Here is a 144,179-nt window from a genome sequence, read left to right on the forward strand (position 1 = left end):
AGGCAGCACAAAAACAACATATCACCTTGTCAGAAATGATTGTAGCTCTGATCCTCATCATTCTTGCCCAGACTTCCCCCATGGAGAGGTCCACTCAGCATGAAGACTAACACATGTTGGACAGGCCTTATTTGCTTGTGTGGACTCCTTCCAACGGCGAAGAGCCTGGGGCACTTCGAGTCTAATCTGTGGGCACTGGAATATCACCCAAATAACATATTACACAACGTAAAGAATGGCAGGGGAGCAAACTGCGAGCGGTCACATTACATGCAAACTGCAGGCAGGAAGTGTTTTGCAACAGTGGAAAATCTTCAGGACCACCAGACGGTCACACTTCATCTGTGGTGAGGAGATGGATACCTTCCCCACCATAAAGGTTGGATACGCTGTCATACATTTGTCCATTACTCCCCCTGTTTCTCTCCTCTTACATTTTTGTGGATTTTGCTTCCTTTTTTCTTCTCCGTCCGACAATCGCACCACTTTTACAACAGTCCCCTTTGCTCATGTCTTCCTCGATGCGCTTATTAGCTCCGTCAAGCACAATGATGAGATGTTTTAATATTTTTTTCTTGGATTGTTGTTGGTTTTTTTCTTTCCTTTTTTCTTTTTTCTTTATTCATTCCATAGATTCTACACGTTCACAAAGATAACCCACATATTCAAAAACAGAGCGCGTCTATATGCAACAATCACCTTACCATTCACACAAACATTTGTATTATCGTCGTCATCTTCATTATCATTCTAAACATAATCAACATCATACTGACCATACCAAAACCATGATGACAACAGAGGAAACAACAACCAACAAAAGAAAAATAAACACTGCAAAAAGAAGAAGAAAAGAAAACAACAAAAATAACATAAGGGCACACATTAAGCGGTAATCTTGAAAACCACCTTATATGTCCCAAATTATATCTCTATTTTGGTTAAGCAAATACTGCTCTTCCTGTTATATTCAGAGAATTTGTTTTTAAAATAACAACAACAAAAAACATAAATTTGATAATGCTTTAAAAATAAACATTTTACCCAACAATATAATGGTATTTAAAAAGGTGTACAGTTCTTTTCAAAAACTCCTAAAATAATATTTATACTGGTTTAAAAAAAAAAAAGAAGCTAAAATTGTCTTCAAACAAAGTTGAACTGTCCTCTAGAGCATGGCAACATATGGACAAAAATGAAACAAATGCAGCAGGTTGTCCTCTTCCTTCCCACAGAACCTGCAGTGGGGATCATTTTCTATTTGCCATTTCTACAAAAACTTTTTGTTACAGTTATTTTATAGAAAACTACTTTTCAGGGCAAATGTTGAACCGATTTAAACACAGGGTTACAAACTCCATAATTGTAATGAAAAACATAGCCAATTAAGAACAAACCCTTAAGATCGCGTGCTGATGTTAGCCATTTAAGTATATGGGCTTCTTACCATTCAATTATGGCTTTGCACTGGATTTTTAAGCGATAGCTAAAGCCAATTCTTTACCGTCACAAAAATCACTAGCCTTGCTTACATCCTTCCATGGAAGATAATGTTGGTACTCAGCCTATCCCGCAGACGGCAAGCGGCTGCAGCTGTTTAACTAACTAACTAACTAACTAACTAACTTGTGAATCGTATGTACGTACTTCCAATGCTGTTCTTGTCTGCTCACTTACACAAAACTGACTCTGGTGTCTTGTGCTGGAACTGTGTTCGGCGGAGGTCACCCGTTCTTCGTCTACAGGGTTGTTATAAAAATAAAAGCCGTCTCAAATAAGTTCAAATAGACGGATACACGGCGAGCTGGTTTGGCTAACATAGCTTCTTCAGGGATGAAATTTAATGCGTCTGTTAGGGCGGCAAAAAACACAGTGACCTACAGCATTTTTTTAAAATAATAAAATACTGTATTTTGTGGATGTAATTAGTTAAACTTCCCATGAGGCAGTGCAAATTACAGTTTTTTACCTCAAATGTTATTTATAGTGCCATACTGACTAAAAAGTGGTGTATTACTGCTGATTTTACAGTCCTGTTGAACAGTGCAAAGTGAAACTAAATGTCTTGTAAATTTGACAAACCAAAGCAGAGTGTTGAGAGCCTGGTAAGCTTTCTTGAACGAAACAAAATTCATCTGGTCACTCGGCCGTTGAAAGCGAACTCAGCCTGGCTCAAAATGAACCGTGCAATCAAATCTGTTTATTTGCTGTGACGTATTCTTCGGCGCCGAAAGTCTATCATCATATAAATCATCAAGATTTTTCGGCAACAGCCATATTGAATTTACACCGTATCTGCCCACTGCTGCTGTTTACTCACGGACTTTCATATGAATATTATATAGTTCATATGTACATCTATGTGTTTACTACTCTTCCACACATACCGACGTCCAGCTTTTATGACGTCACGTCTGACGCTGTTCTCTGATTGGATCTTTTCACTGTCTGTTCGGTAAGGTTTGCCCCGCCTCAGAAATGCACTTGATGCCGACAGTGACCAGACTCATCCGCTGGTAACAGCGATAAGTCTGATTTCCAGCTAGATTTCAGAACGAACTGCCGCTTTTAAGTGACAGAAAATATTTCTGAGCACTTTTGCAGTTGTCACTGTTCAGCCTGAAGAACATTAGATTTACCGTATTTTCACGACCATAAGGCACTGTATTATATATGTCACATTTACAGCTGCTATTTCTGTAAGGCACACCGCACTATTGGGCGCAGGCACGGTCAAACATGCGCAAGCTCAAAAAATATGGTAGCATGCTATTATGCTAAAACTTATGCTAGTGCTAGCGCAGTGGGAGGGAACCCTGGTCCTCGAGAGCCACTGTCCTGCCTGTTTGCCATGTCTCCCTCCATCAACACACCTGATTGATGAACAAGTTGGTTATCAGGCTTCTACGGAGCTTGCTGACTAGCTGATCAGTTGAGTCGGCTGTGTTGGAGGAGAGAGACATGGAAAACAGGCAGGACAGTGGCTCTGCGAACAAAACTGAGTTTGGTTGAAGTAACAATGTAAACAGTGAGTTCACAGAGGTAGAGGTGGGGCTGGAGAACTCGCCACCAAGTTGACTCTGCCGTGCTCTCATGTCTGTCCTTAGTCAGATCCGCCTTTCTTGTGTATAAGCAATGTGTCGCAGGAAGTCCTTCCACACAGTCAGTCAGACTTTGGACCTTGCTCCACACACAAGGCGCACCTCACTATTAGGCGCACCATCGATTTTTTAAAAACATTTAAGACTTTAAAGTGCTCCTTATAGTCATGAAAATATGGTAGGTTGAAGAAAAAACGTAATTCCCCCCCTGTAATTTATTTTTGGGACTGGTCTGCTCACAGCCAACCACGAGGCACTCTAAAGAGGCCAATGCACTATCCGAAGGGAAGATTTGTAGCCATAGCTAGCTTGGTAACTGAATGTCACTGTTAGAAAGGTTCCAAATATTAATGTTCATTATTATTATTATATTTGGCTGTTTCTATATTAAGAGTAGAGTGATGTCATCATATTTACCTCTCACGTGACACATTCTGTTGCACAGCAGTTTTGTGCAGTTGGACTAATACGGCGCCATGATACCACACACACACACACACTCACATTACTACTACCACAAATTGCCTGCTCACGCAATACTGCACAAGGCATGCTCACCAACACAGTCCAAACCTAGCCTCTCCAACAGTTGCAATTGCATTGGATAACCACTGATGTGAAAATGGCCTTATATTGTGGGGGAGGGGCGACTGATGTCGGTGTGCCGTGCGGCAAAATTTTAGCCACATCCGAAAGAATTTGTAAAATGAATTGTCACAAGTATCTCCAAATAGTGTATATACAATTTTGGGCAATTAATTCAAATGGAAGTCCGCCCCTTCCGCCACACCCTAAACCAAAAAAATGGTACAGCCCTATTATCATTCAAGTGTTGGTATATTATCACTCTTGGACATAGTCTACTATACAACTGGCTACTATTCGACGTCCCCTTCTTTCCTCCTATGGAACCCAACTTCATCATCTCTTTTTCTCCACTTCATATTCACTCCTACCTCTCTGTTTGTGGTCACTCGCACTTAATCGAGCTCCATCCATCTGTTTCTCTTCATTCGTTTAGCCAGGTCTGCTTTTGATTAAGATTACATCAGGCTTTGACCTATTAGTGTGTTGTGATCCTTTTGAAGTCATTCTGCGGTTGCAGGTCAAGCTCAAAGCCCACCACTCTTCCGACTTCATGCAAGGCATACTGTATTCAGAGGAGGGAAAATGAAATTGGTTCTTAAAATGCTCAATCCTAGAATGAAATGACTTTTTCCCCCTTGGGAACCCAAGAACATTAAATCATACGAGCGTTTCTGTCATGTGGAGTCTCACAATTAAGAGTGCCTGCCTGTGACCCATTTTGGGTCCCAACCCATAATCCAACCTAGCAATCTGTGAACTGGAATAGATTGTTCATTTAACCTCGTATCCTGAGGATTTTTATTATTTTTCTAAGGTAACTTTTCCGACCAAAGAATTTCTGTTCCTTATTAGGCTAACATTTCAAAGTCAAGCTCAGCTCTCCCTCACTAAACATCATGCAGATGTCACTTACAAAGTACCACTATTTTAGGACCCAAATGAGGAATGGATAGACCTTTATTTAATACCATTACCCTCATTAAAACACAAATATGGTTTAGTGCACACATCAAACAATGAGCTTCCATTTCCAGATGTTGATCACAATATAATTTCTAAATACAATTCAGTCCAGCTTCTATGCTGCATGAATGAATTGAATGCTAAACTGATGGCTTTTTGGGTTAATTATGGACTTATACAGGCCAATCATGACGCTAAGATGACATCTATTGGCCACGATGTGGTAAAGCTGGATGTTAAAGTCATTTCGACTCATCAGACTAAGTGGATACGGTTGACTGAAAGGTCTTTCCACCTCCTCACGTCTGGTTTGGGATAGATTACTCTGCTGACTTTTTTTTTTTTTTTTACCAGAAGATGAGAGGACTCATCAGACGCCTGCTCGGAGTGTTTATATTAAAGAAACAGTATGTACAAATATGACCTTCAGTTGAAAGAAATCATTTTGAAGAAGATCATGTTGTAGTTGCTCTAGCATTTGCAGTGCTTGCACAAAATTTGACGCACACTAAAATGAACAGCTCATGAATAGTGTACAGTATATTTATTTCATGTTTATCACTTGGATTTTAATATTTAAGAATTAACATGTATTAGTAGATCTTTTCAAATATTTATAGATGGTTAATTTTTTAAAAAGTGGAAGTCAAGACCCCACTATAGTCTAAACACGGCATTCTGATTAATATTGTGTTTGTGGAATATAAATTAAGCAGGAAGATCCACCTGCTTTTAGCCATCTCAGGGGGCGGCCATTTCGCCACTTGCTGTCGACTGAAGATGACAACACAGTTGCTGAGCCATGATTGGTCATTACCTGAGCAACCGTGATGTCATCATGAACCGGCAGCAAGTGGCAAAATGGCCGCCACTTCCTCCTATTGTTTGCAATTTTGCACAACCACTGTGTGAATTTCCTCAAAGGAGTCTTGGGAATTTAAAGTGAATTCTGCATGCAGAGCTAAGCTTTATTTCAATTTTATTGTGTAAAATATTAAATATTTCCCTCTGGAGCCGATTGGAAGAGGCGCAAAATAGAGTTTAATGTAGAGTGGGCTTTTGATTTGTGCCTATATCAGATGGCCAGAAACACCACTTCAGCTGGATGCTAATGTTCCTCTGTGGATGAGTTAAAGTGAATAAAAGCTGATAATATGTCAAAGTTAATAGCCTGCCGTGCAGCTCCAAGAAAATCAACCCATGCAGATTGAAAACGTTATCCCTCACTTACACTCAGGGCTCCTCAACAGTCAAGGGGGTGAAAAATGAAAAAAAAAAAATGCTTTGACGCATGACATTTGACAGCTCAGAAAGTTGGCTGTGTAATTCCAACAAAAATGCTACTTGGTACTTAACAATATAGAGTAACTCAGTCTTTATTGCTTAAAGATTGTTTTGAAAGAGTAAAAAAGTGTGGCAGGCAACAGTGTGCAGTCACAGAGAAGCCACCTTGTGACAGTTGTTCGGTAGACGGCATTCTTCCACAGGACAATTACCCCTTCAAGTCTTAAGAATATCATGTTTCACACTGCAAAAAGGACAGTAGAAAATTTAAGAAAAAATATAGTAAAATAAGAAAATTATTACTTCAAATAAGTAAAATTATCTACCAACAGAACAAGATATTTTTACTTAAATTTACCTGTAAGATTTTTAAAAATAAGAAAATAATACTAGGCCCATATCAACCACAGCAGTCTTAAAAATGTTATTTTTTAGACTAAAAACAAGGAAGTAAGAAGTAGTGACTTTTTTCAAGCTGTAATATATAGAATTATTTCCTTATAATACATGCATATTTATTTACAGTTGGTCAAGCAGCGAGATAATATGTCCCATTTTCTATTGTCTTGACATGACCCAGCAAAGGATTGGACCCACAACCTCCCAGTCTGAGTTCAGACACCCTACCACGAGACCACTGAGCAGGTAGTGCATTTACTGGCAAGAGAAAAAATGAGCTTAGTAAATATAACAAAACTGATTTTTACAAGAAAAAATGCTTCCAATAAAGAGCTACTTTGCTATATATATTTATCTTATTACTAGATTCTGCAAAATCTTAAAATAAGAAAATTAAACTTATGAAACCCCAGTTCAGGGCCTTTGATTTTGGTTAGTCATCTTAAAAAAAATTTAGGCCTCACAAGTACTTAAAACTGGCTGTTAACACTCAATGCCAAAACTGCTTGATCAAATAAGATAATTATGTAACAAGTATCTTAAAATCAGCAGGATGATTTTGCCTGACAATTTTATTTTAAGAAAAATTTACTTATCAAAGCAAAATAAGCAAATTATGGTTACATTTAAGAATATATATCTTACTTAAGATTTCAGGGTTTTTTTGCAGTGGCAAATGCAGTTTGTGGCATGGTTTAAAAAAAAAAGAAGAAGAAGAAGCACATCTGATTCAGGTCCTTTAGTTAGCATATAATCGAGAATCATAATACTAGTTCAAAAAGGAGTCAACTAATGTCTTGTTGCACTAACTTCAAGTTCACAGCAAGAGAAGTGGAAAAAAAGTAACAAATAAAAAGTCCAAAAGATTAAATATCGACGCCTTCTTAAAATAATCACCTTAGTCATTTTTTCCAATTTTTTCAGGAAACACAAAAAAATTTAACCATTTGCATCTTGAGGAGATGATATAGGCAAAATAATAAGAATTTTTGCAACACATTTTTTTTTAAGAGGGTGACGATATGAGATAGCAAAGTGTCTGAAACAAGCACGTCTTCATCTTTCTTTGACCCCTCCTCTTCTCCTTCCCTCCCCCTCCCTTCAATCATTCTACTCACAAGCAACTTTAACTCCCATCTTTGTTCAGTTTGAATAGAGCTGAATGAAGATACTGTACTTTAAGGGGAGAGGGATTTTCAGTATGAAAATACTGTAGCATGATGCAATTTATTTTATTGTTTTCTGCTGCTTCATCTTTTGATGTGTTTTCTTATTCGCCTGTGACATTACACAGTCCGCGGAAATGTTGGCAGGTGCATTACTTCTGGGCACAATCCTTACAACTTTACCAGGTAGGTGAAAATATGTGCAATATATCATATTTTAGAAACTAATTAGTAGTGAATCATCATGATTGCATTATTTTTCCATCATTTCAGGGGATATGAGGTGTGTTTTGATTGATTCTATGTTTGTGATTTTAAACCATTTGGCCATGGCCTTGTACTACACAGTTAATGATAAATATACCAATAATCTAAGTTTGACGTGTAGGTTTATTAAGGTCCTGCAGCCAGGTGCCCTTGCCTTTACACTCAGGTTATTTATAAGTATTGATTGCCTTTTTGTGCAAGCTAGTCACCCCTGCAGGCTGCGAGCAGGACAGAATGTCACTATGAATTTCAGTGCTTGTATTTGATTTGATGCTGTTTGACATGTTATTCTCCAAGGAAACATATTTTCACTTGTGTGTTTTGGAATGGAGTGATCTCCTTCGTCTAGGAGTATGTATTCCAAACCAGAAATCTCCCAAAGCCCGTTTCTAATGTGAAGAAAAAAAAGTGTCTAATGTTATATATTGTCATCCTTGAAGAAGACAATAACATGCAATGACAATAGTGGGTTATGTAAAGATCTCCTTCATCCCCTCTCTCCTCTCTTTCATCTTAATCTTTTAAAAAGACAATGATCTTTGTTCTTAATGCATTTTCATGAATTAATAGTCAACTTTATACATCCATCTATTTCTATAGCACGTGCCCTCATTCAGGTCACGCCAGTTTGAGCGTATCTCAGCTGGACCTGATGGATGGAAGGATATTGCATGAGTAACACAATAAATCTAGTGGTGGCTTTTAGCACAGTTCTGTCATTTATTGTAATCACGCATGCGGATGTTGACAAACTGTCTGATTGTGCAGCAGGCGGCCAAAGCAGGTGGAGCGTGTCCTTTTCCCGACGAGAGATCTGTGTGTGGGCAGGAACGACTGTAACACTGCCCTGTCGCTATGACCATCCATCCGGTATCTAACATTTGTTTTCATATTATGACCTTGGCTTGCTGGACTCAATTTGGATAAAATAGCTATACAGTGAATCTCCATTATATAGCGAATCATCATTCACATAAAAAAAAATTATAATAATTTAAAAAATCATGGTAGTTTTTACAGCATACCTACGCGTTCGCTGATTGGTTAGGTCTCCTGAGGTGGGATGGATTTTTTTTAACTCAAATTTGTGGTAATTATTTTACTAATGTGTTTCATGTTTTAAAATATGACAAAAAGTGTTGTTACAAACTCCCCCTTTTAGGTAGCAGATGTTTGTCAGAAGAAATTATATGGTTTGCTTGAACATTTTGGTTTTTAAATATACCGTGTTTAATTATCTTTTGTTTTTGTATCAGTTTTACAATAAACTTCATTTGGGATTGATTTAAAAAAAAAAAAAAAAAAGCCTAAAACAAGCACGCTTTTATTCTTTTTGGAAAAACTGACGTTGTACAACATCTCCGATTTCTTGACCGTGAGAGTGAGAACAGGTGATAAAGAAAACTTTAAAACGTTAATTGTTTTCACAAGTTTATGTGTTATGTTTAAATGTGTTTAAACCACATGGGAGGGGCAAAAAGGCAAAGAGGAAAAACCTTTTTATATGGTCTATATCTATATCGTGATAACTGTGGTTCAATGTACAGTATTGTTTTTATACACACTAATGAGCCACAATTAAACCATAAATAGATTAGGTAATATCAGTTCTAGTTGACACTGTCACAGAGACATTATTAGTAAATAACAAAATGCTCATTGGCTTGCTTATAGTGTGTAGTAGTGTAAAACTTAACTGCATTTTATTAAGAGCTGACACTGTCATGTAATTCAGGTAACCAAAAATTTGACATTTCTTGCACTGGGTATCATTTTGTTGTTCAAGTTCATGTTGAGGCAGATCAGGGAGGGCATAGTAAGGTCTTTATAATTTGTCTCCATTCTAATTTGTGCACCTTCTCCTGGAGCTCGAGATTACACTTTACTGTTTTGTTTTTTCTCATCATCTTCGCAGGCCACACAGTGAAGGAGGTGATGTGGTTTCGTGTATCAGCAGATGGTCGAAGGGAGTTCACCTATCACACAGACCCAAACCAAATCAGCCTGTCTTATCGCGGGCGCACACGGTAAGGGCATTTGAAAGCAAGTGCAATATATGAGCAAAAGACACACTTAACTAATGAAACAGCAAAGGGAGGGCCATACCATATACATACATATTCTTAAAACATGTCAAGACTCGACGTTTCGGATTGGATGTTTGTTTTTGTCAAACAGTTTGGGGAAGGTTTTGTTTGGGGTTTGGTGTGGAAGAACTTGATACTGAGCTCATCAAAAACCTTTGGAGCAACAAGATAAGATTATGAGCCACACCTATAGTGAGCTGTGATGTCACCAATGTTCTTCTGGATGGATGGACAAAAATTCCCACAAACACACTGCTTGTCTTGTTCAGGGTCACAAGTGAGATGGAGCCTAACCAAGCTGACTTTGGCCAAGAGGCAGGCTAAACAACCATTCACATTCATACCTACAGTATCTTACAAAATTGAGTACACCCCTCACATTTCTTTATATTTAATTTATAATACATTTATTTTTTTCATGGGACAACTCAGAAGAAATGGCACTTTGGCATAATGATAAGTAGCCAGTGTACGGCTTATATAACAGATTTATTGTTTCCTCAAAATAACTCAAAATACAGCCATGACTCTCTGACAACAAAAGTGATTACACCCCTCTGTGTAAATGTCTAAACTGAGCACAGTTAGTCCTTTTCCCTTCCCAGTTTCATGTGACTCAGTGTTACAAGGTTTCAGGTGTAAAGAGGGAGCAGGTGTATTAAATGTAGTATTACAACTCTCACAGTCTCTCATACCGGTCACTGAAAGTTCAAGATGTCACCTCATGGCAAAGAACTCTCTAAAGAGCCAGGTTGATCTCCATAAAGATGACCTAGGCTATAAGAAGACTGCCAGCACCGTGAAACTGAGCTGCAGCACAGTGACCGAGACCATCCAGACGTTTAACAGGAAAGGTTCCACTTCGAACAGAGCTTGCCAAATAAGTTGAGTGCACGTGCTCATGGTCACATCCAGGGGTTGTCTTTGGAATCTAGAAATTTGAGTGCTGCTAGGATTGCTTCAGAGGTTGAAGGGGTAGGTGTCAGTTCTTAGCCCACAGTCTGCATGGCTGTCATTCCAGAAGAAAGCGTCTTCTAAAGAAGATGCACAAGTAAACCCGCAAACAGTTTGCTGAAGACAAGAAGACTAAGGACGTGGATTACTGGAACCATGTTGTGTGGTCGGATAAGACCAAGACAAACTTCTTTGGTTCAGATGGTGTAAAGCGTGTGTGGCGGCAACCAGGTAAGGAGTACAAAGACAAGTGTGTCTTGCCTGCAGTCAAGCATGGTTGTGGGAGTGTCATGGTCTAGGGCTGCATGATTGCTGTCGACATTGGGGGAGCTGCAGTTCCTGACTGAACCATGAATGCCAATATGTACTGTGACAGACTGAAACAGAGCATGATCCCCTCCCTCCAGTATTCCAACATGGTAACGACCCCAAACACACCTCCAAAATGACCACTACCTTGCTAAAGAGCCTGAGACTAAAGGTGATGGACTGGCCAAGCACGTCTCCATACCTAAACACTACTGAACATATTTGGGGCGTTCTCATACGGAAGGTGGAGGAGCATCTGGTCTTGAATAACCGCCAGTTCTGTGATGTTATCATAGAGGAGTGGAAGAAAATTCCAGTGGCAACCTGTGAAGCTCTGGTGAACTCCATTCCCAAGAGAGCTGAAGCAGTGCTGGAAAATAATGTTGGCAAGACAAAATATTGACATGTTTCACGTATAGCAAATTTCCACTGGAGCCCAGCACTGCACTGCTCGGCTCGCTGGCGGGTCAGCTCAGCCCAACCCACGCACTCACTGTGTTTCCACCTCCAATGTGCATCTGGGACGCTGGGCAGAAGTAGCGCATAACCGGCTGTGACACAATAGTAGAGCGCGGGAAATAACACATAACCAAAAAAAGGAGGCCATGGAGGACAACGCTGCCTGGTATCGGTTTGCTTGTTCTGTTTTTGTGGTGCTTCTGATGTGGCGCTTCTTCAGAGCTCACAATACAAGGAGGATCGCCGCCGCGAAGAAAAGGACGATGTTTTATCGTCGGAAAGCCCTTGAGGCTATACAAGCTGATAGCAGTGGGAGCGAAGAAGAAGACGAACACCTGTCGAAAAGGACACAGCGGGTTGTTTTTTTTGCCTCGCCGATCTCCATTACTAATGGCATCACGCGACTGACTGCCCAATCAACTGCCGTGATGTTTTACCTCATGTCCTGGACTGGCTCTGGGCTCGCTCTGGCCCAACGTAGGCGTGAGGGCCGCGAACAGCTCCGTATGGTCCACTTCCGACATAGTCAGCTGTAATGGAATCGCTCGCCAACACCGTGCTGGCTTCGCACGGTGCGGTGCTGGGCTGCAGTGGAAATACGCTATTAGGTTGTACTCACTTTTGTTGCCGGGGGTTTCGTTATTAATGACTATATATTGAGTTATTTTGAGGGAACAATACATTTACACTGTTACATAAGGTGTACAGTAGCTACTTTTCAGAGTGTCACTTCTTCAGTTTTGTCACACGAAAATATATAATTAAATGGCTGCAGAAATGTAAAGGGTGTACTAACTTTTGTGAGATTCTGTATGGACAATTGAGAGACTTAAGATAACCTAGTGTGTTTTGAAATGTGAGAGGAAGATAGAGTATAAGGCAAAAACCCACACAAGCACAGGAGAACACACAAATTCTACACAGGAAGGCCCGCGTTGAGATTATCCTCGAGGGCCGGAGTCCTGCAGATTTTGGATGTGTCCCTGCTCCAACCCATCTGATTCCAATCAACGGGATCGTTATCAGGCTTATACAGAGCTTGCTGACGAGCTGATCATATATCAGCTGTGTTGGAGAAGAGAAACATTCAAAACGTGCAGGACTCCGGCCCTCGAGGACAGAGTTTGCCCACCCCTGCCATAGGCAATCAATCTACAATCAGTGGTGCAAAAAGTGGGTATGCAAACTATGCTGCACATAGGGCTGCTGTGTCAGAGGGAGCGCCAAAGCAATGGGTGAACAATTATTTGGAGCATGTGTGTAGTGATGGGAAAAGGAAGCTTTATGAAGCACTTATGTTTTTAATCCTCTAGATGGTGCTCTTGGGTTTGAAGCTCAAGGCTAGTGCAATGGACATCAATTACATTTTCACTGCATCTTTAAGCCAAGAGTGCCATCTAGAGGAGTAAAAAAAATATCACAAGTGCTTCATGAAGCTTAATTTGGCCATTTTACACATGTGTAATGGTCAAATGACAAAGGCGCGTATGAGGAACGATCATATGACCCAGTTAGCAGTGATCGCTAATGAAAACAGGCACTTTATGTATCACTTGGCTTTACCATATGTACAGACAGGAATACATCGATGCATCTTGGCTCTGCCCTTAATCTGCTCCCTCCCTCACGAACGCCCTCTACTGTCCGGAGGTTGCAGCATTCCACCAACCAATGATGTTAAGCAAATGCTGTACACATTTGCTGTTATCATTACATTGCCATTCTGAACCAATGGGGGAGTGCAAAGTAGGGTTAATAGTTTTTGAATTTTCATTATAGTTAGTTTTTATTTCATTTTGAGCTATTTTTTTATTATTTAATTAGTTTAATTGATTTTCAGGGCAGCTCTGTTAGTTTTTATGAGTTTTAGTTATTTCAAAAATGCTTGGTAAAATTAAAAAAGTAACGCACTTCTTACCTCCCATTGTGTTTCAGCTGAGTTAAATAAAAAAGCATGCAAAGCCAGCCATTGGTGCCAAAAGTCAAACACGCAAAATTGTCGCCTAGGAGCGACGTCATCTGAAGGTGCCTTGCTATTGGCTGCTGCTAGATGACGTCACTTCTGTGCGACACACTTTCAAACGTCCTTATTCCGGTTAATATAGAAACACATTTCAAATCAACTCAAAGGCTCATGTATTTAATTAATTATCAAAGATGAAAACGAAGGACATTTTCGCTATAATTACAGTTAGTTTTAGTTTTGTAAATGTAGTTTCAGTTAGTTTTAGATTTTAAAAAAGCATTTTCATTTTTATTTTATTTCATTAATTAAATGTTTTTTGAATTTTTGTTTTAGTGTTTGCTGAAGGAGACATGGAAAAAAGGCTGGAAAGGGGTCCCCAAGGACCATGGTTGCGAACCACTGAGTACAAACTGTTCTTCAAATCACATAATTTAATATTTCCACTACAGAGAATGTGTGTTGAGCACTGGGTACTGCTGCATGTTATTACTGTATACTGTACAGTATATATATTTTTCTTTTTTTATTAAAGAAACAGTGTGTAGAATTTAGTTTAATCTAGTGGTGAACTAATAGAATGCAACAACCTAAATTGGAAGGGTGTGCATTTGAGAAACACACACATTATGGTGCCTCAGAAAAACACACTTCTACTGACTACTTTTTTTTTTTTTTAGCCTTTCGAGTATCCGTAAGCAGAAAGTTTGCGCCTAAACATGTCAGCCTCCTATAAGGTTAAGCGCGACCTATGTAATATAATTAGAGATTACATGAAATTAAAATACTCGTTGATAGAACAATGAATGAACATTGGAAAATCGAAAAATACTACACAATTTCCCTTTAAGCTGATCACCTGCTGTAATATTACTGGCATCGGGACAAAACCTTAAGGTAAATGGTTGGTGAAATGTTGTTGTTTTTTGTGTGTGTGTGGGGGCGGGCTGTCATGTGTCTGAAACCCCCTCAGAAAGTAGATAGCTGCGCCCCTGTCTACAGTATGAATGTCTCATTTTTACTCTGCATTGCAGCTATATCGGTGGGAGCTACTCCAGCTGTTCGGTCCAAATTCGGGCTGTCAAGCTGAGTGATGCAGGCCAGTACCACTTCAGGTTTGAGACAGACCAACCACTGGGAAGATGGACCTCTCCAGACACCATCACTCTAGATGTAACAGGTTGGGGTTTTTTTGCCTAAAAGTGCTGAATCAGATGTGACAGATACTACAGATGAAATTCAACAAGTCTGTCCAAGCAGTACTTTTCTTGCCAGGCATTTGCACAAGACTTCACTTTGGTTTTGTGTGAATGTGTTCATGTGTCAGACCTCCAGGTCCAGCTGCATCCAACCAGGCCAGCCAACATGTTTGGCTTTGCAGAGACTGTGTTTGTAGGCTGCCAGGCCGCAGGATGTGCTGCCCCAGGAAGGAGCCTCGCATTGTACAGGTGATTGTATGCGAGAAATGTGTTTCTCAAAAGATTAAAAAAAAACATCATGAGATGCTTTTGGACACAGGAATGGTCTAAACCTGGGTTCCTACGATAAATGGATGATTATCAAACGCTTCGACCGAGTGCACATTGGAGCGTATGTCTGTCGACCAATCCCACCACAGAATGTGCAGTCCCCGCCCATGTCTCTGGCCCTTGGCCGTAAGTAATTGCAGGCAAAAAAATCACACACACTGCAACCGCTTTCTTTTTGTTTGCAGTATGATTTTTAGATATCATATCTATATTGAATGCAAACATCTTTGTTTTGACTTCGTAACCGGCTTTGCATGTATGTCTCACAGTTGTGAGATTCGGGATACGGTTCGAATTTCAGCTCAAGTCTTATGAGTTTGTATGTTCACTATGTGTTTGCAAAGGTTTTCATTGGATCCATTGGAATAGGCTCCAGCTCACCCACAACCCTAATGAGGACAACCGCTATAGAAAATTAGTAGTTAGATGATTAGATGAGACATTATTTATCGTCTAATCAAATTTTTTTTGTTTTTCCATCAGATGCTCCTCGTTCTACCTCCATCCAAGTTTCTCTTTTAGGGGAGGTGTCAGAGGGTGGTTCGGTCACTCTGTCATGCAGTAGTGAAGCGGCGCCACCAGCAGAGAGCTTTGCCTGGTTCAAAGGTATTACACAATTTAATGAGGCAGTGTAGAACTCTACTGCATCATAGAGACAGCTGTTCCTATAGCTTTTACAACTTCTAAAGTTTTTTTTGATACAGCAAATGATGTATGATGTGTCGAACATGTCTCCTCCACAGACATGGAGACTGGCAGCATCCCAGACAGTTTTGGGCCTCAACTCCACCTTTCTCACCTCAAGTACACGGACAGAGGAGAGTACTACTGTGTGGCGCGGAACTCCCTCGGAACTGAACGCTCCAAACCACTTCTTCTCAACGTAACATGTACATGCTCACTAAATCTTTGCTAGGAATTAGGAGCATAAAAGTAAATGTCTAAATAATGGTTAAACAACTGATAATTAGAAACTGTAACATACCAGGTCGGTCCAAAACCCTACAAAACCCAACGCCCTAACAGGCATAAAGGAGTTGGGTTACTAGTTCTACATAGATTGATTGTCATAGTTGGAGTCAGAAGTTTACATGCACTCATTATGAGAATGAATATCAAATTCATTTTGAAAATGTAATGATTTATTTGAGCAGTTCTTTTTCCAGGGAGAATGATGACGTAACATACATCTTTCAATCAGAGTTGTCAACAATTATACATAAGCGATCGCCATCTGCACATGAGTGCATTTACAGTTAAAGGAACTGCAAGATCTCCACTTGTGGATAGTGTACGGGTAGTCCTCAACATACGAAAACAATGGGTTCAGAGAGATTGTTTCAAAGTCAAATTTGTTTGTAATTACATTAAATTTTGTTTCAAAATTAAATTTTATGGAAAAAAAAGATAAATAAAACATTAAAACAAATTCAATTATTTACAGTATATACTTTCTATACAGTACATAAATTAAATACATTAGATTATCTATTCATCATCTAAACCACTTTTCCTCAAAGTAAATTAAATTACATTTTTACTCAGAACAATGCAATAAAAACAAAATAAACACGCTTAAGATGGTGGAGGAGTTATTGAGTTGAGTTCATTTGAGGTTTCTAAAGTGGAAGGCATTGTTGGGTGTAACGTTCTCAAGAAAGTATGTTTTTCGACTGTCCATGAAGTGCACATGAATGTGATTGGCGCATATAAAGAGTCAAAATGGCGATTCAAGTGAAAGCTAAAGAGATATTGTATGTTTTGCGGCTACGCCGATAAAGAAGACGACTGAGGGCTGCTTCTCATGAATATCCTCCAGTTAATATCGAGTGCATGAAGAGCGTGTGCGCCGTGACAGAGAGGTAGTTAAAATGCGCAAATGGCGCGTGCTGCTTGGCGGAGTTGTGGCAGAGAGGAGAACTACACAACAGTACTGAAACCATAATGTATGATGTGGCGCACACTTAAAAATATTAACTTGTGAGCGAAATACGGCATTTATGGACATCAGTCAGCCTTTGTTCGTATCTGCGAATGTTCATAAATCGGACGTTTGTAACTAGAGGACTACCTGTACTTGCAATTAGAGACCACAATGTGTGACAAAACTCAACACCACCATCCATAACTGTGCATAAAAGTGCTGCATGGACAGTTGGATGCTGTTAAAATATTTTTAAATTGATCAATAGAATGATAATTCGTTCAATGAATTGATTTCTGCAATGATTCCGTGGCATTGTCCCATGCAGATTTTTTATGAATAAAATGCGATGTCCTGCGCGCCTGTGGAGGTCACGATCTGTCTTCCTACACCAATATTGTGTTTGGGAGTTAGATGTTGTTTTACCGAGTCTAAAATGTAGTATTTTTTTCGCCAAATGCGCTAAATGTGCTATTGGATACAGCGGAACACATATCGAGGCATAGTGTGGTCCACCAAATTCACCAATCTTGATTTGCCCCGGCACGAAAATGAGGTTGTGCCCATTTTAACACCACGGGCGCCCGTGTGTTCGCTGTAATGGTTCAAATGCAGAGGTTAAATTTCATGGACATGAAAAAAAAATTATGATTTTATCTTTTCATCTTTTAGTATATTTAATACTTACAGGTGGTAGGGCGCTGGGTATCCTGTGTGCTGCTTATGAAATCATCCTTCACAAGATGTGCCCAAACACAGCACAATTTTGGATCCGAAATGCTTGGGAATTTCCCAAGAAAAATAAATTTAAGTAATTTACTCCTCCTCAACTCCTCAGAAGTTGCTGCAAAGTTTTGACACAGAGCCATTTTTGCTGAGTTGAGTGAGCATGTACCAACCATGAAATGGGCAAGCACTTGAAAAATTTGTAGTGTGTCTTCATCACGAAACATAAATCTGATCGGCTCCTTTTGCTTCCTTTTGCATTTCAAACTATTGCTATTTCACACAATCTACAGATCAAATAGAGGTCAAACTTAAACCCAGTCACAGACTCATTGGCAGCTGTTGTGCTTAAAACAGTAAGAGAAAAAAAAAGATTTTGATGGCAACTCTACTTTATTTATATAGCACTTTCTACACATAATATCCCATCTTGACAACAAGAAAACGTTTGTAGACATTTTGTAAAACCAACTAAATCGCATATACACATATAAGTATTCACAGCTTTTGCCAAAAAGGAGCATCCTGTTTCTATCATCCCAGAGATGTTTCTTCAGCTTAAATGTAGTACACACGTGGTTAATTTAGTTTATTGGACGTAATTTTGGAAGGAACACACCTGTCTGTATGTCAGCGCACAAAAGAAGAAGTCACAGGAACTGTCTGTAGAACTCAGAAACAGGATTGTCTCGAGGAACAGAACTGGGGAAGGGTACTGAAAAATGTCTGCTTCTTTTTGGAGGTTGCAATGAGCACAGTGGCCTCTGTTATCTGTTAATGGGAGAGGTTCAGGGACTCCTCCTTAGAGCTGTTTGTCTGTATAATTGTCAGGGGAGTGACCAAGACCAACAAACATCTCTGGAGCAATCCACCAATCAGACCTTATAGTAGACTCACCAGATGAAAGCCACTCCTCAGTAAAAGGCATTTGGCAGCATGCCTGGAGTTTGCCCAAAGTCACCTGAAGGACTGTCAGACCATGAGAGACAAAACTCTCTGGTCTGATGAAACAAAGATTGAACACTTTGGCTTGAATATCACACATCATGTTTGAAGCAAACCAGGCATCGCTCATCACCTGACCAATACCATCCCGACAGTGAAGCATGGCTATGGCAGAATCATGCTGAACAGTAGAAACAAAGAGATTAGTCAGGAATTGGAGAAAAAACAAATGCAAGAATGTAAAGGGACATATAAAAACTTGCGCGGTTCACTTTTCAGCAGGACAACGATTCTAAGCACACAACCAAGACATCAAAGGAGCGGCTCCACGACATGAATGTCCTTGAGCCAGAGACCAGACTTAGGCCCCGTCCACACGAAAGCCAGTTTCAATGTATCCTCACAAGTTTCTTACCGTTTAGGCCGTTCATCCAGACGATGGCGCGATTTCGGAGCTTGAAACCGATCACTTTTGAAACCGGGCACCAGAGTGGAAAGATTTCAAAACGCGCCGTGTACGCGTCCGTCGGTACACTATATGCAGGATACTCCTCCACTGATGACATAATGGTCGCAAGCTCGATGACGACGCATTGTAGCATATTGATGACGTATGCAGCAATTCTCGTGTGATTGAGCGCAAACCGTCAGTCTGTCAACAACAATGGCGGATAGCCGTGTCGTAGTCGTTTAGCGCAGCCTCCTTAGCTTACTTATGCTTTTGCAGCAAAATATTTTGCTTCTTTATTCCCAAGTTCAACAAGCGGTGTTGTACTTGAATCACCCGCCATTGTTGCTTCTCCTGTGTTTGTCTTTTTCATGTTGTTTTGATACATGAAAAGCCATGTTTGTTCTGTAGATTGCAATAAAGTTAGGAAAAAAAGTGTTCGTCTTCTTCGCTGATTCTTCTTTTACGCTTTCCGTTAACTCCCTGTGGCTGCTACAGCGCCACTCTAGACTTGATAGCTGTGAATAAATTAGTAAATGACTGTACACAGACACTCTTCATTAAACCTGATTGAGCTTGACAGGTGCGACAAAGAGGAATTTGCAAAATTGAGGTGTGTCAAGCTTATGGCATCCAATTTAAAAAAAATGTAAGCTGCCGAAGGTACATCAATAAAGTATTGAGCAATGAATGTGAATACAAACAGTAATGTAGGTCTTTTTATCTGTCTATCTAGCTAGTTAGTTAGCTTGCTGTCTCTGCTATCTTTCTGTCTCTGTCTATCAATAGAATGTCATGACGGTTTCAAAGTCCTTTTTTTCTTTGTCTCTTTTCAGTCCCACCAAAAAACACCCATGTGCTGATAACACCGCCTGGTGACATTCGAGAAGGCTCTTATGTGAACCTCAGCTGTGTTAGCCGTGCCCACCCACCTACCAGCAGGTGGTATTTCATTATCAATTATTTTTATGATTCTCCACAAAATGCACTTTGCATGACTGTTATCTGCTCTGTATTTTATGGCATCACTTCCTTATTAATGTTGTAATTGTCTAGTCTGTTTGTTTGTTTTTTGTCTTTCACTAGGACCGAGTAATATGAATTAATTTATATTGGGCATTTTTCAAATGTAAGCGGTTATACCATTGAGTTATTGCTCAGTCCTACAAATAATTTTTATCGTGATCATCCCCATCCTCCTTTAGGCATGCCTGGTATCGCATCCTAGGAGACCAGGTGTTAGCAAAAGGAAGCGTCCAGAACTTGACATTCCCATCAGTGCGTGCTCACCATGCTGGTCAGTACTACTGCACGGCATGGAACCGATTAGGACACCAAACCTCTCATACCACCGCTCTCACTGTGCTGTGTAAGTTGTGTTTGATTGGAACCATGCTTGTTAACTGAGGGAACATCAATCAGAGACAAGCCTGGGAATGATGTGTCACTTCTCATATTGTGTATATGCCTCCTCTCCTCAATCACTTTCTCGTCAAGCTTTGTGTCTCTCGCTCCCTATTTGTCTGTCCAGCAGCCTCTTCTCACAATCTGCTGGCATTGTTCAGTCCTGTTCAGATCTTACCATCAAAATCCACTTGATTTATTTGGGAAGATGTTAAAATACAATATATTTTTTGTTTTTGTCTGGAGTACAGGAAATGAAAATGGAACATCTACAGCTATCTGTGTTTGAGAATTTTGACCTATTTATCCAAAAGTTTTCTAAGGTTTCAAAACCTCTCCTGGCAGCGTGGTTGAGTTTGTGGAGTTTGCATGTTCTCCACGTTCTTGTGTTTTCTGTTGAACACTGGAAGCCATCCTCCCATGTTCCCAAAATATTTCTGTTAGTTTAAATTGAGACTCTATAGGCGTGAATGTGAATGATTGTTTGCTCTTTTTATGTGCTCTGCAATTGGCTTCCGACCAGTGTGTACTTCGCCTCTTGCCCAAAGCCAGCTGGGATAGGTCACAGCTAAAATAAAAATTAAAATAAAAATTGATTCAGGAAAAAATCTTCACAGTAAATGCATCCAAGCATTTCTTTCTAGACCTTTCTATAGAGTCATGCTGTGACACAACACAAATCTACTGCTCCCACAAAGTTGAAACTTGCATAGAACTGAATTAAATGTGTCGGTGAGATGAAGGATAAAGAAGGGAACTTTGGGGGCTAAGCCCAACCTCTGATTGATAAGAGTGCATTACCGTTTTCTCTTTATTGTAGTGCAGGGTTCTCAAACTGAACTTTTATAGTTTGTTAAAAGATGTGTTTTTTTTCTAGACCTGCTGAGGTAAAAAAACAACAACAAAAAACTAAAGCACACACAAGGCGCCTAAGCCAATGGCATGGCAAAAAAGGTGGGGGTCGCAATAACATTAAACTTTGATGTCAACTAGGGTACATAAACCTTTATATCTTTGATATCAGCCCAAAAAAAAATTATGAAAAAGCTTATATGTCTCATAAAAATTATCTCTGAATGTTACAAAACAAGACATCGGCTTGTCAGTTTGGGCTAGTCTTTCTTAAATTTTTATTCTTACATCCACTACAGTAGGTGGCAGTGGCACTCTCGTTGTTTGAGTGTGTGCAGGGAGTATTAGCTTGATTACCTTTTTGCAATAAACTGGCACACACAGCACAGAGCAGGAGATATGAAGTACAGTGAATCAACTCTTACTTAACCCTTAACTATTTAACAGAGATGAAAAGAAAGGCAGAAAGGGACTCATACACAATGTTAAAGTTTTGTTGTTGTAAGTTGAACTATATTTCTCTCTATTTTAGTTTTCTGTAATGTTAATGAGCATACAAAGTTATGCAGAGGCGTAGTTACAATAATTGTATTGTGTTTTATTGCTATAAAAACATGGTACCTACCAAAAGAAAGATTAGCCTCTTCTTTCATCAGAAAAAAGAAGTATATTTCTGTTTCTGTTATGCAGCAATTAGCATTAGAATATAGCTAAGTTTCATAATTATTCTCAAACCTGTTGAAAACATTGGGGGAAAGAGCTTGTTGCAACATAGCCCTGGGTGATCTCTTATACTCTGCTGCCACCCGCTGGCAGTTTTTTGTAAAAACTACCATTGCTTTAAGCGACCTCTTCAGGTCAGAGGCTACATCAAAGCCTTCTGTATGCTCTAGCATAATAAAAAAACAAAAACCCATAAAGAACGTATAAATACGTTTTTGGGGCCATGACAATATTGAAACTGGAATGTTTTTATAGGTTTTGGGAGCAAATTAGTTATGTCTTCTTTCATACAGACCCTCCCAAGAACACATCAGTTCTGGCTCGTCCTTCCAGTGTGGTGGATGTTGGTCGGCCTTTAACTCTGACCTGCAGCAGTCAGGCCAACCCAGCCGTGGACAACTTCACTTGGCATCGTTTAACCCACAACGGCGCAGCAGTTCAATGTTCGTGGCATGATAACAAAATGTTTTCACTCCAGTTAAACAAAAAATCAAGCCCAACGAACATATAAGTTGCTACTCATTTGTTCACATCCCACTCTGTCTGCCTCTCTGCATTCCCTGATGTAGCGTGGGGTAGCCGGACGGGTCCTGTGTTCACATTCTCAGAGGTCGGCCCCGGAGAAAGTGGTCAGTACTACTGTGAGGCTAGAAACCGCATCGGAGTCCACAGCTCTCCTGTCCTTACAGTACGAGTCAGAGGTATTTGGGTTGGACACATGCCATGGCGCTGTCAGATGGCTTTCTTTTCCTTTCTTTAAGATAAGCATTTCAAATACAATACAAACTACAATAGGCCATTATTAGTCCTGCAGTGGTGAAATTAGACCTCTACAGCTCCAAAGTGGACCGACAATACATAATATGTATCAAAGAATACAAAAGCAGGCGCAACAAATAGATGATGATTACAGGAATAGTTTATTTGCTGTTTTTTTATAAATAATATATTAAACATGACATATATTCAGGTCTGCATATTCCTGTTGAAGCAACACATTACAGCAGAAATATTTATAAAGAGGTTATAGTGGGTATAAAGACATATTTTTGACAGCAGCATCGAAAGTAAGGAAGCTCCATGCTGTGAGACACAAATTGTTGCAGCTGAATTTAGTGAAAGTGTGAGTCACATTCACTTCCAGTCTGGAAGCTATTGTACTTCATCTCTGCGTTGTGGCTAATTCCACTGACACTTTTAGATGGAAAGCAAAATAACAAAGTGTCACCAAAAAGAGAAAAAGCTTTCTGCTCTTTCCTATAAGTATAGAACTGAAATGAAAATATATCATGATGAATTTCATTGCGTTTGAGAGGATGAGTGCAAGGAAAACTTCCAATTCCTCTCTGGACTCTGTTGCATCTGTTTCTGTGAGTCATGGTGAGTCATGTAAAGCTGTCGTACTTATGAGGGAGGAGGAAGAGGAGATGAGGTGTTGTGGAAAATGACTATTTGAGGCTAGACAGCTGAAGAAGGGGAGCTCGCTTTGGAAATCACAACTGGAAACACGAGACTCCAGTCTAGACGGTGGCAAAATGGTGCACACCTCTTTTTCCATATCTCTTAACGCTCACTTTCTATTTTTACGTCTGCTGAACTATTTCTATCACAGTTATTTTGTGCCTATTCTCTCCATTTCCATCACCAGGACGACTAAAGGTTATTGCTTTGGCATCAGCAGTGGGCGTGTCTGCTGGCCTCATCACTCTGACACTGGCCATTATGATTAGGTGACATAGTAACCTTCATTGAAACATTTTATTTGTATTCAAAGAGCGTTGACTATACTTTAAATTACTATTGTTTAATGATGGGTGAATGTGAGCCTTTATAAAGTGTAAACACAATGTTAAAAAAAAAGAAGATGTACATAAAGAGGCGTAGCGTAGTCAATTGCAGTTCAGATGCAGGAAAGCTGAGCCAACGCTGGCCAGCTCTTAACAAGATGAGATATGAAATGTGATTTTCTTCTTCTTAGTATTTTTAAATCAATGAAAGACTATTCTTACCTGTTTTCTGAGTTTGGTCATGTAACATAAGCAAGCTGAGCCACGATTGGTCGTTACCTGAGCCCTGAGCAATTGTGATGTAATTTTTGGGCAAAATGGCTGAGATGGATAAAAACAGGTGGATTTTGCTGCTTCCTTCATATTCCACAAATGCAAAAATTAATCAGAATGTCGTGTTTAGACTGCATAGAACATATTATTGTAAAAAATATATAATTTGGGGGGGAGTTGACTTCCCCTTTAAGTATCGCGAGTGAGTAGGTTTGCCGTCTTTTGTTAAAAGTAGTCCTGTCAAAGTTAAAGCATTAATCCAATTAATTAATCACACAAAAATTATCGCATTAATCATGTATAAACGCTGATTATTCACACTATTAATTTTTACTGCAGATGATTCTTTAGCTGACAGCGAATGGTTACGTTTAAGGTAGCACAGGTTGTGTTTCAGCAGTAAACATAAGTACATGCATTAAAGTAAAGCATTTAATAAATGTTGTAATAAGTTCATGTCAAACTATTGGGGTCATTTTTTTCCCATTTTAAATTATGCAAGTAATTACCTGATTAGAAAAAGAGGAAGATCAGAATGTGCAGTTGATCAAAAAAGATTGACAACGTCCTCATAAGATTAAATGTGGAAAGAATTAACACATAACAAGTGCTCTCCAAATTTGGCGGGAACATTTTTTGATGTTAGAGAGTAATCGTGATTAATCAAAATTCTAAAATGTGATTAATCTGATTTTAAAAATGTAATCGTTTTGACAGCTATAGTTAAGAAACAATTCAGTGTTTGCAATTAACAACATTGTTTAATTTTGTATTAAATTTAGCAAATTATAAGAAACTATTCAAGCCTTCATTTGTAACTTACTGCTGGCACTGGAATGACACTTTGCTATTATTTTTTATAGAATTGTTTAAAACTGCACTTTGAAAGAGGTTGATCTTCAATCTATTTTATCCACTCAAATTGAATATTGGCATCACAGGTACTGGTATATTCATGGCGGTGGTAACTTAGTAATCTTTTGTCTATTGTCCACAGTAAGAACATGCACACAGTTGACATGGAATCAGTTGCTGGAGCAACCAAGGTACAGTCTTTTGAATACACTGTGTGATACATGTATCTTTTCACAATATTATGATTTTACTTTACTTTTTAATAGAATGCCATGTCATTCAGGATCGTCTTTATACTAGTTTTTGTGTGTTTTAGCGGCCCTCAGTTACGGTTGACACCATGTTTTATGAGACGACCCAACCGATGGTGCCAGTGAGAGAGACCTTAATGTCTGACATACCAGTAGGCAGAACTAAACAAATTGGAATTTTGCATCATAGAAAAGGCATGAAGACATACTGTACACTCTTGTGCAGGAGGAATCTGAAGACTTGAGTGACAGCTCCCATCCCGCAATTGTTCCTCTTAAGGATGCTCCTCCAAACACAGGAGCGGAAACATGCAGCCCCGCCTCCAAATACATTACAGTTCATTACTCCAGGCTGTCAAGGTATTAGCTCAAGTACCTTTATCTAAAATGTTCCTCACATCTTTTCTATTTGTTATTTTTTGCTCTCTTTCCTACGCATTCATTTGTCATCTGAAGCACATGACTCCCACCTAAAGTGTTGACAGCAGAACTCGAGAGTCGAGACACGCTATTATTACAACGACATCATCTCATTGTTCTATGCTTTCTTTATTCTTCTGTTGTTGAAAGGCAAAAGTGCAGTATGTGGTAATGATGATGATGCGATTCAGATGTGGTCATATGGTCGCCCTTTGCTGTTGATCCAGGGGAGAGCAGGTACAGGTCCAAAACCTACCACTTGGGGGCGATAGAAAACCAAAGGAGCCCACGAAAGTTGTTTACAGTCTGCTGCCTCACCATTTGCACCATTGACCTGAGAAGGCAGTTCAGGTCGAACCTACATTTTGGAGTAAATGTAAGTGCATGGATTTGAATGCAAGTTTGATGATACTCACAGCCACAACTGTGGCTTCAACTACACATTTATGCAAATCCTTAAACCTGTTCATCTTATTTGGAAGTCACCAACTACTGCAATTTCTATGCACAAACTAGTGATCAAACAAAACCAGTTAATACTGATTGATTTTATGAGCAGACATTTTTTTCTTCATTCGTTCTACATTGCTTGTGTGCTCGCTGATGTTGTGCAATTTTCCCAACAGTGTTTCCTGTGTGGATCAACCACTTGTCATTCACACCAAGTGCGAGTTCTGAACGTGATCACACATGTTGATTCATCATTGTTAATTGTTGCATTAAACCAAACACCATATTGTGGTTCTGCTGCTGACAAACTGAGTCCATGTTCTTTTCAACATATCATAAAACAAGCAATCTGAAATTATCTATGGTCAAAAATAATAATAATAACTTTCCTTACACTATGCACATTTAGCCTGCTGCTGCATTTTAGACTGGAAGACTAGAAAATAAAATGAAATACTGTATATGGCACATAATGACTGGCTGCTTTATTATAAATGACGCTGCTTTTACTTGACAGTAAACTTAAATCAAGAAATTACATTTGTCTTTTCTGTTGCTACTACAGTACAGGCTTACAGGCAGTTGGTGATACATTCCTTGAGATGATTAATGTTTTCTATTTTTTCATGGTCTTCAAAAGCCCCTATAGATAAAAGTCAAGTGAGGTGACATCTGGGGAACTGGTATGCCACAACAAAAGACCAGGCTGGCCAATCTGGAAAACTGCTGATCAACTATTGACGCACATCAACACCACAATGAGATGGACCTCCATCTTGCTGAAACCACATATAACCTTCATTACACCGATAACCTCTCATTTGGTGGCGAACCATATTTAAACGTGTATTCAAAAAAAAAAAATTGTTCCTGTAGTATGTATGTATGGAAACTTAGAGGGCACCCTGTTACTAAATTAATAAGCACAAACCTGTGCAAACACAACACTTAAATGGAGATTTTTTTGTTCCTGTTAAATTAAATTAGAAAACACAGTCAGGTCAGTGTGGCCTGTGTCAGGTTGTCATACACCAACACTAGTGTAAGTTCACTTTAAAAGCATAATTTACCTCAATTCATGTACGGTAGCTTAAAATACAACAGTTGCTGCCACAATTAACACATACAACAAAATGTTAAATTTAAGCAACATGATTAGTATTTCAAAGACATTTTCATGTATCCAGTTACACAACTTCAATCTCCTTTTAATTAAGGCATTTATTTGTATGATATTAAAATAAACAATTTTCATACAGTGCAGATACACGGCCAGTAACAATAATCGTGGTTTTATGTAGCAAATATTTGATTTTTATACATAATTTTTCTTTCAAAAAGGAAATATAACTCATAGTAGAAATGCTATTTTCTACCCCAAATTTCTTATCTGTTTAGCACCTCTTTTATAATACTATACTTGAGTAGTGATTGTACAGTACATACTATTATGTAAAACTAAACATTACACTGTGGGCATAAAGAGCCACGGGTGATTGGGAAATCCATAAAACAATGGCCAAAAAAAAGATAGAGATGCTACATACACAAGGCAGCAAGTATTATTTACATAACCACAAAATATTGGTTTCAATATGACCAATTTATCCTCAGTCTTCAGGAAGCAGCTAAGAACATAATTGCCATTCCACATGTAGCAAGTCATTAAAATGTATGGGGTACTGATCCTTAAAAAGATGACAGTTCTATTATACAGCACAAATGAAGTGGATTTCATGGAGTTCTTTAGAACTCTAACCCAAGGAGCATTTGGTTCTCATTTGGTGCTATTTACTATACAGAACCATTGAATAATGGTTGGTTCTTTATAGAACCAATAAGAATGAGTGCTCGATAGTGTTCAAAAGTGCTTCCCTTTTGCATACATGTCAAAACAACACATTTGGATACTTTGTGGAGCCTTCATTTTTCAGAGTGAATGTGAGCATTTGTGCCTCACAAAAGTCGTAATTTTTCCTCTTTTCAATATTATATCAAGCTACTGCAGTGTTTATTATGTCTGAGGAAAAGACATAAAAAAAATCATCCCACAGTGTACTCCACAAAACATGAGACAAATTGACGAGTGACAACCTCTGCAGCCGGATCTCCAACATGCAGTTAAATCACAACCACCAGCCCTTTTTATCACTAAAAGATCAAATTTGACACACACCTTTCAGTCAAAGTTAAAATTGTGATCAACATAATGATTAAGGTGCACGTGGACAATGGCAGAAGAGGATACCACTCTCTCATGTTGCCTTTTGGCTGCAGCACGTAACAAATTCAGGATACAGTAAAAAGGAACACAAGTGGATACAAAGAAGGGAAAAAACAGGAACTCAAATTAAGATGAAAACTTCAAACACATTCATATTCATTCTTTTGTGAGAGAAGCAGGCATAGAAACACGGTTGCACAAGTCATGTCCGTGCCATTTTGTGAACCCCTGGTGAGTTGTTATATTTCTGCAGGGCCATACAAAGCAAAAAACGAGAATGAACATCAGGTGGACAAGCGTTATTAATAAATGAGTAACGTAAAAGGTAGCAAACCTCTTACCCTCATGGCAGTAGATAACCAGGGCAGAAATCGGGACACCCTGGTGTAAACGCCTGGCTTCTTGGCTTCGGCACATCCTATTCCCCAGCTCACCACCCCCAGCAAACGGTTTCGGCTGGTTTTGGACAAGCGGTCCTCTGCCATAAATGGGCCGCCACTATCTCCCTGACACCACCAAATATTACATAGACAAGAATTGAGAGGATTATATATAAAGGGCCTTTTTTCTCTCTCTCTGTTGGACTGTTTTTTGTTTTGTTTTTTGCTTTAGTAAAGGGTTTTAATAAATATGACAACATGTTTATGAGTGCGAGTTGTCGTGGTCTAATTTAGAGATTTTCTGATATAAGTGAGAGTTTTTTTTTAAGGGGGGAGTGTGAGAATTTGTCATGTGTGAGAGTTTTTTTCCTGTGTCAGCTGTGAGAGATTTATTATTATGAATGAGATGTTTTGGGTTGGTGAAGAAAGTTTTGGGTTGGTGAAGAAAGTTTTGTGATGTGTGTGACAGTTTTAAATGTGAGAGCTTTGTTGTGTGAGTTTCTTTTTGTGAGTCCTGCGAGAGAGAGTGTAGGTGTGAATGTTTTTGAGTGCATGTGAGAGTTTTTCAGTGAGTGCCTTTTTGTCATATGGGAGTTTTGGTTGAATGTGAGATATTTGTTAGTGTGTGTGGTAGAATTTTTTTTACAGTGTGACTTTTTGGGAGTGTGTGAGGCTTTTTTTTAATGACAGGGAAGCTGAAGTTTGGACAAGAAACAGGATTGAGAGAGAGAAGGACCTGCAGGAAAGAGACCCTCGCTCCGGGAACCGAGCCAGGGTCACCTGTGTTGTGGACGCTCTACCACTGAGCTAAACACTGCCAAAGTTTGAGACTTTTGGGCCTGAGAGGTTTCTTGTTGTGTGTGAGATGCTTTTCGGTGAAAGTGAGAGTTTTTTCGGTTAGCACGAGTTTATTGTGGTGTGAGAGTTTTTTTGGTGAGCTTGATAGTTTTATTGTATTGATATGTCGGAGATGTTTCTCGGTGAGGTGAGAGATTTTTATGTGTGAGAGGTTCTTTTTTAAATAGTGTTAGAGAGGTTTTGTATGTGGGAGATTTTTGAGTTTATGGATTTTTGAGTGGGTTATTATATCTGAGAGACTTTTATTGGTGTGTAAGATGTTTTCAATAAATGTGAGAGTATTTTAGTATGAGAGGTTTGTTAGTGGGCGGGAGAGTTTTTGTGGGAGAGAGGTTTATTTGGTATGTATGTCGGAGATGTTTCTCAGTGAGGTGAGAGATTTTATTGTTGAATGTGAGGTTTTTTTCATGTGTGTTAGAAGGTTTAAGGTTTTGTATGTGGGAGATTTTTGGGTTTATATTAAAGGTTTATATGAGTTTTGTTTATATAGGAGAGTTTTATTGGTGTGTGAGATGTTTTCAATAAATGTGAGAGTTTTTTGATGTGTGACCTTTTTTCAAGTGCATTTATTGGTGTGTGTGTGTGGGAGAGGGGTTTCATTGTGTGTGTGTGTATGTGGGGGGGGTGCGTGTGCGTGTGTGTGGGGGGGGGGGGTGCGCGTGGGGGTGGGTGTGTGTGTGTGCGGGGGGTGCGTGCGTGTGTGTGCGTGGGTGGGTGTGTGTGTGTGTGTGCGTGCGTGCGTGCGTGCGTACGTGCGTGCGTGCGTGCGTGTGGGGGGGGGTGCGTGCGTGTGTGTGTGTGTGTGTGTGTGTAAGATGTAAGCAATTTTTGGCCTATATGGTACCTGGACAATATTAAGATACACATTAGTGGACAGACACTGACCTGGCAGGAATCTGCACCTCCCTTCTCAAGGCCAGCACAGAACATACTAGCGGTGATCTGGTTGTCGTAGTAATCAGGCCCATTGCATATGGCGTCACTGATGACGGGGACGTTCACCTCATGCAGAACGTCTGTTTGATAAACTTGACGTAAGCATAGAGTCTTATTATAAGTGACACAATGATAACGTACTTTTTCCACGTTATATTTATACTGTGACAAAAATTCACCAGAGAATCCTAAGCTCCCCCAGCCTATTACTGCGCCCATCTGTCCATCTCTCAGTCTTTGGCCGTACGCTGGCAGGCAAATGGGTTGGATGTATTCTACAAACAACAGAAAAAAAACACATGTATAGCGTTTGTTATCATGAGACCACAAAATGTAAATATGTAACAAAGCAGATGCAGTTTGTTAAAGCCACAGCCACTTGTCTGTGTTACCTTACCCTACATTTTGTCTCTCATACCAAAATGCAGTTATAAAGCCAAACACTAGATGGCAGACATGATCAAGCTCACATGCTGTTTTGAGAGCTCAAACGCTTCAAACCAACACGTCTTGGCTAAGACTTCAAATGAGTGCTGGTCAAATCTGTGTTAGTAAGAGAGTAGGACAACTCTATCAACTAAATGCTTAAACTGCAGCTAAATTATTCTAGTGCAACGTGATTAATGGCAATTTCATCTATATAGGCCAACATATATTGCAAGACTCTATATTGTCCATAGATGTGGTTATTATTATTATTATTATTATTATTATTATTATTATTATTATTATTATTATTATTATTATTGTTGTTATCATTATTATTATTATTATTATTATTATTATTATTATTTAAACTGTTTGTCTAGTATAGTGTATATTTTGCCCTGTGATTGGCTGGCCCGATGACAGCTGGGATTGGCTCCAGCACACCTGCAAACCTATACAGCCTAATTCTCACTTTGGTCTCCTTCTTTCACTCTTGTCATATATAGCAGACATGTCTATGAGGAAGAAGGTCCTTGGCTTGCATGGTTCCTCTCTTCCTCACAATGACCTACCATTGAAAGTGATGGGCTTAGCGAGGGCCACTACAGCAATGTCCCTGCTGTGGTCATCAATGTAATCGACCACAAATGGCAGGAAGCTGCTGTGGTAAACGATAGTTTTCACTTCCGCCACGTTGGTATTGGTTGGTTTCTTGTAGATGGAGCCCATCAACACACGCCAATGACTAATAGAGTCATTACGCCTAGTAAAAAAAGAAGTAAAAAAAATAAAATAAAATAAAAGGCATTGTACATTATTATTATGTAATAAATAAAACATATATTGTATTTTAAAGTACACCAAAACAATCTTAACAAATAGTTGTTGGAGAATTCTGCCTCCTGATCTTTTATTGACACTGCCAGGTACTTTTTTTTTTTATATTGTAAACATTTTATTATTGTCTACAGTTATTTTTATTTATTTTTCTTTCAAGTTAGCAGCCATTCAGAATTTCCATTTTTTTCTTTTTTCTCTTTTGGCTCCGCTGTATTTATCTCCTTCACATTATCTCTGTTCGTTCATCGCACTGGTTGCACTCTAGGCTGTCATGTAAAATACGGCATTTGTGCAGACAATGGGTGAATTAAAGGTCATTAAGTAGCATTACAGCAAAAGTATTTATCGGAACAAGTTGTAGTTTTTCAGTTGTCATCATTAGTTAAGATAACATTAGGAAAGCTGGGGAAATGTGTTGTTTTTATAGTATTAGTGCCAACGCTGTCTAGCTTCTTACTCCTTAGTATGAGCACTATGAAAGTAATTTTTTTTTAAAAAGGAAAATGTTTGTGTGGTGAGATTTTTGTGGGGGGGTTGGTGCCAAGTTATCAAAATGTCAAAAATCCATCGTTACATCGGCCCATCATTGACGGATGCCCACCTTTTGGAGAGTGCTTACGCATTTTTGGTGAGTGCATTATGATGCGAAACCTCATATAAATACACGGACTGAGAAGGACCGTCTGTGCTGATCCAGATCGTCTGTGTATTTTCTTGAGGCTTCGCATCATAAAGCACTCGCCGAAAGGTGAGCATCTGTCAATGACGGGCCGAGGTAACAACAGTTTTGCTCAGCTCTGCAAAATAGCTAATGTACACAATTCACCGTAAACATTTATTTTTACGTTTTGCTTTTGTACTTAAATATGAATGAAAAATGTTTCTGTTCATTGGCAAATTAAAAATTCAACACGGTAAAAAACTAAAACTAAAAAACAAACAAACAAAAAACAAATTCCATACATAAATATACAACCGAAAGGGTGTAGGTACATTTTTGTACTTAAGTACATTTTAGAGTCTTTACTTTTTTACTTTTACTTATGTAAGGCTGTTTTGTTGTTTTATTTTAATTTTATTTTTTTAATGTTTGTTAATTTGTTTGTAATGTCTGTTTTGTGTTGTGATAAATTGTATTTCTCTTGTCTAGATAGTCTTTGTTTATCAGATTCTCTGTCTTTTTGTTGTTGTTGTTGTTGTTTTCGTTGTTGTTTTTGTTGTTGTTTTTGTTGTTTTTTATGGAAAAAAATAAGTATTTGATAGGAGATGGCTTTGGAAAATTAAGTTTATATTTTTGTTCAGTAATCTGTATTTTCTTTTCTTCATTTGTCCTTTTTTAAGGGCAAAATAAAAACTATATATATATAAATAAACTTATGTAAGGCTGTTGTTATTACTTCTACTTTAGCCAGAGTTTTTATTATTATATGTAGGCTACTTCCAAAGTACAGAATGTGAGCACCATGCCAACAATGCTAAAAAGCAATGATCTTAATTTCATGTAGTGTTGTTCCGATACCGGTATCGGAAGAGGCCCCCGATACTGCCTTAAAACAGTGGTATCAGCATCGGCAAGTACTAACAAATAACATGCCGATGCCATTATTTCCGATGCTAATATAGCATCTTGTGTCTTGCACTGATGTGTGACGTGTTCACTACATGCCGAAAACCGGTACGGGCCGATACTGTAAAACTGGGTAGCGGAATCGTTATAGGGAGCCAAAAAATGGTATCATAACAAGACTAATTTCATGCATAAAATCAAGCGCTGCCTCTTACTTGGGGAAGCAGTGAGCTGCAGAGACCACCCAGCGGTCTGAGATAATAGAACCTCCACACTGATGAACTCCATTGTACTGCAAGCTAACCTGCCACGGCCACATGCCCTGCCTCGCTTCCACGCCACCGACTATGCGGTCTGCTGCAAAACTATTCCTGCCACAGTCTGGTGAGGGAGAAGGAATTGATTTGTGGTTGAAATGTGAGTGGAACCGTTCGGAAGGAAAATGAAGAGGTTAATATCTTACCTTGACACAACAATGTGATGACCTCTTTTCTGTCACAGTCACTGGAACAAAAGTGATGCTTATTAAGAGAAGAATTAATCCTACCTAATCAGAATTTTAACTACAATGGAATCTAAGTCAAGAGAAATACAGTATGCTTCAAATTGACAACCAGCATGTATACAAAATGAATCGATGAGTGAAAGAATGAGGTGAGAGTTTTTACACATCTTACTAGATCAAATTTAAATGTCAGTGTAGTTACCATGGGAACAAAGAGTCTTTGATTTTCTTGCCATAGCTCAGCTCTTCAGTTCTGACACAAAAGAATTCTCCACCATCACCGCCGACTTCTTGCACAGACGCGATTGAGTAATTCACCACACTGAAAGTAACACGCATTCATTTTGCATTGGTCCTACTTTGGAACTTTTAATATTGTCTCACCTGACAAAGCCCACTTCTTCACAGATGACACTAGCCAGAAGCTCATTGGCTGAGGAGGAACACACCCGACGCCACCTCTTCTGAGTTGAATCGAAGACTCTGAGATGTTGGTCAGCAGAATTTACTTGGACTGTTTGTGATGAAATCAACATCTTAGCAAGATTTGACAGTGATACACAAACTGATTATTCTCCAATGCAATTAATTTATTCTGAAGCATTTTTTGTGTGTAATAAACAACACATGCAACTAGCCACATGCACAATATAATGCCCTCCAATACAAAAGCTGTATCAAATATTCTGCCTTCCCAATGGTAAAAATTCAGACATAATTATTGTACATTACTGGATGTTTATTTCTATAAAAGCCGATGAGCCCCACAATGAAGCTATGGGAAAGAGTAGTTGAAGCTAGACTGAGGTCAGAGGTTAACATTTGTGAGCAGCAGTATGGTTTCATGCCCAAAAAAAAAGAGTACCGCAGATGCAGTATTTGCTTTGAGGATGTTGATAGAGAAGTACAGAGAAGGTCAGAAGGAGCTGCATTCTGTCTTTGTAGATCTGGAGAAAGCTTATGACAGGGTGCCCAGAGAGGAACTGTGATTTTGTATGAGGAAGTCTGGAGTGGCAGAGAAGTATGTTCAAGTGGTGCAGGACATGTATGAGGACTGTAAGACAGTGGTGAGGTGTGCTGTAGGTGTGACGGAGGAGTTCAAAATGGAGGTGGGACTACATCAGGGATCAGCTCTGAGCCCCTTCTTGTTCGTTATGGTAATGGAGGGGTGACAGATGAGGTTAGACAGGAATCTCTATGGACTATGATGTTTGCAGATGACATTGTGATCTGTAGTGAGAGCAGGGAACAGGTGGAGGAGAAGCTAGAGGCGTGGAGGTTTGCCCTGGAAAGGAGGGGAATGAAGGTTAGCCGTAACAAGACGGGGTATCTGTGTGTGAATGGGAGGGACCCAAGTGGAAGAGTGAGGTTACAGGGAGAAGAGACCAAGAAGGTAGAGGAGTTTAAGTATTTAGAGTCAACAGTCCAGAGCAATGGAGAGTGTGGAAAAGAAGGGAAGAAGCGTGTGCAGGCAGACTGGAACGGGTGGAGAAAAGTGTCAGGTGTGATTTGTGATAGAAGAGTTTCAGCTCAAATGAAAGGAAAGGTTTATAAAACATTGGTGAGACCAGCGATGTTGTTTGGTCGGGAGACAGTGCCACTGAGGAAATGACAGGAGGCAGAGCTGGAGGTGGCAGAGATGAAGATGCTGAGGTTCTCTTTAGGAGTGACCAGAATGGATAGAATCAGGAATGAGTACATCGGAGGGACAGCACATGTTCGAGGCTTTGGAGATAAAGTCAGAGAGGCCAGACTGAGATGGTTTGGACATGTCCAGAGGAGAGAGAGTGAGTATATTGGCAGAAGGATGCTGAGTTTCCAAATGCCAGGCAGAAGGTCTAGAGGAAGACCAAAGCGGAGGTTTATGGATGTCGTTAAAGAGGACATGAAGGTAGTTGGTGTGAGAGCAGAGGATGCAGAGGACAGGGTTAGATGGAGGCAACTGATTCACTGAAGGGAAAAGCTGAAAGGAAAAGAAGAAGACTGGATGTTTATTACTGATGATGCCTGAAGTGGTGTAGAACTGTATTGCATAAATCTTACAACAATAAAATTGTAACATTGTTAAAGGGGAAGTCAACCCAAAAACAATCCTTACAAATATGTTCCATGCAGCCCCACTAGCCTAAACACAGTATTCTCATTAATAATATGAATGTGGAACATTAAGTAGCAAAATCCACCTGTTTTTAGCCATCTTAGGAGGCGGACATTTTGACACTCTCTGGTGACTAAAAATGACATCAGTAGCTCAGGGCTCAGGTAACAACCAATCATGGCTCATCTATTTTCTGAGGCTGAGTCGTGATTGGTCGTTCCTGAGCCCCGAGCAACTATGGTGTAAAGTCCTAGATGCACAAATCCGGAGTCGGACAGCGTTGGGCCGACGGCATGCGCCGTCTGATCAGTGTATAAATTACTGTCGTAAAGTCGGATCGAGTTGGAATACGTCGGGAGAAAGTGGGGAAGGGGGGGAGCGAATGTCGTTTCCAGCAAATTCGACATGTTGAATCGGCGTCGGGCATCAGGGCATTTGATCACTGTGATTGACTGTTAGCTAGCGAATCAGCGTACAAAGCAAGAGGAGGAAGTGACAAATGTGGATAAACAGTACTGATGGAAAGCCTGGACCATTTTTTTCCTCGTTCATTTTGCACATCGTCACCCGGCTGTACCCTCCGCATTTGAACGTACAATGTCTGTCTGGGCAGAAGATCGGGAAGATGACTTTGTCTCTTTGGTTCAAGAGAGACCGGCATTGTATGGTATTGTAACGAACTAAGTGTGTTGTGTATTCCGGTGTAGCCATTTCTGTTTAGCAGTCTTATGTCCGACTGTTAGTAAACGCAACACTGGACTCGCGGGAGAGGAGGGGCGTTACGTGCGGGTTTGATTAGGGTTTGGCTTTTCTGCTAGGCCTCTCGTGAGTTGTATTCTATTTTACGGCGTCGGCTACGGCCAACAGTAGCATTTGTTAAGGTAAATAAAAGGGTGACATCCCAACCAATGTTTGCTGGTGGCGTTCTTGCAAGATGTTACAATATTATCGTTAAAGGGTATGCCGACAAAGGTATGAAAGCCAAATTATGGCATGACATGGGGACGCGACTGGATATAGCAGGTAGGATTTACATTTATACTTGAGAAGTATAAATTAGATTAGTAAAAGTAACCGGTATGCATTGTTTACATTTTTATATCCCGCCCCCGTAAAGAGGTTTCCGGTTGCTTTTAGGAATAATGACTACCGCCACCAATGGTATGGTGGGGAATTACTTCTCGTGCATGCGCTGAATGTACGTAATAGTCGGGTCGGTGCGATGTGTATTTATGTATTTTTTCTACGCAACGTGCCGACATCTGGGCCGACGCCACAGGGGGTAGGCGTTGGTCACATTTGGCCGATGTCGGATTGGTGTATCTAGGCCTAAAATTTCAGTTGCCAGAAAGTGGCAAAATGGTCGCCCCCTGAGGTGGATAAAACGCCTGGATTTTAACAACATACTGTAAAATTTGGGGGTTGACTTCCCCTTTAAATGAACGCCCCCTCTGCCAATCAAAACTGAGCTCTTGTACAAGATATCCTGTATTGTGCAAGTGGTCATGTTGCGGGTGGTCACAATATGCAAGTTAGTATCTTTTGAAAAAATTACCATCGTAGTATCCCATCTCTTCCTGCACAGTGCAATATGTAACTACATAGGAGACAAGAAAAACATACATTAATTGAGGCAGTGTGCATTTTTGAAAGAATGTGTTTAATATGTATGTATTCTCTACTGTGTGTGTTTGTATACATATCTGACCGATGACCCAGATTGCTGCTCCAATGGCTCCCAAGGTCATTAGTATCACACACACACCCATCAGGCGGCAAGGGGTTAACACACATGTGAGAGAGATCCCACTGCTCCCTGCACACACACATGAATGGGTGTACATCTGACCAGCACAGATGCAAACTACACTAGCAACAACAATTGCTATTAATGTAGTAAATGTAGATAACAATGCATACGTTTTAATGGAAGTAGAAATCAATGCAAAGGACAGACTGTTTTTGCACATGGTGAGAATAAATGACCAATGATCAATAAGTCTAAGCATGGGTCAATAACCTTAAACACCCAGAGCCACTTGGACCGTCTCCCACAGAAAAAATAAATAAATACTTCAATAGAGAAGACAACATTTCATTCCTGCATGTGACAGAAAAAGATATGAACTCTGAAAAAAGATACTTGATTTTCAAGTGAAGTAGTCAATTTGTATACAAGTCCTCCTTTATGGAATTAATGCCAAATTAAGGTAACCACCATCTGCAAACCAAAAATGCCATCTGTTCTGTGCTCCATCATCATTGTTATCGCATGTGGGGCGTGCAGCTGTCAAATTGAATTAAAAAGGTCTATTTAACTTAACAATGTAAATACATCGTTGAAAAATTGCACTCAAATAATATATGTAGTTTACCTTGGGTGATGTAATTTTTGCTCCTGAACCTCAGCACAGCACATCGGCACATTAGGGCTGTTAGACTTAACTTTCATCTCTACACACGATTGTATGAGGTACGTAATGTAGCTAATGAAGCACATGGCATTAAATGTTACGTTTCCTTCAGAAATTTTATTTTCTCAGATTTATCAATGGTTTAACTACCGAGGGTAAAATAACTCAATAGATTTTGGCATTAGGTGTCCCACATTGGCCGTTGTGATGCAGATTTTGTGCGACAAACAAATAAATAATAATTAAATAATTCCTGTAATGTTACAAAATCAAATTCATCATAAGCATCCACTTTATAGTTACATTTGAAAATAAATGAAGTAAAAATGAAAACAAAGTGAAATAAAATGGGCTACAGCGGAAGGATGAAAGGGCCAAATGCGGCTCTGGAACCGCAGGTTGCCTACCAGTGGGCTAAAGTCTAATGTCCATACAAGATGAAGCTTGAGGATATAAGGCCATAATACATAACTGCTCTCCGTTTCTACTCACACCTGCAAGCTGCTTTGAGGCCAGGAGACATGGATTCTTTTTTTTTCTTTTTTTTACTGAAGATGTGCAAACTTTGCTGAACCTTTTTGCTAGCTGATAAAATGTTTTGCCAATTCATTACCCCAGCATCTTCCCTCTATTCATTTCATTTAATCTCACATCATCTTTACAAAATGTTTTATCAACTGTTGAGCAACAGTAATATTGATAATGACCCTGGCTATATCTCAACACTTCAGTGCTAAATTGTTCTTAGTCTATGCACATGTTTTCAGCACTTTTCTCCAAACATTCTAAATGCATTTAGAAATAAATCACTGAAATTGCTTTACAGGTTTATTAACAAAAAATACATTATGGGCTTTGTGGAAAGGTCACAGGCAAGGGCATAGGTGGAAGTGACCAGATAAATATTCAAATCCAGCATTTGTTTGTCAAGAGTCTGTCTTGTCAAGAGTCTAAGTTTGGCAGAGCCCCCCCAGGAACCAGGAATTAGTGTCATTTTGAGCCGGGCCACTGCTTAAATTTCATATTGAAAATACTTTTTCAAGGGCCCTGTCAGTCACTCATGGGCCCCGAGAATAATTTTCACTATTCTGCCCATCACTGCTTTGGCGATGTCCAAAAGAGACAAAACCTACCGTGATGCTAAACATTCTTTTCCCCTTTCCTTCCCTCGGGGCATCTCATGAAGCTATCACAGCCTAAGCAAGAACAAGAGCTCCATTGTCAACTTCTACCTGAGACCACTACTGTGTCTTGGCTATGAGTTCCTGGGTTATTTTCTGCTTTATTGGAGCTTCCTTACTAGATACATTTATTCTGATTATTTTTGTTTATGTTTATGATTCCAGTCGTACATGTGGTGAACGATAGGTGTGTCTCCTCCATAATTAAGAATGTGATATCCACAAGTCACAGAAATGCAACGGCAAAGGAAAATCATTTCAATAATCACTGATGAATGATTAGGACAGTTTCATTCTTGACCATGAACATGTGCCATTGACTTTATGCTAGCCTGATGTTTATTCAGTCTCATGAGAAACATTACAGCAGTGAATATCCTTTTGACCTGTAACTGACATTTGGACTTTGGGAAACAGATTCTAAAACAAACTCGAAACCCAGGATGATCCCTTTACAAAAAAGGTCTGACTTTTTTTCAAAGACAATGCTTAGCTAAATTCAACATAACTTCACTCCAATTTAAATAGGAAATGAGGCATTCATGTGTCCGCACCATGGACAGCTCGCTTCCTGACAGCAAAGATTGTGGTTTCAAAAATAATAATCAGCAGCAGACCTCAGTCGATGCCAGGGTTCACATTGCATAGAGGCACAGTGCCATACAATACAGCAATGGTGTGAATATTCTTTCTATGTTCACAGCCAACAAACTCTCACACACGGCAAGGCACAGCTTGTGCACCACTTCTCATCTAGATAAGGAACTGCCCAAAGCTTCAACTACAAATACTGTACAAGCAACTCATACATGGCACTCACTTCGAGGATCTCCTCAGTATGGCAAGGAGGACCACAAAGGCTTATTTCCTGCCATTCTTTGATGATTGACAAAACAGATGGGAATAGATCAATTATCTTGTCTGGGATGTCGAATTGACAAATAGAGCAAAGATATGCAGTCAGCTTGGAACAAATCTGTTAATAGTTAACAATAGTCAAATTGACTGATGTCTGCTCACTGTCCAAATGCAGACAACATGCAGCATGGCCAGCACAACATTTCATTATGAGCATGCGTGTGTGCGTTGCATTTACATTTACCCATCTTCCCCTCCTTAACAATTTTTTCAGCATACATCTGTGTAGAATAGGAGGGAAAACACAATTGCAGAAGTTGTCCTCTTCCCGTATTCCTTCTTCACTCCGTTGATTTCTTGGGGCACCAACTCCACTAAAAAGATAGATAGATACACCTGATATTAAAACCGGCAAAGAACCTCCAAGTTTTAACCTAACCATACAAACCAAACAATTGTTTTTACCTTAACAGATTATTATTATCATTATTATTATTATTATTATTATTATTGTAATTTAGGTACATATTGAGATAGTATAGGAATATGTCTGCATGTGTTTTCTCAATTTCATTATGGACTGTAGGACAATATTTTACTGACAACATTAACATACATTTGGAGAAACTTAAATGGCTAAGCCTTCATCAAACATTAGCGTTTGGTAACTTTCTCTGCAGACAGCACAGCTTTCCAAATTCAAATCCATATTTTAAGTAGGCTCACCTTGTCTCCTCTGAAAGCAGGTGGAGTGTACCAGTAGTTTCCTACAGAACTAACCAGGAATTTGCCTTAGTCCACCGGTGACAAGAAATGACAAATATATATATATATATTTGAGCGCTGTCAGCACGATAAATCCCAGTATGCAAAGTTTTTCGTCACTGCCTTTGGGTTAGGTTACTGACCCCAGCGAAGCGCTGGAGGGGAAAAAAGGATTTGCACTTCGGGTTTATGCTGTTGTTGTTTTTCTTTTACACTGTCTATCAACCGAAACCACCCGCGTCAGCTAGCGATATAAAGTGCAACACCATTTGAAAGACTATAGCGGAGGAGAAATTTACGCGATGTTTTGTCGTTCTAAGTGGACGTTCTGTGAGGAGGAAAGGAGGAGGGACACGCGTGATGTAATAACTGGACTTGTGTCCACTCACAGCACGGACTTAAGGACCAAAACTGTTTAAATAAAACAAACAAATAAATAAATAAATAAATAAATAAATACGAATATAAACGCGATTATCCAAAATCTTAATTTAAAAAAAAATTATAAATGGAAATAATAATAAGAAAATATTACACATAAAAACAAATACAAGTAAAAAAAAAAATATGTCAAAAATAGCAAGATTAATAAATTAAAAATAAATACAAAAATACATGTGGAAATAAATACAAAAATAAATGAATAAATAGAATTATAATTATAATTATTATAAATATCAAACGCTTGGCTCTTGTATTTTGTTATTTAACGCTGCAGACAATGTTAGCATGAAATGCAGGAGGAAATATTATTCAAATGAGGGTGCGGACCTGAGGAATGCCGATGGAATCAAGGAACGCCCACTCGCGGACTCGCCCGGGGAAGCGTCCTGCGTCTACAAAATTTACAAACACGCTAGTATAGATTTGATCTTGCACAAAAATTAAAATGTGCCAATCTTTAGGCCGGGTGCAGTGTACTGTACTTTCATTTACCAAAGTGTCAGTTGCGTTGGGCGTGCGGCAAGAAGCTGTGTCCGCTGGAACGCCCAGAAAGGCCCAAACGTGCGATTATATGAAAATATAGTCCCCAATGTCAATACCAGAACTACTTTCACTGTGCAAATAGAACTGGTCAAAGACTTGAGAGGATGATGATTAATCTTTCTGGACATGTCTACCAAATGTAGGACAGTCCAGCTATGAAATCCTCTCTTACAAATGTAAGAACGGTTGTGTTTTGCTGTGTAAGTGCAAACAAATTACAATTACAATTCACAGCCCTCTGTTTCTGTGAAAGTGAGTGTGTATAGTCTTCCCTGTTATATAGACCTTTCGTCTGGCCTTAATGAGTCTAATGGGATGGAAATAATCTTCTTAGAAATTCTGAAGCTCCTAATTCAAATTCTGCATCAAGAAAATTGCATACTTTGACACAGAGATCATATCTAACCAGTCTGAAAAATCTGCCTGCCTATCTATCTATCTATCTATCTATCTATCTATCTATCTATCTATCTATCTATCTATCTATCTATCTATCTATCTATCTATCTATCTATCTATCTATCTATCTCTCTCTCTCTCTCTCTATATATATATATATATATATATGTATATATATATATATATATATATATATATATATATATATATATATATATATATATATATATATATATATATATATATATATATATATATATATATATATGTCTTTCTGTATGTCTGTCTATTAACTAATCTAAATGCAGCACAAGTGGTTAGCAACTTGTCATGCATCTAACTTTAAAAGTACATTATGCACGGCACATTCCAAGTCTGTAGACTCTTATACAGCACCCATATTTGATTTATGGAAGTAACAATATTTTTCTTGAATTCTTACTACACATTACTTTGTGTTTTTGTTTTGTTTTACTATTTTTCATCACAGGTTTGGCACATTTCTTGAAACTGAGATGACATTTTAAAAACTGCAAGCTCATTTGGCCAAACAGTTCATTAGCAAAAGCACATATATATCCCAAAACTGGTCACACATGCTTCACTCCAAGTTCCTTTCCCAAACAAAGAGTCGGTGCTGTCACAACTGCAAAGATCCTTCTCAATTGCTATGGCTCATCTGCATTCACTTTTTGCCAAAATTAACTTGGATGATTTTGCACAACACCATGGACCTTCGGCAAAAGCTCTTATCTCTCCAAAAACAGTTTACCTATGTGTAAAAATAAAATTTATTTGTCACACAAGTAGTCAGTGCACCCACAATGTATCGTCCCTTTGTCATTCTGTGAGCACTGCAAGTCAAAATCTTTACATGTTTTGTCACAACAGCAGAGGTGCTGCTAACAAAATACAATTATATATAAAACAGAAAGGAACAAATATATTTTACAAGAGCAGTTTTCAAACCTTGCAGTTTGACATACTCCACAGTCCACACAGTTCACAGGAAATTGCAACACTTTTAGTCACACAGTTACTTACACATTAGAGTGCAACAAAGGAAAGTGTAAGCCGAATTCTGTATATTTATGAAAAACGAAAAACTAATAACTAAAATTATATCTAGTGCAGAGCGTAAATGAAGAACCAACTACTGTAACACTTTCACTACACAGCAAATTATGTCGAGTAAATTTGACTCTATTTAGCGGAGGACCAAATATACTCAGTTTTACAGTAATATTTAAACTTGGAAGAGTGTAAAATACAGACGGGAAAAATAAATAAATAAAAGTCACTTAAGGGTTGAGGAACGAACTCACGACCTTCAGCTTGGGAGACAGCCAATTGACGCCCTGAGCAACAGAGCTCCTGCTGTGTGTTACTGTAGCATATCGCTCGTGTCAGCTGAAATCTTCATAACCACGCGACCAAAAACATCTTGGAGCTGAGCAAACCGAAGTGGCGTAGCTCAGGTGGTACTGTGGCCGTCTCACAACCGGAAGGTTCCTCGAACTTTGAGCGACTCTTTTTTTTACTCTCTTCCAGGTGTAAATATTACTCTAAAACTGAGTCCATTTGGTCCCACTCTAAATAGAGTCAAATTTACTCTACAGAATTTACTGTGCAGTCACTACCGTCACCTTCCCCCTCTTGGCGCTGCCCTCTGTTTGGCCAAAGGTTTTCATCCACGTCGCAGCCAATATTTTCCCTTGTAATGCAGTGAGGGGAAAAAACGGCGTGAATATCTCAGCCGTCCTCTACACTGATCCCCTGTGATATGCTTGACTAATTTTGACAATTAATCAGATGATTTTGCATATTATGACTTACGCACTGAAATCTTGCTGACATGTTTTGGAGAGGACAGCCATTAGACTGAAAAACAACTAATCCAGTTCGATCAGCAAGATCTATTCATTTGGTAAATGTGCTAAATGTGGACACATTGTGCTAACTGTAGAATAAATGTACACAACCATTTGCACAGATCCACTGAGGCAATTGAGACATGGGCAATTAGATGAAAGCAATGAGAAATGCCATTCAGTTGGCACCAATTGTAAGGTGGTTTTGGGATTTGTACATGATATTTTGAAAATGTCATCTCAATTTCCAGAAATGTGCCAAACCTATGGAGAAAAACTGTAATAAAGAAATAATATGGTAAAATATGTGTGCCCTGAGATTGGTTGGCAACCAGTACAGGGTGTGCCCCGCCTACTCCCCAAAAACAACTAATTAATTTTGACAAGGCGTGGCAGGTTTAGGACTCAGGCGCAGAGATAGGAGTTTGCTGCCAAGGCAGATATTTACTAAACATAAAACTCCTCGTTTAGAGGGAAAAACAAAGGCTATAAAATGTTAAACTAAAGGCGCTCCAAAAGGGAGGATGTCTAAACTACAAACAAAACAAAATCACTCCTAAACTAAAACTATACTGTGGCTATACAAAGTTACAAACAAAAGTTCACACAGAAGACAGGACAACAAGGCTGAGGACTACGACTGTGACTGGCTAGAGTGACTCTGACAAAAACACTTTGGCACAAGACAGGGGAGACGCAGACCATTTAACACATGAGGGTAATGGGAAACAGGTGGACACATTCAGGATTCAGGTTGACACTGACACCACATGAGAAAAGGCAAGTGACCTGAAACGAAAGGAGTTAGAATGTTCAAAATAAAACAGGAAATGACAAGACAGTAAAAGCCCAGACAAGACAACCTCACCGCGGTGTGACAAATTTACAATTGAATGCTCTTAAAAGAGCACGATCATTTTCAGTGTATTTGGACAAGTATGTGAACATAAAATGGGCCAAAAAAAGGACAAAAAGAAACCAATAAGCAAATTTACATTAAGTGGGATACAGCATTTTACACTTCACAAGACACACTTATCAAATGTAGTTAAACCAGCAAAATTAAAGCATAACTCAACACTTAATCAACTTTTTTTTGCTGATAAACTGTAGAAACTGGTGTCTACAAATGCTGTCTACATGTCATGGTCATTATTTTTACATTTTAGTACATGTTTGTTTAAAGCTTGATTTGGGGGCAAAAACTGTGTAATTGGTGCCATCTTAATGTTAAACACTGAGATAAACACAATTTGGCTGTGTGTTCTCTCATTACACGAGACAATACATAATACGTCACTTGTTTCGCATGACGGAGTACCGTGTACGAGAATGAGCCACCCACTGGCTCATATTCGTACACGCGGCTTCTTAGCGAGTTGCTGCTGTCAATCACAGCCAGACCACACCCAACCCTCTTCCCATTCGCAAACCAACGGTCCTCCAGGGAACAGCCCCTTTGAGTGCCGATTTAAAATCTTAGTGAGGAGTGGAGCAAGAGTCTGACTTCCTGTTGAGTCTCCTTTAAGGCAGCTAACACTGTACATCCTGTTAGTACTTTTATTTTGAAACGTGTTCTCACCACTTTTGGTGAACTACTGAGCTGGTTGACGCTAACTTGAAGACAGCAATGGTAATCGCAGGCGGCTTTCCCATCATGCTTTGTTGCTGTTACTAGTAACATTTGTTATTGTTTTGCCTCTTTTATGTACACCGGCGTATCAGGGCCTCGTATAAGCATTTTTTTTTGGAAAATTTGCCACTTTATAAACTCGCAAATTTATGAGTTTTTCTCGCAAATTTGCCACTTATATGCCACTTTATAAAGTGTCAAATTTGCTACTTAATAAAGTGGTAGATTTGCAAGAAAAAAACGTAAAAACGTACGAGTAATACACGTAGCGTACTACTCGACTGTTTGTGCCAATACTTTTTGTCGGGTTTGAAAATAAGGAGATAGTAATTGTTTTAGCATAGATTAACCATAACATGTTAAGCATTCGCTCTTTGAACCGTTGTGTACGGCCACTGGCCAGCGACAAAGACGCCTCGCTTTGCGAAGGTCCACACCCGGACGATCAAGCATTTAAGTTAATTTGTTAAAATGTATATTTACTTGTACATTTATGTTTCCAGAATTATTATTTAAACATTCATACATTTTGGTATTTTTTTAATTTTTGTCATTCACTTGCATTTACCTATGGTATGCTAGCATCTGATTGGATAGTGTTAGTCAGCTGATAGGGGATCAGGAAGTGTTGTCGCTCTAGCTGCAGTAAATGACGAGTAAAGTTAAAATTTAAGAATGAATCCGTCTCCATCCTGCTTTTTTATTTTATAAACAGTGTCCCATTAACCACCAACAAATCCTCACATGATTAGACTATAGCTAAGCTACGTGGAGTTCTCGTAAGTTTTTTCTCTCGCAAATCTGGCACTTTATAAAGTCGTCAATTTGCGAGTTTATAAAGTGGCAAATTTGCGAGTTTATAAAGTGGCAAATTTGCAAATTTTCTCCTCGGAATATTGCCCTCGCCATCAAAAAAATATATGTATTTATACGTGGCCCTAATACGCCGTCGTATTTATGTGTTATTTTTGTACAGACAAAGTTAACTTAAAATGTTGCTACTTTTGGTATTAAATGATTGTAACACAAGTAACAAAGGTACAAGGTAACAAAGGTGTCATGTTTTGGGTTTAGGGTTGTTTTTTGGTATGGGTTTTTTGTGTTCTTGTTTGCTTTTGGTTCCATTGTGGTTAGTTTTGTTGCGTCTTTCCTTGTCTCCCTTTTTCGTTAAGTGTGATCTTGCCCACCTGTCCTTGTCTACTCTCCCTCTTGTGTCAGCCAATCAGTGTCCCCAGCCATGTGTGTCTTGCCCAGATGTCCCTTGTTGTGTAATTAGTTATTGTGTGTATTTAGGCCCCGTCCAGACGGAAGCAAAGCCGGCTTCGTTCCTCAAACAAATCTCGTACACACAGAAGCATTTCAAGACTTGCCCAAAAGAAGACACTTAAAATGTTTAACGGCTGTAATGTATATGCCAAGTCTGAAGTGGCGCTGTAGTGCGCAGCCACAGGGAGTTAACGGAAAGCGTAGAAGAAGATGAACCCTTTTTTTTTCTAACTTTTTTGCAATCCACAGAACAAACATGGCTTTGCCAAAACAACATGAAAAAGACAAACACAGGAGAAGTGACAATGGCGGGTGATTTAAGTACAACACCGCTTGTTGAACTTGGGAATAAAGAAGCAAAATATTTTGCTGTAAAAGCATAAGCAAGCTAAGGAGGCAGCACAAAAGACTACGCCATTGTTGTTGACAGAATTACGGTTCGCACGCAGTCACGCGAGAATTGCAGCATACGTCATCAAACTGCGACAATGTGTCGTCATCGAGCTGCGACCATTACATCATCACTGGAGGAGTATCCTGCATATGGTGTTCAGACGGACGCGTACGGGACGCGTTTTGAAATCTTTCCACTCTGGAGCCCGGTTTCAAAAGTGATCGGTTTCAAGCTCCGAAACTGCGCCATCGTGTGGATGAACGGCCTAAACGGTAGGAAACTAGTGAAGATACATTGAAACTGGCTTTCGTGTGGACGGGGCCTTAGTCCCCTGTTTTTGGTTCAGTTCTTGTTGGTCCATTGTTCGTTTGTTTGTTAGTTACTGTTTCTCCCGGTCATGCCTACTGATCCTCCACGTTTTGCTATGCCTGTTGTTTTTTTGTAGTTTTTTTTTTTTTTACTTTGTTGCTTTTGTTTCTTTGTACTTTACCTTGTTTTGCCTCCTTGTTTTTGTTTAATTAACCCATTAAGGCCTAAAGCTGCTGGCAAAACATGCTTCGAAAACCTATGGGTGACTTTTGTGTCACCCCCGAAAACCTGAAGTTTTCCTGGAGATTCAACAATATTAAAAATAATTGATATCTCAGCTCTTGAAGCAGATAGAAACATAATTGCAAAAACATTTCAGAGCTTACACCTGCGGCGTTCACACAGACCTTTATTATATATTTATAGTTTATTATTATAAACCTTCAATATATATTTCTTAAAATCAACAAACAAATGTCGCATCTGCGGGTATATAACTCCAAATAATTTTACCTTCAACACTGGAGCGCAGTTGTAATAACCTCGGGGAATCAAGTGGTAATTATTAGTTGTCCATTCCATTACAAAGCCGTCAAAATTTTCAACATCCTCATTGTCTACAAACCTATTTCTTAACAATATGTCACTGTCGACTCGTTACACTGAATCAAATTCCTCCCGCGCCGTCGTCAATCGCGTCACTTTTTTTTTATAACTCCCGCAAATCTGCATCAACCATAAACGCTCAAATAAAATTCCAGGACATGCTGCGAGGTCCACGTCACCCTAATGGTCCACGTCATCTTAAGTTGACTGTCTCATTGTCAATCAACTGTAATTCTAATGCACTTTACATAGGCCATTATATTATACTGTATATAGCACTGACTGCCTGTCTTTTGTCAGGTTCTGTCCGGAATGTGGTGGTTAAGGACCCAAATACAGGGAAGCAGAGGCGAGAAGTCAGAGATGGAGTCTAAAAAGGGTTTCTTCTAACCCATTAAGTCCGGGAGCGCGTGACCGCGCTTCTCCCTTTAAACCCGGGAGACCGGATATATCATTTTGTTTGGTTTTGACCAATTCTTGGTCTCTTAGCCGATTAAATGAATCAGAATATACACGAGAGGTGGATATTCTATATTTACGGGTTGATTCAAAACTAATGTGTGGGGTTTTGAAACACGTGTGGACTGCTGCCTGCCAATTTGCGGCCCGAAATATAGGGCGGCCCACTGGGAATCCCCCCCACCCCACCCCACCCCCCCCCCTAAATGGCCCAGGCCGGGCCTGTGTGCAGCACAATCAGGAATAACCCTGACATTACTGGAACAATGCTCAAAGTGACTGGACAAGTTTTTCATATTGATTTGCTTTGTTTCATTGTCATCTAGTTGTCTCAGATAGAGTCGTCATTTGAAGACCATAAATGATATGTTTACTTTTTTCTTTTCTTTTTAATCATACATAGTATTATGCATTGATGTCACAGTCAAGGCATTTTGTCCGGAAAGAGCCAATTAAACAAGCAGTGAGAGAAACAAGGTCTTGTTGATGTAAATTTGTGTAAAGTTTTGATAAGGCCCCACCAACAGATAGTGAGCAGAGCACAAGAGTGAGGATGAAAACCAGAAGGACAGTGACTCCGAACAACTCTTGTTTACAAAATGTTTTTGGACATCAAGATGTTATTCTCAACATTCAGCATTCCTTTGTACCTCCTAAATGACAACTGCTGCAGCATTGTGAACAGCTAAGGTGTTAATCGCGTAATTAGAAGATGTTTCAATCAAAAGTGGTCAAATAAAAAGGATATTGTAAAGATTTTGTTGCAAATTGTTGCAAAAAAGCAGCTTTAAGAAAAAAAAATGTTTAAAGGGATACTTGACTCATTGAGCAATTTTCAGCAGTAAAAAGTTAATATTTTGTCCAGGATTAATTTGATAACTTCAGCAATTTTCATGTACAATTAATACCTTTAAAATCAACTTTTCTACTTGCGGTCCACTGAAAATGACTTCACCCGTGATGAGGGACAAAATATTAACTTTTTACTGCTGAAAATGGCTCAATGAGTCAAGTACCTCTTTAAATTCATTGCAATAACTATAAGAAATGGTGTCCAACTTCAAAAACAGAAACAATGTAAAGAAATAGGATTGACACGGTTCAATTATAATAATGAGTCGTCATGATGTTAAAGGCACCACCTGTCCGTTTACATTCTCTTTCTCGATTGTTATTGCCTGTCTGTGCAGTTTTTTTCGAAATCACTGCCAATAAGCAGCCACTTTAAGCCAGCTCAACCTGTTTGCTTTGTTTCTCTTCTCTGTAACAATCTTTCATTTGAGTCAGAGCTTTTGCTTTCTCAGTCATCATTTGCCCTTTACCTGAAAGAAGAAAGAAGATGATGAATTTGTTTGATATACAGTAATTTTTATTATTATTTCTACCTACTCATTGGACTTCTGGCATAAGAAAGACTTTTGGATTAATTTCTAAAGCAGCGTAATTATCATCAGTTTTTATTTATATTAAGGTGAGTTATGTTGTTGTTGTTGTTGTTTTTAATTATTCCTGTTCCTCCTAATCTTGACCAGGTTTGCATGAAATTAGACTGGAAAGTTCTTATTTGGAAATCACAAATTCAAAGGAACTCACTTCAAGTGGAAATACTGTATATATTTTTTTATGTGTTAAGTTCATCTAGAAGACCACAAAAAATGTCAATAAATGGGCAAATGCATAAATGAGACCAGTTCCATAAGCAGCGGGTAAAAATGGTCAACAATCCGTTGACAGGGTTCTACAAGCCATAACATTCACACACTATTGTTACATATCTGTACCCTTTGTTTTACTCTTGTGTCTGCTGCAAGGTTGACAATGCAAATTAGAACTTGGTTAAATACATAAATAAATAAAAAGATAAATAAATAGTCCACCTTTCGTCTGAAGTCAGCTGGGATAAACTCCTGCACCCTGTGACCCTGAACAGAATAAGCAATATTGAAAATGGATGATAGCATGGATGGACAGTACAGGGTAAAAAAAAAAATCATTCTGGTCTTCACGTTTGCGTTATTTCATGATTATTTCAGACTATTTCACTCAATCATTATTGCATGACAGGACTATACCCATTATTGTTTGTAGTTACCAATGTCATATGCAGTTACCATGTCCACATTTTAACAGACTGAAAGGAAACACAAAGGATGAAGAAGAACATTAACTTGTTGCTGCTGACCTGGATACACATCTTCACACCCTCATCAGGTATGCATTTTGTACAGTGTTGTGAAAAAGTGTTTACCCCTTACTAAGTTCTTATTGATTGTCACTCTTAAATATTTCCCATCATTAAACACATTTAAATATCAATCAAAGACAACACAACTAAACACAAAATGCAGTTTTTAATGAAGGTTTTTCTTATTGCGGGAGAAAAAAATTGCATGAAAAATCTACTCACTGGTTGGGTCACGCACGCTCAGCACCAACAAACCGAAATCAAATGTTTTCTATAACTAGCAATGCATCTTTTACATATCTCTGGAGATATGTTGGCTCAATCTTCCTTGCAGAATTGCTTTCATTCAGCAACACGGAAGGGTTTTCGAGCATGAACGGCTTTTTAAAGTTTATGCCACAGTATTTCATTCAGATTCAAGTCTGGACTTCGACTAGCCCACTCCATAGTATTCATTTTGTTTGTTAAAGCCTTGGGAATCATTCAGATTCTGCAAAAGTAAGACTACACTCTAAAAATGGATTGGCTGAAAAAAATATTTTTAAAAATCTAGTAGGTTAAGCTCATATTGGCTTGATTAACCAATAAGTTGGTCAGACATTGACCATTCCGGGTGGTTACGGGCATACCAATTTTATTAGTTAGCCAAACAACCAATGAAATTGGTTACAATAGAAAGTAAGTCTCGATAGACCACTTGGAAATATATTTATTGTATCAATATATTGTATTCTAAATGTATTTATTAATTATTAAAAGTGATTACAATATATAATATAGTGTTTAAAAAAGGAAATGTGTGTCTAGATAGATCACTAGGCATGAGCAGCTCAGTGTAGTAGAGTGTCTGCCCTGAGACTGGGATGTTTTGGGTTCAATCTCTGGCCGGATCACACCAAAGACTTTAAAAATGGGACCCATTTGCCTCCCTGCTTGACACTCAGCATTATGGTTTGGAATTGGTGTGTTAGATCACCAAATGATCCGCACCCTCAGGGGATGGGTCAAATGCGGAGAGCAAATTTCTCCCTACTTAGATGGGTCTGACAATCAGTGTTACTTGTCAGCCTCCATCACAGATTAACCAATATCTTGGTCAGAATGGCCACTTTGTATCGGTTGGCCCAATCACCAATATATATTGGTTGAAAAGACCTACCATTCTAAAATGGTTATTTTAACCAAAGGATCTGTCGGACACATAACTACCAGCTAGACTGGTCAAATTTAACCTTTTTTTGTGTAAATTTGACTAATCTATTTTTAGGTTGTAGTCTTCTTTTGTTAGCATTGGAACTCTGCCATGGATAAATAAAAAAATTGCCCAGTCTCTTCCTCATTGTTGAGTCATGAAAACTGACTTCAACTGAGGCGAAGGAGGCCTACAGTTTTTTTCTTTTTGACGTCCTGGCTGAGTTGTAGCTGCACTCTTGGGTTATTTTTTGTAGACTGACTCCTGGAAAGGTTCATTATTCTTCCATACTTTCTCAATTTGTGGATATTGGCTCTCACCGAGGGAAAAACAACAACAACAACAACAAAGACTGCTTTCACCGTGATTCGCTGGAGTCCTAAAGCTTTAGGAATTACTTTGTAGCCCTTTCCAGAATGATAGACGTCAATTACTTTATTTCTCCTCTGTTCTTGAAAACCTTTGGATCGAGGCATTTTGTTGCAGGTTTTTTAAATAATTTGGGCTGCCTTCATTTTGTGAGGTTCTATTTAGATTATTTCTTGATAGAACAGGTCTGGAGGTAATCAGGCTTGGGTGTGGTGAGTAAAAATTAACAGGAAAATGTGTTTATTTTTGAAGGGGGCAAATACTTCTTCATGGCACTGTGTACATATTTTTCTGTCACTATGTAGTGTTATTTCATGACAAAGCACTGCTTTTATTTTTATTTTTATTTATTTTTTGAGAACACTGCTTTTAAACCTTTACTTTAATTACATGTATTGCTCCCACATCTTACAGCACAAAATACAGCCACGATATTTCCAAACACAGCAGAAGAGCTCTTGACACGACCAGTGAATGTCTCTGTGTTTTTGGGGGACCCCGCCGAGTTTACCTGTGCTGCACCTGAAGCAGCTCCTGTTGTCACCTTCAACTTGTTTGGGGGTCACGGCAATTACAGCCTCACTTGCCCTGGTGGACATGTGGAAGATATCCCCCAGGTCAGATCGAAAGAAGATTTTGGCCCTCATTAGTTACACAAAAACTAAAGGATGTAATTTTGTCTACGTGTGTTATTAAATAAATTGAAAACTTTTAGAATATGAATTTCTATGGGATATTTTTTAACTGTATGCTCTCATTTATGTCCTTAGGCTATATATGGAAGTTGTCATATAAAAGAAGGACAATCACTGGCTGTGTGGACCTTCAAAGGAACGTCTTATTCCGACAATAACACGATAGTTGTTTGCCAGTTGCCAAATGGTTTTGTCTCTTCCACTGCCACCCTCCGTATTTATGGTAAGGATCCATTTTACCTACCGCTTGAGTCATGGGTGAACTGGAAGCAATCCCAACTGGCTTTGGGTGAGAGGTGGAGTAGACCCTGAACTCGTAGCCAGACAATCATAGAGCACATATAGAAAAACAACCATTCACTCTCACATTCGCACCATTAGGCAAATTATAGTCTTCAGTTAATCTAAAAAGCATGTTTTTGGAGTGTGGGAAAAAGCCAGGAAGGCAAACACCCAACCTCAGGACTGTACACGCTAAAAACATTTGGGTCATAAGTTACCCATTTATGGATCAAAAAAGGACTGATCCATTTTTTGGGTCAATTTGACCCAAGTTTCTGGGTTGTTTTATACAAAATGACCCAATTTTTTAACCCAAGTAAAACATCAGACCAATACTTCTGAGTTGTTTTACACACAAAAAAAAACTATTTTCTTGACTCACAGTTGGGTCAAATGACCCAAGTAGAGGATTCGTCCATTTTTTGACCATAGTTGGGTTATTTTTGACCGAACTGTTTTTAGAGTGTAAAGCAGATATCTGAACCACTTACGGTGGCATGCCGCAAAACTCCATCATATCACATGTTAACAACACTGGTAATACTTTACAAGCATTATTTTCCATCTACTCCCCCCAAAGCCAACCCATTTTTTCCCCATTACTGTAATGTCTTATGTGTTCATTTTTAGATAATGGCAGAAACATGGCGATCCTCATTGGCTGTGCTATTGGGGGCTTCTTTGGTGCCATCCTCGTATTTGCTTTGTCTTATATAGCTCTGCAGAGATCCAAGGCCTTCCAGAAATGTTTCCGTAAGTAGAGGCTCAAATCCAAATATTCTCTGACATGTTTACTTTATCGGGAACTATTCTGACCCGTTATTTTTAGACTCCCTGATCATTAAAAGTTGTGATGTTTTTGTTTTCCTTGCAGGGGGCAAAGTAGAAGATGATGATACATTCTCAATTATATCTAAAGAATGTGAAAAACAGAAGAAATAATAATATAACTTAACTCGTTCGGACCCAGAGATGATTACAGTGGACATGACATATTTGCGTGTCTAAACCAATAAAAACGCATAATTTGGATGATGTCAACACTTCTGGTTCATGATTGGATCCTAGCTAACCAATCACAAACACAAGTTGATTTGCGTGATGTTCATGTTAAAAATGTTACATAAAAGCTTGGTAAGTTTACAACACGTTACAGCCATACTAGCCTGGCGTCCACTATATAACAAATAAAAACATGAGATAAGCCCCAGGTGATTTTGCCTCCCCCCCTTTTTTCCCCCCAATAAATTGTGTTATGGGTTTGGCAAATTTGGGCGAATAAAAGCAGTATGAGATACATACATGGGCTTAAGTATGCTAATTACTTTTGTGTCAGTACGTAGTGTCACGTGTGGGTTGTGTTTGTTGGACCCCAAAAGAAAAGGGCAGGCCCAGTGAAGGGAAAAAAAAAACATGATTTGATATGTCCTCATGTAACCTCTTATATAAGGATATGTTGTTGTCCTGAACTGTTGTACGAATCCAGGTGCCCAACAATTTGTAAATAAAGGGCGGGATCAGCCTGGGAACCCTTCCTTGTTTTTACTACAGTTTCCCCTGCTTTGCAAAACATGTTTTCGTGAGTGTCTGGCAGAGGGCTTGGACAGCCCGGTTTCTCACGCTCACAACTTTTTGTTAACGAATAAAAGACGGAGCGGCAATGCGGTCCGGACAGAGTCAGCTGCGGAACACGTACGATTGCCCAGCCGTTTTGCAGCTCGTTCTACCCGGACCGTAGGCTCTCCGGTCTAGTGTCAAGGTAAGCGCTGATGATGATCATATTATGCTGCTTAACGTTGTAGTGTATTGATTGCTGTTTGCGGGGGATAAAAGGTACAATAATTCTAGCAAAGCAAGTTGTGATTATTGCTGTTTGCGGGGAATAAAAGGTACAATAATTCTAGCAAATCGGGTTGTGATTGTTGCTGTTTGCGGGGAATGAAAGGTATAATCATTCTAGCACAGTGCAGGTGTTGATTACTGTTTGCGGGGAATAAAAGGTACAATAATTCTAGCAAAGCAAGTTGTGATTGTTGCTGTTTGCGGGGAATGAAAGGTATAATCATTCTAGCACAGCGCAGGTGTTGATTACTGTTTGCGGGGGATAAAACGTACGATTATCCTAGCACACAAAAATGACTAAAGAAAAACTCTACTAGTCTAACTATTAGTGGTGTCCACAACACCAAGAAAGACTGCTGCTAAGAAGGTAGCAGTATCAAAAACGTTAGGTACAACAAGTAGCGTAGCGGAGCAATAATCCGACACTCCTTTCTGTTGCTTTCTTTTTTTAATGCTTTATTTAACAAATTGAAATCACAAGCCAAACATGGCAAACATTAAGCAAACAAACATCATCACAGTACACCTCCTTTCTGTTGCTGCCAGGCTTTTATTTCAGCCTGATGACATAATGGGCAGCAGGTGTGTCGACAGGATCCGCCCTCCAGCCGTTTCCCCAGCAACTGCAAGTTAGAAAGCGTCGCAATTAAGTAGTTTTATGTTTGATGTATAATGCCTGTGCAGTAATTACTGTAATTAACAAGTAGTCAGAAAGCTGTTTATACAACTCGGAGGTAAAGAGGTCAATGTAAATGTGATAGTTTGAGCATTGTGTTTGCTTAGTGTTCCCCCTAGTGGACATCAAGTTTTACTTCTTCACGCTTTTTTTATTTACTTATTTATTTTTAATCCATTTCAATCAATCAAAATACATGTTCCGGGACTTTTCCAAACACACAAAAATTACCAGTATTTCACAATAATTAACTGTATTATTTTACAGTAATTTGTTGTAAATTCCCCTGTAATATCCAAATAAATATACCTGTTTAAACTACATCTTCTTTGGATTTTACATTTAAAATTTTGCAGTAAAATCCTGCACTCACAAAACCCCGTTATATCACAAAGCCTGGAAATATCACAGCAACACAGTTTGGAAAAAAATCCAAGGATTTCACAATAGACAATTGCACAGCATTATTACAGTGTAATATTTTTTATTCAAATATTCCCTTGACGTACCCTGATAAGAATGACTTTATGCCCTTGTAAATATTACCTTGGTTTCATAATTATATTTATGAGAGAGAGAGAGAGAGAGAGAGAGAGAGAGAGAGAGAGAGAGAGAGAGAGAGAGAGAGAGAGAGAGAGAGAGAGAGATTTCTATAATTTGACATGTTTAAATGCTTAACGTACATTATAATGCATGTTGTACACTAATTACACTATGTATGTACACTAACGGAATATATTAGTGTTCTTTTAATTAATTTAATTATTATTGAATTACTTTTCATCCAGGAAATATACAACTTTGAGTTGTGTGTGTTATTCAGTTCCCAACTTATATAGTGTATTGCTTAACACTTAACATTTAACTCATATAATTTTTCATTTCAATTTGTTTTCAACAAAGACTGAAGCTTGGAGTTGTAATTTTTTTCTGCAATTTGGATAATTTATTATAACTGAATCCTAAATTTGGGGTTAGTTGTTTGTATTTTATTTTGTAATTGGAATCTCTTTTGCAGAGCGACTGTTTTGCTTTTTTTCTTCTTCAGAACTAATCAAAATGGCTTTCTTTAACATTATCTGTCATTGGTTTATTAGAGGCAAGGTGGCTGAAAAACATGCTTCTTCTTCTTCTTCTTTTCCTTTTGGCATTTTCCCTTCAGGGGTCGCCACAGAGAATCAGTTGCCTCCATCTAACCCTGTCTTCTTCATCCTCTGCTCTCACACCAACTACCTTCATGTCCTCTTTAACTACATCCATAAACCTCCTCTTTGGTCTTCTGCCCAGATTTAGTCATAACTGTTTTAATTTCCTCATTTCCTCAGTAGAGCTTTGTTCTGCGGATATATCCTTGTGAGTGTTATCGCAATTTCTGCCAGGTGTAGTCATGACTGAATAACTTCCTCTATTCCTCAAATGGGCTTTGTTCTGTGTTTTAATGGTGTCCTTGAGTATTATCTCATGTCCGGTCAACTCTGTTGAACTGTTTACTGGAAACTGTGTGGTACCGCCCTTCAAGATAGTATAAAAATATTGTAAGTCCTCTGTAATCTTCACACTTATGAGAAGCTACAGCCATTGCCTGTAACTCACTTATGCCCGGAATATTCTGTAGAAATAAAAGCTTTGAAGGAACTGTTCATCAATCTCCAGTCTGTATTCAAATAACCAACATTCTCACTACCCGAAAGATAACGAACACGCGGAAGAAAAAGTTATCTTCCAACAATTGGTGACCCCCGACGTGATTTCGGGCTGAGGTGTTGGTCAACAGACAGAACATCTGGCGCCAAAGTAATTAAAGGTAAGAGGACATTTATCCTCCTAGTTGATTTTCTGTCTGTTGACTACTCCGAGACCTGTTTTCATGTCGTTTAATTTGTGACTAAATTGTATATGAGATCTAAGTGAACAGATATTAGTAAATCTAAAACACAAGGTTGTTTCGTTCCATTACGGAATCCTAGAAACAAGAAATCCTTGTTTTTGGATTTTACTAAGACATTAAATATACGAGGTTGTTTCGTTCTATTTTAGAATCTTAGAAACTGAAGTCCTTGTTTATGGGGTAACGTTACGAAGAAATAAGAGAACAAGAAGTTCGAGTGGTTTTGATAAATTAGGGTTTGAGTACTTTTGTTTGGTCCTAGTCAAGTACTTTTGAATTAAGAGGAATAGTTCGACCACTTCTGAGAAATTAAGGCTTGGACACTTTTGTTTGGGAATAAGCAAGTGTCTTTGAATAAGGAAAAAGAGAAGGCCTATGTGAAAATGTAGTACCACAAAAGACGTTAATGAAGTAACTAAAATAAAAATAATAAATAATAATAATAAATAAATAAGGAAGTAAGTAAATAAATAAAAACAAAATGAAGGGAGAGTTTAATAGGGAAAGTGAATGGTTCAATTTGCAGCAAACCATTCTGAATAAGTGTGCTGGGTGAGTAAATCAGGAATGCATGTGACGGTAGGGAGTGAGAGAGAGAACGGGGGGGTGGGGGTGAGAGAGAGAACGGGGGGGAGTGAGAGAGAGAAAGGGGGGGTGAGAGAGAGAACGGGGGGGGGGGAGTGAAAGAGAACAGTTTAAAAAAAAAGGGAGTGGATGAGAACTGTTACGAGAATGGATGGTTTCCTTCTTCAACTGCGTGTTTGGTCTCCAAAAGGGGGAGTGAGAGTGATAAGAAAGTTGTGGAAATGAAAGCGAGAGCAAGAATGACGGCGCTGCGGAACACGCAGCTACAGGCCCTTCGAATGAGGAAGTGAAAAACAGGTTGTACATTGCTCAGTTACAGAATCAAGTAGCAGAATTAAAGTGTCATGTCCAGAATCTTTCAGGTGCCCACCCTGACTCCGTTCTGGACCGAACGAGAGGTCCTAAAAGATCCCGAAAAATCTTCCAAAGGTCCAGCTTTTCCTCCTCATCGGCCTGTGACTCGTTCCCAAATCTTGCAGGCACCCATGTTAGCTAAAGTTGACCTGTCCACTGGTAACTCTGCTATGTTTTACAAACCTTTTTCTCCCACTGGTTTGAGTGTTTTGATGCAGAAACTTCCGCCTATGCAATTTGGTGGTGCCAATTGGCTTCAAGCAGTGCAGAGCGCGGTTACGGGACAAATGTTAATAGCAGGTGATATGTATATTATGTCCGCTTTTATAGTTGAATATTTTAATGTAAAATTGAGTTGTTTTTTTTTTGTTCTCTCTCTGTAATTAGGCTCTTACGCGAGAAAATTACTTAACCTTATCGTCTTAGACCTTTGTTTCTCCTCCCTGAGTGTGTCATTTCAGATCTGGTGTTCGCTCCCAAAGCAGATGAGGAGGCCGCGGCCTTTGTTGATCGGGCCCTTACTGATAACACTCTGAAAACAGGACACGCCCCTACGGCCCCCACCTTGCATTCGCAAGTGTTCCGAGCAGCCATTTTGAAGGGCGTTCCCAAGTCTGTGGCACAGGCCATGGAGGCCAATCCGGATCTTCCTGGTGCTGAGGTTGGACCGGTGGTTGTCACATCTTAAACATCATTTGAAGAGACATGCTAAAGAAAAAGAGTACACAAAAGTACAGAAACACAACATGCTATATTGCAGTTGCAAAATCTGAAAAAGCAGGAAGAAACCACTCTTGCTGTGATCTCATCTCGCTCTGTCGATTCCGAGTGCATGATGTATCAAGCAGGTTCATTCATGGGTCAAGGTGTGCCCCCTGGTAGCCGTAACATATGCTTCAATTGTGGACGGCCTGGTCATTGGGCCCGCGATTGCAGACAGCGACCTCAAGCGTCTGGGTGGAGAGGCAGAGGCCAACAAACGTGGCTACAATCGAGGAGAGAGAGCAACCGCAGCAGCTCCGGTGCCAAACCAACAGTATCTGCCTTCCTCTGATGGACAGTTTCCACAATGATGGTGCCCTGAATCCACATGCTCAAAGACTGTGCAATGTTTTTTCACAGACTCTTTTGCATTATTTTGTGTTTGCACCTAACTGTCCAGTCAATCTTTTGGGCAGAGATCTCCTCATCGCCACATGCCCTCTCATCAAATGCAGCCCTGATGGACTTATCCTGGAATTTCTGGATGATAACACCTACTGCTGCTCTGCCTCCTCTGCCTCCAGTGCCACCTCCCAGTTCCCGCTTGTTGAACAACGCCCTGTGGCATGCGCCACTGCCAATATCTACTGGGCAAGAGTGGATATTGACTCCAGTGGTTGGCTCGAAGCTGAGCTCTCTGGTCACCTTGGGTTCGTAACCTCAGATCTTATGATATGGTAACTGATTGTATGCATTGCACTCTGTACTATGTCAGATCAGGGGATGAGATCTATAGCGAGGCATTTCAGGAAATTGAAAACAACATATGGGAATTTAATATGGGTGATTTGTTTGCAGGCAAACCAGGTGTCGCCTTTTCGGTGTCCCTGACTCCTGAGCAACTCCCACATGTCTCCTTCATGGTCTCGCCTCAACACACAGCGAAGGATCTCGGTCCGTTTGTCCTGGCATGCACACAGGCCACTGATTGACAACATTTATTTCACTCTCAATTGCTCTATTCCCCCGTCACTTGATGCTTATTGGATTTAGTCTAACACATTTTTACCCACTTCCGTTTTGGAGCACCAGCTTCTGGATAGGCACCATGGGCGTGAAACAACCTACAGCGATTTTGCTGGTTACCTTCTTGATTTCTTTCCCACATCGCTGTGGTCCATGGATCCCACTGATGTTGGTCTCTGTAACGTCTCACCTGTTGTGTTTCGGATGAAACCAGGACAAATATATGTTCCCCAATACTCTGTAAAAGAGGCTGGGATGATTGGCATTTCTTAAACAATTGACGGTTTGCTCAAAGCAGGAATGTTGTGTGAAATTCCCGGCTCTGATTAAAACACGCCTATTTTACCCGTTGAGAAGAAAGATACTGGAAAGTTTCGCATGTTCCGTGACCTGCGAGCGATTAATGCGGCCGTCTTAACTCCTACTTTGTCTGTCCCGAACCCTCACTCGGCATTGTTCCAAATTACATCAACCCACACTCATTTCACTTAAATTTACCTGGCTAATGCTTTCTTTTGAATTCCACTCCTTCCTTCAATGAAGCAATTTTCTGCTTTCACTTGGAATGGTGTTTGCTACTCCTACAATCGCCTGCCTCAAGGCTTTGTCCTTTCACCTGGACTCTTCAACGACTGTCTTTGCCGGTTACTGTCTCCACTTGAACTGCCCCCTGGTGTTCTCCTGGTGCAGTATGTGGATGACCTCTTGCTGGCAGCTCCATCTGAAACTTCTTGACTTGAAGCCACCAGGTCTTTGCTCTTCATCTCCTTGAAACAGCATCTTTCCACTGCTGCAGCTCTTGCGATTCCTGATTACAGTCGCATGTTCTATTTTGACGTGTCTGAAAAGGTCAGCAGTGTTTCTGCTGCCCTTTATCAGAAGGGGGAAGGAGGAAGTCGACAAGTTTGTCTGTATGCATCAACTCAATTGGAAAAAATACGAGCAAAGACACCCAATTTGCGACACCTATTGACAACCCGGACTTGATCCTTTTCACAGATGGATGTTGCTTCAAAGGCAACGATGGCCTACAATCTGGATTTGCAGTAACCCAACCCACAGAAACAGGGTTTGAAGAAGTTCAAGCAGAAAGAATTTCAGGCTCTCAGTCAGCACAAAGAGCTGAAATTTTGGCATTGACAGCAGCTCTCAGATTGGCAGAAAACTAGTCAGTAAATATTAACAAAGATTCGGCGTATGCACACGACAGTTCATGTTGCATTAAAAGAATGGTAGCGAAGCGATTTCCAAACTGTAACCGGTACACCCATTAAACATCAGGATGATATTTTTAAATTGCGAGATGCTTTAATGCTTCCCAACAGCGGTGGCAGTAATAAAATGTAAAGGTTACTCTCGAACTAAGGATTTTGTATCAGCAGGAAACGAATCAGCAGATCGAGCAGCAAAAAAGGTTGCGGGGTACCGACCTACACTCCAACTAACTGTAAGTGAGTCTGAATGTGACAATGCTCAGGAGGCAATAGTAGAAACAGTTCAGTTGTGGCAGGAAAAAGCAAGTCCAGAAGAAAAGAGTGTGTGGATGTCCAAAGGGGAACAAAAAGATGAAGCAGGTATATGGCGAAAAGAAGGTAAATGTATTCCATCTCAGAAAAAAATCTAATTTCTGACGCCCATGGAACATGCCATGTAGGTGTGGAAGAAACACTGAGACGACTCCACTCCTGGTGGCATCCTTTCATGAGACAAATTGTTAAAAGTGAACTGCAGGACTGCAGTGTTTGCAGCAGGTATAACAGTATGCCTACATCTAAACCTCCCCAGGGCACTCATGATCCGGACGTGACTGCTCCTGGTCAGGTGGTTCGATGGATTTCACTGACATGATAAAACCAGTGTCAGGATACAGATATTTGCTGGTAATAGTGGATTCCTTTCAGGATGGCCAGAGGCATATCCCTGTAAAACAGAAACAGCAAATATCGTGGTAAAACATTTGATTAATCATTACATACCATCACATGGGTTCCCTAGAAAAATTAGATCAGACAATGGAACCTATTTCAAAAACAAACATCTACAAGCAGAAGAAAAGGCATTGGGGCTAAAACACACATTTGGTTCAGTGTATCATCCCCAATCCCAAGGACAGGTTGAGCGAATGAATAGAAACATTAAAGAAAAATTGGTTAAAGCACTGGCCTCATCAAATTTGAATTGGCTACAAGCTCTTCCTGTTGCGTTAATGAATGTGCGAATGTCACTAAACTCCGCCAAAGGCTTGACACCAACAGACGAAAGATAACGAACACGCGGAAGAAAAAGCTATCTTCCAACAACTTCCTGCCTGGCATGTGGAAACTCAGCATCCTTCTGCCAATATACTCACTTTCTCTCCTCTGGACATGTCCAAACCATCTCAGTCTGGCCTCTCCAAAGCGTCTAACATGTGCTGTCCCTCTGATGTACTCATTCCTTATTCTATCCATCCTGGTCACTCCCAAAGAGAACCTCAGCATCTTCATCTCATCCCTCAGTGGCACTGTCTCCAGACCAAACAACATCTCTGGTCTCACCAATGTTTTATAAACCTTTCCTTCCATTTTAGCTGAAACTCTTCTATCACACATCACACCTGACACTTTTCTCCACCCGCTCCAGCCTGCCTGCACACACTTCTTCACTTCTTTTCCACACTCTCCATTGCTCTGGACTGTTGACCCTAAATACTTCAACTCCTCCACCTTCTTGGTCTACTCTCCCTGTAACCTCACTCTTCCACTTGGGTCCCTCCCATTCACACACAGATACCCCGTCTTGTTACGGCTAACCTTCATTCCCCTCCTTTCCAGAGCAAACCTCCACGCCTCTAGCTTCTCCTCCACCTGTTCCCTGCTCTCACTACAGATCACAATGTCATCTGCACACCTCATATTCCATGGATATTCCTGTCTAACCCCATCTGTCATCCTGGCCATTACCATAGCGAACAAGAAGGAGTTCAGAGCTGATCCCTGATGTAGTCCCACCTCCACTTTGAACTCCTCCGTCACACCTACAGCACACCTCACCACTGTCTTACAGTCCTCATACATGTCCTGCACCACTTGAACATACTTCTCTGCCACTCCAGACTTCCTTAGACCAAACCACAGTTCCTCCTTCCTTTGGGCACCCTGTCATAAGCTTTACCCAGATCTACAAAGACAGAATGCAGCTCCTTCTGACCTTCTCTGTACTTCTCTGTCAACATCCTCAAAGCAAATACTGCATCTGTGGTACTCTTTTTGGGCGTGAAACCATACTGCTGCTCACAAATGTTCACCTCTGCCCTCAGTCTAGCTTCACCTGCTATTTCCCACAGCTTCATTGTGTGGCTCATTAGCTTTATAACTCTGCAGTCTCCCTTGTTCTTAAAAATGGGCACCAGCACACTTGTCCTCCATTCCTCAGGCATCTTCTCACTATCTAAGATCCTGTTTAACAACCCAGTCAGAAATTCTACTGCTACCTCTCCTGGACACTTCCATACCTCCACATGTATATCATGAGGACCAAGTGCCTTTTCACTCTTCATCCTCTTCAATGCCATTCTCGCTTCATCCTTACGAATCTTTGCTACTTCCTGGTCCACAACAGTCACCTCTTCTATTTTTTGTTCTCTCTCTTTTTCCTCATTCATCAACCCTACAAAGTACTCTTTCCATCTTCCTGTCACACTACTGGCATCTCTCAACACACTTCCATCCCTATCCTTTATTACCCTAACCTGATGCACATCCTTCCCATCTCTGTCTCTTTGCCTTGCCAACCTGTATAGATCAGTCTCCCCCTCCTTACTATCCAACCTAGCATACAAGTCATCGTAAGCCCCTTGTTAGACCTTTGCCACTTCTACTTTCACCTTACGCTGCATTTCCCTGTACTCCTGTCTACTTTCTTCAGTCCTCTCAGTGTCCCACTTCTTCTTCTGGATCCACTTCTGCACCTCCTTATTCCACCACCAAGTCTCCTTATCTCCTTTCCTTCCAGATGACACACCAAGGACTGTGTCTAACTCATCACATTTGCTGTAGTTGTCCAGTCATCTGGAAGCACTTCCTGACCATAAATGCTGAAAAACATGCAGTGACTAAATTGTCCCTAGGTGTGATTGTGTGTATGGTTGTTCGTATTTATTTCAACAAATTTAGTCCAAGTACTAAGATGCATTGGGTTAAGAGTTTAGTATAATTACGTAAAGTCAACCAGAAAAAGTTAATACAAGTACTTATTTGTTTTATATTGGTAATCATTTCCTGTTTCTAAGATTTACTAAATAAGCAATGGCTATGACCTAATTACAATAACTGAACATTACTACATTACAGTAAGAAACTTTATAATTATGTTTAGTAAGAATTACTTAATATTTTCCTACATGTAATCAATCTTCAGTTGTATGTAAATGTGAGTGTGATATACTTGATATTGAGCAGTAGAATTTAATTAATTGGAGTGAGTGCAAATACTTGCGAGAATTTTTTAAGTAAATCTTACAAGTTGTTTTTTTTTCAGTGTAACTGAACTCGGCACTGAACCTCCATTTCCCTTTTAAAATACAATAAACAATAAAGGAGCATCCTCCGAAAGTGTCAACACGATAATATTTGGAAGTTTCTTGCTATCAGAGAGAGAATTCATGAAAATTGTGCACTTTGTGACAAGTTTTTATAATTTGTTATGGTGTGTGATCTGGGCACCAGGTTTTCAAAAACCACTGCATACCAGATACGGCTCTGTTGCATACAAGTTGGGGTTGCCTCCTAGTGCACAGATTTAAAAATGGCCGCCAATGAAGATTAGAATGTAATTCAGCACATGTTGTCAGTAGTTGGATAAGTGAGTACTTCATCCACCACTGCATCCACCATTGCTGCTGTCGCGGCCCGCGTCGCTAGTGGAAAGTCAATCGTAGTTTGTGTCTCCTTTTTGCTTCGGGTTGTTTTCCCGAGGCTGTTTCGACATCGGAGTCCTCCCAGTCAAGCAAAACGTCACTGCATTTGGTAATGTATAGAATGTTTCAGGATTGTGAGGAGAGTGAAAACCCACACGTCCACCTAGCACATGCTGCTATACCGGAAGTCCTTACAAATATATATATGTTGTGTTGTTTAAATAAATGTATAATAACTGCTCAGAGTGCCAGAATTCTTCTTCAGCTGTGCATTAAAACATACTTAAATGTTGCCACTGAGAACTACTAGTGTGCTAACATATTATGTCATTTGCAAGAGATTGATTGAAAGTTGCCACCAGAAAATACTGGTCCAAGTCCAAACATATGTCAATGTCCTAAAAAGATGATAAATCATTCACTATTTTTTTTATTATTTTTTTAATTATTTTTTTTATTTTATTTTTTTTCTCTCCTTAAGAGCTCAGTATTGTTCATTCGGAAATGTCATCATCATTGCTCTTTTTTATTTTTTTATTTTTTTTAATTATTATTTTATTTTATTTTTTGTGTGTGTGTGTGGGTGGGTGAGTATGTGTATGTGCGTGCGTGCATGCGTGCGTGCGTGTATTTGTTAGCTCACCAGAAAACCTATTAGAAAAAATCTCATACCGTTCACCTAAACCGAACACCAGGAGACCCGAGGGGACCAAAGAAAACCAAGGAAGGTGAAATCCAGCACCGACCAGACACCCCCCACCAGAACTCCTCCCCAGCCCCAGCCCAAGAAACATCCAGACCCCAACAAATCCAAAAAACATAAAATCAGGGAGGCCTCAAGAGACCAAAGGAGAGACCGAGAAAAGGAAGGAAGGACAGACGAAGCCGCGTGAGATCCGCAGACACCAGCCTCCACCGATTCAATGACCTGAGGAGGAAACAGATTGTGTCTGAGTTTCGGTAGATGCTGGTGTGGTGGATCTGGCATGCATGAAAATCTCCACCAAAGAGGGGAGCCGTCGACCCCCGCCGGAACAGAGCAAGCGCAACACCTCAGGGCCCCCCAGGCCGCGGCAGCGCCAAAGGACGACCCCCGGGCCCCGCCAGGGCCACCGGCCGGAGAGCAAACCCAGGAGCAGGAGCGCCCCCCGCCCCAACACGGCCCGCGCCCCCGACCCAACGCAGCAGGACGGGGCACTGCAGGCCCGCCAGGCACCCCACCGGCCCCCAACCCCCACACCCCCCACGACCCGAATAGATAGGGCGGGGGGGAGGGTTGGGGCGGGGACACGGACAGGGGACCGCAGCACTGCTTTATACTGCCGCCCCCAACCGATGGCACCCCCACAAGCCCCCCCCCCACAAGTTGTGTGGTGTATTAAAATTGGAGGGGAGTTGTAGGGTGAAGACGGTGTTTCCACCCTACCCCACCCCCCAAAGTGTGTTATGTGCCCTATATGTCTATAAAAGTGTATTGTGCAAACCTAGTGTAGTGAGTTAAGAGGAGCGACCAGCGGGGCCCCCCCCAACCGGGCGGGGGCAGGAGGCGCACCGGCCCACCAAGCCCCCACCCACCCCACCGGGACCCCGGCGGGCATATGGGACCCGTCCGGCGGGGCGATAGGGCTCGCCCCCCGGATACTGGGTCCCGCCCGAGGTGCCAGGACGCCCACTGGAGCGGGGCGGGCACGACATCAAACCCCAGCCACCCCCGCCGGCCCCCGTAGCACCGAGACCCGGGCCATGGATGGAGCCCCCGGCCCAGGGGAGGGGAAGGAAGGCGTACTGGGGAGGGGGAAGGGAGGGGGGAAGGAGACGACAAGAAGGGCAGGGGGCAGCGGCAGGGCCGCAGAGAGAGGGGGAGAGGAGGAGGAAGGGTGACGAGGAAGAAGGGACAGGGAGGCGGAGGACGGGCGGGGAGAGGCGAGGAGGGAGAGGCAGCAAGGGGGAGGAAGGGGGAGGGGAGAGGGACCCACCGGGCACCCCGGCGGCCCACAGGCCCCGAACCGCGTCGCCGGGCCCAGAGCGACGGACCGCGCCGGAACGGCGCCGCCCCCGACACCAGGGAAAGCCCCGCAACGCAGCACCCCCCAAGAGACCCAGGGAACGGCCAAGACGCAGCCGCCACCCAGCAGCCAATAGAGGGGCAGACCCGCCCACGCCCAGCCAGGGGGGACAGCACCCACAGAATTAACCCACTGGCATGCCGTGAATCCGAATATCAACCCCTGGTGCCCATCGGAGGTGAATCCGCTCGATCCCGCTGGCAGCAGCCGGGTTCCTGACTATAGAAACACAACCATTAGTTACAAATTGCCTAATACAGAAACATCAATGCAAGTTATAACGCTGCTGTGGCTCTCGCTAACAGGCAGAATTAAGATCCAAGTTTAGGTTAAAAAATTCTATATACGTAGACTATGTTTCTTTAAATTTTGACATTTGGTTTTTATTTGAGGCAGATATTTTTTTCCATTAAAATATGATTTATGAGGAGGTTAGACCATTGGTCGATATTCAAAGTTTGTTTATTTTTCCAGTTAACAAGAATTGTTTTTTTTGCGATAGTAAGGGCTACAAGTATAGATTGAAATTGTTTATGTGGTAAGTCAATTGTTGTTAAGTCACCTAGCAAACACAAGTTTGGAGAGAACGGTATCCTACAGTCCAAGACAGCGGAAAGTTTTTCTAAGACTTTAGTCCAGAAACACATAACCGGAGTACATAACCATAAAGCATGAAAATAAGTGTCTGTAGTGTTTTGTAAACACTGGAGACAAATGTCGGAGTCTGAGAGTCCCATTTTCTTCATCATATATTGAGTAATGTATGTTCTGTGAATAATTTTATATTGGATAAGTTGTAAATTTGTGTGTTTTGTCATTTTAAAAACGTTTTCACAAACTTGAATCCAAAAGACAGATTCCGGAGCTATAGACAAGTCTGTTTCCCATTTTGAGATGGGTAAAGACGTTTTATCAGTATATGAAAGTAACTTATATATTTTTGAGAGTTTTTTTGTTGTTGTCGGAGAAAGCTTGGTAATATCTTTAGCTAAAACAGGCGGTTGGAGCGTACCCTGGAGTGTTAGAATTTGTTTCTTTATCATACTTTTAACTTGCAAATAATGTAAAAAGTTTCCGTTTTTTATTTTGTATTTTTGGAGCAAGGATGTATATGATATAAACATATTATCTGAGAAGAGATGGTGGAGATGTGTAATTCCTTTCTGCTCCCACACATTCAAATAAAACGATTGGTTGTTAATTTGAAAGTCGGGGTTATGCCATAGGGGAGAAAGCCCGCTGGGCTCCACTTGGGCTTTTGTCATTTCTAGTGCCTTCCACCAGGCAGTCAGGGTGGCGGAAATCATTGGATTTTTAAAGCAGTTATGTCGCTTAATCGATGTTGTAATAAAGAGTAAATCTAGGAGTCTGAGGTTATTACAATCCTTCTGTTCTAGTTCCAGCCAACAGTTAGTATCTCTATTGGGTTGTGCCCATAAAATAATATATTGTAGCTGGTTGGCTATATAATAGTGCATAAAATTTGGTGCCTCTAGACCTCCTTTGGATTTATTTTTCTGAAGAGTAGATAGACTAATCTTTGCTTCTTTTTTTTTCCAGTAAAATTTTGTAACGGCTGAGTCCAACAACTGGAACCAGTTAGCCGTAGGTTTAAATGGAATCATTGAGAAAAAATAGTTTATTTTGGGTAAAACTTTCATTTTAATAGTGGCTATTCGTCCTATTAGAGAAATAGGAAGATTATTCCAGCGCTCCAAGTCACTATAAATGCTATCCAGAAGTGGAGTGAAATTTAAATTAACTAAATCAGTTAATTTAGGTGAGATTTTTATGCCTAAGTATTTTAAATTACCTATAGGAAATGAGTAGTATGGGTCCTGGCTTGCAGGGTTCCATGAATTTTCTGTAATAGGTAGAAGTGTTGATTTTGTCCAGTTAATAGAATAGTCTGATAACTGTGAGAATTTAGTTATTAAGTTAAATACTTCCCCTAACGAAATAGCAGGCTTTTCTAAATAAAGTAAAATATCATCGGCATATAGATTAATTTTATGTTCTGTTACCCCAGAGTGAATCCCTTGAATCATTCTTTCCTGGCGTATGGCTAATGCAAGCGGTTCAATAAATATTGCAAATAATAAAGGCGACAGTGGGCATCCCTGTCTTGTGCCTCTCTGTAGAGTAAAACTCTTAGATATAATCCCATTAGTAAATCATTCACTTAACACAGATACACTGCTCGCCCAAGCTAAAATAAAAAATGAAAAAAAGATGCAATACAGGACTGCCCCCTGGATGTCAAATTTGGAACTAAAACTTGATTTAGATTAAGACCACTCTGAAAGACATGCCTTTTTTGTTATCATTTCTGCTCTGAACACAAAAATGTTGATGTATTTTTAGAACTGGCCCGCAGACTACTCATGTAGTCCTGGGGTCTTCAGTTAACCTACCATGCATGGCTTTGAAACATGGAAGGATACCGGTGTAGCCTGAGAAAACCCAAGCAAGCACAGGTAGAACATTCAAATTCCATACAAGAAGGCTTGAACCCTGATAGGAACCCACGACCTCTGAATTGTGAGGTGATAATGTTAACCAGTCAGCCACCATGCTGTTGTGACACCTGTGTCAGACATACACATGCATGTCAGCGGGAGAGAATTCTCTCTCGTCTATTAGTTTATACAGCAGAGGTAGTGTGCAGCAATGTGTTGCTTCAGCTGCTTCCTTAAAATGTGTTTCTGTTTCTTGCATCTACAAGAGTTGAGTCTTTATATTACTTACTGCACTGTTGATTGACTGGATTTCACACATTGTCATTTAACCTGTTCCAAGTCACTGTTTAGAGATAAACACACGAAATACCACCACCATAACCCCACAACAGTGTGTGTGTGTGTGTGTGTGTGTGTGTGTGTGTGTGTGTGTGTGTGTGTGTGTGTGTGTGTGTGTGTGTGTGTGTGTGTGTGTGTGTGTGTGTGTGTGTGTGCGTGTGTGTGTGTGTGTGTGTGTGTGTGTGTGTGTGTGTGTGTGTGTGTGTGTGTGCGTGTGGGTGGGTGTATGGGGGGGGTGCGCGCGTGCGTGCGCGTATGTGTGTAGTGTTGGGAAAGTTATTTTTCTACGCCAATTATAGTTCAAAATGTTAAAATTAATTAGTTCAGTTCATAGCTCAGAATTGAAAATGTTCAAATTATATATATATATATATATATATATATATATATATATATATATATATATATATATATATATATATATATATATATATATACCATATATATATATATATATATATATATATATATATATATATATATATACCATATATATATATATATATATATATATATATATATATATATATATATATATACCATATATATATATATATATACCATATATATATATATATACCATATATATATATATATATATATATATATATATATATATATATATATATATATATATATATATACACACATATACACATATACACACACACACACACACGCATACACTTATGTACACTAACAGGGAGAGAGAATTTTTGCAGCTGAAAAATACTTTATTGGTTTTAAGGACTCTACAGGCCAGAAACGGAGCCTGCTAAAGGTGTTTTTTCTGACCTTCGCGGATAGAAGTGTTGTAGAGACACTGGACCTAATTCATTTGATTCGGTGTCCTTCAAATAACAAGAAAATGTCTTGCACACAATAATTGCACTCAATGTTTGAATTTGTTTAGAACAGAACAGGCATATGCCTTAAGTAACCATGTTACAAGAGGTTAGCCACGCACTGCCAATGACACAGAATTGAGCTGCAGTGTGAATGCAGCCTTAGTCTCAATTCCGATTTTTTCCACATGTATCTGATTTTTTTCATGCAGTGCGAACGGTACAATTCCGATTTTTTTCACACCAGACCTGGGCCTCTTTCGTATGTGGATATAAATCGGATATGTATGAGACGGGTCTGCACTGTGAACGTTCATCCGCATGCGCTCTGAGCGGGCAGGAGAGAGTGCTTGGAAGAGAGACTACTGACACATCTGTGAATATATACAAAGCTGATAATAGCTATACAAACAAAATTTTCATTTGTCTTTAATTTAATCACACTTGAAACATGAAGCATAAAATTTACATGTGTGGTGATAGTAGAAATTCAGCCCTGCAGACGGTTCATCACGAACGGCGCAACGTCATCTTCGGTAGACTTCTCAATGAAATGAGGAGGTCGAGGAGTGTCCCCTCATGTGTCCCCAAATATTTATATTACCTCTTTTAACCTCGCTACTCTGGCGACATGAGATGAAACAATAAGTCAGACGGATTTCTGATGCTGTTTGTAAACAGTACGTTCAAAACTGTGGCACGAGGAAGCCGAGGACAGCAGCCAAACAGGAGCGAGCGTGAAAAATGTCCACCAACCAGGAGCGCGGGCGTTCGCGCAGCTGAATTTGCATAATGTATGCAGACAAGACACATGAATCGAACTCCTAACACGTCCGCGAAACGAGTCCACCAGTCCACCAGTCTGTAGCGTGCGTTGGCACAGCTAAATTTACATATGACACTGTTAAAAGTCACTTGCCTTAGTGGCTTGAGTGGCGGTGAAACTTTGCGAATCGGGACAATATTTACTTCCGTGAACACTGCAACGTGACATTGTTTTAGGTGTACGCCACTCGACTTGTGCTCTTTGCGCATGCAAGTCGCATCACGGGTGCGTTGCGTTCACATTAGATGTCGCATTTGTTTTTGTAATGTAAACGGTACATAAAAAGATCGGATTTAACAAGAAATCAGAATTGGGCATCACGCCCTGCAGTGTGAACGTAGCCTTAGTCATATCTCTCAATTCACTTTACAGACTTCCTCTTCACAGTTCCACTTCCAGGATGCACCCGGCTCCACATTGACAACATTCCCCACGTCACAGCTCTTCCAGTCATTATAGACAGTCCAACAGTGTTGGCATTTTCCGTTGGACAAAAGTGAGGATGTTGCAAACATTCTGTTAGTTTCTATATCAAGTTTAAGATTATGGTCACATGGACATAATTGTTGGTTGACACCAACAATTGTTATTGCAAGATTAATAAGAAGAAGAAAAAGAAAAATAAGATTTTGATTTTGATTTTGAAAAATGACATTTATTTGCCGCACTTATTTACATTATTTTCATAACACACAGCTCGGCAAGCGCAATTAAATAAATAGATAAAAAAATAAAAATAAAATGCTTTTACATCAGAACATCACTAAAACATAGCGCCTCCTCATTCACGTAGCAAGAAGAAGAAGAAGAAGAAGAATGGATGAGAACCTGCCCCAAGTGGAGGAGTTCAAGTATCTTGGGGTTTTGTTCGCGAGTGAGGGCAGGATGGACAGGAGATCGACAGGCGGTATCAGTGCAGCATCTGCTGTGATGCGGACTTTGTATCAGTCCGTTGTGGTGAAGAAGTAGCTGAGCCAAAAGAAAAAGCTCTCGATTTGCCAATCAATCTACGTTCCTACCCTCACCTATGGTCACGAGCTGTGGGTCGCGACCAAAAGAACAAGATCCCGGATACAATTGGCAGCCAATGAGTTTCCTCTGCAGGCTATCCAGGCTCTCCCTTAGCGATAGGGTGAGAAGCACGGTTATCCGGGAGGGACTCTGAATCGAGCCACTGCTGCTCCGCATTTAGAGAAGCCAGTTGAGGTGGCTCGGGCATCTGGTTCGGATGCCTCCTGGACGCCTCCATGGAGAAGTGTTCCAGGCATGTCCCACCAGCATGAGGCCCCTGGGGAAGACCCAGGACATGCTGGAGTGAGTCTGTCTTTTGGTTGACCTGGGAACACCTGGATCCCCACCGGTGGAGCGAGATGAAGTGGCTGGGGAGAGGAAAGTCTTGGCTTCCCTGTTAAAGCTGCTGCCCCCACGATCCGATTTTTTTCTTTACAGCACAAAGGCATATGCCATTTGTAGGCTAAGGCTAGTCTAGACTGCGATCATTGGTTTTGTTCATTGTACAATAAATCTTATTTCAAAAGATGGGCTACATATAAGTGATGCAATTTCCATTATTCTTGTTTAATGTATGATAATTGACATTAGGCACTTATGGTCAAATTCAAAGGATGTATTTACAATATAAAGGTAACAGTCTTGTTCTTTCTTTTTTTCCCCCTTTTTCTGGAGTCTTGTTCTTAGTGAAGTGGAAAACAAAAACAAAGAAGTCACATAGGGTGCCTGCCATCTAGTGACTGTTTTTGGTTACAGCAGTGTACTGTGCACTACTCTTAAAATAACAATGTGCAACAAAACAAAAATAAGTACAATTGTATCCAAAGTCATGGAACAAATACAGCCTGAACAAACTATATCCTAACAGTTAAACAATTAAGAAACAAAACAAACAAATAAGTAGTTTGGACTTTTTATCCCCTGAGAATTACAACTGCCATTTTTACTTTCTTCTTTTAAGTTTTTCTATAGTTAAGATATGTTATGTGCAGTTTGAGACATCTTTACATTCAGTAGAATGCACGACTCAAAAATAACAATGCAACAAAACAAAACAAAAATAAATAAATATAACAGTCATGTCCAAAGTCATAGAACAATTGGAGCCTATATCCTAACAGTTGAGCATAAAAAATTAGGTAGCTTAGACTTTTTGTCCCCTGAGAATGACGTCATTTTTACAATCTTCTTTTTTTTTTTTTTTTTTTTTCTCTTTTTTTAAGAGCTCAGTATTGTTCATTCGGAAATGTCATCATCATTGCTCTTTTTTTTTTTTTTTTTTTCTTTTTTTTTTTAATATATATATATATATATATATATACACATATATACATACATATATACATATATACATACACACATACATACATTTTTTTTTTTTGTGTGTGTGTGGGTGAGTATGTGTGTGTGCGTGCGTGCGTGCGTGTGTTTGTTAGCTCACCAGAAAACCTATTAGAAAAAAAAAAAAATATCTCATACCGTTCACCTAAATCGAACACCAGGAGACCCGAGGGGACCGAAGAAAACCAAGGAAGGTGAAATCCAGCACCGACCAGACACCCCCCACCAGAACTCCTCTCCAGCCCAAGAAACATCCAGACCCCAACAAATCCAAAAAACATAAAATCAGGGAGGCCTCAAGAGACCAACGGAGAGACCGAGAAAAGGAAGGAAGGACAGACGAAGCCGCGTGAGATCCGAGACACCAGCCTCCACCGATTCAATAACCTGAGGAGGAAACAGATTGTGTCTGAGTTTCGGTAGATGCTGGTGTGGTGGATCTGGCATGCATGAAAATCTCCACCAAAGAGGGGAGCCGTCGACCCCCGCCGGAACAGAGCAAGCGCAACACCTCAGGGCCCCCCAGGCCGCGGCAGCGCCAAAGGACGACCCCCGGGCCCCACCAGGGCCACCGGCCGGAGAGCAAACCCAGGAGCAGGAGCGCCCCCCGCCCCAACACGGCCCGCGCCCCCGGCCCAACGCAGCAGGACGGGGCACTGCAGGCCCACCAGGCACCCCACCGGCCCCCAACCAATTTTTACAATCTTCTTTAACTGTTGGGTGCAGTTTCGTGCGAGCTGAGGTGTGTGGAAGTTTCATTGTAAATGAGGATGGAATAGTTGACTGGACTGTTTTTCCCCACTACTAGTTGAACTTGACGAATCTAAATCTTTGTGATGCCGGCGTATGTGTCCTGCCATGTTTGTATCATATCATTAGTATCGTATCACATCTTGCACACTGTGGTCTTTTTCGCGGTGTCGATATAACTCACCGGCAACGCTAAATGTTTCCAAACTAGTGACTTGAGAGAAGCAGGAGCAGCTTGAAACTCCGTTGCCGTGTCTCCTTTATCCGCGCTTGCCAGCCATGACTGCAGGTCAGCTAACAAGTGCAGTTAGCTAGTAGCTAAATGCGCTGTGTGTCATTTGCGTTCCCTCGTGAGGGGGTGGCGGGGCAATCGTCTATCCTCTCTTTTATTTTGATGCTCGAAATCGTGACGTACTTTTGATCGATGAAGATAAAAAAGCCGAAATCGTGAGGCGGATTTAAGAAATTTGGGGCCCCAGACAAAGGTAGGCATGGGGCCCTTTCGAATGAGAAGACAGATACATATATTTTAAATAGGGATGTTCAATACCGCTTTTTTTTAGACCGATACCGATACTCAACTGTTGAGTAGTCACAAATACTGATACCAGATACCGATACCACTAGTACATAAAAATTCCCTCCAAAAAAAAGACAGATCATTTTAAAGGCAGACCTATACATCCCAATATAGTACTTTTCCTTAAAATTGCATAACATAATTTTGTAACTCTCACAGCACATCCATGTCTCATTGTGAAACAAACACGCACAACACAGTATAAAGCTTCTTATTCAGTAGTATTGTCAAGTGCTAATGTAGAAATTTGAGGATTTTGTCTGCGCTGCTGTATCTGTGAGGCAAATACTGCACTCTCTACTCCACTATTGTACAGTGCTCAGCATAAGTGAGTACACTCCCTTTGAAAAATAACACTTTGAACAATATGTCTATGAACACAAAAACAATTTCCAAAATGATGACAAGACTAAATTTATATAACAACTGTTTGACTTATAACATAAAAATAAGGTTAATAATATGAATTAGAGAACAACATTTTCAGTTTTATTCAAATAAGGGTGTTGCAATAATGAGTACACCCAACAGAACGTTCCTGGAGCAGAGCTCAAAAAGCCCAAATTTTAGACTACAAGCGTCTACAGGTGAGTCTCATTATTCATTACACAGGTATCAAGCTGACAGTTTATTATAAATGGGTGTTACTTAAAGAAAACACTTTCCCGTTTGTTTTTGTATTCATTAAGATATTGTTTAATATGTTACTTTCCAAAGGGGGTGTACTCTTTTTACTCTTTTGCGCTGAGCACTGTACATTATGTTGCCGATTACATATTTCAAACCCTTCCTACTAAGTGAAAACCCCCAAAATTATTATTTAATGCTTAAGGTGAAAGAATATTCCTTTTCGGGGTGACTTATTAAGACAAAACTTAAAAAAATAATAATAATAATGAAATCACTCTGGGCCAATTTGGAAAATGCATCATGACAAGCCTAAAAACAGGCTGGCTGCAACTCACAGGAGAAACAAGTGATGCTACAAATATATGAACATTGCTTAAACTGTCCAACAGCACATTAATTCATTTAAAATGAGCTTTAAAATGGCACGTAGCCAGGGAAGTGATGCATGAAAAATAGCATCATGCGGCTGGTAAGATGCAACGATAACGGGCCCTCCCAAGTTCAATGAGATGAAGAAATACTTATCAATACAAGGGAAATGTCACCAGCTAAACAGCTACTCACTACTTTTGTGTCCCAAACAGGCGTCGATATTGTTGCTGCTGCAGGCTGTAAGTCGCCGTAGATGCAGTGAGAATATTTGTCATTTTTGATAACTTTGCAATAAACGTTTTGCTTTCCTCCTTATTCTTTTCGGCCCCACTGGGATAATCTTGTTTCATTTTTTACGTTCTCCTTTCTTCTCAGTCTCGCTCGACGCTCACTGCCGTCACTTTGCGTCCTTCCGCTCTGTTTTTGCACATGCGCAGTAAGATGGACTGATCCATTCGTGGAAACTGAGGGGGGGGGGGGGGGCAATAGACATACGATACAAGAAGCCTTCTGCTGACATTTTAGCGAAATGATTTGGATCAAAAACATAATTAATGTGCGGAAATAAGTAAAAACTATATTGGCCATTAGTGTATGAGGAATTTTATAGGGCCCTTTAGTAACGTGAGCAACTGCCTCGGTTTGCCTAATGGTAAGTCCGCCTTTGCCCCTAGATGGCACTATTTACAGTCAGTCTTGGTTCCTATCCCCTTGACAATACAGAATGCAATATGAAGACACTCTGCTGTATAACAAATAGTGAAGGCCTCAACATATTAGGGCAACTTTTGGGGTGCGTTCAGATATGAGTGTTTAACATGGCATACTTTCAACAGCTATTAAACAATGTGCCACACTAATGTTTATGGGAAAACACTACCAATGGCCTCCAGGGTCTGTAAAACGAGTCACACACACGCTGACACCCACACACCCACACACACACACACATGCACAGATACAGTATACATGCACAACAGTTTATACTCTAAACAAAGAGGAGGAGCAGGCACAACATAATCAGGTAAAACCAAAAATACAGCCTTGTATCTCGTTCAACATTCACACACTCACGACTCAGTACTCACCTGTTCAGGTAAGTCAAGGTATATTGTGACCTCATTATGGGGCTCAGGGTCAAGCTTTGTTTTTATGGGATGAAAATCCTGATTATAGAGTTTTGTTGGAAGGTTTGGTGCTCGTCCAGTGTTTAGGCAGAAAAAATGTAGATGATAATGAACCTTTAAATTATTAAATATTAACAAAAACAAATGTTTTAAATTAAGAGCAAGTGTTGATATTGATTACTTTTTCAATCTTCATGGGGCATACATGAGACTTGAAAGTCAAAATTCTGTGTGGCCTTCACCAATGTCATGCTAGCTGACGGTCACTGTGACCTCTGGACTGAAGGTGACAAACAAAAGATGCAAAACAAGAATTATTTCGACTATATTTTCATTCTATGACCATTCCTAAGGCCAGACTAACTGAAAGAGGTACAGGTTGCGGAAAAAGGTTTTGGCTCACTTCATGATTCAACCCACTTGCTTCTTTGTTTGTTTTTAGTTTGCCTTGCTTACACTTCATTAACAGAATGTACTTAAAAAACCTGTAAGTACTTTGCAAGGTCAATTGGAGGTGAGTTTCAAAATAGAACATTTCTCTCACACTTTGTTAAGTTCCAAATGCTTGGAAAAATATATTTTGACAGTAAAATATTGTTACATTTTGCACACAAAAAAAGTATGCATCTGAGTTCATTATTTAAAAGTAGTACAGCAAGAATGGCCAAATTACATGCATAGAATTTCGATAAACTGTGTTTTTGGTTCATTTCCAAACGCAACTGTTTAACAGAAATGGAAAACCAAAACTACATGTATTTGGGCTTTTTTTCTATGTTATTCATTTATTTATTCATTTATTTATTCATTTATTTATTCATTTATTTATTCATGTATTTATTTTGTAAAGGTAAGGTAAGATGATGTTAGGCTTTTTTTTCCGATATGGAATGAAAGCTGGCTGGAAAACTTTGCTGTTTATTCTCCAAACATGCGAAATGCATCCCTGCTGACGGGATTCTGACCTCTCACACCACAAGGACATGCCTCCTGAGGGGAGGGAGAAGGGTGTGTGTGTGTGTGTGTGTGTGCGTGTGTGTGGGGGGGGGTGCGTGGGTGTGTGCGTGTGTGTGTACGTACGTGTGCGTGCGAGTGTGTTCATGTTCGTGTACGGGCATGTATAAAACAAGGGCAAAGTCATGAGAACCAAATCGTGTCCTATTCAATTTCACAGTCATGTTTTCTCTTTTATGTCTTAACAGTGTTGAAGATGGCAAATCCCACACTTGTGGCTGTGATAGCAGGTATAGTGCAAATTACACCTTGAACCATTTATAATATTCCATTTTATTTAATTTTCCCTCACAGGATTATTAACGCACAGCATATATGTCTATCTATTACAATAAACATTTTGAATACTAATAATCAAAAAAGCTGCAGATGCCTCATCAGGTGCAGGCTAAACAAGAAATTCCACACTTAACATATTCTTTGTTTTCTCTTCTAGTGCTCTTCACTCTCTTCACTGAAACTGAAGCAAGTAAGGCAAAAACTTAGTCTGTCTGCCTTGATTTGTGTCTGAGGCTGGTTCTGTGGACAAACTGGTTTGTGGAGAAACTAAACATACATTGGGTCACAATAAGCCATTACCATGTTTGCAACGAGTCCAAAAGACAACTGGAAGGTTAAAAGCCAACATTGTGTGTCAGTGACAATGCGATATGAAAACTGAATGATTTGTATTTTCTATTTTTTGCTAGCCCTGCATATAAAGAGCCTTCATTTTGTTAGTGACTGTTTTCTGTCTCTTCTGTTCTCTTCTCTGTAGGTGCATTTGTTTATAGTAAGTACACATCCTCAATGTCATCTATTGAAAGAGCTCACAGTGTATATGGAATTATTTTTTATAATTGTCACGTTTGTTCTGAATTTATTTTAATATTTGTTGTACATAACATAATTAAAAGTAAATATATTTACAGAAAGGGATGGGTGAGTCCCGATACTAGGTATCGGACCAATACTTCAAAGGATCTGTACTCACGATGGCGACCGATACCAGAATTGGCTCCCCTCTTGTTGCTGTTTTGCGATCAGGAACTAGAAATTATAACGGAGAAGAATAGAAAATGGTCATTAATTAAATCCAACTTTAAGAGAAATGCTACAGTGGTCACTCACTACTTTGTGGTTCACTTATTGCAAATTCACTCTATTATGTTTTTTTTATTTTTATCTGGGTCCATAATTTATACATTGCAGGGTTGAAGTCTAGTTGTACGTCGATATTTCATGGGTTTTTCAGAGATTATTCACCTATCGTGGGGAGGCGTGGAACGTATCACCCGCAAAAAGTGAGAGAACACTTATGTCTTCTTATGTGTTCTTTAAAATTACCTGTAATTGGTTTTGGGGGGAAATTTTATGTATCAAAAGGACTAGTAGTATCAGTAATTGGTATCGGTGACTACTCAAGAGTTGAGAGCATAAACTGGTATCGGTCTGAAAAAGTCATATCAAACATCCCTAATATTTATGTTGATGAATTAGATGTAATTGCGTAAACAACATATGTTTGTTTAGTAAAAAAAAAAAAAGAAAGAAAGAAAATAAATAATATGTCAATATATAACTGAAATTGATCCCTTAAACTTGTGGCATTCCTTCTTCTTTTTTTTTTGACAGACTATGAAAGGCTTCGAATTGCAGGACTGATCTGTTCAGGCTTTTTATTCTTCGCAGGAGTTGGTATTTTACTGTGTAAGTGCCACACAGTCAAACTATAATTTCAACATTGTAATAAAGTATGTTGAAACAATTAAATACTCTTAAGCACTCTTAACATGAATGACGAATTACTATGGAGTAACAAAAGTTGCATTATTGACACATTGTTGCCTTTTAATATTGCCTCACTTTTTAGGAAAAGTTTAATATTCTAGGATGACAAGAAGTAAAATGCATCCATCTGGTGCAAACTGTCTTTTATTTATTTATTTATTCATTATTTTTGAGATATGTTATGAGCTTTTAGAAATATAATAGCATTTAGGCAAAAGTCACAGTATTCACACAATAATCTGTGACCTCCTCTGACCACATTATCCTGGCTTTCCTTCACAGACAACAAGTGCTCCTCCAGGCGCTCCAAGTAAGATGTCTCATCCTTTTCTTCTTTTTCCCCCTTTTTTTATCCACCCCTCCCCCTTCCCCCCACCCCCCATATAGTGAATGTGCCAATGGCCTCCCCCAACACAATTCGTTTGTGCTCTTCCTAAACCACAATGCTAACTACTGCCCCACCTCCTCTCTGATCTCTCATTGCAGGAAAGTGGAAGATGACAGCAGTGAAATCTGATATAAATCCTGACTAACCGGTTTCCTTGTGAGAGAGGAGCAGACAGAAGAGGGGTGGAGATAAAGAGTGGGTGGATATTTGGAGGAAAAACGCCATCTTAGGTCGATCTGCACATTTAAGAGGAAACACATTTGGTAAAGAAATAAAAGCTTGCATAGCTTGTCTAACGTGCTTTCATAAGATCTGAGTCATGATTGGACCTTGTTGTAAGTGTACAAACTTGCAAAGACAAAATGCAAAAGACTGTACGTTTAAGAGCTTGTTCCCTGTGTTCAAACATTACAATAAGAGAGAGCATGTGCTGTAAAAATTAAATAAAAGTTGCTTTTAAAAGTTGGAATGTTATTTTTATTTATTATTTGTTCACACCCCAGTGTTAGATACGTGCTGAACAGTGTAACTAAGGTTGCCCATACTGGAGTGAATCGACCAAGGGAGCGCTTTTACATGTTCGCTCTCGTTCAGCAAACATTATAGAAGCGACACTCCCCCTCGGGACTCGTAGAACTGACCCAGGATCAGCCTCCACGCCCTGGCTCGCCAATGCATTTACGACCTAGAAACCGACCTGGGATCGGGGCTCGAGTCCATCGTTTGAAGCTCATGAACTTCCCCTTCCTAAACTGCTGCCAACCTGTGGAGCGTTTCAGAAGAGAAGGGTGTTTGCCCACCGAGCGGACAACAATTACGGGAGCTTGAGTCGCATGATTTTCCATCGTCTTCGTAACCCAAACGTCTACGTTTTTTTGTTTTTTGGAATCCATCGTGCCAAGGGTAAGTTAAACAGACACGGGAGTTTGTGTTTTAAGTGAGCTTATCTTCTCCTTGACTGCACATCAGGAAATGAGCTGACGAATCTCCATCTTGGGGAGCATCTTTAAACGCAGCGGGCATACTTACGCATAATCTATTGTAAATGCACTTTAGCTGTATCATTATGACACGCTCAATAAACTGGTTAAGAAAATGAAATGTGACATTTTAAAATCACCACATTCGTAATAAACGGTCTCACATATTGCTAAATAACTTAAGAGAAAAAAATGTAGCTGATTTAATGTAACATGTCATCAATTGATTTAGCATCGAATCAATAAGCAGTGAGTGACTTTGACCGAGCCACTATTAGCATCTCAATGTAGGTTATTCTTTTTTTTTGTGACACGACAAACTTAATGTTATTGTGTACATTAGTCATCACATTTAACAGACATAAATGCTGTTCTGCAATCGTGTGTGTGTGCACGCGCGCCTGTGCGTGTGTGAAAAGGCCAGCTGATATAAGCAGTGCTGATAACATGTTGCTACTACAGTATGTGACATAAGGACTTCAATACATGTAAATATGTACCCTTCAAATGAATATGTATTCTTGAGAAGGCATATCATTCTAATAACAGTCATATAATACAATGGATATATGAATTGCTCATGTATCCACATTTCTTCTGTATACTCAACGGAAAGAATTGTATTGAGAAAGATTTAGGACCTAGTATGTGTTTTATGTGCCAACCCCAAGTTATGAATTCAACAGTTAATTTTGTATTGATCGACATTATCTTGATTAATGCTGTACATTATCAACTGGGAGCGTTCTAAATTTAATTTCCTCAACATCATGACAGTGTTTTCATGAATGATTTGAGACACTCATTTTTGTTGAACACTTCAGACACTGTAGATGGATTTTAAAAAACGCAGAAAACAGGACAACTCACACCTTATATATTAGTTTTGTCACACACAACTAAATTGATTAAATACCACAGTGGATCCCAACCTTTTTTTTGCTTGTGTACCAACTGACCTAGGGATGGGCGAGTACTGATACCAAGTATCGATATCGGGCTAATACTTGACCTTATTTCAAGGTATTATATTAAACGGCGGCCGATACCAGTATCTGCTGCCCTTTTGTGGCCGTTTTCCAATCAGGAACTACAAATTAAAAATGATACGAAAAACAAATCTAGACAGTTGAGCATAAGCTTTGATAGTTCTGGTGTCAGTGTGGAAACAAAATGTCTTCTCAGAATATTGCCGTTTTTAGCGACCGGTCAGACGATAAATCCATCAGATGCTCCTGCAGCCTTGCAGGAAGGTTTTTCAGGTTCTCGCTCACAGTAAATTGGTTCCTCACACAATCGAGTTTGAACAAATGTTTGGTAAACACATCAGTGAGATATGTCAGGTGCACCACCCAGAGCACTGATTGGTTATTTACTGTATGGTAGTATGGAACATGTAGTTAGCAGGTCTCAGTGGAGTTTGTATTTTGTACTCTTCCATGCTTGTCTTTTCTCCTAGTACTCCGTCTTCCAAAAACAAGCATGTTAGATTCATAAAACTTTGCCATTTGAATATGTAGCTAGTGATTGACCTGCGGTCAGTTCATGTGCACCCCTGCCTCTTGATCAAAGTCAGCTAGAATAAGCTATAAGAGTATAATAATTATAGACAATAGAAAATGCATGGACTGGTAGATGAATGCATACTAGTAGCTGTCATTGATTGACACAGTAAAAAATTGTTTATTCACACCATGTTTTGTCCCAGCAGAACAGATCATGTGGTTTTCTTTTTACTTGTCACTAACAAACAAATTCCCAACAAACATCGGAATCTCACACGTCCAAGAGTGAAAAATCTGCTGTGAGTTGTTTTGAATGCACCGCATCTCTTTCCAAGTGACCTCAGAAGAGGGCAGTTGAGAAAGAGGAGAGGAGGAGTGATAGACAGACAGCTTTATCTTTCCTTTCCCAGACCAGACAGACTCTCCCTTCTTCTGTCCTTGCATGACTGCAGACAGAAAGAAAAGAAGTGGCTCGAAGTGGAAAGTGTAGTCAAGAGAGAACATCCTCATGGGGAGGTGCACTTCTAACAACATCAACATCCCCCATTTTAGAAATGTTACGGACCAGAATACCTTGATTCCTTTCGAGGGATGCACCCATGGCCTTGTGTAAGCATAAACAAATATAGCGTAATGCATTAAAATGAAGACATGGCAAGCTAGCGTGTAAAACTTTTGCAAACAATAAAATTCACTCACATCACCATAATGGTGTGGTTGTGTAAATGTTTGCCTACGTGTCAGATAAAGAACTAGGCTGAAATGTCCTCTTTCATTTGCTTTATTCGATCATCAACCAAACATGTGTTAACTGTTACTTAAAGGGATACTTGACTATTGAGTCATTTTCAACAGTAAGAAGATACTATTTTGGCTATAATTAATGTGATAACTTCATTATTTTTCATGAACAATAAATAAGCTACCTTTAAAAACTAATTTTGCCACTCACTGTCGACTGAAGATGACATCACCTGTGCTGAGGTAATGGGTAATGGCCAATCATGGCTTAGTTTGGTGACCATACACAGAAAACAGGTGAGCCGTGATTGGTTGGTATCTATTTCCTCAGCACAAGTGATGTCATCTTCAGTTGACAGCAAGTGGAAGAATGTGTTTTTAATTAAAGGTATTAAATATTACATGAAATTTAAAGAAGTTATCAAATTTATTATGGACAAAAGTTTTTTACACCCCATAATGACAATGTGGGGGGGGGGGGAGTGTTTCTAAAATGTTTGCAAATTTATTAAAACTAAATAAAAACTAAGAAATCAAACATACATACTGTATGTATTCACAACACCCTTTGCCAAAAGCTCACAATGGACTATATGCCACGGAGGAGGCGGGACTTCCGACTTCCGGGTTTTCACCCATCAACTTTGTTTCAGTTTCCGGTTTGTGACGTGTGGGCCGCGTCCCAGTACTTGCGCTTCCGCCTTTTTGCCCCTCGGTTGCGCGTTCCCGTCGACGGGTGCGAGGCTGCGAGTGTGTAGTGTCTGTCTCAGTGTCCGAAGCATTTCAGTTAGCCGAGACGGCCTTCCGCCGATGAGCGGGAGCACGCGGTTGGGGGGAGCAGGGGTGGCCAGCAGGGGCCGGAAACGGCGCTGATGTGTAAAACCCAGAAGTCGGAAGTCCGTGGCATCTACCCCATTGAGCTCAGGTGCATCATGTTCTCACTGAGGGTGCCCACAGCTTAATTAGAGTCCACCTGTGGTAAATTCATTTGATTGGACATGATTTGAAAAGGCACACAGTTATCTATAGTCAGGTTTCTATCCAATTGTTTAGATTTCTTTAAGCGAATTTACTGAAAATGCGCATAACGGACATACGACTTATGCCCGCTTTTGCGAATATTGAGAGGAGACTCCGCCGCTGTAGGTAACGGTTTACACCATAAAGATGTGATCCACCAGTAATTTAAAAGAGGAAGAAGACCAGGAAGCGACTGCGCCGTACGACGTACTGACATCGTATGAGTTGTCTTTTGTAATTCTTGATAAACCGTAACGTTTCTTTGCTATTTTCCATCTAAAATAGCATTAATATTCGTTTCTGTAATTAATTCCAAAAATATTTCTGTTTCGTACCCCCCTCAAACATACCTTACTTTATCGTCCGACATTGCTTTGGGACTACAAACGTACGTGTGACATAATATCTGGTCAAAACATTTCCATAGCCAAAATTTGCATTTTCCTTTTTTCGATACGCTTCAAAATCCACCCCTTCTAAGCGTAAAAACTTTTTATTTTCAAATTTTGGGCCCTTTTGCAAATTTCTAGCATTTCCATTCAGTTTTATTTTTTGCATTTCTTGAAAATTCGAATCAAAATGGGTGGATGGAAACCCAACTTATGTAAGGTCTGACAGGTGACAGTGCATGACAGAGCACAACCCAAGCATGAAGTCAATTGATTGTAGACTTCCCAGACAAGAATGTCTTTAGGCGCAAATTTGGCAAAGGATACAGAACAATTTCTGCTGCTTTGAAGGTGGAAGGTGTTCTGAACCATCAAGACTCTTCTTAGAGCCCGTCTTAACTGAAAAATTAGGGGCAGAGGGCCTTAGTCAGGGAGGTGACCAACAACACGATGGTCTAGCGGTCCTCTGTGGAGAGAAGAACAAGCAACTTTGCAGCACTACCGTCACTTGTCTACGATGCAGGATGGCGTGGGTTCGCTTCCCCGCCTGAGAGACCATGTTTGTATGTGTGTGTGTGTGTTTGTGTGAGTGAGTGCTAAAAAAAATACAAAATATTTGCAGCACTCCCTCAATCTGGCCTGTATGGTAGAGCGGCCAGACGGAAGCCACTCCTTAATAAACGGCACATGGCAGCCCACCTGGCATTTCCCAAAAGCCACCTAAAGAACTCTGACCATGAGAAAGAATTTTGAGACAAAGATTGAACTCTTTTGACTTGAATGCCAGGCATAATTTTGGGAGGAACTCAATACCACTCATACAGTGAGGAATGGTGGTGGCAGCATTGAGACGTGGGGATGATGTAGGAAGTGAGAAAGTGGGGGAAGGATGAATGTAGCAATGCACAGACACATCCTGGATGATAATCTGCTTCAGACTGCTCAAAGCCAGAAACTGGAACAAAGGTTTACTTTCCAACAGTGAGGCTGTAACATAAAATGTGGAAAAAGTGAAACTCTGAACACTTTCCGGATGTACTGTAATTCAATTGACTTTATTGTTGGTATCTAGATGACATTTCTAGTGCCATTCCCCTGTCCATTTTCCTTAGCACTTCTGAGTGTGACTCACTGCCTCAGAATGCCCCACTCCCTTTTTCCTTCTTTCCTATGACACTGTCCTTCTTTCCTTTCACAACCTCTCCCTCCCTTTTTCTCCCTGCCTCACTCAATAATTCCCTCAGGACTGCACTTTTTGCTTCATTATTTGATTGCCCTTTGCTATGTCGCTATATATGTAATCGAGTGTAAATTCAGGCTTGTGTCAAAAACTGGAGTCCAGTGCTGCTAATTTCGGAATAAAACATGCCTCAGAACAACAGCTGTCTTTGTAGTGCACTACATGAACACACACACACACACACACACACACACACACACACACACACACACACACACACACACACACACACACACTCACATACCGGTCCAGTATTCAAGTGGGTGGGTGTAATGATGGAAAAATAGAAGCAACAATGTGACTCGGACACTGTGCACAACACATTCCATAAATCACTACATCCTGCCCACACAAGGCAGAGGAATAGTAAACATTTATTACAAGTATGTGTCAGCAATCTGATATTTATTTCTAATCGTCAAAAAGCACTTATTGTGTGCTAATGTGTGGGATAACTTGGTCGGGTGGGAGTCAATACTTAACTTGTCCAATATTAAACTGAAGGCCTTTTCTCTGGACTTATGGACACTAATTGGCGTAACCCAAACTTTAAAAACTTTTTTGTACACCTAACATGCTGTGCAATATAAAGTAAATTAAAAAAAATAGCGCCATTTAGGTTGTTTTATCCCCCAATAACAATATATACCTCAAAATAGTATGTTTTTTGAAAATTAGATGATATTTATGGAACTTTTGTGTCATCTTTGTTAATTTTTGTATGAAACATTTTATATCAAAAACATGAGAAACTTAAAAAGTAAATAGAAATTAGAGGTGAAACGATTAATCAATTAATCAACAACTAATCAATTATCAGATTAATTGATCATTATTATTCACAATCGATGAATCGTTTTGATATCTTTTGATAATTTTTTCCCCAAAAGCTCAGAATTTCGGTTTCTCAAAAGTAAATATCTGTCCCCCATGAAAGTGCACCGTGGACGCACAATGAAATAAATATAAATAATTAAATACAAATCTGCATTCGCCCCTCCATTTTTCCTATTTTCATAACATAATCATGGTAATAGAATAATAATTTATGTTTGTGCACCATCAATTCAAATATAAAAAAAAAATCTGATTAATCAATTAATCAACAAAATATTTCACAGATTAATCAATCAATTATTAAATAATCGTTAATTGAAGCCCTAATAGAAACACAATAAAACACATATCAAGTGGAAAATACCATTCAAAAAATCTGGTAGTGGACCTGCAAGTCCCATTTTCCACTTCCATGCATACAACTGATCATCAATAAGTACCAATAAGTCTACAAGAGGTGTCTGATACTGCAAGGTGGCACAGTTGCTAAGGCGCATTGTCCAGTAACCAGGAGGTCGCAGGTGCGTATCCCACCTCCGAATGTGCATTGCAAAGATATCCATGGCCATTATCTTAAATGATATACATGTATACCAACTGACTATCATACCAGGAAATAGATTATAATTTCACTGAAATGATTAAATGCATGTTAGCTTTCAGGATCAGATGACACTTTTCAAAATAAATACGCCATTAGCCATGATGTCGAACAAGTCAAGTTAGCTCAGCAGTGAAATCACGGAGAACCTGGGTTCAAACTTCAAACACGCTTGGACCACATTTTAGTACATTCGATGGTTCAATACCAACGGATTATCATATCAGGAAACGGATTATAATTTCACTGAAATTATTTAAGCACATGCATTCAGCTAATAGCATTCAGCTTTTTTGCATTCCCACGCAATTTCTGCAGAAATGGCACTTTGTCTAGTTAAGTACTATTATACTGTAAAGAGTTGAAAGAATGCCAAAACAACAAAGAAAAGACTGAAAACGGAAAAAGAATAAAATGGTGCTATTCAAGCGAGACAGAGAAGCATGGGAGAGCTTGAACAGAAAAGTCTTTATCAAGCAGGAGAAGTGAGTGTCTCCACCGGGTGCAACATTGTAACCTCATTTTGTTTTCTTTTTTAAAACATTTTTTTCAAGACTGCAGACCTTTTTTTTCTTTCTTAACTCTTTGACTGCCAAGCATTTTCAGAAAAGAGGATATGTGGGTGCCAGCTGATTTAAGCATTTTGACTGATCTTTCAAGGTCCACAGAAAATGTTGTGTTTGGACTATGGAAACACAAATACTACCAAATGAAAGATTGAACTCTCATCTTTTATCAGAAAAAAACGTTTGTTTCTACCTTATTCCGTTCTTCAGTAATCAACAATAGAAAATAGGTTAGTTTCACCCAAATGCTCTGTTTTGGACCAAAATACGGAGACATTTTTGTGAAACGATATTATTTCATGCACTCTACTGAATTTTACACCTTTTTTTTTTCCATGAATGATGCCACAAACATCTAAACAGTGCTTTACTTCTGTAAAACACTACCACCATCAATGAAAAGGTGTTTTTTGATAGCAAAATACGTTTATTTACTATTTACAAATGTGTGCAACTGTGGTACTATTTACAATTGTGTGGATGTTTCAACTACACAGTTTTTCTTTTTGTGAGGTATATTGTGTAAAACTCCCCTGCATGCAAGGGGACGCATCAGGATTTGCCCCACAGGTTAGTTTCACTGCGATTGCCCCTTCGCGTGCACTTTCTTGCCGGCCTTTTTTTCCGGGGAGTAGCAGGTATATACTGCAGTGTGTGTTTGGCCATGTTGTCATCAAGTCTACTCTCAGGATCATGATACGGTGACCTGGTGTTACGTCTGGCTTCCTCATGTCCTTCAGTTCCTATACAGGGTGGTAAGAGATGTTCTGATCCATCTTATCCACTCCATTCATGGTGGCATCATAGTCCAGAACCAGTGTCTTCTCCGTGATCAGACTGTACCCACTCCTCCGATGAATATGCATTGGACTCGGGGTACTCTTCATCGTCCGATTGAACGTCCGCCTGTGCAGAAGTGCTTGTTTTCCGCCGTTAGCATCGCTAGCCGGTGAGGCTTTACGACGCGATCGAAGCCGCCGCGTCAACGCTTCCAACTTCGGCGTCAACCTCGGAGTCACCATCATCATCCTCAATGTGCTCTTTAGCATTGGTCGATGCTTTTCGTCTGTGAAAAAAATGCTCAAGCGTGAGCTGCTTGCAACCAGTCGCCATTTTCGCTTCCTCAGCCATTCTCCCCTCAACACTCTAGCTCCGCCTCACGTCTTCTACTGACGCCTACCCGATCTTGTCCAAAGAGAGTCATCGCTGCCATCTAGTGCCCAAAAATAGTCATTATACTAAATCGACCTGCTTGATACTTTCAGCACAGCTTGCCAAGGCTTTCCTCCACCCGTTTAAAAACAAAAAAACATAGTGAACGTCTTTTAACGTCTTTGGCGGCACTCATTTGGATTTTACTAAACGTTATTAAACGTGTTTGGCGGTCAAAGAGTTAAGAAAGGTTTAAGATATTCCCACACGTTTCTAGACTTGTTGGTCAAGTATACACACACCTAATAATAAGAGAGGGACTGCTACATTTTGATTGAATGGTCCTAGGGTCCTACAGTTCATAATAACATCGTCGTCATTTAGGTTTAAACTGACTTCTTCTTTTTTTTATTACTGTTGGTAACTTGTGTTTACATTTGTGGGACAGATTTGTTCTTTATAATTTCTGTTTTTTTGTGACAGTTTGATCCTGGTGCATTTATTTAATCTAAATTGAAAATACATTTTCAAATCAGAACAAATCTAATGTTGACCAGTGTCCTGGAATCGGCCGTGTGTTAAGGTTCAACTGTCTTCAAATATACATCATGAGCTCCACCTTGAACTGACATTCATTTGATGATCTTCAGACAAGAGTAACAAGGCGCCGTCTCTTCTGCCCCGCCCACCTTATGCACTTTCTTTGTTCTTGTACCTCGTATCACGCACGCACTCACCCTACAGTTTGCCCCCTGAGCCTTCTCTTCTCTCCCTGCCCTTTTCTCACTCCGTCTCTTCATCGTGAGCTCTCGCTCTCTCTCTCTCTCTCTCTCTCTCTCTCTCTCTCGCTCTCTCTCTCCTGAGGTCAACCGCTCTCTTGTGGTTGTTGGCTTGTTTCCCGTGCCGCACATTCCCGTTGCCTCCTCGTGGGTTGCTGTGGAGAGGCACCAAGAGAAAAGCACTTTGCCCTGCTCTTCTCTCCCTCTTTCCTGACAGCCTTTAAATACCAGCAACAAAGCCTTTTTTCCCCACCATCTTTATGTACTTTAACATATTCTGTCATCATAAACATAACTTTTTCACGAGAGTGACCGACAGGATAAATTCACATATGTTCCTGTAGGCTTTTCGTGAATAGAAAGATAGGCAGAACTAAAAGCGAGAGCGTGTTTACAAATGTTATCTTAGAAGTTGAAGTATGTAAGCGCTGCAAGTAAACAGTCACAGGTGTGTTTGCCCTTTTAGTAAAGAGAGCTCTCAGCGAAAGAGAGCAGTCGTGGAAAATCACCGCAGTGATGCCGAAGATGTTTGTGTTACTTTCTGCTGTGTTGTCATCGTTACATAGACACGGAGCAACTCACAAATGCTGTGGGATCTAATTACAGCGGTCATAAAACAACTTCCATACATACATTCATTGTGAAGACATGAGAAAATGAGATCAAATACAGACAAAAACCTTTGAAGTGCAGTTTGATATTGTTGTCATGGATTTTTCTGTCAGCCCGGAAAGCTTATTTGTAAAAAGATATATTTGGATGGCAGCCGCACATCACGACATCTCTGTGGGGACATGTATTATTAATATTTAATGTAATACACCTTAAGTTAAATAAATAAATAGAAGGCTTTTACACGGCTGTGATGTAATGCATTACTCTGAGGTTTACTTTCTTCCATCAACAACAGATCAAATTTCTACATTTGTCATTTGGAAGTTTGTTTGCTATTTAAGAGATTATATTAGAGACTTTCAATCTAATTAGCTTCCTTGCGTGGCACTAATATTGCAAAACTTTTTTACCATTGCTACTGGAGATAATATCTTCCACAGAAAAACACAACTGGGCACTTGTTATTTTGACCAGCAAAAGTGCAGCACAATGTTTTCATTGTCATAATCATGTGAATGCAGTTGGTGGCACCAAACAGTTGAAGGGTAATTTAATATTTTCACATGCGACCAAGGATTTAGGCAGACGTTATCAGAATCGGCAGCATCAACAAACATTGTAATCTTAAACAAAGCGATGAGACCAGTGGCGGAGAACGCAACAGCAGACTGAGAACTGATTGGTGAATGGCACTTGAGAGAAACAAATAAATGTAAACCCATGAAAAGAAATAAACAGACATAAAAATACAAACAAAGCATCTAAAATACAGTAAACAGCAATCCACATAGAAGGGAAGGCATTTGTTCTTTATGCATGTATTAATCACATTGTCACAGTCAGTTGTCCCTGTATCATTGATTGTTACTAAAATTGTGTTTGATATCGAAATCTGTATTTGTCTTGCAGGAAATACATTAACAAGCGTGAAGATGTCAAAGATCTGTTTTTTGGTGTTAATGACAAGTGAGTCACATTAATTACACTTTATGTAATCCAAGATAATCCAGAAAATAATGAGTCTGAATAATTATTAAGATTGAATATGAAATAACCAAAGGTGGGTGCACCTCTTTTGAGCATCCGTCATTCGGAATCCCTTCTGTCATTGTCAGTCCGTCAATATTATTTAAACCACGCTTCCGTCATGCACTATTTTCCGCTTGACATTAGTTGATCAGTTACGATTCATTTCCTCACTAATGTGGCCACATGTAGTATGTGCACACGGTCCTAACTGCCGCGAATACTCACGGACTTATATATGACTGGACTGTCAATAAGATCCTTGTGGCTGAAGCCAGAGGGCAGCCATCTTACATTGCCATGTTTACTGACACATTTTGTTATTTTTGTTGTTTGCATCGACCATTCTGAGTCTTTTATCTCTTTTATCTCAATATCATGAATTCAATTTTTTTTTCTGATGGGTTTCACTTTCACTTTAGTGTTGATGGCTCTGGCAACATGATGCCAATGAATTTTTGAGCAGCACCGGGAGATGTACATTATGAAAAATTAAGTATTTTTCATACCAATGAAAATGTACATGTAGCATGTGGCATTTTTGCTGCAGAGATATCAATGTATTTAAGTTAGGTGGGCTTTGTGAGTAGCAAGTTAAGATGGCCGCCAGTGACTTCTCTTCTCCCAATGTCAAGTAAGCGGCATTGACAGTCCATTCATATGTCAGTGTGAATTCTAACATGGCTAACAAACTCAATACATCCCATTTTTAGGACCCCTTAACTGTTCAATAACCTGCTTGATATAAAATGGTGCACCGAAAGACCCCTTAGCTGTCTAATAATCTGATATAAAATAAACAGAGCCCTAAACTTGTGCTTGCAACATTATCATCACGTTCTGTGGTCACCCGAGCTCTACAACACATCCAGTTATCAGTACTGGGAGAGAGCCAGAAGAGAGGAAGTTAGCATGCCAGGTGAGTGTATACTGCAGGAGAAGAGTGGCTCGGCTACAGTGTCAGGAAAGATGTGGAAGTACTCTGCGGTGCGTCAGCAAAGTGGCCGTTGAAACGGGCGTTGACGTACTGAGAAGGTCCGTTTGGACTGACCTGGGTTTTGATGATTACATTGACGGACAAAATCCCACTACCAGCAATGCTTCATCATCATCATCAAATCATCAAAGTTTCCCGTCATTCGTTAATCGTCAACAAAATGGCCGTCCATCATTGACGGAATGCCCCCCTTTGGAAATAACATGCTCATGGGAAAAGCAATGCATTATTCTCAGCGAAACAGCAGTTTTATGTGTGTTGTACAGGGAGTCCTCAAGTTACGACCTACGACGTTTTGTCTTTACGACACCCGTGCCTCGTCCGAAGCACCTTCTTTTTCATCAATTTCCCACAGCCATTTTAAAGTTATTTAAAGTTGTGTTGTTGTTACCTCCAGCAACGGACGTCCATCAAGCAGGTCGACTCACCATCAGGCGCGTCACATTTCCGTGTTTACGTTTCCATTAGCTCCACTTTGCCATCCGTCAACAATGAATGTCCATGCGGAATCCCGAAATATTGGTTCTGGCATCTTCCGGGTAGCGCAAATATATGTAAAAGTAAGGTGTAAATATTACGGGTGTGCCGCAAAATTGATTCAGATAAGAATTAGTACAATTCAGAACTTATTTTAAATGTCCCCAAATCGATTTTATGAATTTTTTTATACTGTTTTGCCCTTGTTTGTGTGCGCCTTTATTGGGAGCGCTGTTCATATTGTACCCGATTTGGCCAGTTAGGGGCAGTGTGGTTCCGCGCGTTCTGATACACTCTTAAGTTGTAGCCACATTAGAGAGTAGAAGGAAAAAGTTCACGATCAAGTTATGCCAATAAAAGGTTGTTGTTTTTTTGCAGACTAGTAAGAGCATATGCCGATGAGTAATGTTATGATGCTTCTCTATATACATTCCTGAAGCGCTTTGTATGAATAGCCGTTCTTTTGAGTGAGAAAAAGTGCAGTGATTAGCGCGCGCTAATTAGCATTAGCGAGTCAGACTGGAGCAGATCATGACAATTCTTTGCACGTCTATAAATTGAAGCAGAAATCATTGTCAATCAAATCAGTCTGAATAGAAAAATCGACTCGGAATCAAAAATCGATCCTGAATCGAATCGAGGCCCAAAAATCGGAATCGAATCGTGATATTTACTAAATATCGACATAAACAGTAAAATCCAACTTGCGTCAAAATTCGGGTTACATCGCCAGCGTGGGAACGAAACTTGTTCGTAATTTGAGGACTCCCTGTATTATGTAAATGATGCTTAAAAGCTGTTTCAGGTCTAGCTGGAGAGTTGAATACTTGTGTTTGCTTTTTTTGAGGGAGATTTTCCACACTTCACATTTTACAAATGGTGATATTTTACTGACTCCTCCAGTTTTTTCTGAAAACACTCCTCTTATTTAAAAAACAACTTCAGGATGTCTCTCATAATGTGCTTCTCCCATCTTTTGCAGCCTTCTCCCTGGTGTTTGCTGAAGAACAGAAGTGTAAGGACACCTGACTCCTCCTATATTTTTGCCCCAAAAAAGTTACTATATTTGACAGTATAATTCAAATGTTCTCTATATTACGATTTAAGTATGCATACAATGCACATTGCAGTGTATTGACAGTGGTGGTCAATCATTAGTGAGAGCATCAAAATAGGCCATAGTGTGTATTCTCGTTGCATTGTTGACTCTCATGTTCCTGTTTGAACGGTTAGAGGTGTGTCAGAAAAGTTCCAGAACTGTTGTCACAAAAGATACATTTTAAATCCAATCTGCAAACTACAAGTTTTCCCCCTGAAAGTAATCCCCTAAAGTCTTAACACTCTTTCCCAGCCTTTTCTGCCACACCTTTGTGCAGTCCTGGGCGGAGACCCCGGATCCTCCCTGCTCTTTCATTGCCGCTCTGTATTGATGCCATCCACGTGTTTGATGACTCCTTGAGCTTGAGAAAGAGTAAACAAAATAATAATAATAATAATAAATGAATCACATGGAGCCAGGTCAGGTGAGTAGGCAAGTTGCTCCAGCAAGGCAAGACAGCAAGTGTTCTGGGACAAGAACTCTCAGTAATCTCAAGTTCTTGTTCACTAAATGAACCAAAAGCCAAATGATCTTTTTGTAGACGTGCTGGTTGGTCCTCTGGCTATCAATGAAGGGGAAAACTTATTGTGGTTTTGGCTTGAAATATATCTCTTGTGCCACCATTCATAGAAAACTTCTGACACACCTTATACGTATAATGTATATTGTCAAATGTATTTTTTTTTTTTGTACCTGATGCTCATATCAACTTTGTTTCTGTCTCTACAGCTGAAGATGACCCATTTACCTTTGGTAAATCTTCTTGTTCTAACTACTTCACCAAATTCAATCTAAATCAATACTTATAATAACTTAATTGTGTGGATTGTGGTAGAGATGTATGCAAAACGATTAGCTTCATCAGTAGTTGACAGTTTCTCTGTGAACCATGAAGATGGATTTGACAGACTTTCAGCTTTATATTGCATTTGGCAGCTTTTCACTGGAACACTCGAGAAGTGACCATAAAAGGGGTTGACGCAGGTTACAGAGGTCATGAAAAAATATAATCACACTCGATGTCCTGTTTTATACAAAACAGGACTTCGTTGATGAGTTAAATACCCAAAAGCTTGACATACCAATGACAACTTGACTTTTTAGAATAATTCCTGTAGAGTAAAATTGTCAAATTTTAAAACTAATAAATACCTTCTTTAAAGTAAGTTCAGAGTTTTCCTCAAGTCATAAACAACTAGATCATGGGTGGGCAATTTCAATGCTGGAGGGGGCCATAATTTTTCATTGGTGCTACTCGGGGGCCACATGGGACTATGCAATGCAGGATAAAATAAATATAAAAAATAAAAGATCCACTATCCTAACCTAACACCAAATAATTTGAAAGCAAACAACAAAATAGCCACATACTGTGATTTTTTTTTCAGTGAAAAGGGCTCTCTTGCATAAAAATTATCATTCAAGGACGGCTCAAAACTGCTAAACAGCAAACTAACATTAAGTGCAAGAATTCATGTTGTGCATTTTTAATATTATTGAGGTACTTTGTTTGTCCAGCATGTCATTCCAAATCTACAAAAAAAAATGGACCTACTTATGTTTTAGTACAGGGTAGTATAAGACCAAAGACAATCAATCAATCAATCAATCTTCATTTGTATAGCACTTCTCATACAAAAAAAAATTATTCAAAGTTTTAGATAGTTTAAAAACAAATCCCCAGCCCACCGCCCCCCACAATACTGACCCACAAAAAAAGTGCATAAACTTAAAAAAAATAAAATCAATCAACTACTACTAAGCAACTGCCACTATGTGTGCCATCTAGTGGTGAGTGGTGATATTACAACTTAAAACTACAGTCAATGCTTTTTTTTATTTTTTTTATTTTTTTAATATATATATATTTATTTTTATTTATTTATTTTATAATTGGGGTATTTTTCTTATTTCCTGGGCTTTTTCAAAACACATTTAAAGGTATAGTCCGACGTTTTTCCGTTGCTGTTTGTAAACGCAACATTCAAAACTGACGCTGGAGGAACCTGAGGACAGCAGCCAATCAGGAATGAGCATGAAACCGCCGAATTTGCATATGCAGACAAGACACAGGACTCAAACTTGTAACACGTCTGCGGAAACAGTCCACCAATGAGGAGCGGGCGTTCACACAGTGATATTTGCATATGCCACTGTTAGTAGCTTGCCTGCACAGCTTAGCTGGATGGAAAACGTTGAGTCTCCAGCCAGAAACGTTCCGGACAGGCCAAAACAATGGTACCATTTTGTTTACTGTTATTAAGTGTTACTACATTTAGTCACTATGGCGTGGTGTTATACGCCTGGTTTCAGTACAGGCAGTTTAGTTTCTAGGGCATGACTGCGAGTGTGAATGGTTGTCAGTTTTGATATGTGTCCTGCAGCTGACTGGGGACCAGTTTGGGTGTAGTCTGCCTTTACTTCAATTAGATTTTTGAGTGCATGCTTTTGGAAATTCTGATCTGCACAGACTACCACAGGCTGCGTGTTGGTGGTCTGATTCTTGCAGCTGTCCTTTGCCTCATTGGCATTACCATCCTGTTCAGTAAGATGCAAAACACACGCACATATATATGCCCATACACTTCCATGTGTACATTTGTGTAGATAAGAACAGTCATTTTAAAAAAAACTTTAAAAAAGAAAACTCTCAGACTTATCATATAAAGCCAACACTTTTCTCTTGGCACAGGTGGCCACTGCAGGTGCAAGTTCAAGCAAGACAAAAGGTGATACTTTCACTTAAATATGCTTGTACAATTACAGTTGAAAATGTTGAAAGTTCTTGCCTCAGTTATCCCGCTTTTCCATTAGCCCGAGACCGCCTTCCTTGGTCTCGGATGTTCGCCTTTCCATTAGACTTTTTGGGAGCCAAACGGTTACAATGGCACCGCTTTTCAGAACTATCTCCAAGCCGTCTTGGGGCTGAGCGAGGATGTCTCATCTCTGTCATCTGATTGGCCGTGATGCAGCAAGCAATTCCGCTGCACACGCCCATTTCCTAGTTGTACGCCAACGAGGCCCGCCAAAGTCATAAAAATCCAACAAAATTGTGTTTTACAACAACGCTGAACAATATTTACAATTTACTATGAAGTGGTGGATGAATGTTGAATGATTATGGTAAAAAAAAAAAAAAAAATGGGAGCACACTGCTCGCGGGGTCATGTGTTCCCATTCAGTTACTGAATGATAGCTCCGGAGGCTCGTCGCTCCCCTGGCCCACTGTCATGGCGCTGAAGGGCTTCAGATGCCGGAACGTGAGGATGACGAGCCGTTGACTTGGTGAGACTGCCAACTGAATGACACTGAGCTCTCCATTCAGAATCGAGGGGTCTGGGCTTTTCCACGTTTCCCACAAGCAGCTATTGTAATAGGCTGCGTTCACGCGTTGACCATTCATTCAGTAATAATGGCAACTTTGTGTGCCATTGTCAAATGCTTCAATCGGCATTGAAGAGACAAAAAGCGTTTTTTGCTTATTCCAAAGGTTATTTGTGGACAGGGGGAAGTAGCTAAACAAAGTGAACGACATAGATGAGCATGGATTGCTGCAATCAACAGATCTGATATGACATATGAACAACGTTTGTTCGGACCATTTGATTTCAGGCAAGCTTTTACTGTAAAAAAGGTTTTTGATATAGGCACAAAACTGATCATAACTAATAACTAAGGATGTCCCGATTACACTTTTTTGAACCCAAGTCCAACTCACCTCATTCGGCCAATTCCAAGTCCCGATCCGATACCTTGGCATTTTATTGAGGGGGATTTTTTTTAAAAATTATTATTATTATTATTTTTAAACTACCCCAACAACTTTCATATGGTAAGTGGACAGTGGTTAAATGTTGGCACATCTATGAGTTACTCAAAGGGCTTTTATTAACCAGTATATTATTTTTCAGAAGAGCTTTATGTTTGTGAACCGACTGTAGCCGTTTTAAAGCATGCTACTTAACACAAATTGATGGGCTAACCAAATGTTGTTTTACTATAGGAAGAAAAAAATACTGTATATATGTGCATCATGAAACAAGCCAACTTCACAACAAACAAAAGGCTGCATTTGAAGAGCAAGCAAGCAAAATGCATTTAATGTTACCACAGTAAGACTTTGGGTCTGGACTCGCACCAGACTGCCGGCCCGGGCGGGATTTGGCGACCCGCTAAGGATGTCAGACAATCCGGATTCGCGTTAGGCTAGGCGAGACGATGCGCCAGGCTCCCTTCAAAGGGAAATGGCAAGCGCTATAGTGAACATAGGATTCTTGGTAAATGCAGCCTCTCAAAATGGACGACCGCGTAGGATTGTGGGATATGATACTATTTTTTTTAAAGGACAAACTTCTCCATGAATGAGCGCTGGCGGCGAGCTTCGCATGCCAGTCGCAAAATCATAATCATAATATTTCATCCATGGTACATGGTAGATTGTATATATGGTTCAATGTTGATGTAAAACATAAAATGTACTGCATAAATTTATTTTTGTCTTAACGCTGGCTGGCCTGTGGGCGCTTGTGTCTCTCTGGTTTAAATCCGGAAATTAATTTTTCATCTCAATGTGAAAGCGTCTGTGCATGTGATGGGCTGTACTTTGCGACATCACCACATCATGCAATGGCAATTTATATTTTGAATCCCTGCAAAAATAGTGGCTAAGACTCGCCACTTGTGAAATGTTATCGTGTCATGTGTTGCCTTGCCCTTTGGGGCTAATGGAAAAGTGGCATTACTGTGTTCTTCTCTTTGCAGGAGGAGGGCAGGAAGCAACACTCAGGCAATGCTCGCTGACCAAGGTAACGTATATTCACCTACAGAGATGGCAAATGCTGCCACCGAGAATTCCATATGACTATGCCTAATATCATACTTGTATATCTATACGTAGTGGTGGACTGAGCATTTGGTACATGTGCCCTCATTGGGGACTGACTTAATCCACCTGTTAATGCCACCACTGTCACATCACAATCAATACTGAACAAAAACACAACTGTGTGATGTCATCATCTGGCGCACTTTAAAATCAATATGTATCTCGTGCTAATGTAGTTTAAGTTAAATTGGCCAGCACTGATGATTCTGCAGGCCCTGCGCACGTTTAGATTGACACAGTAGCACATAAAGGCATCCACATACACTACTGGAAGCAGTGCTGTCAATAGAAATGCTACGAAATGAAAATAATGGACTATTGGGAATACACATTTACAATTACATTCCAAAAATGTTTTTGGGGGGGATGTAAAAATGTCGGCCAGTGCTTCTAGTAGTGTTTAAGCTAGCAGAGAAGGACTAGCTGACCCCAACAGCTCACCACTTATGTGTAGTAGCATAGACATCTCCATTCCTCTTGAAATATTGACAATTTTATCAGCCATTTGCCATCCTGCCAAAGTCTAAAGTTGTATTTACTCTGTCCATCTGCGAGTGGACTCATGTCACACAAGCTGATACAATGTTGAGAGTAGCTTAATGTTGGCCAGCAATGACTTGGTCAACACTGTTCAGCAGGTGAGGCAACCAGATATGTATGTATAAGTTGAAAGGTCAAAGTAGAGCCTACTTTTCAAAAGTTAAGGCAGATATGGTATTGGCAGGAAGGGAAACTTGAGGATTTTTTTTTTGCCACCCCTTTGTTGCTGTAACACTCAGCCAATTATCGTACTATTTGTCTGCAGGTCGTGCCTGTGATTGCTAAAAGTTGACGGCAGAGCAATGACATCCCGAAGTGGGATACTGCGGAAGCAGCAGCATTTGAGGCCCAAGGAGAGGGGACTTGCATTGTTAAGGAAACCAACAGGAAGTTGTAAGATGTGGGCTTGTTGTGATTTATTTGTGACTGACAACTGCTCTTCCAGGCACTCACAAACACACACTTGCATTTGACAAACATTTGTATACACACATTTGTTGTGGCTGGCATGTCAATTATTCAATTCATTTTTTTTGTACTTTGTCATTATTCATCAGTTTGGGTTAAAACCTTGAATTCATTAAAGTCAAAGGGACCTGTTACACAAACTAATTACCAAAATAGTTTCTTAAATAAGTTGTGTCAATGTATCTCACATCTCTGTATTGTGTGTTTGAGAAAATGTAGAGCTAGACATTAGCTAATTACTGTAAGCAACCTAATGCACGTTTCATGTATCCATGTCAAATACAGTCATAAAATGCACATAGTAATAATTACCCATCAGCTATAGTATGTTAAGAGTTGTGTTAATAATTGATGATAATCTTTCAATTTTCCTATGTACTTTCTTTGAGCAATGCTGCAGATGTCACCGTTCAGAAACACAATTTCAATTAAAGAATTGTTGAAATAACTACGAGAACCAGTTTCATTTGTGAATTTAAAGAGTTCGATTGAGTCAGAGCAGCAGCAGTGCCGGTATATGTTTACATATTGCTGGTTGGTTGTGAAAATGATGGACTTTTATATGGAGGTAAATTTGGTGGAAAAGTAACTGTGCTTGTAGGCTACAATAAATACTTGTGCAAGTAAAATGTGATCATTTGTATTTGTAGAAAAATAATGTGTAGAAAATAATTTTGTACTTATGGCAAAAAATGAAAACCTTGTTCCTAAAAAAAAAAAAATTTGAAGCTGTAGAATTGTTAACTTGTATACCTGTGAAAATGATGTTATAGTTGTGGAAAATAATTTTGTCTGAATCAAAATCAAACTTGTACTTGTAGGGAAATCGTAATTTTTAACGTCTGACAATTTGTAGTCAAAGAAGTCACCACTAGGTGTCACAAGTGGCTTTTGCACCAACTATCTCACTAACAAATGTGTACTTTTAGAGAAAGCTGATTTGGACTTTGAGGCAAGGCAAGTTTATTTCTATAGCACATTTAATGCATAAGGCTAATGTGCTTTACACAAGCAAAGACACGACACTTACAAGTATCAACAAACACAACAGTTAGCAACATTCAGAAGCAAAGCAAAGAAAACAAACGTAGCTTACCAAAAATTACTAAAAGAACATGTATTGACAATGTTAAAACACATTAACAGCAAACTTTAAAAACATTTAGAGTGATGTAAAGAAATGCAGCAGGGGCCATTTAAACCAATCAAGTGATAGGGCTGAACCTGGTGTTAAAGCAATTATAATCTCGTTATTTGAAAACCTGACTGAAAAGTATAATTTAACAAGTTCTTCCACCCTTAGACATTTTGCACACTTGGAAGTTGGTAAATGTATTTCTCGAGTTTTTTTCTGCAAGTTTAATTCTCGTAAATTGGTGAGTTTTTTTCTCACTAATTTGCCACTTTATGTCACAAATCAGCATTTTTTTGTTGTTGCAAATATTCACGTTTTTTTCTCGTAAATTTGTGTCACTTGCCTGTATTGTAACTATTGAATCTTGTACAGCGTAAAGTCCTTTATCTAATCGATTAGCTTATAAAATGGTCATATCTTGCTGTGCGTTCGGTTGTACACAGACAAAGGAGTAAACCAAATGTTGCTTTTTATCACATACCTACTAATGAAGATGAATGACGTCGATGGATAGCAGCAATCAACAGAAAGGACTGGCAGCCCACAAAGTAGTGTTAACTCTGTTAACATTTTTACTGTTTTACTTTATATTTTAACCATTTTGTATTTAGTTATAGCTGTGTAGATGTAGGTATAATTATGTTAACTCAGTATGGCTCAATGAATAGAATGGCATTCTTATCTGTCTTAGATTTATGAGAGGAGAAGGGCAACGGGGTCCTTCCATCCGCTATTTGGAAGGTAGTATATGTTGTCTGGTACCTGTCTCTGTCGAAAGAGACAGGCTGATGTATGATTGTTTTTCTCTAATCTGATTTATACCTATGGGAACTCGGAGAGGGAGTAGAGAGGGATTTTTCTGGTATTTACTGAGTTGTAAACAAATGTACTGTGGGCTGACTTTTCTATGAACCCTCTTTTCAATAAATAATGATGTGGGCTGGAGAAAGGACACACATTTGAACAGAACACTGCTTGGGTGACTTCAATTGTGTGATCAGAAGCTTCTGCTATAACTATACCTTTGCAAAGGGACTTCTTCACCAGGATCTCACCATTCAGTTAATTGAACACGCAAAGAGTACAATACTTAATATTGTCTACTCTAACAGTAGTCACGGATTTGCAGCGATCATATTTTGCAAGGTTAGTAGATAAATGTTGTAATTAGTAGATACATGTTCATACATTTTACTAGTAAACGTACACTCGAACAAAGATTGTAACTGAGGTGTCGAATTGCGTGTTTGAAATCACATTAACGAGCCAGATAGTTAGATTCTACTCCAACTGCACAAACAAACGGCTTAGTTTTAAAATGCACCTTCTTCAAAACTATTAAGTGCATTTGACTGTTTAATAATGGGGGATTTCGTTTTTGTGCTTGGAATTTTTCACTCTGGAGCCGGAGTCATATTCATGAAATTACTGCATTGCTCTCCACTACGATAGTCATTTGTTCCATGCTAGTAAACATAATAACATAACATCATCACAGCGTTTCAATATAGAACGGACTATGTCATAAATCAGTTAGCATGATAAACAAGTTTTACCTTTGCATCACAAGGTATATTGTCCCCCGGTGCATCTCGTCCCACAGACTCAGCCAGCGCCAAGCTTTTGAATCAGCCCCCGATGTAAGGAGAAGAGATGGCATTGACTACATAATGATATAGGTCGTGCGCTAAGTCTGCGATTTGATACTTGATAACTTGGTAAAAACAGCATGCAACAAAAGGTAAGGGGCTGTTTTCAAACTTGCGATCTTACACTTAAGTAAATATCGCGCTATATGAGTACCGACTAAATGTGCAACTTTGACTGACAGGCGACCTTTGGTTGAAGTAGTAGATTTCATGGATCGATGGTCAATAATAACTTTCCATTTATAAAATAACAGTCGCTAAGTCACTAAGTCGCTCCAGGTCACGTCCACTTCCATTCAACAATCATTTCCTTCCACCATCGGTCATAGGGCAGTCACGTGATTACGTGACGTCGGTGCAAATGGTCAATAGTAGTTAGAGGACGGGGTTTCCGTTTCGCTGTCACAGTGTCACCATTACTCCTAATACTCGGACTGCTCTCATTCAGCCGTGCATGTCTTACTGTTTGCAGACCGCTTAGTGCTTCATCTGGTGTCGTATGTATGCCTTTTATTGGTGCTACTAACTGTCCTTTTTGTCTGGAGCTAGATGATATGAATCCACCTGCTGAGGACAGCCTGGTGTCCCTGGCTTGTGTCGAGCAGTCATGATGAAGATTCTACTGGTCCTCTGCTCACTTCTGTCTCCTATAAGGAGAAGCCAAAAAAAAACGTATATGGTTTTAGCCAGCGACTTTACTTTAAGTCGGTATCTTACAGTAAGAGAACTACTTTATGCTTGCACCACCTATGTTGTAGATGCATCTAAACTATAGATGGCAGCGAAACATCATAGTTATGATAAACTGCTACAACAACGTATCACAGTGATGTGTCTTTACATTGAACTTAATAATTATTAAATTGGACCACATACACATTGTAAGATTAAATGCACATTTATCAACCAATATTTGAATAGAATGTAGCAGTCCTGCCCACAGTGAAAATGTCAGGATGAATATTTACCATAGCTGTAGCTTCAACACCATCCATAAGAATACAGGTATTTGCAAATAGGCCTAGTTATATAGTAAATGCTGAAAATAAATAAGTCAGCCAGACTCACGATCTATCTAGTGAATATCGCATATGCCTATATGTGGAGAGAGAGAAACATCTATGCATGTGGAAAATGAGACTATATGGTCCAAATGTTTTATAGTACATTGCATTCCCTTTTGAACGTGTAAATTGTGCCTAATGATGCCAATTTTAAAGCTTTCTCTTCTACTAGATTTTTTTTTTTTAACTTTCTATGACAATATTTTCTGTGACTTGTTTATATATTTGATAAACAAACAAACATGCCAAAGCAGAGATTACAGGAGAGCTTTCCCTCAACAACAGCAATTGCAGGTCCAATTTAAAAAAAAGTTTGGGACTGTTGGCTTTAGATAAGACACCAAATGGCCCAAGTCAACAGGGTGAGATGAACAAGAACCACTTGGACCAAACACCATAACTTCTGTTTTCGCCATCCATCCATTTTCTTAAACATATCCAGTGTCGCAGAGGCAGCAGTTTCAGCAGTGAAGCCTAGACTTCTCTCTCCGCAGCCATTTTGTTCATCTCTTCAGGGGGAATCCCAAAGCGTTCACAGCCGGGTCGTCTCCGGGGCCTAAGTTCTGTTTTCTTACCATTGAAATTCAGGAAGTTCAGTGCCATTCAGGCTTTGATTTCATCCAGACAGGGCCAAAGTGGCCTTCAGTCAGAAGAGTCCTATTTGCTGAGTGAGCCATACACATATGACTCACTCTCATCTGCATAACATGCTTTTTTTACTGTTAAGATGGAACTCAGCGGCAACATATAAAGTTAAAACAGCAGGGGCGCCAAAAATTAACCCTGTGGAGCACCATAGGTGCAGTGGGGCAGAGTGGGACTCAGAGCAACCAAGGGTAATACCGCTTCGTGACACTTTCCAAGCTTACCAATGCCAGCCAAACAATCCATTTACCAATCACCAATCAATTCATCAGATATACTTAATCTATTGTTACAGGCCAAGCCTGGCCCTTTAAAGAGTGATATTATGGTGGATAGAGTGTTACGCTGCTGCGCTTTGGCACAGGGGCGGTGTTGGTCCAAGGGAGTGAATGAGAGTGGTGAAGCTTGCTCTGAACGCACTGGATGTTGGTGAAAAAGCAGAAATAAAGTTTGTGCGAAAGCAATGAAAAGAGAACATGCCTGTTCAGTCTCTGTACCACAGTTAAGAGTTCACTGGACAGAGGAAGAGGATTTAACACTATATACAAATTGTGTGTGTGCAACAAAGCTGTCACCTACAAAAAGTAACAGTAAAACACACCACAAGCAAAAAAGTAAACACAATTATACAAAAATAACTACAAACCATACAAGCAAAAAAAAAACATTACACAATGCCATGCACTATACTTCCACCTTATGACACTAATACAGGCTTCCCCAATCCTGGTCGTTGAGGGCCGGAGTCCTGCAGGTTTTAGATCAAAGGTGCCCAAGTCCGGTCCTCGAGAGCACCTATCCAGCCTGTTTTTCATGTCTCCCTCCTCTAACGCAGCTGAATCCAATAATCAGCTCATCAGCAGGCTTTGCAAAAGCCTGATAATGATCCTGATCATGAATCAGGAGTGTTGGTAGAGAGAAACATGGAAAACAGGCCGGATAGAAGCTTGGGCCCCCCTGTTTTAGATGTTTCTGTCCTCCAACACACAGAATTCTAAAGGTTAGGATCAGGGTTCTGCAAAGCTTGCTGATGAGCTGATTTTATGAATCAGGTGTGTTGGAGGACAAAAACATCTAAAACCTGCAGGACTCCGGCACTTGAGGACCAGGATTAGGGAAGCCTGGCTGCACTAACACAAAAAGTCCTGCCTGCCAAGCAGGGTTGGGGAATCCAGGTCCTGAAAGTAAAAACCCTCCCACCGATTGGATTTAGACACAGGTGCGTCTACTCAACTGGCAGGTAAATGAGCTTCTCTCCACCTGTAGAGTAAAATACCTGTGGCTAAAGCCAAACTGTTTCCGGGTTTTTACTCTCTGGACCTGGATTCCCCAACCTTGCTACTGAAGTGAATTAATTTAATTATAACTGTTTGATTTATAATATTACTAGTTAGAAGTGGACATAACTGCTTTAATTTACTCAGTATGTCTCTGTGTGAGAATTCAAGGTGATGTGGGGGGTTGAAGCGAATGTGTTAAATAGATTCCTTTGTCTTTACAAACCGGTTGAGCAGTAGGGGGTTTAGTGACCTCTCTTCTTGCTCTGAAAACAACATAAATCTTTATCATGTGAGAGGAGGGGGAACAGTTTGGTGATGTGTATTGATGTATCATGTGACTGTCTGAGAAGGAGAGGATTGGCCGAAGAAGACGAGGAGGGGTTTGAAGAGTCACGGAAGGATACTAGTGCCTGGAACTGGGGGAGGAGCGACACACATGAGGGAGAACAATGGCGGCGTTTGGCCGAACTCATGTGTCCATAAGCTTATGTAAAATAATTCCTGATTTCACCGATCTCATTGTCTGAGTTTGATAATCAACATTATGAACACGGGGAAACAAGAACGATTTCCCAACACTACCAAGTAGGATGGAAACCACTCTAGAGCACTACCACTAATGACCACCTGGTGCTGCAAACGAGCAAACAGAGTACTGTGGTCAACCATATCAAATAATGCAGTCAGATCCAATTGAACAGACACACAGAGTCTCCAATATCATTTGCCAGGAGGATGTCATTAAAAACATGTAACAGGGCTCTGTCTGTGCTATGCAACATCTTAAAACCTGCTCGGAAAACCTAACCTCATTATGTTCGCCCCAAAAAAGATTTCAACTGAATGTGCACCACTTTTTTTAGATTTTATTTTATTTTTTTTAGAAGAAAGGGCAGTTGGGAGGGGTCTAAAATCTGACAGCACACCTTGATCGAAGCCACGAGGTTATATGTGGTTATATATTATTTTACTTGCCACAAGGTTATATGTGGTTATATATGTTACTTGTGGCGTTAAAACCACCATGTTTGAAATTACTTTATGCATCATGTCATGCTAATTTAGCTAACATGCTAACTGGTTTACTACAAAAACATTAAAACTGACGCCACAAGGTTATATGTAGAAAAAACACAGATTTACAGGCGGTTTAGGAGCTCCTGGTGAACTTGTACCAATGAGTATTGCCTTTAGCCAACAGAGGTGGCACAAGCCAGTGTCTTCTTGTGCCGGTCCCTGATAAATACAGAGGGTTGTGTCAGGAAGGGCATCCAACTTAAAACTTCGGGCCAAATCAAACATGCGAATCAAATCAATTATGACTTCCATACCAGATCGGTCGAGGCCCGGGTTAACAACGACCACCATCGGTGCTGTTGACCTACAGGGTGCCGGTGGAAACTGGACTATTGTTGGTCAAAGAAGGAGAGGAGAAAGGTGTGTTCGTAGGAAGAAAGAGAAGAGGAACACCAAGAGTCTGGGACTGAGAGTAGGGACTTTGAATGTTGGAACGATGACAGGAACAGGTAGAGAGCTGGTTGACATGATGCAGAGGAGGAAGGTGGACATACTATGTGTTCAGGAGACCACGTGAAAAGGGAGCAAAGCTAGAAGTTTAGGAGCAGGGTTCAAGTTGTTCTATCATGGTGTAGATAGGAAGAGAAATTGAGTAGGAGTTATCGTGAAGGAGGAGTGTCAGATAGAGTGATGAGCCTGAAGATAGGAATCGAAGGTGTTATGATCAATGTTGTTAGTGGGTATGCGCCACAGGTAGGATGTGAGCTGGAGGAAAATGAGAACTTTTGGTTGGACCTTGATGAAATGATGCAGAGCATCCCTATAAGTGAGAGAGTTGTCATTGGTGCTGTCATGTTTTGGGTTCTGTTTTCCTTGTGTGTCTCCCTTGGTCTTGTTTAAGTGTGATCCTGCCCTTCCTCGTGTGATCCAATCAGTGCCCTCAGCCACTTGTGTCTTGCCCCAGGTGTGTCTTGTTGTGTCGTTAGTCTGTGTATTTAGTCTGCTGTCTCCCCTCTGTCTGTGTCGGTTCATTGTTGTTTTTCCCCCTGTGATGCTGCCCGTTTTTGCCTTGGATTTTCCCCCCATGTCATGCTGTCCGTTTTGCCTTGTTCTTTTCTCCATGTTATGTTTTTCCTTGCAATTTAGATCTCGCCTTTTGTTTTGTAGAAATTAAAATCCCTTTTTTGATTGAACCTCTGCCTCCTTGCCCTGTCTTCCCGCATTTGGGTTCTCAAGCTCTCCCTTCTTGACAGAATGAACCGACCAAGATCAGACCCAGCGGGAAGCTCCCGTTGCCGACCGGCACGCCGTCGGTCGGCTCGAAAGCACCGTCAGCCTGCCACCCAATCCCATTCCCTCCATGTAAGTTCTTTTTCTCTGGCTGGTTCTACCTTGTCCTCTGTTCCCCATTCACCCGATCTCATTAGTTCACTTAAGTCCCTGCCCTATGACACCATTTTGTCACCCCATTGTTTCATAGACACAGACTTCACCGATGATGAAGATGAAGAAGGCTGTTTTTTGGTTAATGCACTTACAGATTCCAGTTCTGATTTAGACACCGATTTGGATTTTTTCACCAGCATAAACCCTTACATGTTTTCGTCACAGTTTTCGTTTGTGGATTATTTTAACACCGGGTCATGTCACCCCCCGTCACCTCGGTCTCCGCCAAGTTCATCACTCCGGTCACCATCTTGTGCACCTCATAGCCCCACATTACCGCCACGTCAAGAGTTAGTCCCCACTTCACCTGGTTCCTTACCCAATCCCGTTTCTTCTCGTCACGTTCCTTCAGTCTCAGTATCCTCGGTTTCTAGTATCCCTGCTGCTCCTCACTCCCCATGGTGGCAGGCTGATGTGGCCCCAGTTCCTGCTCTCAAGTCTACTTCAGCCACGCCACCCCAAGCCATGTTCACCCAGCTACCGCCAAGCCAAGCACCGCCAAGCCAAGCACATGTCCCCAAACCACGTCCGCCGCAGCCCCAGGTCCCCGAACCACGTCCGCCGCGGCCCCAGGTCCCCGAACCACGTCCGCCGCGGCCCCAGGTCCCTGAGCCACGTCTGCCGCCGCAGCCCAAGGTCTCCGTGCCGGCTCCGCGGCAGCCCCAGGTCTCCGTGCCGGCTCCGCAGCAGCCCCAGGTCTCCGTGCCGGCTCCGCGGCAGGCAGCCCCAGGTCTCCGTGCCGGCTCCGCCGCAGTTCCAAGTCCCCGAGCCACGTCTGCCGCCGCAGTTCCAAGTCCCCGAGCCACGTCTGCCGCCGCAGTTCCAAGTCCCCGAGCCACGTCTGCCGCCGCAGTTCCAAGTCCCCGAGCCACGACTGCCGCCGCAGTTCCAAGTCCCCGAGCCACGTCTGCCGCCGCCACGGCAGCCCCAAGACCCCGTGCCAGGTCTGCCGCCACCACGGCAGCCCCAAGTCCCCGTGCCAGGTCTGCCGCCTCCACGGCATCCCCAAGTCCCCGAGCCACGTCTGCCGCCGCCACGGCAGCCCCAAGACCCCGTGCCAGGTCTGCCGCCGCCACGGCAGCCCCAAGACCCCGTGCCAGGTCTGCCGCCTCCACGGCATCCCCAAGTCCCCGAGCCACGTCTTCCGCTGCAGTTCCAAGTCCCCGAGCCACGTCTGCCGCCGCAGTTCCAAGTCCCCGAGCCACGTCTGCCGCCGCAGTTCCAAGTCCCCGAGCCACGTCTGCCGCCGCAGTTCCAAGTCCCCGAGCCACGTCTGCCGCCGCAGTTCCAAGTCCCCGAGCCACGTCTGCCGCCGCAGTTCCAAGTCCCCGAGCCACGTCTGCCGCCGCAGTTCCAAGTCCCCGAGCCACGACTGCCGTCGCAGTTCCAAGTCCCCGAGCCACGTCTGCCGCCGCCACGGCAGCCCCAAGACCCCGTGCCAGGTCTGCCGCCGCCACGGCAGCCCCAAGACCCCGTGCCAGGTCTGCCGCCTCCACGGCATCCCCAAGACCCCGTGCCAGGTCTGCCGCCTCCACGGCAGCCCCAAGACCCCGTGCCAGGTCTGCCGCCTCCACGGCAGCCCCAAGACCCCGTGCCAGGTCTGCCGCCTCCACGGCAGCCCCAAGACCCCGTGCCAGGTCTGCCGCCTCCACGGCAGCCCCAAGACCCCGTGCCAGGTCTGCCGCCTCCACGGCAGCCCCAAGACCCCGTGCCAGGTCTGCCGCCTCCACGGCAGCCCCAAGACCCCGTGCCAGGTCTGCCGCCTCCACGGCAGCCCCAAGACCCCGTGCCAGGTCTGCCGCCTCCACGGCAGCCCCAAGACCCCGTGCCAGGTCTGCCGCCTCCACGGCAGCCCCAAGACCCCGTGCCAGGTCTGCCGCCTCTACGGCAGCCCCAAGACCCCGTGCCAGGTCTGCCGCCTCCACGGCAGCCCCAAGACCCCGTGCCACGGCAGCCCCAAGACCCCGTGCCACGGCAGCCCCAAGACCCCGTGCCACGGCAGCCCCAAGACCCCGTGCCACGGCAGCCCCAAGACCCCGGACATCCCCGCCTGTGCCGCTGCAGCCCCTGGCCTCCTTGCCTCGGCAGCCTCAAGACCCCGGACATCCCCGCCTGTGCCGCTGCAGCCCCTGGCCTCCTTGCCTCGGTCGCTCTCGTGCAAAGTCTCTTCACCTCTTCCATGGCGGCTTCAAGTCCTTGAGTGTGGACAGGAGGTGCACGTCTCACTGCCGTCTTATCCCTGTCTGGCGGCGCACGTTGTGGTCGCCCTTTGCTCCAGTGTGGCGTCCGGGGCGCCCTCCGGACCGGCGCCGCCGGGCTCCCCTCGTCTGGCGTCCAGGACGCCCCCCGGACTGGCCTTGATGGGTGTGCCAGGTTCCCGCCTCCGGGCCCCCCTCCGCCCGCCCTGTTTTTGGACTTTTTTGTGTTAGGGACGTCTGGGAGCCGTCCCTTGAGGGAGGGGTTCTGTCATGTTTTGGGTTCTGTTTTCCTTGTGTGTCTCCCTTGGTCTTGTTTAAGTGTGATCCTGCCCTTCCTCGTGTGATCCAATCAGTGTCCTCAGCCACTTGTGTCTTGCCCCAGGTGTGTCTTGTTGTGTCGTTAGTCTGTGTATTTAGTCTGCTGTCTCCCCTCTGTCTGTGTCGGTTCATTGTTGTTTTTCCCCCTGTGATGCTGCCCGTTTTTGCCTTGGATTTTCCCCCCATGTCATGCTGCCCGTTTTGCCTTGTTGTTTTCTCCATGTTATGTTTTTCCTTGCAATTTAGATCTCGCCTTTTGTTTTGTAGAAATTAAAATCCCTTTTTTGATTGAACCTCTGCCTCCTTGCCCTGTCTTCCCGCATTTGGGTCCTCAAGCTCCCCCTTCTTGACAGGTGCAGACTTCAATGGACACGTTGGTGCAGGAAACAGAGGTGATGGGCAAGTTTGGTATCCATGCCCATGTTTAAGAACAAGGGAGACCTGCAGAGTTGTGGCAACTACAGAGGTATAAAGCTGATGAGCCACTCAATGAAGCTATGGGAAAGAGTAGTTGAAGCGAGACTGAGGTTAGAGGTGAACATTTGTGAGCAGCAGTATGGTTTCATGCCCCAAAAAAAGAATACCACAGATGCAGTATTTGCTTTGAGGATATTGATAGAGAAGTACAGACAAGGTCAGAAAGAGCTGCATTGTGTCTTTGTAAATCTGGAGAACGCTTATGACAGGGTGCCTAGAGAGGAACTGTGGTTTTGTATGAGGAAGTCTGGAGTGGCAGAAAAGTATGTTCAAGTGGTGCAAGACATGTATGAGGACTGTAATACAGTGGTGAGGTGTGCTGTAGGTGTGGCGTAGGAGTTCAAAGTGGAAGTGGGACTACATCAGGGATCAGCTCTGAGCCCCTTCTTGTTCGCTATTGTAATGGACAGGATGACAGATGAGGACTATGATGTTTGCAGATGACATTGTGAACTGTAGTGAGAGCAGGGAACAGGTGGAGGAGAAGCTAGAGGCTGTTAGATTATTAACATTGTTTTTCTGTTTCAATTTATATATTTTTAATTGTTTTTGATATTAGTTAAAGATGAGTATTGAGGAGACCAACAGTTCATTCACATGGTAGTTAATCTATAGTCTTTGTTCTTTTCCCTCAATTGAAGTAAGGTTTCTGATTCAATCTAAATGAGGGGATGTCTGTAAATGCAATCAGAGGTCGGTCCATAAAAATCCCTTGTGCGAGAAGGCGCCGGGGGCCAATTGTTTACCCACATCTTGAGTGGATTAAGATAGGAACTGAAGTAAGATTATCAAGTAGTGTATTTCACTCTGCTGACAGGAAGAATGGGGGGTGCTCTATGTCTGTAGGGGCAAAAGGTACTTCTTTGTCGATGAAGGGGGAGGGAACTGTTTTTGTATAAATGTGTGAGTGTACTTTGAGAAGGTTACACTTTTGGACCAGAGCTGTTTGAGCCAGGTTCTAAAGATGTCTTTCAGACTCTGAAATAAAGCTGGCAAACTTCTCCACAAGACTTCAACTTTGAGTTTTATTTGAACACGCAGAAATCAAAGAAATGATTTCCAACAATTGGTGACTCCCGACGCTGAAAGGTGGATGTTCTAGATGATTGCGAGCTGCGGTGTTCACGGACGGATGGAACTTCTAGGCCTAGATAAATAAGTACGGTAAGTGGAGACTTTTATCCACGTAGGGAAGTTCTGTCTGTTTGGGATCGCTGCAACTGGTTTTCGTCTTCTAAATTGTATACAGTTTTTACATGAGGTCTGTGTGGACAAGTTGTGGTTTGATTTCGTTCTATTGAAAGGGGGACGCGGAGTCCTTGAGTTGGGATTTTTCCTATGACATTGAACTGTACACGTACGTGGGGTGGAGCATGAGGTGACGAACGTGCTGACCCGGGACGGTTATGCGCGCGGCTGAAGAGAGAGCCATGTTTTGAAATACAGGTTGAAGTAGTAGTATTTTATTTTTGTTTTATTTCGTCTTACTACGAAGGAGCCGAGAGACTATGACTGTTATTGTTATGAATTTTGAGAGGATTACGGGGTGACGTGGAGATTTTTTCTTTCATTAAGGATCCAGGAGGTCATGGTATGCGCACCTGTTTGTTAAAAAACAGTTTTGAAGCCAAAGGATTGCTAGTCATGGTAAGCATTATACTTTTGCATTAGCATCCGTTTTTACACGTGATAAGTTATTAAAAAAAAGCGCGCCCTGTTTTCAATTGAACAGTTTTGGGGGGTCAGATTGATTGCAGCGGGGATTGGCTTGTACCGCTGTATTTGCGATCGAGAGATCACGTGATTATTTATGTATGTTCACAACATCTGTGATGTGTGTATGTTTTTGTGGGCACCTGTGTTGTTCTTGTAAAATTGTTTAAACGTTGTCGAATAAATTTAACCATACTATAAGTGAGACGTCACTGAAAACTACAAATGGAGGGCGATTTCGATCGTGACACCGAATGGTTTGACCTTAATGTACTTCCGGTTCATAGTGGGAACTTAAACTTAGATGCACAAGTTAAGAATGCTTCTGGGGTTGCAGTTGAAGCGATGCCGGAAAAACATCGGCTTAAAATGAAAAAAGTATTGCTGGATTGGATGATGACTGGCCGTGACAATGGTTGGTTCCCTCCATTGACGTCCGTAGTTTGTTTAGTAGCTCTGATTAAAGCTGTGGAATTGGCATGCGTGAACAAACGACTGTCGCTGGATAAAATGGTACGACAGACTTTTGTATTTTCCTTGAGGGGTAGAATGTTGGCGTTGGGCAGTTCCGTGAACATCGCTCGGGGGGCGTTGACAGATGCTGGTGATAAGACAGTGTCTGATTCTGTGGTTAACCCGTTTACAGACTCGCCGTACAAATCTGCGGTTCAGATGCTGCAGGATTTGCACCGATTTTAACGGTAAATAGTGGTAATCTCGATGTGGATTGGGATAATGGTGACTGTGATACGACTTTTCGACCACTTCGGTCTACTTTGCAAGCCGCGGCAGACGGTTTGGCAGCTGGCGTAACCGTCTCTGTGAAAAAATTGGAGCGGGACAAATTGTTAAGACGACGTGAATGTGACATGACTGATGAAACTTCTAATGTATTGGCGAATAGCTATAAAATTGTAGACATTCAGGACAAGTTTGCTGATCTGACTTGTGCTGTTGGGGAGGTTATGGGACTACGTGACCTTAACACGACTGTCAAACTCCCGGAGGCTACTCCTAGAAAAATTGTGACTTGTTCTACAGTGGGATTGCAAGCACCCATGTTGACGAAAGTGGATCCGGCTACCGGAAATTCGGCTACAGTGTATAAACCTTATTTGCCGGCTGATCTGTGTGTGCTTGTGCAGAAACTGCCCCCGCTGCTGGCGGGGGGGGGGGGGGGGGGGGGATTGGTTACGCTCGTTACAGAGAAGTGTGACGGGGCAGATTTTGACGGCTGGAGATATGCGTGCTCTTTTAACGGAGGCGTGTCCTTTATCTCAACTAGATGCGCTGATGGCTAATTCAGGAATGTCATCTTTGAGTGACGGTGAGGCATTGTCACATGAGGATTATTTAACGCTGTTTGGAGCGCTTGGCGGATTGTTTCCGTTTCCGGAGGTGATCATATCTGATTTGATGTTTGCTCCAAAAGTTGATGAGGGGTATGCGAAAGAAATTGAATCAAAAACTGACAAACATAGGACTACTGAATTACAATTGGCAGCTATACAATTACAAACTTTAAGAAAAAAAAAGGAGACTTTTGCACTCCCGGCGTCTACTGTTGACTCATCGCCTGTGGTTGTTTCTGGGTGTGCTATGTATCAATTGAGATCAGCTATCAGCCGGGACCAGTGTTTCAATTGTGGACGTTTCGGCCACTGGGCGAACACCTGTCGACATCAACTACGTGGAAGAAGCAGGGGTGGCAGGCGTCTACAGGGCAGACGCGGCTATTACCAGCCAAGGGGACGTGGTTCACGAAATGTTCCTCCACGCCCGACTTCATCCCAGCTGCAGTATCTGCAGGTGCCAAATCAGCGGTTCCTGCCGCCACCTAGCGGACAGTTTCCGCAATGATGGACTCCAGTCAGGTTAAAGGACATTCAACAATTAATGATTTTGTGTCAGTGGGAAATGGTTCCGCAGACAAGGCGGCGGAACAGGCAGCGGGTTACGGCCCAACATTACAAATGATGGTGAGCGAAGGTGAATTAGAATGAGTAATAACCACAGAAACAATTAAGCTGTGGCAGGAGAAGGCCAGTCAGGAAGTACAGGGGATGTGCGTAGGTATTTGTGGGGTTTGAGAAAGTGGGAGACTTGTTGAGTTAGGTGGGGGCTACCCTGGTGGGTTGTGTATTGTAAGTGAGACTTGGATATTGGGAGATTTTGTTTGATTTTCTTCAATATTCTTAACTGTAAATTGGTTTTGGGTAAGTTTAGACTGGTGTGATGATGGTGTTGTTATGTCGAATAGGAATGTGGTGAAATGGGTTTTGCGATGTGATGAATGCTAAAAAAAATTCCGCTTCCCCTCTGTCTCGGAAAAAAAAAGAAAAAAAAGGGGGGGCTGTGTGTGTGAGTTGGGGATTAGTTATGTGTCCTCGTAATGTGAGTTTTTCTCTTTTCTAGGTAAGAGAAGAATGATAAAACATAAAATAAGTAACAGTTTTTGAAGGATGTTGCTGAGTTCTTGTAGAAATATTAAATTAGTGTTTTGTTTTTGTTATTTTTTTAGTGACTGAAATTGACAGTCTTTTATACTATACTACTTTTGATAAAGACGATAAACTTGTTAACTTTCTGTTTTCTGGGCAATTGAAACAAAAGAATAATGATGAAATAATAGCATTTTGTATTGAGCTATATTGAGTTAAAATAATTATACCTACATCTGTACAGCTGTGGCTTGATTTAGGATAGTTGAATAAGAAGTTGTAAATGTTTTTGAAGTCTACATAATAATTATGATGTTTAATATTTGTTTTTTCTCTGAGTGTGTCATTTCAGAAACTGATGCTTAAGTTCCAAAGCGGATGGGGGTTTGATGACTATCTGCGAACGGGATGCGCCCAGCTCTGCTGATACGTTGTATTTGCAAGTATTTCTAGTGGCTATTTTTAAGGGCTTTCTCTGAAAACAAGTTATGTGATAGTTTAAATATTTTTGAGAAAACAGGAAGTGAACTATCTTGCTATGATCCCACCATCCTCAGTCTGGCATTTTAAATGCATTGTATCAGAAGTGAGCATTTTTTGGTCAGGTGAGCTCCCAGAAGGGCCGATATGTGTCATCAGGTCCACAATTGCAGACAGCAACCTCCAGCGTCTGGATGTACGTGACAGGAGTCAAAGAGCTTCACGCCGCAGCACAGTCATTCTCCTCCTGTGCCTACAGACAATCATAATGCTCAAATTCCTCAATGCCCAATGACTGTGTACACGCCTCATTCCAGTGACTTCTCCCCTATGGCTGTTTTGCATCCAGAGGAAATCTAAATGCCTGCTTTGAACATTGCTGACACAACAACCGCCGTCCTGCCATCTGCTGGCCAGGACTGGACATTGACTCCTAAAACATGGAGGTCCGAATGGGGTGTGATCATTGATCAAAGAAATGCTGCACGAGTGGTATGCAAGGCATTTTTAATGTGTTCGATGGGGAACTGTGATCTATAGCAAGGTATTTCAGGAAATTAAACACGACATATGTGAATTTGAAATGAGGGATTGGGAAAATTTTATTTCAATCTTAGTTCCTCTATTTTATTATTGAGAAGGGCCTACTAAATTTTCTTGGGATAATCAGTTTCTGAATTGGTACAATGGGAATTTAACTAATACGATACGATATACTTTTGTTTTCCCTGTGGGGAACTTTTTCCTGGGCTCCGTCCAGCTGCAGTTAAAGTTAAATACGAAGTGCAGCATTAAGTAGAAGACTTCCCAGAAGTCTTCACAGGAGTATATGTTATAAATATATATATTATCTAAGTATATGTTCTATATAAATAATATTGATTCATACATCTTATCATACTGAGTTAATGTTATTTAACAAATAACTGCGAGTTTGATGATTAATTTGCGATTATTATTTTTTTTCTCACAGCACTGTGATTTATAAATACGATGATGATGGTGATGGTGAATCCCGAGGTTGACGCCACAGTTGGACGCCACAGTTGGACGCGGCCTTTATTCTCACGTCATAAAGCATCACCGGCTAGCTCTGCTAACGCCGGAGCTTTCACATGCGGACATTTTGTCGGACAATGAAGAGTACCCCGAGTCCAATACATATTCATCGGAGGAGCGGGTACAGTCTGATCACGGAGAAGACACTGGTTCTAGACTACGATGCCACCATGAATGGAGTGGATAAAATGGATCAGAACATCTCTTACAACCCGGTGTAGCAACTGAAGGACATGAGGAAGCCAGACGTAACACTACCGTAACGTAACCGTAGCATGATCCTGATATTAGGCTTGATGGCAACACACACTGCAGTATATACTTGCTATTCCCCGGAAAAAACGGCCTGCAAGAAAGTGGAGCTTTTGCACGCGAAGAGGCAATCTGTTGTGCAAATGCGGTTGCGTCTCCTTGCACGCAGGGGAGAAAAAACTAAAAGAAAAACTCGTTGAAACATCCACATATTTTTAAATAGCACCACAGTTGCACACATTTGTAAATAGTTTGCCAAATTGTTGTCAAATTGTTACACTGTTGAATGTAAATAAACATATTTTGCTATCAAAAAACACTTTTTCATTCTTGGTGGTAGTGTTTTATAGAAGTAAAGCACTATTTAGGTGTTTGTGGCATCATTCATGGACAAAAAGAAGTGTAAAATTCACTAGAATGCATGAAATAATATCGTTTCACTAAAAGCTTGATTTCTCCGTATTTGAGTTCAAAACAAGCGAAATCGGGTGAAACTAACCATTTTCTATTGTTGATTACTAAAGAACGGAATAAGGTAGATGAAAGATGAAAGTCCAGTCTTTCATTTGGTAGTACGTGTGTTTCCATAGTCCAAACAGAACATTTTCTGTGGACCTTGAAAGATCAGTCAAAATGCTTAAATCGGCTGGCACTGACGGCATCCCTTTTCTGAAAACGTCTGGCAGTCAAAGAGTTAAATCTAGGAGTATTGTTTTTTATTTTTATTTCTGCTTTTGATTATCAACCTTTGTTTTACTCGTCGAGAGGGTAGATATTTGTAGGTATTGTGTAATTTGTATCCTGGATTAGATTAATGTGGTTACCTCTATTTTTTCATGTCCCCAAAGTTCTCACATACTAGTGTTTTAGATTATATCTGTTTGTGCTAATTTTTTGCAGTGTCCTGCAGCTATCTCGTTTGCCTCACAATCTGATTTTGAGAGTTGTGTTATTTACGACGTCTTTTGCGGGAGGCTATAGTCTGATAGTCCTTATTTATGAGCTAACGGAGTCTTGGTGTGTCTTCCCTTTGATGTACCACGCGTGTTTGTAAAGATCTGTAGATCTTTGCCAAAATGAGGGAGAAATGAACAAAAGGACAGTTCATGTTTAAGAAATTAACCAATGTAGACGAATTAGAAAATTAAAAACAAAATTAAAAGGTGTTTTGTTTAAAAACACTCCAATTGACAGGGTGAGTTTGAATGGGATAATCCACAGTCTGAATTTGAAGAAATCTACAGGGAGCAAAACAAGAGCACAGAAAAGTAAGTTTGCAGCGGGAAAGAGGAAAATATCGCCAATGAAGGTAAGTATATTATATTATATCTTTTATCTCAGAAAAATGTAATGTTTGGAGCCCAGTGTTTGCGAAAGAGTATATATGATATGAATATATGTGAGCTTTTCCCAGGATGTCACGGTTCGGCCGGTCGTGAGGTTCTGGGTTGAGATTATATGATATGCTAGTAAAATTATTCCTTTCAGGATGGTGAAAGGCACAGTCATGCAAATTTAGAACAGTAAATGTCGAGGTAAAAATTACCTACAATTATATGAAATCTATTTGAAAAATAAATATTTACAAGCTCTGTCTGTTGTATTAATGAATGAGCGAATGTCATTCAACTCAATCAAAGGCTGGGATATTTTCCTGTTCCAACAGCACAGTACCTACGGATCTTAATCAAATAACATTTACTAATCCCAACTAACAAAAACTATCAGGGTTTTTCCTCCAAATAAAATTTATGTGAGTTTATGAGAAGACTAAATGAACATGTTTCGCTCTCAGGTTGATGACGGAAAGGAGAAGGAGACAACATTCCACAACTGATCTACAAGGCTGCCGGAAACGTCCCAGGCTCAGCTATCTCATCAACTGATGATCATCAATCTCATCACCTCCAACTGGGAAAACAACGTCAGCTGATGTCCCAATGTCCGGTTCCGGAGCTGCCGTTTGAGGACATCATTCGACCTTATTGAACGGAGGTCAAAATCAAGTGCCTTTTCTTGGGCAATCATTCCACGAAGAGTCACATTTTCGGGCAGAATAATCCCGGTGACAGATCGAAGAATTTGGGTAGTCTACCCCAGATTCTTAAAGAAGAGAAAAACTATTGCGACACTCTTTCCACTCAACAAAGAACTTCATCACAAGATGGCTGAGTGAAGAGAAAACATCTTCAAACGCTGTCACATCATGACATTTCTAACACATATTAATGTTAATCTGATTTGGTATTTTCCTTTAAAAACAATGTCTAAAGGTGTTGAACTCTGAAGAGTTCAAATGAGGGAATGTTAGATTATTAATTATTATATTTTTTAAATTGTTTTTGATATTAGTTAAAGATGAGTATTGAGGAGACCAACAGTTCATTCACATGGGAGTTAATCTATAGTCTTTGTTCTTTTCCCTCAATTGAAGTAAGGTTTCTGATTCAATCTAAATGAGGGGATGTCTGTAAATGCAATCAGAGGTCGGTCCATAAAAATCCCTTGTGCGAGAAGGCGCCGGGGGCCAATTGTTTACCCACATCTTGAGTGGATTAAGATAGGAACTGAAGTAAGATTATCAAGTAGTGTATTTCACTCTGCTGACAGGAAGAATGGGGGGTGCTCTATGTATGTAGGGGCAAAAGGTACTTCTTTGTCGATGAAGGGGGAGGGAACTGTTTTTGTATAAATGTGTGAGTATACTTTGAGAAGGTTACACTTTTGGACCAGAGCTGTTTGAGCCAGGTTCTAAAGATGTCTTTCAGACTCTGAAATAAAGCTGGCAAACTTCTCCACGAGACTTCAACTTTGAGTTTTATTTGAACACGCAGAAATCAAAGAAATGATTTCCAACAAGGCGTAGAGGTTTGCTCTGGAAATGAAGGTTAGCCGTAGCAAGACGGAGTATCTGTGTGTGAATGGGAGGGACCCAAGTGGAAGAGTGAGATTAGAGGGAGAAGAGACCAAGAAGGTGGAGGAGTTTAACTCTTTGACCGCCAAAAACGTTTAATAACGTTTAGTAAAATCCAAATGAGTGCCGCCAAAGACGTTAAAAGACGTTCACTATGTTTTTTTTTGTTTTTTTGGGGAAACGGGTGGAGGAAAGCCTTGGCCAGGTGTGCTGAAAGTATCAAGCAGATCGAGTTAGTATAATGACTATTTATGGGCACTAGATGGCAGCGATGACTTTCTTTGGACAAGATCGGGTACGAGTCAGTAGTAGAAGACGTGGGGACGAGGCGGAGCTAAAGTGTTGAGGGGAGAATGACTGAGGAAGCGAAAATGGCGACCGGTTGCAAGCAGCTCACGCTTGAGCATTTTTTTCAAAGACGAAAAGCATCGACCAATGCTAAAGAGCACATTGATGATGATGATGGTGACTCCGAGGATGACGCCGAAGTTGGAAGCGTTGACGCGGCGGCTTCGATCACGTCGTGAAGCCTCACCGGCTAGCGATGCTAACGCCGGAAAACGTGGTGCACAACCGAACACTTCTGCACAGGCAGCCGTTCAATCGGACGATGAAGAGTACCCCGAGTCCAATGCATATTCATCGGAGGAGTGGGTACAGTCTGATCACGGAGAAGACACTGGTTCTGGACTACGATGCCACCATGAATGGAGTGGATAAGATGGATCAGAACATCTCTTACCACCCCGTATAGGAACAGACGTAACACGAGGTCACCGTATCATGATCCTGAGAGTAGACTTGATGACAACATGGCCAAACACACACTGCAGTATATACCTGCTACTCCCCGGAAAAAAAAAGGCCGGCAAGAAAGTGTTGTAGGGTCTGCACGCGAAGGGGCAATCGCAGTGAAACTAATCTGTGGTGCAAATCCTGCTGCGTCCCCTTGCACACGGGAGTTTTACACAATAAACCACACAAAAAGAAAAACTGTGTAGTTGAAACATCCACACAATTGTAAATAGTACCACAGTTGCACACATTTGTAAATAGTTTGCCAAATTGTTTTGTCAAATTGTTACACTGTTGAATGTAAATAAACGTATTTTGCTATCAAAAAACACTTTTTCATTGTTGGTGGTAGTGTTTTACAGAAGTAAAGCACTGTTTAGGTGTTTGTGGCATCATTCATGGTGTCAAATTCACTAGAGTGCATGAAATAATATCGTTTCACAAAAAGCTTGATTTCTCCGTATTTTGGTCCAAAACAGAGCATTTGGAGGACACTAACCTATTTTCTATTGTTGATTACTGAAAAACGGAATAAGGTAGAAACAAACTTTTTTTTTCTGATGAAAGATGAGAGTTCAATCTGTGTTTCCATAGTCCAAAACACAAAATTTTCTGTGGACCTTGAAAGATCAGTCAAAATGCTTAAATCAGCTGGCACCCACATGTTCTCTTTTCTGAAAATGCTTGGCAGTCAAAGAGTTAAGTATTTAGGGTCAACAGTCCAGAGCAATGGAGAGTGTGGAAAATAAGTGATGAAGTGTGTGCAGGCAGGCTGGAACGGGTGGAGAAAAGTGTCAGGTGTGATGTGTGATAGAAGAGTTACAGCTAAAATGGAAGGAAAGGTTTATAAAACTGTGGTGAGACCAGCGATGTTGTTTGGTCTGGAGACAGTGCCACTGAGGAAAAGACAGGAGGCAGAGCTGGAGGTGGCAGAGATGAAGATGCTGAGGTTCTCTATGGGAGTGGCCAGGATGGATAGAATCAGGAATAAATACATCAGAGGGACAGCACATGTTAGAGGCTTTGGAGATAAAGTCAGAAAGGCCAAACTGAGATGGTTTGTCCAGAGAAGAGATAGTCAGTATATTGGCAGAAGGGTGCTGAGTTTCCAAATGCCAGGCAGGAGGTCTAGAGGAAGACCAAAGAGGAGGTTTATGGATGTAGTTAAAGAAGACATGAAGGTAGTTGGTGTGAGAGCAGAGGATGCAGAGGACAGGGTTAGATGAAGGCAACTGATTCGCTGTGGCGACCCCTGAAGGGAAAAGCCGAAAGGAAAAAAAGAAGGGCGTGTTCTCTCCTCTCTTCTCCTGAAAAGCTGGAAGGCGGTCTCGCGCTCAAAGCCCCGCCCCACACGTTAAAACACTGTCAATAAATTGAAACTGAAAAAAAGAGAAAATGATTTCCACAATGAATTATTTTTTTTTCAATACCAAATCTTATTGTCAGTGTTGTGGCTCCATAGATATAAAGCATTTATAGATGTAATTTGGTAGTTTTGTAGTTGCATGACATGTGTCAATTCTTTGATATTTGATCTTGTCTTTTATCTTTGATAATTAGGGCACGCGCAGCGACCACTGTGAAGTCCCTATTGTTTCTTTAGAAATTCTTCTCCACAATGAAAATAATTTATGAGGGCCAAACGTAAACAAAAACTCACCAAAATTTGCACACGTATCAGGCCTGGCGAAGAAATGTATACTTTAAAGTTGTCAGTGTCTCTGTCCTTCTTTTATCTTATATTACCTGACAAAACACGCTTTCCAATATCACTATAACTGCGCTTTACCGCCATCAGCTGAATAAAAGTGGTGATTAATGACAAGCCGAAGGTCATTTAAGATATGTCCTGAGGGAAGGTGGAAATGCAACACGTCACAGCTTTTTCTCAGCACGGCATTTGAGCATTTTTCTGCATTCTGCTACTCCAGTTGCAGCCTGTGCCTGTGCCTGTGCGAGCGACAAGACAAACTTTTGGCATCTCAAAACTGAATTAGCTCTGCATAATTAATGCATCCTTTTTTTCACCATCCTTGTCATCTGCTTGATTTCAAGCATGACACTTTTGCAACAAGGAAAGCGTTGCGTCATGATCATAACCCCCCCCCCCCCCCCCCACACACACACACACACACACATGTGTACAGTAGCCTACGTTTTTTTCCGCTTCGGTATTGTTGATGTATTCTTGTTTATAATGCAATATTTTAAAATAAATATAATGGTGGTGTGTGTGTGTGTGTGTGTGAGTGAGTGTGTGTGTGGGGGGGTGCGCGTGTGTGTGTGTGCGTGCGTGCGTGCGTGTGTGTGCGTGTGGTCGCACTTGTGAACGCGAGTGTTTTGAGTAGTACCACTAAACATTGGAAGTTTTAAGATTAATTTTGCGTCCGAGCTGTCAGCTCCTGCCCGTTTTGATACTTTTATTTTGAATGTCGCGAGAGGAAACTGGGCCTCTATCTCGTGGAGATTGACAACATCAAACCCCCACCATTCAACCTCACCCTCTCCCTTCTCTCATTTTGTCAACTCGCCAAATCTCTAGATCAAACTTAAACTTGGGTAGGTTGGGTAGCCGAAACGTTCTTCGAAATTTTATGAAAAAGATACTGCCCTCGTTTTAGACATTAAAGGGTGCGTTTTTCCCGTCCCCTCAATTAAGAAAACAGACTATTATGGACCCCAGCGCCCCTCCGAAGGAATGGACGAATGAGAAGTCTTCCATGGGCCAGGCGCCCCCTCCGCCCTACCAGGACAATCCATACCCGGGATACCCCCAACCTGGACCAGGCGGTTACCCTCCGTATCCGCAGGTAATCTGCTTTGTCAAACGATGTTAATCGATGTACTTAAGGCTTATTTTTCTTTTAAAAATGCTTACAAATATGAAATGATTGGCCTATATTATGCCTTAGGTATATATCGTTTTACATTTTATTCTATTGACCGTTTCAGTTCCGAATTGAGAAGTTATTTGCCACCGCGGATAAAACTGCACTACAAGACTGAACATTGAACAAACGTTAATTTATATTTCTGAACTGAAATTCAGGACACCTGTGTTTGTGCACACGTAAATTCGTGCCAGTTACATCTGTCGAATTCATTTTCAGGCTGGCACGGAAGTATAATTAAATATTCCGTGGCTCTTACAGGAGGCTGCGTATCCACCATCATATGGCGATGCTGCGTACGGACAGCAGCAGTACCCGGCGGGTCAACCGTACCCACCCCAGCAAGCTACGGTCACCGTCCAGCCCACTGTGTTCGTGACCCGAAGTCCGCTTGAGAACCCCGTCAATGACTACATGTGCTACTCCATCTTCACCTTGCTGTGCTGCTGCTTGCCTCTTGGAATCGCTGCCCTCATCTACTCTATTAATGTGAGTTCGAGTCATTACCAATACAAAACTGCAATATATGGAATATAACTGAATAAATAAAAATAATCAAATAATCGACGAGGCCCAAAATGCCATTTTAAAAACAAAGGGCATGGGGCTCTATTACTGTTACTACTAATGATGATGATAATCATAAAAATAATTTGGATTATACAGATATTTTCCAGATAAGAAAAAACACAAATTATGTACAACCAAAACAGGAACAACAATTATTTTCATAACATTAGATAAATACAGTATTTGATCCCATTTCAAGACAAAAATAATTTGCTCCACTATAAGGTCAACCCTATAAAGCCTGAACCATGAAATACATTAGAGAAAATTCTGAGTATTTAGTAGTGCTTTTGAACAAACCCCCCCAAAAAATTTCCACATATGACTTTGGATTTGTGTCATATTTGATGCATCCGGTCACAATGCTTTCTTTAGATTCGTACATTTGTAACTGTCAAAAATATGATAACAAACAGACATATCAAACATATAGGACTCAAAATGTCTTGTATTTAATATGATACATTTGGCGTTATAGGATTAAGGTCTGATTTATAAACATATCGTCAACCTATCCAAAATACTGTAATGTTATTTTGGTCTATACACGAAAATCTGAATTGAACTGAACCAAATACTGTTTATTAAAAAGGCCAGGGTGATTTGTGTTTGTGCAGTTGGCGCTGTTTCGATTATAGTTAGGCACGTTCTTAGCCACCTATGCTTGTTGTACGACCCACGCTAATCAACAGACAGAGGAAGTTGGTCGTTACACGTTCGACTTCCTCTACAAATTCCCAGTTCTCAATGTGTGTGTGCATTAGCGGGTAGGGGCCTCACTCTAAGGTGTTATTAGCAAATGTTACTTGTATTATTTTTGGTCTTTATGGACAATTCCGAGCTTACGCCAAGTCAAAATGGTCGTCAACTCGATGACATTTCGCTCTCCGCTCATCGAAAAACATTGGACTTTGGATCCTTATAATTTGATGTGTTAGGATGATTTTGTTTTCAAAATGTGATGAAATGTCATTTGACTACTATAGCAACCTGCCTGGTTTGTGTAATAGTCACAGGCAAAAGCAATACAATCTACTGTTTGTTTTCACTGTATAAAGGAAGCATTTGCATTGTGTTGCATTGCTGAAATATCCGAAATGCCTGGATGTTCGGAATTGTCAATATTTTAAACATTGAAGGGCCAAAACATGCCTTGTGAAAATTTGACTGCACAAAAAAACTAGCCACCAGAGGGTGATAGAACTGCACAAATGGAAATCAACTTGACATTTTTAACAGATGTTCTTTCTGCTTTTAATATTGTGACATGACGACAACGATATATTGTGGCAGTTTTATCACGATATCACGATATTGCTGTTATCGTTACAGCCCTATTAATAATTTTTTTTGCGTTGGCTTCCCCTTTAAGATGTTGTCATATTGTTTGTTCAGGTCACTCACAGGGTTAAAAACCAAATTTTTGACGAGTGAGTCATTGCAATGCTGTAAAAGGAAGAATACGTATTGAGGGTAAATACCAGCTAATTGCTTCCATGTGGCCAGCTTTTGTAATTTAGAAGAAAAACTCCCTTTGGAGTTCTGTTTTCTTAAACCAATTAAGACGAAACTTCTAGTGTGCTGACTTCACCTCTTGAACGTATCGTGTGCAGTGCTGACGTGAATGTAAATGATTAGACAAGGCTTGTTTAAAGTTGTAATATAGAGTGACAATGTTTGTCTTCAAAAGGTTTGATACCTTCTCTTTATGAGGTGATCATATATAGAACTAAAGAACGTTGTCATTGGGAGCTGATCTTTTGTAGATTAGATTCCAGGAATGGCCTCTGCTTTATTACAGACTTTGGACCACAAGTTTCATTTCTGTTTATAGAAAAATTATCTTACAACTGCAAGTGTGAACATGTCTTAGTGACTGATACTGCTGATGAGTCACTGTACTAGAAAAGCTCTCATTAGTTGTTTCATGTGTTTTTAACGATTTTAAGGTAATCAATTTGCCTTCGGTTGTGAGCTGAAAACGCTGACTATCTTTGATACATCTTATTTATTTTGAGTTCCATTTCATAAGCAGCACCAATTGACATATTGAACGTGAAGGTTTCATCCATTGCAGTCAACTGCGGGATATTGCCGGACCTTGAAAGCCCTTAGATGCCGATTGCATATGTGCAACGATATATATGTGTATATATATATATATATATATACAGTGTTGCTCAAAAGTTTGTGAACACCTGCATGCAGGCATGGTCAGACTTTTTGTATAAATTATTAATATAACCTTATTAAATGTTTAGTCATACCCCAATCAACAATGCTGACATTGAAAATAATGGACTTGAGCAAAAAAAATGATAATATTGTCTTTCATTCTTAAACAAAAGTTGTTGATTTAGGAAAAACTCAGATTTCATGGGAGCAAAAGTATGTGAACCTCTCACTTAATCGGACATTGCACCTCCTTTTGCATTGAGAACTTCATCCAAACACTTTCTTTAGGGACTTATCAGTATTTCACATCTACTTTGGGGGATTTTTGCCACTTTTCCTTGCAAAATGCAGCCAGTTGAGAGAGGTTGGATGGGTGTCTAGCATAAACTGCCCACTTCAGGTCCCGCCTCAGTATTTTGAAATAATTTAAGTCAGGATTTTAACTGGGCACATCCAAAACATGAATCTTGTTGTTCTCCATCCATTCCTTGGTTGTATTGCTGGAATGCTTTGGATTATTCTCATGTTGCTTGATCCATCGTCTACCAAGCTGTAACTTTACAACGAACGGCTTCAGGTTATGATCCAGGATTTCACAATATTCCTCTGAATTCATGATTCCCTGGATTATGTGGAGTTGTCCAGGTCCTAAGGATGAAAAGCCAGCCCAGAATTTAACATACTCACCGCCATGCTTCACTCTAGGGTGAAGGTTCTTTTGCTTGTATGCAGTGTTGACTGTTCACCAAACATAACTGTTTTAGTTGTGACCAAACAGTTAAATTTTTGACTCATCTGTGCACAGAAGGGACTTCCAAAAAGCTTCAGTGTTGTCCAGGTACTCGCTGGCAAAGTTGAGATGGGCAGCTTTAATCTTTTTTTTGTGAACAGAGGCTTCTACCTAGCAAGCCTTCCATGAAAGCCTTGTCGATTGACTTTTCTTCTGATTGTTGAAGCATGCACATCTGTCCCAGATGCAGCAAAAGAGGTCTGCAAATCCCTCGATGTGATGCACAGGTTGGCTTTCACCTGAATTATCATTTTTCTTGTGGTCCTTGCTGATATTTTAGAAGGTCGTCCATTTCTAGGCTGGATTGTAGTAATTTTCAGTGTTCTTCACAGTGGAATGATGAAGCACATTTTTTTTAGATTACTTTATAGCTTTCCCCAGACAGATGTGTTGTCACTACCCACTTTCTGAGGCCCCCTGAGATTTCTCTTCCTCTCAGTATGACTGACCTGTATGGGTTCACCTGGGTAAGACTAAAGTGACGTGGTTTTGTCTCTGTTTCAGTCAGTGATGCACAATTTCTTTGCTAAACCTCTAATTTCATTGGTCCATTTCAGTGGTTAGTTTAGCTACCAATTTGTCCTACCTGATCCTACTTAACTGCTTTTTTTAAGCAATGCAGCTCAGGGTTCACTTACTTTTGCACCTACATGAATTGACCAAAAACTCTTTTTAAGTTTTGACTCCACAATTGATAAAAAAGAAAAGAAAAAAAAGAACAATGCATTGAATTGATAAACCTACACCTGTTATTTCATATAAAATGTAATGGTTCAGATTGAACAACAAACAAATTGCTCAAGAGGTTCATAAACTTTTGAGCAGCACTGTATATACCTCATATATTATTTAAGAGCTCTGGGTGTTCACAAAACATCCTGTCAAATTTTTATCAAATTGAAAAAAATCATTTACTTTTTTTCCCCCAATCGCTTTGACCGATTAATCGTGGATTTAACTAATTGTTACTTGCAGCCCTACTACAAACTCTTCAATGTGGGTCATTCTATCACCAGACAAAGAAATCCTGCTTGAAGTGGAAAACTTGTAGTTCTATGCTTGGATTTAAAATGTATTTTTTGTAACACCAATTAGTTGGCCTTGCGTGTGACTCTGTTGCTGTTTCCGGATGTGTGCCATTAGGAGACAGGTAGTAAGTTAAATTTGCAGGGGAGGGTGTTGGATGAAAAGTTACCATACAAGGCTGTGTACATATTGCAACAATGACACCATTGTGTACTGAGTGTAAATATAAAATACTGGAATTTTCCATGATGGAAGCACACTCATAGATGATGACCAGAACTGTCGAAATTGTTCATCTGTGGACGATCCAGTTAATCAATAAAGATTTAAGACATTATATCATGTGTGACAAAAACATTGTCTGTAGTCATAGGTTAGTTAGTTATAGGCACTTCAGAGTGCAAAAGAGATGGCAGACAGTTTTTTTTTTTAAAGTGTGAGGGAGAGAAGTAACTGTCTGCATTCCATCTGTATCTAATGGCAACGTTTTTTTATGCGCCTTTGACATAATTGGCAAAATGCTGTAATCTACCAATTCAAAAAATGTCAACAATTTTAACTGAAGAAATAATGGATTTGTTGGATCTCTAAACGGCTTTCTAGGGATTATTCTTAATGGCTTTTTTTTTATTGTATTATAAATATTGACTGAGTATCAGTATATATTTTATAGGCGTTTCCCCAAACCTCAATAGAGTAGGTCGGATATGGCACAATCATGGTGTTGTATAAAATGAACAGTGCTTTATTATCCAGTGAATTCTTTACTTTGTCTAACAGAGCTATTGTTTTTGCAATTTTTTTTTATCTTGATGTACTGTATATGTGATTTCCAACCCAAATTTTCATCCAAAATAACACCCCAAAAATTTGTTTTCTCTTACTTACCATCTATATTGATTGAAGCATCAATGTCTTTCCATCTGTTACTGAATAAAGTTTTTTTTTTTCCAGATTTAAAGATAATTTATTTATATCAAACCAAATTTTTATTATTTTAAATTCTTGTTTTACCACCTTCAACACTTATGTTATATCTTTTCCACAATAAAGTAAAGTAGTACCATCCGCAAATAGAATAAATACATTTGAGCATTTGGGATACATCCACTAAATCATTAATATACAAAATAAACCATTTTGGCCCTACAATCAATCCCTGAGGTACTCCACAACATTTATAATATAATATGATTCAGATTTTACATTTTGTATTTGCACAAATTGCTTTCTATTTTTTTAAGTAACTTCCAACCCATTCAAGTGCAATCTCTCTGATACCATATTTACTTCTTTTTTTTGTTCTTTTTTTTGGGAAAGTATCGTATGATCAGTATAATCTATTGCTGTGGATATTTCTTCAGTTAATTCTATAAGTGCCATTGATGTGGAATGATTTGTTCTAAAACCATACTGGCTATTGCTTAAGATATTGTGTTTGTTAATGAATTTGTCTAGTCTGGCTATAAACAATTTCTCTAATATCTTTGAAAATTGTGGAAGCATGAATACTGGTCTGTAATTGGAGAAATCATGTTTGGCTCCATTTTTATAAATTAGAATTTTTTGGCTATTTCCATATTATCGGGAAACACCCCTGAGGAAAATTAAAGGTTACAAAGGTATGTAAATGTCTCAATTACTAGCCCCATTATATTCTTTATCAATATCATGTCCATATTTATATAATCAGTGGACTGCTTACTTGCACAAGCTTTTACAATATAAAATATTTCTTATTTTTCTATCGTCCCAAGAAAAATGCTATCCACATTATAAATTTTTGTCATTTTCTTTGCATTACCTTTTATCGTTTATTTATTTGCTGCAAGATTTGGGCCTACTTTTACAAAGAAATCATTAAACTCATTTGCTTTTGCAATTTTGTCAGAAATGTCATTATTAATTTTTTTAAATAATTTGGAATAGTTGGTTTAGCTTCATCATATTTTATTACACTATTTGTTATTCCCCATGTAGCCCTCATATTGTTTTTATTTTTATTTAGTAAGTTGCTATAGTATTCCTTTTTGTGTCTTCTTATTATCCATACTAATTTATTTATATATTTCTTATACCCGTTTTCTGCTTCTTTTGACTTCAATTTAAAAAAAAACACTAAGACAAAAAAAAAATTCTTATAAGCATTTTGTAGTCCTTTAGTCATCCACGATTTGTCCATAACATTCTTCTTCGCAATCCTTTTGAGTCCACAGAGTTTTTCATCAGTCTTATCATAAATAAATTGGAGGCAATGTTTACATTATGTACATACACTCCATCCCATTTGTATTTTTTAAGCAGTGGCAAGTGTTGACCTTTTAGAGTGGGCATGCTGGAGTGACATATATGCGAGCACCCGCTAGGGCGCGGGGTGATAAATTTAGGGTTATTTTTATTATTAATTGTAATATTAATTATTATTTAATTATTATTTGATACCACTGTGTAGATAGAAAATTAAAGTATATTCAGGACTGACGCAGGTTGATGCACACACACTGTAATGTAATGTAACCAGCTCCGTGGTGAGTGAAATGACACAGTCACATGTCCACAAATTTGCCAATATGTTGGAATTTACAGTATTTGGAACTGGCTCGTGCCCACAACCAGGGGGAGGAAAAAATGACATTGCAGCAGAGCCACAAGAGGTTTCAACCAACACTCAACAGTTTGCTAACCTGTGGACAGCCAGCGAGCTATTTATGTTTCTCGTACGTCCTGAGGTATTTTATAATAGAGCAGTGTTTCTCAGCCTTTTTTGAGCACGGCACATTTTTTTCATTGACAAAATCTTGAGGCACACAACATAGCTATAACTACTACTCCATTTCCTCCTCAAAATCATCAGCTTCCACTTGATCTCTCTGAAAAACATACTTTTGGACTCTTTCAGTTAAGAGAGTATTGTGATATATCTTCAGTTTACTATTCTACACATTAAAAAACGTGTTTAATGATTGCTTCGAACTGCCCAACTTTAGGCTTGCATCATTCACATACAAATATTATACAACTGCCCACCGTTTCTCACATGGTGCTCCCGACAGACCTCGACTCTATCCCCTCAGTCAGTCTGATTTGCCGAGACTGCATATTTCTTTCAACACTTTATACATGTTTAGCACTCGTGAAATCAAAGAAATACAATTTTTGGCGCTACTACTTACACTCGGCATAGTGTCGCTAAGAGTTGTCAACAAATCGCTCCTCAGTGCGGCCTTTTTTCAGCAAATCTCTACTGTTATTTTGATTAATGTCACTCTTGTCAAAGTTGTCAAATTCGCAATCGAAAGCGAGGGAAGAGTACTCTTTGCTAAAATGCTAAGGAAGAAGACACGTCCGTCACGTTGTGACACACTTCCCGCGGCACCTCCAAAATAAAAGTCACTACACAGTTCAGCTGTCAAGACACTTTTATTGTGACAAGGTCCGACAACAAAAGTGCCTCTAACTGTGCGCAAATGACATTTTTCAGAGCCAGTCACCGCACAATGTCTTGTAAGCTTACTTCTAGCCTTGAAACTAATTAATGAATTGTAACGCAACGCATTTCACATACAATAACGATTACGGCGTTTCAAATTTGGGGAGAATAATTAGTTAGATTAGTCCGTTTATGAAAAAAGAATGGAGTTAGTTTAACCGCCGTTATTCCCAACACTGGTTGTTACCAATTAGGTAGAATTGGACAATTTTCCACGGCACAGTGGTTGAGAAACACTGTTTCTTTCAGTGCCTCCACGGCTTCGTTGGATCTGTTTCTTTTTAATATTTCTGAAATATTGTTCTTTGTAATAAATTTATAATTGTCATCAATTGTAAAGACCGGTAAATGGTCACTTACATCATTTATCAAGATCCCACTCACTAGTTCTCCACCAGTTGTATTTGTAAAAATGTTATCAATGATAGTGGCACTGTTTGCTGTTGCTGCTTACTGGTTTAGATATCATAGGGAACAGGTTCAAGATATACGTTGCGTTTATGAAATCACTTGTGTTCAGTGATCTTATCTCACCCAAATCTATATTTACATCTTCACATAAAAACACACTCTTGTTATTGCTCTTGTCAAACAGATCCATTTTTATATCTGTGAATATTTTAGACATGAACTTGATGATCTATAGACACAACTGCAGTAGTCATATTACAGACAACCTTACATTTCAAGCTACAGTTGACATACAAATATACAACTCCACCTTTTTTATCCTTCTGTTTGCATAATACAATTAGCCATCTAACTGAACGTCATTAATTTCCCCTTCTTTCCACCTTCTTTCTGACACTGCAATTATACTAAAAGTAATCTTTTATCTTTGATAAGTTACATTTTATACTTCTACTGTTGAAATGGATGATAGACAGTGTACCTTTCATCATTATTTTATGATCATAAAATTGATCCACATTGTAATACTCACAATTACTATTTGGAGTTAGACCATTATTATTTATGCCTTCATCCACATCATATATTTTACTCTCCAAATCCGTGTCTAATGTGGAATATAGGACCATATTCTAATACACTGGTTCTCAACCGCGGTCCTCGAGTACCCCTATCCAGCCTGTTTTCCATGTCTCCCCAGCCAACACAGCTGAGGATCGTTATCAGGCTTCATGCAGAGCTTGCTGATTAACTGATTGTTTGAAACACCGTTGTTGCTTGTGGGAGACATGGAAAACAGGCTGGATAGGGATACTCGAGGACCGCGGTTGAGAACCACTTTTCTAATATATATGCTTTTCGTTCATCACCCATTTCCTCATTTAATCTGTTACAACAGCATTACTTCATTTAGATTTTCTTAAACTTTCTAGTTGTTTGAGATCTTTCATCATCTTTGCCTCTGTCTCTTCTTTGTCTCTTATCCATACATTCCCATTTCAAGCCCATGTTGCTACTATTTTTTTTCTGTTTTCTTAACATCCTTGCCTCTCGTGCGATGTCCCATATTTCTTTGTTAAGTGTTTATTTAAATGTTAACTCAACACTAAATAAACTTTTTTTTTGCTGATAAACTGTATAAATGTGTGTCTATTAATGCTGTCGACATGTCCTGGTCATCATTTTGACATTTTAGTGCATATTTGTTGAAAGCTTAAATTTGGGGCAAAAAACGTGTGTTTGGTGCTATCTTAAGGTTAAACACGAAGATAAACACAATTTGGCTGTTTGTCCTCTCAATACACGAGAAGTTCTAAACTATGTCAATTGTGGACGGTGACGTACCACCCACCGACTCAGTCTTGTACACGCCTACTAAATCGCCTTCTTAGCGAGTTGCTGCTGTCAATCACAGCCAGACCATACCAAACCCTCTTCCCATTCACAACCCAACGGTCCTCCAGGCAACACCCCCTTTGAGCGCCGATTTCAAATCTTAGTGAGGAGTGGAGTAAGAGTCAGATTTTCTGTTGAGTTACCCTTCAAGTAAACATTTGTACCTTTGAGTTTCTTTGCTTGTATTATTCATTGTTTTGCTTTATATTTACGAATCTTATGATAATGGCTAGTTTTCTCCTTCCCTGTCTTCTTTGGTAATGTATGGCAAACCAAAATATCATCACTTTCCATTTTTATGTTCTTACTGTTCAAAAATCCCACCACTTGTTGCTCCAAGGTCAGCAGCTCTTCCCTTGGTGCGTCCTCCGCTGTCATTTGACATGGTTTTGCATCTCTCTTGATTTCCAAAGGGAACTTATCGTTTCTCCTAAAAGACATTTCCTTAAACTCACGTTGATGTGTTCACAACAATATTCTGTTAGAAGTGTTAAGAGTTTTGTGATGATAGGACAGGGTTAGTTTTCCTTGGCAGGTTCCCCGACCCCTCTGCTGGATATGCTCAAGTGTCGTTTCCTTCAAGATTTTTAGTGCCATCAGCATTAGGTTTTTTACTTGGGGCTTTTTGCTTCCTGGTGGGCCCACGAAGACTTGAGAAGATGAGATAATACTGCATGCTTCTGAATTGTATGTTTAGCATTGTTTCTTTAAAGTGGAAGTCAAGCCAAATTTTTCTTTACAATGTGTTCTATGCAGCCCAACTAGTCTAAACAGGGTATTGTGATTAATATTGTGTTCATGGAATAAGAGTTAAAGGTCTCATATTATTCAACTTTTCAACATACTAAAATATTTCTCAAATGTGTAAAAGACATGTCTGTGATATGCATTCGTCAAAATTTATTTTGGATCTAATATTTTTGCTGTCCCTAAATCAACCAAAAAAAACGCTCTGTTCAAAACAGCCTGTTTTAGGGGTGTGTCACTTTTACGCAAATAGCTGCACCAGGCCACGCCTCGGCCATACCTTTCTCTCTCGAAGGGGCAGTGATTTTGGTCATGGTAGCCATGTGCTAATGTTGTGAATGGAAACGACTGGCCATGGAAGCAGAAGGAAAGAAAAATACAGACATGTCTTCTACACATTTGACAACTATTTTAAAATGTGGAAAAGTGGCATAACGTTTTACCATAAGAAAAAGTAGCATAACGTTACTACAGAGTCTATATTGTAGCGTTAGTTTGTGATTGTTTAGGCAATGGTTATTTTGCCTTAACCGGCAAATCTCCCGCGAACGTTATTTTGCCGTGAATGTCTCAGATTTGCCGTGAATACTTGTAGACATTTACAAGCGGTTATGAATAACACAAATGTGCACATTTAGGCCACTGCGCGGTCGCAACGTGCAAGCCGTCTCGTCAGACCACTTAGCGGCCGGTTAGCGCCACAAAGTCATTACAACAAGGTGGCGAGTTGCCAGTCACGGCAAATCAACCACCGCGGATTTTATCTAGATAAAACAATACGCAACTGCTTCATATTATCCAACCACCTTTTGCTTTATCATATCTGACCTCGTGTAACCAAACAACCTCCATACGACAAATGTAGCTCCCACTTAAGCACTAAAAATACACCAGTAATATGGTAGAAACGGCACATCTCTTATTAGAAAGGATAGGAAGGAAGGCTAAATCAAAAATTTTCCCTTTTGCAACCGACCCATTATGTTTAAACCTGTTGCAAATCCAGCTCTGAACAGGCTTTCACTAACAAAACAGTCCTTTGAGAAATGATGTCGGTACACGTCCTTCAAAAATAAAATTAATCCACTGTCTTGGGACGAAGGAAGCAACCACTTTTTCCTGACCATTGTTTTCCCTCTCCACGGAGCATTTGCGAGCACGGGGAGAAAAAGAAAGGAGCAGCCAGCTTCTCGAACCTTTACCAGAGGTGGTGCCACTAACCCCAGGGGGCTGGGTCGAGTGCACTTCTGTGTCTTTTTTACATCACTAAGTCACGGAAGTCTAATCTGCCCGTTTGAAGCACACATTTTAGAAAGGAAAAGAAAGCTTAAGAAATCGCGGATGGACTTTTTTCATACCTGGTTGGATTGTAGACAGGCCGGGGATGCATATTATTGATAGAAACCCCCCACTAAAGTGCATTTTCATTCTATGGGACCTTTAAAGCAGCAAAATCCACCCATTTTTATCCATCTCAGTTTGGTGGCCATTTGCAGTTGCCAGCACAATCAATATTATGGGTTGACCTCCCCTTCAATGATTTACTTTTCTTTGTTGATGATGTCAACATCAGCTGTCACCGACATCATGACTGCTCGAAGTTTGACTCTTTGCTATCACTGTGGGCACTGCTAGCTTGCATGACGAAGCATTCAAACATGTTAACATTTCCTTGTCTGGCTAATGTTTTGCGAACGTTGCGAACTTGAACAAATCCTGAAAAACCCTGACAAGAAATCAACACTCGCTAGCGTCTCAAACATTCACAGTGGGATAAAATGAAGGCTGATTCAAGTGACAACATACATGCAGTAAAAAGCTATTGAGGATTTGCAGTACTTGATGCTATGTGGGATCAAAGATCATCGGGTCTCAGTGGGATCATTGCCGTGTAAAAACTGAATCTATAAATAGAATGACTGTTGGTAATCACCTGGTCAATAGAACAATGTAGCATAGATGTTGCAGTAGGATAGAAATGTTGTTGTCTGCACCTCAATGCAACCAATGTGTGCAGACTAATACTGGACAAGACGAGCACTGTTCAAAACCACAACATTTCAAAGCTGATTTGGAGTCAAATGACTCACTTAGAATTTGGTCTGCAACAGTGCTGTGACAGTGCTCTCGCTCAGTTGAAAAGACAATTTCCAACCTTTGAGACAGACATCTTCCATTGTTTACTGCCATTCATTTTCCATTCCAACCGTTCAAACAACAGCTTAATATCGTGGTACTTCCAAAACCTTGTGCAAATGTGCTGTAAGAGAAACACAAATTAACAATCTCCCCTTTTTTTTCTTTTTAAGTGCTGCATTAACAAGAGGTGTGTCTAGAACAGAAAAAAATGCATTACAGTTTGAATTAAGCTTTAGAGTAGCATTTAAAGTTTAAGTTTGTGAACACCTGTGCTAAGGGCTGTCAAGATTCCAAACACAGGTTAAGCAGTTGGCAAGTTGTTCTTTGGTAGCTCAATAACCTCTGCTGAATAGTCCCAGAGAGCATCAGCTCTTTCATATTGCTGAAATCAAGACTCAGTCTGTAACATACTTTGTGGAATTGACTGCATCCAGAAGAGAATGATTGTCCGTTACACACACAATGGGTACTTGTGATTTCTGAGTAAAATCTTATTACTGGAGCTAAAGTCTCTCCTGCTAATAATGTACTCCACACATCTCTTCTGATACATTTTGACTGCCAGGATATAGGCGATAATTGTCTGTTTTCACCCATGAGCGTGATGAGATATGCACCCTGTGTACCACCATCAGAGAGGTTTCCCATGAAGGAACTTGTTAGGTGGTGGGTTGAGATGAGGACCCAGATGCAGAAAAGAAGCAAAAAGGTGATGACAAATTATTTATTTGTCAAAATGTAGCAGGTTTGTTGGCTGGAGGAAATGTGTCATGGTCGGAGGCTTGGGGAAAATACTCAGAGTTGGGTTCAGTTTGGCAGCAGTCAGGTGCAAGGTGGGTGGATGGCAAACCAAGGCATGCTGGAGGCTGGAACTGGTGAAGAAAGAGATCAGGATTTATATAAATGTCTCAAAATGCGGAGGTGGCAAATCCAGGTCCAGAAAGTAAAAATCCTGCCACAATTTGGCTTTAGCCCATTGTGCTAGCTAGCTAGCTCCCTAGCAGGTAAATTAGCACCCAGGGAGCTAGCACCTGGGTTTAAAGTCAAACTGTGGCAGGGTTTTACTTTCTGGACGTGGATTTGCCTTTTTGCCACCTCTGTCAAAATGTTACTAGGACTGCATATATACAACTAACTCGATGTCGAGCGCAGACGTTCTGGCGGTGCAGTGGAGTAGTCCGAGGCCAACTTAAAAAGACAGCTGCTGATAGCTGATCTGGTGCAGCTGCTGCATGGCTCCAACACACATGAAAATGATCTCACACACACGCACAAGGCGGGGCTAAGGTGCCGAGAATGCAGCCCTGACAGAACCACTGAATCACTGGCTTAATCACTCCTAGGCACTAAAACCTCAACCTGACAGTGTTTAATTTAAGTTTTCTAATAAGCTTGTTTGCGCATATGGACTCTGTGGTAAAGAAGGAGCTGAGCCAAAAGGCAAAGCTCTCAATTAACTGGTCCATCTAGATTTCTACCCTCACTTATGGTCACGAGCTGCGGGTCGTGACCGAAAGTGCAAGATCTTGGATGCAAGCGGCCGAAAGGAGTTTCCTCTGCAGGGTGTCCGGACTCTCCCTTAGAGATGGGGTAGAAGCTCGGTCATCCGGGAGAGACTCAGAGTCGAGTCGAGCCAGATAAGGTGGCTCGGGCTGTAAAGCTGCTGCCCTGCAACCTGACTCCAGATGGGCGGCTTGTTTGCGCAATGTATAGTTTGAATAGTTGCATGTTTATTGCTATATGCCAAGATATAAATGTCACACATCGTATCTGGTCTACTCTGCCTTGCCACCTAAAATATTTGTCGAATGTTTGAATTGAACGTGTCCACTTCGTTGTTAGTCAGTGGTGCTTCAGATTTTCCCTCTGGTGGGATTTTTGGTGACTTTGTTGTACCTGTATCTCATCGTTCAAAGTATGTACTTCTATTTGAAACCTAAGTTGCTGTTCTCTTCCCTAAAAAACATGCTAAGCAGCTTTTAAATCAGGAATGACTTTTGTGGAAAACACATCTATGCCCCCTCCCCTCCACCCCAAAAAAGTCCTATTTGACATAGGACAGCCATGATCCTCTTCAAAGATTCTGTAGCGCTGCTAGCGCATGTAGGTGTCGGTGAGTCTTAGGGAAGGTCCTTGGTATTGAACTCCTCAACATCTGTTGCTACTAGTCTGGCCTTCAGTGTGCACACCCACCTTATTAAGATGCATTCCTGACCTTCATCAGAATACATATTCCTGCTCTGCTAAGGACAGTTCCAGTATAGCTTTGACCACTTTGTTTGCCTTTGTAACGGTCACTCGGCCAATTTTCATCTTAAAACAGTCATGGGTTTATAGCAGCTGAGAGTGATTTTTAACTGCCTCCTTTATTTATGGGGGTTCAGCATTATTATGTTCATTTCTGTCACTTCTTTATTGTTACTTTCAGATTTTGAGATCTGACGTAACTGGAAAATTTTCAACAGTGTCCATATCCCTTTTGTTAATATCACGCATTTTTGTCAGTCTGCTCTGATGCACCCACACATATGCCACACCATCTTGGCCTATCACAACCCCTGGTCCTTTCCACTCATTGCAGTCCAAACAGGCCACAGTTGATTTGTCTTTTTATTCTCGCGGAACATACAGCCTCTGTTAATTATTTTCACATTGCATGTAGAGATGAGACGTGCTGAGCAACCCAGGAAAAGCTCACAGTGGTTTCCAGGGTGAGTACTGAGGGCAGGTATGGATTCTAGCCAAACACTAGTTGCTAAGGGCTATCTATACCCGTTTATGTTGTACATGGACTTCTTCGCCATTTAGTGCCCAATCAAGTGCGGTCTTCCAATCAAAGTTGTTGTCCTTTTTAATCTTCAGCAACATGTCAGTGAGAGTTTGATTCCAAAATGCAAAAATTCCATGGGCTGTAGGCTGGAGTAGTTTTCTCATTAAACTTTTCAGCCATCTATTTTATTTTATCATTATCGAATTCACATCGCCTCATCCACCTACTGCAAGTCAAATCTTATAATGAAAACATGAAAAACAAACCGTAACTCCAGAACAAATTTGCACAGTGTTTGTGTAACTGATAACTTGGTAACAAAACTAAACAAACAAAACTAAACAAAAAACAATGAAGAAAGTCTTCTTACTGTTTTGATACTTGGGAGTTGTGATCATAGCCAGCTGTATTTATCATTGTGTAATGGAATGTACTGTACTGTATATTGTTATTCTCTAAATAACTAGACCCCAAATAGACACGAATAGAGAAAATCTTCATGCACAATCATCAACAATGCAGAAACTGATAAGAATAAAAACAAAAATACATCATCATATCTTTAATGTCACAGGCTTCTCCCAAATACAGTAGATTAATTTGTTAAAGCCAATTTAACAGTGGCACAATAGGAAAGATTTTGAGATTGTTAAGGGTTAATGTGAATAATGCAAAGGGAATTTTGAACGCAGCATCCTGTGGATCTGTACAAGAGGGGTCCTGTGACCGTGTCATCAAGCGGTTCTTTGTTCTGCAAATCATCAGCTTGCTCTCATAGTTTAGCAAGGACCACGGACAATATCAGCCACTGTTAGAAGTCCTTTTGGTTTTAAGGACATTTTAAAATTGTAAAGGCAAAACTGGTTTTATGAAGCGTAATTAAGGCGAAAGTGAGTCGCATGCACACACATACGCAAATAGAAGTTTTAATGACTACGTCGACATGTAGTCAATATTCGGATTACGGTCAAAATTGCGGTTTCTGAAACATTCGGGATAACCTGTTTAAATGCGTGAGCAGACAGCGTTTCTTCCGTACGCATAACCTGATCGAAAATCGTGGCACACAGACATAGTCATTATACAAATAGACGTAATTTCCGCTTTTAATTTTCTACGGTCAATAAGACATTTTCATGTCACTCACCACACTAATAAAGTAGTCGGTTTCCTCCGCGCTCCAAAAGTGTGTTTTGTTTGGTGTTGTCATGTTTGTTTTTTCTCTGCGTTTTATTTCCAGTGAGTTGAGTGCCAGACACATGGACTTACATATACACATACAGTATACTTACTGTATGTGTGTATAATGATAATGTACAATCTATGATCAAAGTTCTCGTTGTAGACACCTTTGTGCCCACAAATTTACATGAACAAAACAGGAACAAAGTCACGACCTTCAGCTTGGGAGACTGCCACACTACCACCTGAGCTATGCCCCTCCTACTGTTTGCTTTTATCCAAGAGGAGACCAAAAACAAGATTCCAGCTGACACGAGCGACATACTAGCACACAGTAGGACCTGCGTGGCTTTGGGAGTAGATCGGCAGTCTCCCAGGCTGAAGGCCGTGACTTCGTTCCTCAACCCTTGAGGGATTTTTTTTTCCAATTCTTTATTTTACTCTCTTCCAAGTGTAATTATTACTCTAAAACTGGGTCTATTTGGTCCCACTCTAAATAAAGTTAAATTTATTCTACAGAATGTACTGTGTATCATTAAGGTGTCTCGAAGGTAAATTTCAAACACCATAAAAAAAAGAAGTAATTGTCACAAACCCATATTGTGACATAGCCAAGATTCAAGCTCAATCACCATTTTATATATTATACAGAAAATTATTAAGATTTTCTTGTAAAAAAAAAAACTGTTTCAATTCCTCTCTTGTCAATACTATTCGATTTTTCACTTTTGAAACTGACATATCGGTGTATTATTTTTCTCTTTCAACAAATGTCAAGCTCCTGTCAATTGAAACAAACATTCAGACAACTCCCTATTGTTGAGTCATAACAGTTCACTAAGGATTTCACAGCAAAGCGCAATGCATGCAAACACATTATTAGCTGATATTAACTACCTTTGCTTATTTCATCGGAATAAGATGGAATGCTCAAATTAGTAAATATGTGTATCCCGCTTTGTGGTGTTGATCAGTTGTTCCCATTCTATTATTGACAAGTTAGGCGACCCTTGTGAGGAATAAGCGGTTTTCCTTTCACTTCCCCTGTTTCACTGTGTGTCATGGTTCCTTACTTTAGCTAGTGCCTCTTACATACAAATAAAAACAGGTTTTTGTCAGTTTGCTGTTGCACAAGCTTCAGGGCATTTCCCAGAGCATCTTGTTCCAATAAATGCCAGATGTAGTGATTCAAATCTGAGTTTCCTTTCCTCCCTGCAGCACAACTCGGTCTGCTTATCATCCTTTAGCAGTCAACTTCGATACAATGTTGCTGTGGAACATCCAGCCTCAGTTCCTGGATCCGTATGTGGGTGTGTTTAGCTTGAAACCACAACATATAGATCCTCCCCGTGTGATGTCACGTTTATACACCGTGTGCAAAGGCTTCCTTGTTAGAGTGCACGCGGTGCCAAACTAGTCACTAATAGGGTTATGTGTTCACATTAATGGTGAACACTGAATAGTTGTTTTAGTCTGTGTTCTATAATGTGTCTTTTTTAATTCCAATTTTAATTTGAATTCTGATTATGATCTTGTTTTTGTTTTTTTTCTCTGTTCTTTTTATCTATTTAAATCAATAATTTTTTACTACCATAGTTTTAAAATACTTTATTTTTGTCTTTGCACTGAATGGCCTGCACTTTACTGTTTTGTTGCACTTGTTTTAATGACATTAAACTGAATCTGAATCTAAACACTGAACACATGTGCTGTTTACGGTTACTCTAATTACTAGAGATAAGAAATAATTATTTCTGTTACCGTCAGTGATTGTAGACCAGGAGGGAAAAACAAAGCAGTTGTCTGAAAGAAGACGAGCACGATGCCCATGAAATTTTCAGCGTGACACATAAAAGGATTTATACTGTGATCACTTTACCAGGTCCTTTTTTTCTTTTTCATATGCAGTGGGTCATAAGATTAACCTTTGATTGTAAATTTTAGATGCTCACCTGTCACGCATACCCATGTAAGCTTTAGTTTGCATTCCTTAACATTTAACATTAATATGTTAATTATACAGAGGTATCATTCACAATAAATAGTCTGAAATTTATGCGCAGGTACGGTGCTCACCTGATATGCGACAAGGAGAAAGTAGTGAGCTGGCTGTCCAAATCGCCAAACAGAATGAGGGCACTACATATTATGCCACTATATCGTGCGGGGCTATGTAGTGAATGAGGGATAAGGGTGTACATTCAGACACATCCAGGGCTAATGAGAACAAGTGGGGGGAAAACCTGATTGAAAACACTAGGGATATAGAAAAGTAAGACTAAATCTAACTAAACAATGCAAAAGTCAACCAAAAACACAGATCATGACACTAGGTGGGTTTCCAGCCACTTATTTTTATTAAAATCTTCAAAAATTGCTAAAATAAACCTGAATGGAATTCAGAAAAAATGGACTAAGATTCGCAAAAAAAGTTTTTCCGCTTGAAGGGGGTGGATTGTTCAGCCTATTGATAAAA

General features: G+C 40.3%; 5 protein-coding genes and 2 long non-coding RNA genes across 12 annotated transcripts in view; 5 read left to right on the top strand and 2 right to left on the bottom strand.

Moving 5' to 3' along the window:
- The first annotated feature begins 7,512 nt into the window (after positions 1–7,512).
- LOC147171839 (sialic acid-binding Ig-like lectin 16) lies at positions 7,513–26,010 on the top strand. The gene is made up of 17 exons (XM_086079007.1): positions 7,513–7,687; positions 8,537–8,638; positions 9,684–9,795; positions 14,575–14,720; positions 14,868–14,988; positions 15,059–15,195; positions 15,553–15,675; positions 15,813–15,959; positions 19,949–20,054; positions 20,318–20,409; positions 22,385–22,534; positions 22,661–22,792; positions 23,740–23,821; positions 25,149–25,197; positions 25,323–25,409; positions 25,484–25,617; positions 25,905–26,010. Exons 1-17 carry the CDS (start codon positions 7,639–7,641, stop codon positions 26,008–26,010), a joined length of 1,875 nt encoding a protein of 624 aa, XP_085935133.1. The 5' UTR covers positions 7,513–7,638.
- Positions 26,011–27,330: 1,320 nt separating this feature from the next.
- On the bottom strand, positions 27,331–41,524 carry hpn (hepsin). 5 transcript variants are annotated; one of them, XM_086079008.1, is made up of 13 exons: positions 41,144–41,524; positions 40,656–40,791; positions 37,664–37,780; positions 37,520–37,561; positions 34,251–34,380; positions 34,069–34,188; positions 33,825–33,865; positions 33,577–33,742; positions 31,527–31,717; positions 30,705–30,800; positions 30,475–30,617; positions 28,693–28,857; positions 27,331–28,598 (listed from the first exon to the last, which is right to left on the bottom strand). In XM_086079008.1, the coding sequence occupies exons 2-13, from the start codon at positions 40,696–40,698 to the stop codon at positions 28,554–28,556; spliced, it is 1,299 nt and encodes a 432-aa protein (XP_085935134.1). In that variant the 5' UTR covers positions 40,699–40,791; positions 41,144–41,524; the 3' UTR covers positions 27,331–28,553. The 5 variants fall into 5 exon arrangements, with proteins under 5 accessions (XP_085935134.1, XP_085935138.1, XP_085935135.1 ...); XM_086079012.1 differs by having other exon boundaries at positions 37,673–37,780; positions 40,662–40,791; positions 41,144–41,523; XM_086079009.1 differs by having other exon boundaries at positions 40,662–40,791; positions 41,144–41,523.
- An 8,844-nt stretch (positions 41,525–50,368) lies between these two features.
- LOC147171841 (uncharacterized) lies at positions 50,369–55,141 on the top strand. Its single transcript, XM_086078872.1, has 6 exons — positions 50,369–50,577; positions 51,237–51,317; positions 53,267–53,469; positions 53,623–53,770; positions 54,460–54,582; positions 54,704–55,141. The coding sequence occupies exons 2-6, from the start codon at positions 51,257–51,259 to the stop codon at positions 54,769–54,771; spliced, it is 603 nt and encodes a 200-aa protein (XP_085934998.1). The 5' UTR covers positions 50,369–50,577; positions 51,237–51,256; the 3' UTR covers positions 54,772–55,141.
- A 1,056-nt stretch (positions 55,142–56,197) lies between these two features.
- On the bottom strand, positions 56,198–77,418 carry LOC147171842 (uncharacterized). Its single transcript, XR_015095295.1, has 3 exons — positions 77,211–77,418; positions 59,739–62,822; positions 56,198–56,294 (listed from the first exon to the last, which is right to left on the bottom strand). It is a non-coding gene; the product is annotated as an uncharacterized LOC147171842 (long non-coding RNA).
- A 604-nt stretch (positions 77,419–78,022) lies between these two features.
- Positions 78,023–81,782, top strand: LOC147171843 (uncharacterized). Its single transcript, XR_015095393.1, has 7 exons — positions 78,023–78,114; positions 79,348–79,389; positions 79,596–79,628; positions 79,849–79,931; positions 80,774–80,848; positions 81,212–81,239; positions 81,416–81,782. It is a non-coding gene; the product is annotated as an uncharacterized LOC147171843 (long non-coding RNA).
- Positions 81,783–81,979: 197 nt separating this feature from the next.
- On the top strand, positions 81,980–101,682 carry fxyd3 (FXYD domain containing ion transport regulator 3). Its single transcript, XM_086079141.1, has 8 exons — positions 81,980–82,220; positions 92,652–92,708; positions 95,225–95,257; positions 96,071–96,094; positions 97,812–97,886; positions 98,034–98,070; positions 100,103–100,146; positions 101,032–101,682. The coding sequence occupies exons 1-8, from the start codon at positions 82,151–82,153 to the stop codon at positions 101,049–101,051; spliced, it is 360 nt and encodes a 119-aa protein (XP_085935267.1). The 5' UTR covers positions 81,980–82,150; the 3' UTR covers positions 101,052–101,682.
- Positions 101,683–124,519: 22,837 nt separating this feature from the next.
- LOC147171845 (interferon-induced transmembrane protein 3-like) overlaps positions 124,520–144,179 on the top strand; it is a 22,268-nt gene continuing 2,608 nt past the window's right edge. Inside the window, exons 1-3 of one of the 2 annotated variants that reach the window (XM_086078606.1) lie at positions 124,520–124,676; positions 124,777–124,927; positions 125,270–125,497. In XM_086078606.1, the coding sequence (XP_085934732.1) occupies positions 124,790–124,927; positions 125,270–125,497 (366 nt within the window). In that variant the 5' untranslated portion in view covers positions 124,520–124,676; positions 124,777–124,789. Of the gene's footprint in view, positions 124,928–125,269; positions 125,498–144,179 lie in introns of both variants that reach the window. The other variant, XM_086078605.1, reaches the window with a different exon arrangement.

Source organism: Leptonotus elevatus, chromosome 6, assembly GCF_054856555.1.
Source record: "Leptonotus elevatus isolate MCC_2025b chromosome 6, RoL_Lele_1.0, whole genome shotgun sequence".
NCBI lineage: Eukaryota > Metazoa > Chordata > Actinopteri > Syngnathiformes > Syngnathidae > Leptonotus > Leptonotus elevatus.

What these genes read in the sequence shown, in the direction of transcription:
- LOC147171839 (XM_086079007.1), top strand. Translation starts at nt 7,639, where the DNA reads ATGTTGGCAGGTGCATTACTTCTGGGCACAATCCTTACAACTTTACCA. An exon ending in AATCCTTACAACTTTACCAG is followed by an intron (nt 7,688 to 8,536) that starts GTAGGTGAAAAT and finishes CTGATTGTGCAG; the next exon opens with CAGGCGGCCAAAGCAGGTGG. An exon ending in CCTTACAGTACGAGTCAGAG is followed by an intron (nt 22,793 to 23,739) that starts GTATTTGGGTTG and finishes TTCCATCACCAG; the next exon opens with GACGACTAAAGGTTATTGCT.
- hpn (XM_086079008.1), bottom strand. Translation starts at nt 40,698, where the DNA reads ATGTATGCTGAAAAAATTGTTAAGGAGGGGAAGATGGGTAAAT. An exon ending in AAAGACTCTTTGTTCCCATG is followed by an intron (nt 33,866 to 34,068) that starts GTAACTACACTG and finishes CTTTTGTTCCAG; the next exon opens with TGACTGTGACAGAAAAGAGG. An exon ending in GGGGAGCTTAGGATTCTCTG is followed by an intron (nt 30,618 to 30,704) that starts GTGAATTTTTGT and finishes GCTTACGTCAAG; the next exon opens with TTTATCAAACAGACGTTCTG.
- LOC147171841 (XM_086078872.1), top strand. Translation starts at nt 51,257, where the DNA reads ATGAAGAAGAACATTAACTTGTTGCTGCTGACCTGGATACACATCTTC. An exon ending in CATCTTCACACCCTCATCAG is followed by an intron (nt 51,318 to 53,266) that starts GTATGCATTTTG and finishes CACATCTTACAG; the next exon opens with CACAAAATACAGCCACGATA. An exon ending in GGCCTTCCAGAAATGTTTCC is followed by an intron (nt 54,583 to 54,703) that starts GTAAGTAGAGGC and finishes TTTTCCTTGCAG; the next exon opens with GGGGCAAAGTAGAAGATGAT.
- fxyd3 (XM_086079141.1), top strand. Translation starts at nt 82,151, where the DNA reads ATGATTTTCCATCGTCTTCGTAACCCAAACGTCTACGTTTTTTTGTTT. An exon ending in GTTTGCTGAAGAACAGAAGT is followed by an intron (nt 95,258 to 96,070) that starts GTAAGGACACCT and finishes CTGTCTCTACAG; the next exon opens with CTGAAGATGACCCATTTACC. An exon ending in TGGCATTACCATCCTGTTCA is followed by an intron (nt 97,887 to 98,033) that starts GTAAGATGCAAA and finishes CTCTTGGCACAG; the next exon opens with GTGGCCACTGCAGGTGCAAG.